The sequence below is a fragment of the Conger conger genome, chromosome 3 (genome assembly GCF_963514075.1).
Source record: "Conger conger chromosome 3, fConCon1.1, whole genome shotgun sequence".
Classification (NCBI taxonomy): domain Eukaryota; kingdom Metazoa; phylum Chordata; class Actinopteri; order Anguilliformes; family Congridae; genus Conger; species Conger conger.
Genome location: NC_083762.1, coordinates 62,805,277 through 62,935,804, shown reverse-complemented (window position 1 = coordinate 62,935,804; position 130,528 = coordinate 62,805,277). Strand labels below are relative to the sequence as shown.

At 41.1% G+C, this 130,528-nt stretch overlaps 9 protein-coding genes across 35 annotated transcripts; 3 read left to right on the top strand and 6 right to left on the bottom strand.

The window, feature by feature from the left end:
- Positions 1-950: 950 nt before the first annotated feature.
- LOC133124964 (uncharacterized) lies at positions 951-24,073 on the top strand. Of its 10 annotated transcripts, XM_061236580.1 has the most exons (18): positions 951-1,087; positions 4,168-4,494; positions 4,652-4,918; positions 5,060-5,089; positions 5,458-6,746; positions 15,695-15,796; positions 16,806-16,860; positions 17,217-17,311; positions 17,521-17,661; positions 17,812-17,945; positions 18,095-18,237; positions 18,535-18,671; positions 18,785-18,878; positions 18,998-19,097; positions 20,103-20,353; positions 20,492-20,678; positions 20,978-21,105; positions 21,201-24,073. In XM_061236580.1, the coding sequence occupies exons 12-18, from the start codon at positions 18,631-18,633 to the stop codon at positions 21,516-21,518; spliced, it is 1,119 nt and encodes a 372-aa protein (XP_061092564.1). In that variant the 5' UTR covers positions 951-1,087; positions 4,168-4,494; positions 4,652-4,918; positions 5,060-5,089; positions 5,458-6,746; positions 15,695-15,796; positions 16,806-16,860; positions 17,217-17,311; positions 17,521-17,661; positions 17,812-17,945; positions 18,095-18,237; positions 18,535-18,630; the 3' UTR covers positions 21,519-24,073. The 10 variants fall into 10 exon arrangements, with proteins under 10 accessions (XP_061092564.1, XP_061092566.1, XP_061092567.1 ...); XM_061236582.1 differs by having other exon boundaries at positions 5,060-6,746; XM_061236583.1 differs by having other exon boundaries at positions 4,652-5,089.
- Positions 24,074-32,976: 8,903 nt separating this feature from the next.
- LOC133125202 (uncharacterized) lies at positions 32,977-38,817 on the top strand. 2 transcript variants are annotated; one of them, XM_061236961.1, is made up of 5 exons: positions 32,977-33,021; positions 37,253-37,579; positions 37,736-38,002; positions 38,130-38,159; positions 38,528-38,817. In XM_061236961.1, exons 2-5 carry the CDS (start codon positions 37,273-37,275, stop codon positions 38,596-38,598), a joined length of 675 nt encoding a protein of 224 aa, XP_061092945.1. In that variant the 5' UTR covers positions 32,977-33,021; positions 37,253-37,272; the 3' UTR covers positions 38,599-38,817. The 2 variants fall into 2 exon arrangements, with proteins under 2 accessions (XP_061092945.1, XP_061092944.1); XM_061236960.1 differs by lacking the exon at positions 32,977-33,021 and adding an exon at positions 34,356-34,497 and having other exon boundaries at positions 38,528-38,813.
- Positions 38,818-45,153: 6,336 nt separating this feature from the next.
- LOC133124725 (OX-2 membrane glycoprotein-like) lies at positions 45,154-49,288 on the bottom strand. 2 transcript variants are annotated; one of them, XM_061236156.1, is made up of 5 exons: positions 49,178-49,288; positions 48,527-48,868; positions 47,827-48,108; positions 47,307-47,402; positions 45,154-46,547 (listed from the first exon to the last, which is right to left on the bottom strand). In XM_061236156.1, the coding sequence occupies exons 1-5, from the start codon at positions 49,230-49,232 to the stop codon at positions 46,483-46,485; spliced, it is 840 nt and encodes a 279-aa protein (XP_061092140.1). In that variant the 5' UTR covers positions 49,233-49,288; the 3' UTR covers positions 45,154-46,482. The 2 variants fall into 2 exon arrangements, with proteins under 2 accessions (XP_061092140.1, XP_061092139.1); XM_061236155.1 differs by having other exon boundaries at positions 45,154-46,456.
- Positions 49,289-50,797: 1,509 nt separating this feature from the next.
- On the bottom strand, positions 50,798-68,748 carry LOC133124294 (cell surface glycoprotein CD200 receptor 1-B-like). 12 transcript variants are annotated; one of them, XM_061235372.1, is made up of 12 exons: positions 65,141-65,862; positions 64,596-64,649; positions 64,116-64,421; positions 61,718-61,993; positions 60,415-60,521; positions 59,197-60,022; positions 58,565-58,624; positions 57,136-57,441; positions 56,294-56,578; positions 54,471-54,585; positions 54,058-54,109; positions 50,798-51,863 (listed from the first exon to the last, which is right to left on the bottom strand). In XM_061235372.1, exons 6-11 carry the CDS (start codon positions 59,255-59,257, stop codon positions 54,073-54,075), a joined length of 864 nt encoding a protein of 287 aa, XP_061091356.1. In that variant the 5' UTR covers positions 59,258-60,022; positions 60,415-60,521; positions 61,718-61,993; positions 64,116-64,421; positions 64,596-64,649; positions 65,141-65,862; the 3' UTR covers positions 50,798-51,863; positions 54,058-54,072. The 12 variants fall into 12 exon arrangements, with proteins under 12 accessions (XP_061091356.1, XP_061091355.1, XP_061091357.1 ...); XM_061235371.1 differs by having other exon boundaries at positions 50,798-51,860; XM_061235373.1 differs by having other exon boundaries at positions 50,800-51,698.
- A 190-nt stretch (positions 68,749-68,938) lies between these two features.
- LOC133124296 (cell surface glycoprotein CD200 receptor 5-like) lies at positions 68,939-75,564 on the bottom strand. Its single transcript, XM_061235375.1, has 6 exons — positions 75,085-75,564; positions 74,540-74,593; positions 74,060-74,365; positions 71,131-71,406; positions 69,824-69,930; positions 68,939-69,418 (listed from the first exon to the last, which is right to left on the bottom strand). The coding sequence occupies exons 1-6, from the start codon at positions 75,143-75,145 to the stop codon at positions 69,320-69,322; spliced, it is 903 nt and encodes a 300-aa protein (XP_061091359.1). The 5' UTR covers positions 75,146-75,564; the 3' UTR covers positions 68,939-69,319.
- A 1,179-nt stretch (positions 75,565-76,743) lies between these two features.
- On the top strand, positions 76,744-81,965 carry si:ch211-214p13.7 (uncharacterized). 2 transcript variants are annotated; one of them, XM_061235604.1, is made up of 5 exons: positions 76,744-76,880; positions 77,307-77,485; positions 77,850-77,874; positions 80,418-80,462; positions 81,284-81,965. In XM_061235604.1, the coding sequence occupies exons 2-5, from the start codon at positions 77,457-77,459 to the stop codon at positions 81,473-81,475; spliced, it is 291 nt and encodes a 96-aa protein (XP_061091588.1). In that variant the 5' UTR covers positions 76,744-76,880; positions 77,307-77,456; the 3' UTR covers positions 81,476-81,965. The 2 variants fall into 2 exon arrangements, with proteins under 2 accessions (XP_061091588.1, XP_061091589.1); XM_061235605.1 differs by lacking the exon at positions 76,744-76,880 and having other exon boundaries at positions 77,262-77,485; positions 77,850-77,872; positions 80,431-80,462.
- Positions 81,966-95,127: 13,162 nt separating this feature from the next.
- Positions 95,128-101,288, bottom strand: LOC133125095 (uncharacterized). Its single transcript, XM_061236813.1, has 6 exons — positions 101,148-101,288; positions 100,078-100,143; positions 97,929-98,231; positions 96,365-96,515; positions 95,708-95,753; positions 95,128-95,488 (listed from the first exon to the last, which is right to left on the bottom strand). Exons 2-6 carry the CDS (start codon positions 100,136-100,138, stop codon positions 95,426-95,428), a joined length of 624 nt encoding a protein of 207 aa, XP_061092797.1. The 5' UTR covers positions 100,139-100,143; positions 101,148-101,288; the 3' UTR covers positions 95,128-95,425.
- A 2,833-nt stretch (positions 101,289-104,121) lies between these two features.
- On the bottom strand, positions 104,122-112,105 carry LOC133124576 (uncharacterized). Of its 2 annotated transcripts, XM_061235890.1 has the most exons (8): positions 112,043-112,105; positions 110,972-111,037; positions 109,170-109,291; positions 108,989-109,064; positions 107,429-107,579; positions 106,771-106,816; positions 106,507-106,551; positions 104,122-106,072 (listed from the first exon to the last, which is right to left on the bottom strand). In XM_061235890.1, the coding sequence occupies exons 2-8, from the start codon at positions 111,030-111,032 to the stop codon at positions 105,953-105,955; spliced, it is 621 nt and encodes a 206-aa protein (XP_061091874.1). In that variant the 5' UTR covers positions 111,033-111,037; positions 112,043-112,105; the 3' UTR covers positions 104,122-105,952. The 2 variants fall into 2 exon arrangements, with proteins under 2 accessions (XP_061091874.1, XP_061091873.1); XM_061235889.1 differs by having other exon boundaries at positions 108,989-109,291.
- Positions 112,106-118,680: 6,575 nt separating this feature from the next.
- LOC133124514 (cell surface glycoprotein CD200 receptor 1-A-like) lies at positions 118,681-127,990 on the bottom strand. Of its 3 annotated transcripts, none has more exons than XM_061235786.1 (7): positions 127,772-127,990; positions 122,617-122,676; positions 121,925-122,230; positions 121,213-121,506; positions 120,395-120,500; positions 120,164-120,215; positions 118,681-119,784 (listed from the first exon to the last, which is right to left on the bottom strand). In XM_061235786.1, exons 1-7 carry the CDS (start codon positions 127,839-127,841, stop codon positions 119,698-119,700), a joined length of 975 nt encoding a protein of 324 aa, XP_061091770.1. In that variant the 5' UTR covers positions 127,842-127,990; the 3' UTR covers positions 118,681-119,697. The 3 variants fall into 3 exon arrangements, with proteins under 3 accessions (XP_061091770.1, XP_061091771.1, XP_061091772.1); XM_061235787.1 differs by having other exon boundaries at positions 121,228-121,506; XM_061235788.1 differs by lacking the exon at positions 122,617-122,676.
- Between the last annotated feature and the right edge of the window lie 2,538 nt (positions 127,991-130,528).

Below are 130,528 nucleotides of genomic sequence, written 5' to 3'. Positions count from 1 at the left end.
AATTTCACCACTGCTTTGTATTCGACACATTACTTTCCTTTTAACGGAACGTGTTTCTTTATCGTTCTCCTCTGTGCTTGTATGAACACTTATTTTACCACCCCCCACACCCCACACCCCCTCCTCATTTCTACCCAGTACTGTTTTATTATTCGTTTTTATCCGTTCATCTAAATGAACATCTTTTTCTTCCACGGAATTCCCTCCACTACTACCCGCCATCCCGATCCCGATCAAAGAACATATGCGTAGCAATTTAATATAAAGATATCAAGCTACGAGAGCAACCAAAAACCAACAAGCTACTTTCCGCTCAGTCTCTTGCAGAGTACTTCCAATTGACCTTCGCTAAACCTTCAGTTTCAACATGGCGTGTTGGACAGCTCTTCCAGATGCAGCAAATGCGGTTTCAGAAAGAAAGGGTTACAGTATGCCTTTGAGGGCTACATACAGGGCATCCAGGTAACACAAAATGAACATAATAAGGCGATCAAAATAGAGGCGACACTTGTCAGGGTTTGATTTTGGTTTGGGGAAGGGGAAAAAACGCACACCCCCCTCCAACCTCTCTGGGAAACGAGTATCAGTGTTATAAGTGCCCCAGCACAACGTTTTACCATAACTATTTTATAGTCCACAAAAACGAGTGTCGAAAAGTACGAAAATCTGAGACGCCTGCACTAGAGTCAATGGAGCGCTGTCATAAAAGTGTCGGACCCCTGTCGGAGCTTGTTCTTGGCTGCGCTGTGATTGGCCAGTCTGCATTCTAGGGTGTGGCTTAGCGAAAGGTGAATTCCTGACGGTCGACCAAGTCTCACAACTCGTCAGTACTACCTCTGACCAATCAGCGCAAGTCTGTGATCTGACTGGGCCAATCACACGTGTCTCTTCAAAACAAAATACATACATGTTGACTTTTAAAAATGGTCGGCCAATATAAGTCACTGAAGAGTGATGGGACCAATCATATTTTACATCCATATAGCACGTAGCAAAAACCAACACGTCGCGCCAGTTTTGAAAATGCGACCAATATTTCCTTTCATAAGCAAACTCTTTATTTTTATCGTTGGAATTGCTGCTTTTGGTGAGTTTCCGACCTTCTAAGAGTATGTTTCACTTCTGCAGGGAAATCGTGCAAATATGGAATTTCCTAATGAAGGATATCGCTGCTTCTTTAAAAATGTTTAGCATTATCTTGATCGTCTCTGATATTTAAACGTTAAACATCTAAATTAAATATATTTCTCTGGAACCAATCACCTTACTGTCTTGAATGTGTGCTTACTGTGGACAATATCATCTCTTAACCCTTCTATTGTGTTAAGGTCAAATCTGACCCGTTAAGATACCATGTTGTCTTTTTGTATTGGAACACGATTTCATGAGCCCCCAAAGGATCACGATGTAAATGTTTTTTTTAATTTTTGCGTTGCCTCGCAATATTTTGCATTCCCAGCATTAATCTCTTCTCGTTATTTACTAGCAGTTACAATTACATTGATAACAATTCACAAGACTCTAGTATCCTATCCTATGTTCAGTATACCATAGTCATATCTATTTACCTAAATCATAAAACTGAGAACTGCATGGACATCTGCAAAACATAAAATTGCAAGTGCATGAAGTAAGTATGATGTCCCTGGAGTAGAGTATGTTCAGGTCTATGTTGTAGTATGTTCTGTCATCTGCTGATAGGTTGTAGCTTTTATTGTGAAAAGCAAGCCGATCAATGAGAAGCAAGGATAACATCTCTCAAATGTATGTCTATTGCCTCATATGGGTCTCTTGGAATAACCAGCCATGATGATGTTGCATATGTTATACACGTCTTGGTCGCATGGAACACTTTGGCGAAAGGTGGATGCAGCTCTGCACATTTGCAGATCTCCATCATCGGCAGGTCAAAGGTAGTCACTGGTTCCGTAGAGCTCTGGCAGTGCATACATACCGCTGGGCTTGCCACTTGGCATATTGATGTTTTTGATGGCCTGATCATGTGTACAGACCACACCTGTGCTGTCTCATCCAAGTCATCCAAGAATAGTAAAACATACATAATGATTTTTCCATTATGAATTACAACACCTTCTTTCAGTTAGAAAATTGTGCCTCAAAAAAGTAATTTAACATTTTTTAGAATTTGTTAATGAACTACAACAGGTATTTCATTGTAATTGTACTCAAGTGTTTCTATTTTCCACGGTGTACTTACGCTACTTCACACTACATTCACAGTGGAATATTGTACTTTTTACTCCACTACACTGACAAAGGTTTTACATATAAAACCATGATCGTCTTATAAAATATAATGCAGTGTTACAGAATAAACTTCCCAACAGTAGGTTAACCTCCACCTCTGTCAATTTTAAAATTATTTTTACAAGTTTAAGCATCAATAATAATCCAGTAATATAGCAGCCTAGGCTATAGATAGGCTGTATCATTCTGAAAGTAGTCATTCTCTATGCTATAATGAGCATTATTTTATGTACTTTAAATAGCCTACGTCTTTCTAACAGGTAATAATCTGAATACTGAATACTCCACCACGGCAATTAATGTATAACCAATCCATTTATAAAAACCTACATTTAAATTGCATGTTGAGCCAGCTTTTGTGGTCATTGAGTGGTAATGAGTTAAAGAATAGTTTAAACGGAAAAACAACATTTTCTCAATATCATTTTTTAGATAAGGGGTATAATGTTTGTAAATAACAATGTCTTACACATACAGTCGCTAAAAAGGACATGACAGGCTATCACATCATCTCACCTGGATTAGCCCCATACAGCAAAACTGCAAAAGGCTTTTGTCCAAAAATCCTCCATCAAATATACCGTTATCTTTGAGGTCTGTCAATAGGGCTATCCAGAACTCCCTACACTGCTTTCGTAGACATCCCCACCAGGATTCTATTCTTTGGTTGGCTGTGCTCGCCTCCTCCAAATAACTGTCAATTCTTTGAATGTGGTTGGACCAAAGAAGATGCTGAAATTCCCCCACATGTCCATTCTCTGTGCCAAGGTCGCCTCTCACAACTTGCGGACATCCTTTAAGGCGCTCAACTGCTTCAACATAATACCCTCCGATTACCTTGGGATCACTGTTGGTAGTATAGGCATTAAGCCAGATGATTTTTCTGGAAAAGCCATTAACACAAATGCCGAAAGGCTTGAATTTTTCGAAAGAGTTAATATGCCAGATTAAATTTGGTCCCTTTTGAGAAGTAATTCAGCTTTTCCTCAGTGAAACCCCTCTGGTATCCAGCTCTTTCATAATCAACCTCTTGATTTAAGAATTTGTTTAAGTTTACTTTCACTAATTACATAGCCATTCCTATTGAGCAGTAGTACTATATCAGCATACTTAATGCCCAGTTCAAAGTAAAATTCAATGAGCTGATCCATACTGGGGCATTGCGCTGGGAGCAGCTGAGTAGAAATAGACATATGGCTCAGAAGGAATGGAAGAAGAAAAGTATTGAGATTACAAAACATATTGTGAGAGAATACAAAAAAATAATTCTCACTGTGACCCTTTGGGGGCTCTGTAAATCTTGGTCTTGGTCACCGTTTTATTCAATTCTGAAGGTCTCTACAAAATTGTTACATCTATGGTGTCATGGGGCAAAAATTGCCTGGCAGAGAATATTGGCTGTTGGTAGTATGGCAGGCAGCACGGATGGTGCAGTGGGTAGCACTGCCGCCTCACAGCAAGGAGGTCCTGGGTTTGAATCCCCGTCGGCCGGGGCCTCTCTTTGTGGAGTTTGCATGTTCTCCCCGTGTCTGCATGGGTTTCCTCTGGGTACTCCGGTTTCCTCCCACAGTCCAAAGACATGCAGGTTAGGCTGATTGGAGAGTCTAAGTTGGACTGGCGACTTGTCCAGGGTGTATTCCTGCCTTTTTCCCAATGTATGCTGGGATGGGCTCCAGCCCCCCTGCGACCCTGTTCGGGATAAGCAGGTTAAGATAATGGATGGATGGAAGATAATGGATGGATGGTAGTATGGCATGCAGCATTGAAAGATTGTGGGTTCTGTGGATCAAATTTAGTCCAGATTATTTCTCTCCGATACTAAAAGTTTTGTGACAAAAAAAATCACAGTAAATATTGGTATACGTCATGCAAAATAATTTATTTTCCTTTTTTCGACAGCATCTGAATCTGTATTGACAATGGCGATTGTCACAGCAATGCATGATGCAGCCCTTTCTTGCAAATTGACACATCATGAACAAATCATTGAAGTCACATGGGAGAAAATAACATTGAACTCGACTGAAAACGTGGCAAGTTTCAGCCGTTTCGGTGCGAAAATCTCGAAGCCTTTCCAAGATAATGTGCAATTTCTGGAGCATGGGTTGCATAAGAGCTCACTCCTCATCAAAGGAATGCGGAGAGACCACAAAGCTTGCTACAAGTGTACTTTTTATTCATTTTCCGATGAAGCTATAAGTTCAACTGCCTGCCTGAAAGTCGAAGGTAAGATTTACACTGAATATGTGGTAAAATTCATAGTGGTGTTGGAATTTTGGGGATGTGATTCCTGTTCCTTATGTACATGACATTTTCATTATTTGTGTGAACTGCGAGCAAAATGTCTTTGTTTGGGCTAAAATATCCATGCTTCCTTGTTCAGAGCATAAAGAGCCGGTGACAGAAGTGAATGAAACATTTAGCCGGGATGACCGTATTCTGCATACGCTGTCATGCTTCGACGGTGCTTCGAAGCATGAGGGACACATGCATAATGACAGCCCTGTGGGGAGCTCTGTGGGACGCTTTGACCCCAGTTCGGATCTCTCTGTATCCGTGATAAAAGCTTCTGTGGCGGATGACAAAAATTTGATCTGTGTTGTACATCCCCCTCCCGAGGTCAAGGGAAAGGATGTCTCCATGGTAAAAGGTGAGGAACCTCTCATATGTGTGGGATTTCAGACATGGTATTGCTTTATCTTGTCGTAAGCATGAAGAATGACCCAATCGACCAACTCTACTCTCAACTTTATTTAAAAGTTGTTAGTATTACTATTCTTTTGCTTTCAAGGTAAACCACAGACGATGTTCATCAGTAACCGTAAGTGCCTGTTTTTTCCCCCTCTTCTCATCTTCTGTATTAATGCACGTGTGTGTTTCTGCTTAGATGCATGCTTAATGGCAATTTATTACACCACATCAATTCTTTTTCTAAGTTATAATAATTAGTGTCAGAGTGTAAGCACCAATTTTATATTGTCCAATTGATTTGTGTATTGTTACATGTGCGTGTGTTATATAGGTGTATGCTTTTAGGGGCCAGTGAAGACACTGTTGAATGCTATACAGTATTGTAATACAGTTGTAATGTAACTGTACTTGTAAAAGCACACATTCATCTGTTCATCTGTTGACATTATGCGTAAATGCTGAGCAGAAGTAGGGTATTTTGTGTGTTTAAATTTCCAGGAAGTGGAAGACTTTCACCTACGGTCGGGTTAGTGATCCTCGTGACTGCACTGGGAATATACAACAGCTGAACTCTAGTGTTAAAAACTTTTTGCCCCTTAAAAATGACAGGCAGGTCTATAATAATAATGGAATGCATCTCTATCGCAACTTTTACAATCTCCAAGAGCCGGTGAACAGGAATTATTTCACTAGAAATGTTAATAATTGTTTATCTTTCCTCGTTCGTCTTTTTCTTTCCTTTTTTTTGTATATATTTGCTTGTTGTGTACACTATTAAAGAAAAATAAATTGTTTAATTTTGGGCAAAATAAACGGGTAATATTGTATATTTGTTAGAATTGTGCACCCAATGCAAGCTGGGATAAGCTCCAACACCCCTGCGACCCTGACCAGAAATAAGAGGGTATAGATAAGGAATCATTAAATCACATTACATTACGTTACATTACATTAATGGCATTTGGTAGAAGCTCTTATCCAGAAAGACATACAGTTTATTCGACGAAGCAGGAGACAGTCCTTCCCTAGAGCAATGCAAGGTTAAGGGCCTTGCTCAAGGGCTCAACGGCTGTCTGGATCTTATTGTGGCTACAGCGGGGATCAAACCACCGACCTTGCGTGTCCCAGTCATCTACCTTAACCACGACGCTACATGCCGCCCTATCACATGGATCTAAGTGACTTTGACCATGGAATGATTGTTGGTGCCAGACAGGGCTGTTTGAGTATCTCAAACTGCTGAACACTTAGCCCCACTTAGTCTCTCTTGTTCCATGCTGCTCTTTAGACATTACTTGATAAGTTTTCAGTTTTGAAAATGAGTGTTTGGTTGTGGCGGCAGTCCTTATATGGTGAAATTGAGAATCAATGCAGTGCACACATCGCCAATTGCACATGCCAGTAAAAGAACAAAAAACTGCCCTCATGGCTGTGTTGGCCACTGCCTCTGTTTCCCTTAGCTATGCTGTCATAGCCTTATCCTGCCAGGGTTCTCCTTATTGCACACAGGCACCTCTCTCTCTCCTGCTGTGATTGCCCAATTACCAACTGAACCCCTCTAACAATGTTATTTTCCTCTTCTCCCCGCTCTGGGCACCTGCCCGGAGCTCTAGCCCAACTTTTCCTGCGCACCCCTTCCTGACCCGGAGCTCCAGCCCAAGACCAGCTGTGCCTGTCCCCTGGGTGTTCCTGGTGTAAAACCCCACAGCTAACCCAATGACGGAATTTAGCGGGGGCCGAAGGGGGTTTTGCGTGATTGTCCTTCTGGCGTTACTGGGAGAACATTAGTTGGGTTAATTATTATCCTCCGTACAAGAACAGAGCACAATTATATTTAAGAATATACTGGGTCCGTTGCCATGGGTCGGATATGGATTGACCTGCCCCATATCCCGCTTATAGCTGGCCAGAAACGGATCAGTACAATTCTTAATATTCTCCGTTCACAAACGGGGTCGTATTGTACGCTTAGTGGTTACTATAGTTTTACTTGTTTATCTGACTCCATTTAAAATATAATTTAGAAATTTGGGTTTGCAACTTACGCGGACCTCGGGAGTGATTACATTCGACTTGTACCTGCGCCACAATTACTCAATATATGCTCCCGGGATTAGCATTACTGCTGAAATCTCAGTTCGGTGGAGAACTCAGAGGCTGAGGGTCCAATCAACACAATACATGCAAACCTGCCATGATATTTGCGAGCCCAGGTCGGCGTAGCATTGTCTGGGCTCCTTAGAGCTAATTTGGTAGGAACCGGCGCTAACGTAACGCCCATGGGTTCCCTTCGCACCAGATTACAAGAGCCTTGCGTCGCCCGACCCTTTAAGGGACAGAAATTGCTGGCCTCACAACTTAGAACTATCACAGGTGTACCGCCCCGCCGATCGGTCGGTCTTTTGGCCACCATTTCCCCCTGAGTATTTCAGTTGTAATTTAGGCTGAAAAGGTACAAGATGAATTAGAGTCATGGAGATCACGCAAGTTACAAGCAAAATAGTTTATTCGCAGACAGGTAGGTTATTAGCTTTAGAATATCACAATCAAGTATAAAATATACAAATTAAGAATAGAGATAGAGTAAATAATCATACCTAGCCTGCTTGGACTACACACAAACACAGAGTATAGAATATGCCGTATGGAAAGTCGAATACGATCTTCCTGATACTTACATACATGTACAATATGCTGTGTGGGAAGTCGAATACGATCTTCCACTGCTACACATACATACATACATACATACATACATACCCAAGACATGTTGTGTGGGAAGTCGAATACGATCTTCCCAGATTGGTCTGTCTCCCTTGCTTTTATGCCAAGTCATACGTTTGGAACCAGGCGGCAGTGCCATAAATCAACCCGGAGGGGTGGTCAAATCTGGAATTTAGACCCCTACCGTTGGGGGTTGTTGAGTAGGGAAAATGAGATGATTACCAGGAGAGGACGTGTAGGTTTTCCCTTGGGATACTGAAACTATAGTTTATTAAATTCCATTTGGTATGAAATGTATCTCATCCGATTCCTTGATTTTATCAGATCACATCCATACCAAACAGATTACCCTTATGTTTTATTATGTTGCAGTTATTGTGAAACTTCCCTCCTGATTATCCATTTTACATGCAATTCCTGTTACCATTACATAAGACTTAATGCAATAATACAAGGATCACATGGGCAATGTTTTCAAGGTGTTACCGGGTCTATTTACTATCTTAATAGCAGTTTTGAATATTTAATCTAAGAGAGCAGTCACCGGTGTAATGACAGCAGTGCCCAAATGAGGGCACTGTGGCATTGTCCGGAGTCTTCCCCCTTGGAAGTGACCAGGTATGGGGTCACAGGGAGGTCACCAATGTTCGGGAGGATTCTTTTCCCATGACCCAACTGGCCTTGGACCACTCATACATCTTAACTCCCCAACAGGTAGTCTAAACAACATTGAAACCCCAGCTCTCAGACCCCTCACACATGGCAGCCCTTCCTGACCTTAACCACTATGCTACAGGCCACCCCATCATATCTATGAATGCTGTAGTTGGGAGTTTTCATGATAACTGCATTATGCTGTAAATATGTCTTTGTGCCTCTCATGGTAATATACCTTTGGGATAAACCTGATTTGGGTGAATGAAAGGAAAGGAGACATCCCAGACTGTTTGGTTTCTTCTCCTTATCTCCTTATCTCCTTAAATCCAGGCCTTAGTTCTAAAAAGTGAGTCACCCATCTATAATTTACAGCCAGGCCCACCCGGCAGGGGGCTAAAACACATGGCTTCTACAGAGACAGCTTTTGCCCAGTTTTCCTGAATGGTTGTGATATCAAAGGTAGACTGTTACAAAAACTAGACCATTACACCAGTCGCACTGAACCAATCAGAATAACACCAAACATCACTATATTCTGACCTGGGATTATCATGAAACATCTTTATACCATATCCAGTACTCCTGTACTCAAATCCTGTAGGTAGTTTTATTGGTTTTTTTAAATTTCTTTAACAATTTTAGATTTTTCCTTTTTTAAAACACACTCAATAACACAAACAAAATTTTTTTTAAACACACACTTAAACCATAAGGAACAGAGACATCAGAATAAATGAATAACAAATTTTCAAAAAAGTGATTCAAAAAAAGTTCACAAAAACACAGAATATCCAAAAAAATCACTATGTAATTCAAAGAAAACAAAAGTGAATTAAAAGACAAAGCAATAAGGAAAAAAAGAAAGTCCATTTCGCTCGAGAGGCTTCTGTGTCCCTTGGGGGGGGGGGGGGGGTGGACTAGATGATGAATTCTTTCCAATGGTCCACCCCCCACTTCTCTCTCGCCAGATTCTTATTAGTGTGCATGTCCACCACAATGCCGTCCTGGAGGAGGTTTTGAATCCTCCTCCGGAGAGTGACCAGGTCTACACATGTTTTCTGGTAGACCTTGATGTTCCTCGTCTCCCACAGGACCTGCTTCACGGTGTTGATGATCCTCCACTGACGCTGGAGCACGGTGGACTTGCATCCCCCCGGCGGACCGTAGAGGACGCCCTCAGCCATCAGGGAGGATCTTGGCAGGAACCTGCTTAGGGAGACAGAGGAACAAACAAGGCCCCAGACCCGCCTGGCCACGGAGCACTCCCAGAACAGGTGATGGACGTGTTCTGAGTCAGTGCATCCGTGGGGACAGCGCTCGGTCAGGGCTAAGTGCCGGCGATACATAAATGTTCTAGTGGGGAGACACCTATGGGCTGTCATCCAGGCAATGTCTTTTTGTTTGTTTGTAAGACATTTGTGTGTTACATTTGCCCAGATGACTTGCGGGTCCAGGTCTGGCCCCCCCCTCGGGAGCGTTACAATTTCTCCAGATCTTAAATGAGCCATAATCATTTTATAGCTCCACGAGGTTAGGCCAGCCCTGGGCAGACCCGTCCTGTAGGCAAAGTCCTTCAGGGCTCGATAGACATAGGGGGGGTCCCAGCTATAAGGTATGGTGAGGTCCAGCACACCCAAGCCCATTGCTCTGAGGAAGGGGGTGGCATAGTACCTGGCAAAGGTACCAGAGGCCTTACCCACCTTCCCTGCATTCTGGACAAGGGTGGCCAGACCCTGCACCATAATGATGTTGACAATGTCTGGGACCCCCCGCCCCCCATTCCGCTCCTCTTTGAGGAGGGTGACGCGTTTAAGTTTTTCCATGGTGCTCCCCCAGACAAAGCGGAAAGCCATCCGGGTGATTAGCTTCCCGGTGGCTTTGTCTGGGGGAAACACCCTCCCCACATAGAGCAGAATGGGTAGGACAATTGCCTTCAGGACAAGGATCTTACCCGCCATGGTCAAGGGCCGTGCACTCCAGCTCCTGATTTTATTTTGGACGTGGCGGAGGGCTCCCTCCCAGCTGGTTCTCCCTCCTCCGTCAGCCTGGAAGGTCACCCCCAGGAGCTTGATGGTATTCCTACGCACAGGGAAGGAAACGGTCAGCTCCTCACTCCAATGTGGAGACAGAAACAGTTCACTCTTGTCCCTGTTGACCAGGGCGCCAGTGGCCACACAGAAGTCGTCCAACACCTTGGTGGCACAAGCGATAGAACGACTGTCTGTGGCGACGATGGCAATGTCGTCCATGTACGCCATCACCTTTAGCCGTTCCCCCCCCGCTCCAGGGAGTGGATAGCCCACCACCCCTGGATTGGCCCTAATGGCCTGGAGGAACGGTTCCAGGTAGATGACGTACAGGAGAGATGCTAGAGGGCACCCCTGCCTGACGCCAGACCTGACATCAAACGGGGCAGAGGGCTGTCGATTGACAACCACTCTGCCCGTTATGTCTGTCAGACAGATTTTTGTCCAGCGCAGGAGGGGGCCAGGAATGTTCATTTTCTCTAGCACTCTCTCCAAGCACACATGACTCACCCGGTCAAATGCCTTCTCTTGATCGAGACTGAGAAGGCACAAGGGGGACCTCCGCTCCCCGGAGTGGATGATTAGATCCCTCGCGAGGAGCAGGTTGTCATTTATGGACCTCCCCTGCACACTGCAGGTCTGGTCCGGTCCGATCACCGATGTTATCAGGCCTTGGAACCTCCCCATCAGCGCCTTCGCCATGATCTTGTAATCGACTGAGAGGAGGTTGATCGGCCGCCAGTTGCGGAGGTCCTTCAGGTCCCCCTTCTTTGGGACAAGAGCTACTGAGCTCTGTCTCAGTGAGGCGCCTAACCGCCCCTCCCTGTACGCAGCCCTGAACACTTCCGCCACGTCCCCCTTCAGGAGATCCCAGTGAGCCTGGTAAAACTCAGCTGGGATTCCGTCAGGGCCCGGAGCTTTGTGTGTATTCAGGGAGTGCACGGCCCTGGTGAGCTCCTCAGTGCTCAACTCCGCCTCCATCTGCTCATCTCCCAGGCGTCTGTCCAGGCAGCCCAGGAAGGTGTCCATGAGAGCCCCGTCTGAGGGCCTCTCACTGTAAAGGCCCTCGTAGAACTCCCTGGCCACCTCCCGGACCTCCGCCTCTTCAGACACCACCACACCTCTGCTGTTATAGAGAGACAAGATGTTATTCGTCTTGGTTCGTGCCCTGCGGAAGAAGAACCGCGTGCACTTCTCATCCTCCTGGAGGCCCTGGAGTTTGGAGCGGAAGGTCTGTTTCTTCCGCTCTTCCCGGTAGAGGGTGGTGAGGCTCTGCCGAGCTTGTGCGATTTCGCTGCCAACATCCAGGCCTCGGGACTGGAGGAGGCTTAGTCTTTGGAGGGCAGCATTGTGGCGTTCAAAAACTGCCCTCCCTTCCTTCGCCTTCCTCCGCCCGACTGCCCGGAAGTAGCCCCGCACTCGCTCCTTCACCATCTCCCACCACTCCACCGGGGAGTCAAAGAGATGTTTCAGACTCACCCACTCCAGGTATCTTCTCGAGAAGGAGAGACGCACCTGGGGGTCTTGGAGATGGCTGATATTCATCCGCCAGAGCCCCTTACCCACGGTTATAGATTTCTCCCAGACCAGGGACACGGTTACCATGTGGTGGTCCGAGAAGTGCACCGCCTTGGTGGAATAGCTGTGCACCCTCAGGCCTGGGGAGAGCAGAAACATGTCAATTCTGGATGAGGAGGAGCCAGAGGAGTTCACAAAAGTGTGTTGGGGAGGAGAGGCGCCCCCGGCGTCGCAGAGGGAGAAATCCTCGATGAGGGACCGCAGCAGGGTGCCGGAGCGATCCGGCCTTGGTTTGCTGCGGTCCTCATCTCTTAAAACACAGTTGAAGTCTCCCCCTACGACGACGGGCATCGTGCAGTGTAACAGTGGTGGTAGTTTAGTGAATAGGGAGACTCTCTCGGCCACGCTGGTGGGACCGTACACGTTGATGACCCTGAGTGGGGAACCCCCGACCTCGAGATCGGTGACGAGGATTCGCCCACTCTCCACAATGCTGTGTGCTGTTATTTTTGCATAGGGATTTTTCATCAACGTGCCGACCCCATCAGCTCTGGCGATGTTTGAGCCAGACCAGAGAGAGTCTCCCATTCTCCATTCCTCCCCCAGAACGCCATCCCACTCCCGAAACGGAATCCCACATTCCTGGAGCAGGACGACGTCTGAGGGGATCTGTGACAGAATGGAGAAAACGGTGGTGCGTTTATCGGGGTGTCTGATACTGCGGGTGTTAAGTGTGGTAAGTGTAAAGTTGTATGCCATGATATTTTATTGTTTTTGGGTGTCTGGTGATCCAGTATGGCTGTTAGCCATATTCTGACAAATTTGATTTATTGTGTTGAAAATTGTATCCGGGTTATTGTGGCGCCTACTCACCCCCTGACCATGTTCTCCCATGGGTCTCCCCTCCTGACTGCCTGGGAGGTTCCGTCCTGGAGAGGTGGGAGTGGTTGTTTTTGCCCCAGGCCTCCCCCCCGGGCCTAGGAGGGCCTGGGAGGAGGGGGATGTTGTCGCCTCCCTTTGAGAGTCCGGACCGGGGGCTGGCTGGTCCCTGATGGAATGGGGGTGAAGTGTGCCAATGTTCTGTAAGTTTTCCTTGTGATGTACTGATTTTGGTGGATGGGTGGGAGGTTTGGGAAGGGTATTAGGCCTGGCGAAAGATTTGGGACTGTGTACCGGTTTTTTGTTTGATTGTACTGTTTGTCTTTTGGCGTTGATCGGTTGGCGTGTTATTGCTGGGTTTGGAGGCTGGCTGGGTGTATTTTGCGGTTTAGCTGTTGTGGGTGATCGAATTCTTTTCCCCTTTCGTTTAGGTTTTTGCCACGGAGTGATGGAATTTGTGTCCGATTCTGCAGATGAGGAGTCTGACCCCTCCACCACAATGGGGGTGTCAGAGTCAGGCTCCTCTTTTACTGTGATGACAGAGGGTTGGGTAACAGGGGGTGCTGTTGAGGTGGGGGTTGCCGGTGTTGTGCTGCAGGGAAGGATTGGTAGTGTTTGTGTTGTGGGGGTTAGGCTGTCAGGCTGGGGCAAAGGGGGAGTGAGTGCTCTAATGCGTGGTGTGGGGGTAGGGTGGGGTGGGGGAGGGGGGGCAGTCATTGACGGTGGTGGGGGCGCGGTGCTCCGGGCCCTGTTCGCGTACGAGAGGGGGCAATCACGGAAGAGATGCCCCCTCACCCCGCAAAGATTACAGGGCCTCGGATCACGGCACGCCCTGGTCTCGTGCTCGCCGCCACACGACTTGCACTTGACCACTGTGCAGGCTGCGGCCAAGTGACCTAACTCGCCGCAGTTCCTGCACAGCTTGGGCATGCCGTAATAAAACACCACGCCCCGGTGTCTCCCCAGCGTGATGGTACTGGGGATGTGACATACCCCCCCCACTGCAGAGGGGTCAGGCTTGAGCTGGACCAGCCATTTCCTGGCCCCGGTCCAGACTCCATCCTCATCCAGGACCCTCCTGGCTTCAGATTTTACTAGGCCGTACCTGCCCAACCACGTACTCACATCGTGGTCCTGTACAGTTTCATTAAAAAACTGTACAGTGACCACTTTGCTTTCCGTGTCGGACAGGGGCTCAACTTGAAAGTTGTTGAGGGGAGACCTGTCCTTCCCCTCTCTATAGAGGTTCCAGAACCTCTCCAGGACATTGGCGTTTTTAAAGCTAATTTCAAAAATATCAGCGTTACCTGGAACCTTCACCAGGCAGTTCAGGTCGCCTGGCACGAAGCCCATGGCTCGCTGAAGCACTGCCCGGCTAAACTCCAGGCGGGTCATACCTGTCACTCTCCTCTGGCTGTTGGCTGTTGGGGCAGCAGCATTGGTTCCCCCCCTAGTGGACGCTGGCTCGGTGGCGCCCTCCACAGCTGCGCCATTCGCCCCTTGCTCCACCAGGGGGCCTACCCTGTCGCTGCTGCCCCCCTCTCCGCTGTTCAGGAGGGTTAGCCGGACGGCATTGTGGCGCCGCACACCTGGCTGAGCCGCCGTCGCCATTCCTGCTGGGGGCCGGAGTCCAGCTGTGGGCAGAGAAACAAGAAACGCCTGAGGTTGATGGCCTGTCCCAGGGGGACCGAACATGCAAGGGGGGCCGATGGTTCAGCTCCCCTGCCGCTAGTGAACCTCCCTTCCGGTGGGGGGGCGCCAAGCGTTGGTCCGGTACGCAGCAAAACAGGTCCGGATCCAAAGGGCGCCGCCGTCTTCTGGGGGGAGGTCCACGGATCCCCCTTTCTGCCTGCTCCGCACGCCTCGTCCTCCGGAGGGGTTCCGCTGGATCTGCTGCAGGGCCTGAAAAACCAGAGGCAGAGAGAGCAACCGGCGAAGGCCCAGCAAGGCTGGTACAGGCCCGGAGAGCAGCCCTTCCGGGCGTTCTCTCCGGGCAGCTCTTGTACTCGCCTCTGGCTTCCGGCAGAAAAGCGTTCTGCAGCAGTGGAGCTCGTCCTCCGGATGGCGGGAGTCTTCTGGCAGGGTGGCCTCCAGGCGAGTCTCTGCCTCCGCTGGCTGGCTCTCGAGGATCCTCGTCGCCGCCTCAGTCCAGGAAAGGATGGTGGAGTCCCGGGCTTCCTGGCTGGCTCTCTGGATCCTCGAGGCTCCTCCGGGTCCGGCTCCCTCTGGTGGCAGGCTCTGGCAACGGCAGCTCCCTCCGCAGTTCCTGGATCAGCTCCCTCGCTCCTTCTCTCCAGCCACCTGGTTGGTTCCTCCCAACAGGCCCTGGGGTACCTGGAGGTCAGAGAGGGCCGCGGTCAAGCCACTGGTACTCTCTCCTCGCTCCAGGTACAGCTGTTCCGGGGGTGGTCCGTGAACTGCGAGCCCGCACCAGCCGCGGTCAAGCCACGTACTGGGAACGGAACTCGCAGCCCGTCAGGTTAGGAGGAAAAACCAGGTGGAAAAAAGAGAGGGGCGAAGGAGCCAAGAAAGGGAGGAAAAAAGGAGAGAGAGAAGGGACACAAGCTCTGAGAAGCCTCTCGAGAACAGCCGAAAACCCCTTGTCTACCACTAGGAAGCCAGTGGTAGGCAACAGGTTAATTCGTGCTGAAGAGAAACCCGAGCGAAATCCTGTAGGAATGTGAGAAAAGGGGGGCCTCCAGGGCCCAAGAAGGCGCCTCTAAGAATCCTTCTCTAGCTCTCCCCCACAGGCATGTGTGCCAACGGTGGGGGCTAACAATGTATGCTCCAGGAGAGGGAAGTCAGCAAGCTGACCAGCGCATGAGACCAAATGTTACTTATGACTGGTTTACACTGGTATCCCTCTACCTCATCTCTGCTGCAACTTTACTTTTTGCATACCACTTTATTATATTCAAGCTTGCATACAGTCAGGCAACTGAACGTGATGGACCAATCATAGTTCAAAGCAGGCCAAAGCAGATCGCCCCGCCAATCCCGCCCTTCGCTCCGCCCCTGTGGTACTTTTATTGGTAAATAAAATTAGCTTTGGACAACTCTAGATTTGATTCTCAAGGAGGGCACTGTTGTACCCTTGACCGAGGCACTTGAATATCAGAATGTATAATTGGGTCAGTTTAAAGTTTAATTATTTATTAAGTTTAAAATTGTGTTTGTGAGTGATATTTATTCAGACATTACATGTATTTTTCACTTCATTCATGGTCAGGAATAGAACCTCCAGCCTCACTGGGGAACGCACAGCCTACATGAGTTTGAGAGTCAACTGCCCTACAGACTGTGCCACTGTACACTGTAAATTTCCCAGTGTAAAATATGCAGTGTCAAAGTACATTGACTCTTTCAGAGTTATTACAACAACAGTTTGTGTAAAATGCCCACAGTGTTGGTGAAATATTTCGTAGTTAATTGGCTGGTGTAAGAACTACTCTGGAAAGCTCCGCCCATCTCCTTCTCTTTCAAACTTCACCGCGTATACTCCAGCTGATTATGTATCTTAACATACCACATTTCAAAGGGCTAACGTTAACGTGACCGAGTTCATGCGTGCAGTCTATGTGCAAGCAACATTAGCTAGTGCTAGCTAACCTAGACTACAGTTAATTAATTCGGTAGCTATAGGCTTCCAGCAACTTGCAAGAGGTAATGTTAACGTTGTTAATACAATGTGGAGGGGTGATTGTGAATTGTATTGTTTGTAGCTAGCTCCATAGGTTCCAGTGAAATGGCAAAGACCATTTTTGGGGAGTTGGCTAAACTAACGTTAGTGCTACGTTACCTAGCTAGCTAGCTTAGTGGCGAACGTTTGCACGCCATGTTCTGAGGTAAATTTGTCCTACAGTATGAAATCAATTAACAGTTATTTGACATTTGAACAGAAGTAGCCTTTTAGAATAGCTTTAATATTGTTCACCATACTCCAGCTGGTTTTGTATCTTAAAATACCGTAATTCAAACGGCTAACATGACCGAGTTGAAATGTGGCGGGTGATTGCATTGTATTCTTTGTAACGTCCACAGATTTCAGTGACGGCCAAGACTGCACGTGGGCGCCATTTCACGTCGAGGGACTGAGGTAAATTTCTCTATTCAACAGAAGAAAAAAAATCTATAGAATCACGGAGTTGACTAACGTTTATGTCTGTTTTTGGATACTCACAAATTGCAGAATCTCAGTTCTGAATCCTTGGTTTGGTGAGTGTTATAGCTTAGCTTAGCTTGGAAGGTGTCTTGCTAGCTAATGTTAATGGGGAAATACCCTGACTTAGAGAATGATGTAAGTAATCTGTACTATGAAACGGTGTGTTATGAGAGTGAGTGCATTAGAAAATGCAAGGAAAAGCCCTGGGGTCGCTCTCGCTTTTTTTTTGTCTGTTTGCATTCCTGTGTTCAAGTTGCCCAATCTTTTTTGCGTCGGTAACTCTCTTGCAGGCCTGCTGCAAGCATGCTGTTAAAAGTAAAACTGGGAGATGTCCAAAAGTTTGTTCGGATTACAGAACCAAATCTGACGGAGTTTCTGAGTGCAGGTAAGAAATTGGGATACTTGGGAAATGTGACAAATCAAGTCCTCAATGTGAGACTCAGGTTATCCACTGGGCGGAGCTGTGGCTTCATCTATTGTATTGCAGACAGCAATTATTCAAGATTAAGTGAATATTTAGTGAGTAGTAGATTTAGAAATCATTAGATATCCAATGACATTTCTGTTTACAAAAGCTTTTGTGCCTGTTTCTAGCATTTGCAAAGTTTGGTGTCCCAGCTGTAACAGAAGGTGTGAAAGTTGTTGACAGTTCAGGGACCGAGTTGGATGACGATGTTTTTGAGGATATAGCAAGAGATGCATCCACTGGGGTGCTAACCATCAAATATGACACAGGTTTGATTACATTTGTAATCTATATTTAATGGATTTAATGAATAAGTTATTTGTCATGTGAAGCTTACATTCGATTAGATAAGGGACATGTTTATGAGGGAACTGTGTATAATCTTTTTTTATTTATCCTGCCTTTTCATTCATGGTTAGAGTCTGTCTCCACGCTAGCCTCATCTGAGCGGTCCCAACCATCATCCCTCGATTCGTCGGGCTCACAGGATACTGTCATCATTTCAGAGAGCCCTTCCAGAAAACGCCAGAGGCTGGATACAGAAGCTAAGCAAGTAAGAGTTGACACACATGCAATATGTCTCTTAATAAAATGACCAATAAGGTGAAGATACAGGTATAGGTACAAACCGTATAGGAAGCAGTAGCCTATTTTGAAAGAGGGCCAATGGGCACAATTTAACATGGCAATTTAACACTCAAGGTCAACGCGTAAACAGGAAGTAAGGTCATGCATCACGAGCAGAGGTCTGCACTCTCCGAGCTATCTATCTATCGCAACGCCACGGCAAAACCTTACCAGCGGAAACGCTGGCCTACATTTCACAGGAGAGCATTCTGAGACCGGTAAGATTACACCCTGTGATTCACAACTCAGAAATGCATGTTTATCATATTTTTACAAGGTCAATGTTATGCCCCCATCTTTTCCATTGTACTGGTCGCGCGCCTGTAAGAATATCGTAGCTCACTTGAGACTGGATGGATCTCTCAAATTATCATCTCCACGAGTCAGAAGCATGCTAGACAGACCTCAGATAGGGTTAAAACTGATATTAAGGATACTTATCCTTTACCTTAACTTTGAATTGCAGTCTATACAGTATATTCCTAACACTGAATTGTTTTGCATTGTGCTTCAAGTTGGTGGAATCCATTCTTTCCAAGAAACCTGGTGGAGAACGCATAATAAATGAATACCATCGAACCAAGTCCTTGCAGGATGACAACAGAAGGAAAATGGTGAACATATTGGCAGCTGACTTGACAGAGAAGAATGGGTAATTAGCTCCTTGTTTTTAGTTTGTTCTCAATCTAGCTTTCAGATGAATTTGAAATCTAAATGAAATCCAGGGAATATGACTGAGAAATCCATTCTTCTTTAATCTTCCAGTACTTCACCACCCAGACAGCTGAAAGAAAAGTATGCCAGAGGAATCGTGACCTTATTCCCCTACCTCAGTGACCCACACTCTAAGAATGGCTATGTGAGTTGCACACAGTAATGGTTGGGGCAATGTTGATACATTTTGAATCCTACTAGAGCATGCTGTTTTTCACTTTTAAATGTGAAGTGTCTGTTTTTGTTATCCTTTCACCCTCCAAGGAGCATTATTATGATGGCGAGAGTGGCAGTGGGTACTTGGCCTGGAGGATTAAAACTATTCAGAGAAGCGCTGCTAAAGACAGACGATCATCATTTGGAGGTAACACTAATAATACCGGGAAAATGTATGAAACAAAACAGTCACAAGATCAGTTATTGCCTTTTATTTTTTGCACATGTTTCTCCAGCCAATAAATAAACAATCAGTTTTCTTAAAAGACAAGTTCGGGATTTAGCACTTTAAGGCCTGTTAGAAGGTTATTTACTATTATATACAATGGTCCATATGAAGATTTTGACCAACCGTGCATTCTTATATATTGCGAATTTCTCATGGCCCAGCTAATTTACACAATGGGATCTGGATTGGCATGTAGAGAATCCTTAAAAGAAACACCATAAACTCTCGTTTTAAAAGTCTGGAAACTCAGTGGTCACTGGTGTCCGCTGATGTTCTGACAAAAACATTGCTGCAAAGTATGCTGCCTATCAGGTTTATGTATCATGGAACTATTTCCAGCGGAAGTGTATGGCTGCACTGTGACTGAAAATAGTTCCATGCTAAATTATAGGCTACATAAAATCTGATAGGAAGCATACTTTGCAGCAATTATTTTGTCAGAACATCAGTGCCAGTGACCACTGTGAGTTTTCTGACCACCTGAGTTTCCTGACCACTGTGAGTTTATGCTGTTTGAAGGAGCAATTGTGTAAATAGCGGAGCCATGAGTAATTCGCAATATATACAAGAGTGCACCGTTCATCAAAATGTTCATATGGACCATTGTATATGATGGTAAATAACCTAACAGACCTCAAAGTGCTAAATCTCTAACTTGTCCTTTAAATTAGTCAGCTCCAGACATGATATTAGTGACACAATTTTTGTACATTTTGGCTCATTACTTTTTGAGCACTGTACAGCCTAACAATGACAAGCTGAAAGTCTGCTCATCAATTTCAATGTGACAATTCATATCTTGAGTACAACGAGTTGATTAACAAAACAAGCGACATTATTGATTACTGTATAAACCTGTACCTGCAGAACTCCATCAATCAGGCCTTGGTAGAGTGTGTTGAGATATTTTCCCATATTCTGTAGAATCCTGTGGAGGACCATCTCATGGAGGAGGACCAACTGCCAGACGAGATTCCCATGTTGTTCCAGAGACTGCCCTGAGCGAAGAGGAGTGCAAGGAAGCGATCTCACTAATGAAACATTCAGCTGATGAGGACACAGTGAAGAACAAGATGAAACTGACATTTGACTATAGGCGCAAGAAGGTCCTCGACCCCCAGCAGTCAAGCAGCATACTATCTGACTTTCCACGTTTCCAAGACGTCAAGGGCTTGGTAATTATCTGCCATTATTTTGACCATTTTGTGACACTTGAATAATCTAGATGGTAGATGTATTGTACCTCAACTAGCACCCACTAACTTTGGTTGGCTGTGAAATCCTGAAATTGTCCCCCAATCCCCCCTCTCCAGGTTGAACAGGATTTCGTTCTGATGTTTGGAGAGGGTGTATCAGGCAAGCTTCTGGAAAGGTGGCCGACCACATACAAGAAAAAGATCATCCAACAATGCAGACAGCTTCCATCCACCAGTGAGCTTGAAGAGCTCCTGCTGGCAGCTGATCCTCCTGAGGATGACACTGAAGTGGATGCTGACGTTGGTAAGCTGCTTTTGAGCATACCATTCTTGTTGTTTTTCACTCATGGACTTCTGTGGAAAATGTACGAGGACATTTTGTATTATCAACCAGTCAAAAGTTATCTTCCCATTCACTTGAATGAGTGCATCCAAGCTTTTTACTGGTACTGTATATTCATATTTTGAGTGGCAGAGCTTCTTGTGATGAACTGCTGTCTTTTCTCTTATTTTGTAAAAATACTGCTGACATTGCAGATGGACTGAATTTTGGTTATGGTCCACATAATTCAAGTGTCTTAAATCCAACTTGTATCGTTACAGGTTGGGACAGTGACCTCTCATCGGTTTTACTGCTGTTGCACCTGATTCCACCCTCTGCTCAGGGTCGGAAGAGACCAGGGAAGGTGTCAGCGTCCCAAGCAGAGAAGCATCCTGTGGTCTTCAAGAAGGTTGGTATTTTCTCCTAATGTATGTACGAATTCATGATTATAATATTACAACCATGTAATTCTAATCGTTTCTCCATGTGTGTTTGTCTTCTCAGACTGGAACAAGCATCCAAGGGTATCTTGATGCCATCACTACCAGCATTCAACCCTATCTCCTGGCTGTTGGAGTGAAGAAGAATGCGATCCACCAGTTCTACATCGTTCTCGAGAAGAAGGCCATACCTTGCAAGTCAATCTCTTCTCTTGGTGCTTTTGATGAACTCTTTAAGGCACATTATGTGTTTGGCACAGCATACAACACCATGCTTCGCAACATGTACACGTTCCTCCAGACCACTGTGTACAGTATTGATGTTGGGATTGTCAAGGAGAGTCCTCATGTTGCTGAAGTTAGGGCGAGGTTGCTTCATTAGTGCATGAGGTTTCTCCTCCACCATGAAGTGTTTTGATTGTCAGAAGGAGTTAAGTTGTTCAAATATGCTTGTTAGGCATTTGCGATTAGTTCACGGTTACTTGCCAGGAAAAAATCTTCGCCTTAAATGTGTTCAGACTGGATGTGGCTATATGTTTGGTACGTTTTCTGGTTTTAGGAAACATTTAAACACCAAACACACTGAGTATATTGACCAAGAGGTTGACACTGATGTTAATGTAAACAGTGTAGGAGAGGCGGTGATAGCTAATGTAGATGAGACCGCCACAACATCTGATGTCGATGTGACGGCCACATGTGAACTGGTCAGAAACTCCAATAGGAGCACTCTAGATATGTGTGCCACTGCTGTCGCACAACTCAAGGCTGCTGGATTAAGTCAGTCTACTGTAAATAGTTTTGTCTCAACCATGGAAGAAGTGGTTTCCAAGATTCATAGTCAGGCTAAAGATGCAGCTCTACAGTGCTTATCTCCACAGGACACAGAAAATAAGAACAGCATAGAACAGTCATTCCAAAAGTTGGAAAACCCATTCACACCCTTAAATTCAGAGGCTAAAAGAAACAAACACTTCACAGAGAAATGGGGAAAAGTTGAACCCATTGAAAAGGTGCTTGGCACAAGATTTGACAGCAGAAGAAACAAAACTACTGGGACATATGACCAGGTCATTGTAACTGATAAGTTTGCATATATTCCCATTTTGGAAACACTGAAGAGCATTTTTCAAAACCCAGAACTTGCAGACATGTTAAAGCCCAGGCACATGACCAAGGAAGGTGTGTATGCAGACTTGAGAGATGCCACCTATTTTAAAGAAAGTCCCCTGTTTTCTGTAGAAAAAGATTCCTTACAAATTCAGCTTTTTTATGATGACTTTGAAACTGCAAATCCATTGGGCTCTAAAAAGGGTATACATAAATTAGGTGCTATATATTTTACATTAAGAAATTTTCCCCCAATCTATAATTCCTCTTTGATTAATATTCATTTGTGTGCTCTTTTCCATGCACAGGACATTAAGCGTTATGATTTTAATTTGATACTTGAGCCACTTGTCAATGATCTGAAAGTACTGGAGACAGAGGGACTTAAAATTCCCATGTTTAGACACGTGATTCGTGGTACCATAGTTCAGGTCACCGGGGATAACCTTGGCTTGCATGGTCTGTTTGGGTTTGTGGAGTCATTTGGGGCTCGGTATTGCTGTCGTTTCTGTCTCCTTGAGAAAGCTCGTTTTCAGACTGTATTCTGTGAAGATGATCCGGATGTTGTACTAAGAACTGTTGAGATGCACGCACAACACTGTCAAACTATACAGACAGATCCTACGCTACCTCATATATATGGTGTGAAACGCAGTTGTCTGTTGAATTCACTTCAGTATTTCAACACAGCCACCAACTTCTCTGTAGATATCATGCATGATATTTTAGAGGGGGTTGCTCAGTTTGAGGTGAAACTTGTTCTCCGGTACATTCTTCAGGAGAAACTTCTAAATGCTGAACAACTGGCTGGCAGAATACATGCTTTTGACTATGGTTACAATCAGCAGCGAAACCGTCCTCCAAGAGTCAAGTTGTTGGATGGAAGTAATGATTTGGGGTTGAATGCCACACAGTCTTGGTGCTTGTTGCGCAATATGCCTCTGCTATTTGGTGATTTAATACAGACAGATGATAAGTACTGGCATCTTCTGCTTTTGCTTCTACAGATTGTTAACATTGTATTTTCACCAGTCCTGTCAGATGGCATGACCATTTATCTCAAACATTTAATCACTGATCATCATCGGCTCTTCAAGCAGTTATTTCCTACAATCAACCTATTGCCAAAGCATCACTTCATGATACATTACCCTCGTAATATAAGGAACATCGGCCCAATTCTGCACATGTGGTGCATGCGTTATGAAGCTAAACATAACTTCTTTAAGAGACAATTAAAAAGCTTTAAAAACATTACAAAGACATTAGCCAAAAAGCACCAAAGTTGTATGGCAATGTATCAGGAGTCCTTTACCAAGGAAAGATTAACCTTAGGTCCAGGAAAGATGGTGGCACTTGTTGAGCTCAAAGAAGGTCCAGAGATTGCTTCCATATTTGGAGATGTAACCAGTGTTTTTTCTGCCAAGTGGATAAAACATCATGGTACAGAGTACCGCTGTGACTTGATTATCTGTACTGAGGTAGCATTTGAGATGCCTGTGTTTTGTAAGATCAAGACTATTGCTGTGAAAGATGACAGTGTATTGCTCTGTGGAAAACTGATGGAAACCATGTGTTTTGATGACCATTACCATGCCTTTAAGGTCAGACTGCATCCAGACAGAGTTGTAAAGGTGTTGGATATAAATCAGCTGTGTTACTTCAAACCATTTGATGTTCAAATGAAGTATGGAACGACAGATTTCTCAAACTACATTGTTCCATATTGCCACTTTATGCAGACCTGCTGAGGTCAATGTTGTTGTTTTTTATGAGATGTTTTATTATTTTTTTAGGCCTGACCTAAAAATAAAATTGTTGAATTCATTATTTTGTGGTAACTTGTGATTTTTACTTACTTAATGTATATTGTATGTAAATATAATTTCACACTACAAGAGTAAATTAAGAGTAAAATTAACACCAGTGAGGTTTATTTTCACCAATAGTGTCAGGTTTCATTGACACTGTGCAGTGTTAATGGGTGTTATTTTCAGAGCTGTTTTTTCACTGCAAGTGAGTAAATTATCAACACAGAGTTACATCAGAGTTATTTGACCCTCCAGTGTTAACTTTTAATAACTCAATGCAGTGTTAATGAGCATTGGAATTCAACTCAATCAGAGTTAATTTGTTATCACAGAAGAGTAAATTATCAACACTACTGAGAATAATATTTACACTCTCCAGAGTTATTTAACCTATAGTGTTAAGTTTAAATAACACTATACAGTGTAAGCGAGTGTTAAGTTTGTACTCTATTTAGAGTTAATTTAACTCTAAAATTTTAACACAAGAGCAAGAGTCAATTTAACACAAATTCTGAGTGGGACCAAATACACTCGGGAATAGTGTTAAATTTGACTCTTTAAGTGTTCATTTGACACTGCAAGATTTACTGTGTATATATACTTATTTTTATTTACTTTTTTAGCCTATCCACTTTGAGGCATTGTGTGTTCAGAGATGCTCATCACTGTTGTAATGTGTGCCTATTTGCTACCTTCCTTCCAAGACTTGCATAAAATATAAAAACTAATAATATGAAAACAATTTAAACTGATTGAAAGTTTTCTTTTAAAAAGTAAAAGTTTTAGGCAGGTGTGAAAATGCTGTAAAGTAAGAATGCTTTCAAAAATAGAGATGTTAGTTTATTTTTATCAATTAACAAAATGCAAAGTGAGAAGAAAAATCTAAATCCAATTGTAGGCATATAGTCCGGTGTGTGATTAACCAATTATACCAAACGGGGGCTAATGATCATCAATTTAATATGTAGGCTGAAACAATCATTAACTGAAACAAACCGCTGTGTAGGAGGGTTAGAACTGGGTAAGGAACAGCCAAAATCTGCTTCCAAGGTGAGTTTGCCGAAGACAGTTTAATGTAAAAAGTCATACACCATGGCAAGACACAAGGTAGTTATACTGCATCAGCAAGGTCTCTCCCAGGCTGACATTTCAAGGCAGACAGGGGTTTCCAGATGTGCAGTCCAAACTCTGTTGAAGAAGCACAAAGAAACGGCCAATGTTGAGGATCATAGATGCAGTGGTTGGCCAAGGAAACTTAGCGCAGCAGATGAAAGACACATCATGCTTACTTCCCTTTGCAATCGGAAGCTGTCCAGCAGTGCCATCAGCTCAGAATTGGCAGAAACCAGTGGGACCCAGGTACATCCATTTAGTGTGTGGAGACGTCTGGGCAGAAGTGGTCTTCATGGAAGAATCGTGGCCAAAACGCCATACCTCCGACGTGGAAACAAGGCCAAGCGATTCAACTATTCATGAAAACACAGGAACTGGGGTGCAGGAAAATGGTAGCAGGTTATCTGGACTGATGAGTCAAAATGTGAAATATTTGGCTGTAGCAGAAGGCAGTTTGTTCGCCAAAGGGCTGGAGAGCGGTACAATAATGAGTTTCTGAAGGCAACAGTGAAGCATGGTGGAGGTACTCTGCAAGTTTTGGCCTGCATTTTTGCAAATGGATTTGGGGATTTGGTCAGAATTAATGGTCTCCTCTGCTGAGAAATACAGGCAGATACCTATCCATCATGCAGTAACATCAGGGAGGCATCTGATTGGCCCCAAATTTATTCTGCAGTAGGACAACGACCCCAAACATACAGCCAATGTCATTAAGAACTATCTTCAGTGTAAAGAACAAGGAGTCCTGGAAGTGATGGTCTGGCCCTGATCTCGACATCATCGAGTCTGTCTGGGATTACATGAAGAGACAGAAGCATTTGAGGCTGCCTAAGTCCACAGAAGAACTGTGGCTAGTTCTCCAAGATGTTTGGAACAACCTACCTGCCGAATTGAACTGTGCAAGTATACATAGAAGAATTGATGCTGTTTTGAAGGAAAAGGGTGGTCACACCAAATATTGATTTGATTTAGATTTTTCTTAATTCAATTGTTCATTCGCTTCTTCTGTTCATGCATTTTGTTAATTGATCAAAATAAGCTATTAACATTTCTATTTTTGAAAGCATTGAGAATTCATGCATCCATTATGTAACTCAGTGAGCATATTATTAGAGGGTATTTATTAAGACTTATTTTTTGGACTTAAGTCTTCTGCTGCTGTAGCCTATCCACTTTTGGATTTGACACTGTGTTCAGAAATGATCTTCATTGTTGTAATGCATGGTCAGCTTCAACTAGTCTGGCCCTTCTCCTCTGATCTCTCTCATTAACAAGGTTTCTGAACATGCAGAACTGCTGCTCACTGCATGTCTTCCTGCTTTCCAAACCATTCTCTGCAAAATCTAGAAGCTGCTGTGCATGGAAATCCCAGGAGATTAGCAGTTTCTGAGACACTCAAACCACCCTGTCTGGCACCAACTATCATTGCGTGGTCAGGTCCCCATTCCAACATTTGGTCTGAAAACAGCTGAATCCCTTGACCGCATGCTTTTATGCATTTAGTTGTTGTTGTGCAGGTCTAATCTGGACCTTTATTATTGCTAGTGATTGGCAAAAATGTCTTCACATCTGACTCCCAGGTAAAGGCAAAGGGTGTAAAACCAGCATTTCTCGGACCTCGAGGACCGTGATTTGATGATTCCTGATCTACACCCTCTTATTCCTGGTCAGGGTCGCAAGGGTGTTGGAGCCTATCCAAGCTTGCATTGGGTGTACAAATAAACAATATTACCGGTTTATTTTAGCCCAAATTAAACAATTTATTCATCTTTAATACTGTACAAAACAAGCAAATATATACAAAAAAAGAAAGAAAAAATGACCAGATGAATGAGGAAATTAACCATTATTAACATAGGCTTACATACTGTCAGCAAATTTCTGCATCTGATTTCCAAAGACTGGGAAGTTTTTATGAATTTAAATCGATATAATTTATCTTTTCTTTTTTTTGTTTTATATACAAAAATATACATATATACATACATTTAGCAGTCTATTATCTAGAGGAGCTTACATAGTTTACACCACTAAAGTACTCATTCTTGCAGTACCTGGGTTGGATGGTATACACACAGAATATTCCATTACAAGACATATTCACTCCTTTACCCTTTGGAACATATAATTGACACTGCAAGTGTAAGACATATCTGCTCCATGGGAGCTGTGGCCCCACTGTGAACATACATACCATCATACATCTTTATCCTGCATGACAGCTGAATCAAAGCAATGCTGGGCATGGGCCAATGGGAGATCTCTGTGGAAAACTGAGTTTGTCCTGGAGGTGGTATTTGTGAGCCAGGAGAGTGAAATAATTCCTGTTCACCGGCTCTTGGAGATTGTGAAAGATGCGATAGAGATGGATTCCATTATTATTATATACCTGCCTGTCATTTTTAAGGGGAAATATTTTTTACCACTAGTTTCCCTCTGTTCAGATGTTGTATATTCCCAGTCCAGTCACAAGGATCACAAACCCAAGCGTAGGTGACAGTGTTCCATTTCCTGAAAATTCAATCACATAATATACTTTACTCCAGCTCAGCATTTACGCATAGTCAACAGATGAACAGATGAATGTATGCTTTTTCAAACAGTTACATTACAACTGTATTACAACACAGTATTGCAGTGTCTTCACTGGCCCCCAAAAGCACACACGTATATAATGCACATAAACAATAAACAAATCAATAGGACAATATTAAATTGGTGCTTACACTTTTGCACTAATTAGTGTAACTTTGAAAAATAATTGATGTGGTGTAATAAATAGCCAATAAGCATGCAGCTAAGCAGAAACACACACGTTCATAAATACAGAAGATGAGAAGAGAGGGGGAAAAGCTTATGGTTACTGACGAACATCGTCTGTGGCTCACCTTGAAAGCAAAATAATAGTATTACTAACAAATAACTTTCAAATAAAGTTGAGAGTAGGGTCGGCTTAGAGCTTTTGATGTGCCATGTGATATCGTAAATTTCTAATGTGTGCTGTGGATGGTAAAAGGTTGGGAAATGCTGGCTTAAGTTATCCATGGAGTCCTGAAAAAGGTGGCCATACATTGTTTGGTGAAGTTTAGGTGTGTGAATTTTCAACTACAATCAAGGTTTGGACTACAACAAGTACAATAGGGGAGACCGGGGCATTTACACTCTTTTATATTTCTTGGGATCAATACATCATATTGTTAAATGAAAGAACAAAGTCTCAGTACAGATAGGCATTTAAATAGTGAGCATGAACATGTGACATGTTGCCCCATGAGCGGGTAAGTTGTCACACTATTTGGGGTAAGACATCACACTGGATGTTGCAGCAAATAAAACACAAATCAATTTAGCTTTGTGTTATTTGTTTTTATTCAAATAAAAAATTAAATTCAGCCACAGAAAAAGTTGGATTAATCATTGAACTTTAATAAATCCTGGAATGTGGCCATTAAATCATTCCCAACTACAGCTGTAAAATAATTTCAAACAAACTTTCAAATAAAACATGTCAAGTATTCAAACTAATTTAGTGTCAGGTCTCAAACTTCACTAGTCAGACTCGTCATCAGAATCACAGTTCTGGCACACATAAACTGCTTTGCCAGGGGTGCACTCTTCATGAGCCCACTGTTTGCATTTCACACACTGGACCCAAGTCTCTCCTGGACGGCTGTTCTCAAATGGCTCCATACAAACCAGCCATGGGTACTCATCATCATCCGATGAAGAGGTATCCAGGGTCTTCTTTTTACACCTGCCTTCTGCTTTTTTATTGCCTTCTGCTTCTTTGGTATTTTAGATTTGGTTGCCCTGCGTTTCTTTTGAAAAATATTATTTTTACCTTGTGCCTGCCTTTCAGCCTCAAGTGCCTCCTTCACTGGTGTGTCAGTGAGAATAGCAGTTTTTCTTGTTTTTTTTTGGTTGGCGGGCTAGTTTTCTTGGACCAGCTTTTGGGTATGGCCAAATGTCTTCTGGAGTCATTTGGTGGGTGGAGCTAGCATTACTAGGCAAGGGTGAGGTGGTGCTATTGGGCAGGGCTGGCTTGCTGAGGCTTGGAAGGGCTGGATTGGAGTTAGGGCCTGGAAGGGCTGGGTCAGTGCTGGGCCCTGGAAGGGCTGGGTCCTGAAAAGGCCGATCTGAGACATAAGATGGTGCAAATTCTGTCTCCACAAAAACATCCCTGTTGTAAGGTTGAACCCCTGTCACTCGAAAGCCGGCCTGGATATTCAGTGGGGTTGCAGCCAGCGGATAAGCAATTGCCACAATTCCAGGGATGTCATAGATTGTGATTCCTGGGATTTTCCTGGGTTGTTCCTCATCCAGGAATCAGACACAGAGTGCTTTTTCAGCGGCTCATAAACGCTTCTGTCCAAAGGTTGTAGCCTATGTGAACAGTGGGGTGGGAAGGACAGCATAATGATGCCATTTGCTTTGGCAAAATTGAGGCCATCAATGGAAAGATGGGCGCAATGGTTGTCCAGGAGGAGTAAGCATGTTTTTTTAACACTTGGCATGTTCAACAAAATGTTTGAGGAAATCCACAAAGTGTGTTTCCTTCATCCACCCAGTGGGATTTGCTCCTCCTGCTCCTGCCAAGTGGTCCATTGTTGAGGAAGTGAACGTGAGGGAATATGAAGTAGGGGGGAATACTGTTCCCTGTTGCTGAGACTGCACAGGCTAGCATCACTAGGGTACCCCTTTCACCAGATGTAAGTGACCCTACCTGTTTAAACCCGTGTCTGGCTACCAATCGGTCTGGTTTCTGCACCGTCGTCACACCAGTCTCATGCATATTCCAGACGTCCCCTGGTCCCAAAGAAAGACTTGACATTTTCCTTGTTAAAGGCACTTGCACTGGCAAGGCTAGTTGCCTCTGGCTTTCTGAGAGAGAGTGTAGGGTGCCGCTTTAACATTTACATTTACATTTTTGTCATTTGGCAGACGCTTTTAATCCAAAGCGACTTACAAGTGCATAGGTTCTACCACAAGTCAAAGCATCACATCCATAACTAGGAAAATACACATGGAATGCTGTTCTAAACATATAGTCGTCATCATAAGTGCCATTTAAAAAATAAAAAATAAATTTTTGGGTAGACAAGGAGGAGAGGGATATCAGAAAGGGATTCTGCTGTCCTGACAGTGGTAGGCAAGTCATTCCACCACAGAGGAACCAGAACGGAAAACAGGCGTGAACGTGCAGCTCGACCGCCAGGTGCACGTAGAGAGGGAACCATAAGGCGACCAGAGCTGGCAGACCGGAGTGGTCTAGCTGGGGAGTAGGGAGTGATCAAGGATTGTATGTAAGGTGGGGCAGTCCCCTTAGCAGCCTGAAATGCCAACACTAGGGCCTTGAATCGGATGCGTGCAGCAATAGGAACCCAGTGGAGGCCAATGAGAAGCGGGGTGACATGAGCCGACCTTGGCTGACTGGCCAGGCGGGCTGCAGCATTCTGGACCAGCTGGAGGGGCTTGATGGCACACGCTGGGAGACCGGCTAGGAGGGAGTTGCAGTAATCCAGGCGGGAAATGACGAGCGCCTGGACTAGGAGCTTTCTCACCCCCTACTTGACCCAGCTCCTGGTCCAAGCGATGGTTCTGTCCCGCCTGGACTACTGCAATTCCCTCTTGGCTGTCCTCCCTCCCTCCAACTCATCCAGAATGCAGCAGCTCGTCTGGTCTTCAACCTTCCCAAATACTCACACGTCACCCCCCTGCTTACTTCCCTCCACTGGCTGCCTGTCATGGCTCGCATCAAATTCAAAACATTGGTGCTAGCCTTCCAAGCAGTTAAAGGGTCTTCCCCAGCTTATCTACAAAAAATCATCAGACCCTACACCCCTGCCAGACCTCTTCGTTCAGCCTCCACAGGCCGCTTGGCACCTCCCCCTCTCCGAACCTCCACCTCACGCTCACGACTACTGTCTGTTCTGGCTCCACGGTGGTGGAACGAACTCCCCGTTGAGGTCAGAACTGTAGAATCTCTCCCCACCTTCAAAAAAAAAAAAAAAAAAAAAGGCCCTCGTCCTTATCTTTGTTGTACAGGTAGCAGTTGAAATTGTACTTCCCTCTAGGGTCTTTCAGCGAACTTATCCCTGGTTATGGGTCTGCACTTTGTTGTACGTCGCTCTGGATAAGAGCGTCTGCCAAATGCCAATAATGTAATGTAATGTAATGAGCTGGGTGGCTTTCTCCTTCAGAGATGACAGATACGGTGTATATTATACAGAAAGAACCTGCAGGTTCTGGCTGTGGAGGATACTTGTGGAGCCAGGGTGAGGCAGTTATCAAGAGTCACCCCAAGATTCTTTGGCGTACGGGAGGAGGAAACTACAAAGTCCTCAACAGTCAGTGAGAGGTCAATTGACAGAGAGGACTTAGCAGGGATGTAGAGAAGCTCAGTTTTGGCAAGGTTGAGCTTCAGGTTGTGGGAAGTCATCCACGCAGAGATCCATCCATCCATCCATTATCTGAACCCGCTTATCCTGATCAGGGTCGCAGGGGGGCTGGAGCCTATCCCAGCATACATTGGGCGAAAGGCAGGAATACACCCTGGACAGGTCGCCAGTCCATCGCAGGGCACACACACACATTCACTCACACAGTCATACCTACGGGCAATTTAGACTCTCCAATCAGCTTAACGTGTATGTCTTTGGACTGTGGGAGGAAACCGGAGTACCCGGAGGAAACCCACGCAGACACGGGGAGAACATGCAAACTCCGCACAGAGAGGCCCCGGCCGACAGGGATTCGAACCCAGGACCTCCTTGCTGTGAGGCGGCAGTGCTACCCACTGCACCATCCGTGCCGCCCCACGCAGAGATACGCTTCCTATTTCAGCTGCGGTGAACGTCTTGTAGTATCGAGCCAGTGTACAGTAGTTGATGTTAAAATCCGTAGCTGTACTCCGGATTGATTTTTTGAACTTCACCTGCCTCACTGCCCTTAGCATCACGTCAGGTGCTGTGCCACCCTTTTCTGTTTTTCTTTGATAATTCCTGACCATCTCAACTCTCTTGCTTCTTTCCTTCCTTTCTTTCTTTAAAACCAGAATCACACAATTCAATATTACGATGATAACCACTGACAAGCAGACCCTCTGTGTCTACGTATAGCCTATTAGCAACTTTGGGGTAAGTTGTCACATGTGACAACTTGCTCCAAAATCACTGAGACAGGTTGCCCCAAACTGCCATGTTTGCTAATGTTAGCAATATCTTAAAATTAGCTTAAAGCAGGACACTAGCTAAAGTATAACAAGACACACTATTCTCTCCTCTAACAAGGGCAAATGTATAGATTTTTAACGAGAAGAAGATTATTACAAAACATATCAAGTTGATATTTTTTACCTTTCAATGTGAAAAACGGGAAATATGTGCTCACCTCACTTTACAGTGTGCTCTGGTTTTCCCAGACAGGATATGACATCAGACCATATAGAGGCACAAAACTAGTATTCCACTTTTAAGTAGCGCCCTCCGGTTGTGAAAATATTAACAGTGTGACAACTTACCCATGTTTATAAATCTGGGAATTTTTCGGACTTGAAACAATGTTCGGTCCACACGTTTTGGTAAAAGATCGAAGATTTGGTAATCGACGTTGCAAATACCATCGGGGAAGTTTTATTTTACATTCAAAAGTCTGATATTCCCTTTCATGTCAGCTGCAAGGTTTTTCCCCTCTCAGCTTGCACTACTTCCGCGATATACTTTCGATATGCTGATTGTCAACGTTGTGACCAATCAGCGCAAGTCTGAGATCTGACCGGGCCAATCACATACAAATCAGTTTGGTATCTGGAGAGCGATGGAAACTACCTTTTACGTGCATTATCACACAAAGGTAAATAATAATGCATGTAGCACTCAATAACTATTTTCTACTTTGTATATTAAATGTTGCGCATCCCTGGACAAAAAGTACAATGCACTCTGATTAAAAAAAACAGTTAATTAAATATGGGGAAGACCATATAGTTGTTCATTTTAGGGTATTACATCCATGTCATAAAATAAAGTGCACCCTGTTACAGGCTGCAGAGAGAGAGAGAGAGAGAGAGAGAGAGAGAGAGAGAGAGAGAGAGAGAGAGAGAGAGAGAGAGAGAGAGAGAGAGAGAGAGAGAGAGAGAGAGAGAGAGAGAGAGAGAGAGAGAGAGAGAGAGAGAGAGAGAGAGAGAGAGAGAGAGAGAGAGAGAGAGAGAGAGAGAGAGAGAGAGAGAGATTGGCAACAACCACTTGTTAATGGCAATAGCCCCCACTTCATTTCCCTTCTTTATCGTTCTCCTCTGTGCTTGTATGAAGACTTCTTTTACCACCCCCCACACCCAATCCTCATTTCTACCCAGTACTGTTTTATTATTCGTTTTTATCCGTTCATCTAAATGAACATCTTTTTCTTCCTCGGAATTCCCTCCACTACTACCCGCCATCCCGATCCCGATCAAAGAACATATGCGTAGCTATTTAATATAAAGATATCAAGCTACGAGAGCAACCAAAAACCAACAAGCTACTTTCCGCTCAGTCTCTTGCAGAGTACTTCCAATTGACCTTCGCTAAACCTTCAGTTTCAACATGGCGTGTTGGACAGCTCTTCCAGATGAACTGCTGTCGTGCTTTTACAAAGCAGCAAATGCGGTTTCAGAAAGAAAGGGTTACAGTATGCCTTTGAGGGCTACATACAGGGCATCCAGGTAACACAAAATGAACATAATAAGGCGATCAAAATAGAGGCGACACTTGTCAGGGTTTGATTTTGGTTTGGGGAAGGGGAAAAAAACGCACACCCCCCTCCAACCTCTCTGGGAAACGAGTATCAGTGTTATAAGTGCCCCAGCACAACGTTTAACCATAACTATTTTATAGTCCACAAAAACGAGTGTCGAAAAGTACGAAAATCTGAGACGCCTGCACTAGAGTCAATGGAGCGCTGTCATAAAAGTGTCGGACCCCTGTCGGAGCTTGTTCTTGGCTGCGCTGTGATTGGCCAGTCTGCATTCTAGGGTGTGGCTTAGCGAAAGGTGAATTCCTGAAGGTCGACCAAGTCTCACAACTCGTCAGTACTACTTCTGACCAATCAGCGCAAGTCTGTGATCTGACTGGGCCAATCACACGTGTCTCTTTAAAACAAAATACATACATGTTGACTTTTAAAAATGGTCGGCCAATATAAGTCACTGAAGAGTGATGGGACCAGTCATATTTTACATCCATATAGCACGTAGCAAAAACCAACACGTCGCGCCAGTTTTGAAAATGCGACCAATATTTCCTTTCATAAGCAAACTCTTTATTTTTATCGTTGGAATTGCTGCTTTTGGTGAGTTTCCGACCTTCTAAGAGTATGTTTCACTTCTGCAGGGAAATCGTGCAAATATGGAATTTCCTAATGAAGGATATCGCTGCTTCTTTAAAAATGTTTAGCATTATCTTGATCGTCTCTGATATTTAAACGTTAAACATCTAAATGAAATATATTTCTCTGGAACCAATCACCTTACTCTCTTGAATGTGTGCTTACTGTGGACAATATCATCTCTTAACCCTTCTATTGTATTAAGGTCAAATCTGACCCGTTAAGATACCATGTTGTCTTTTTGTATTGGAACACGATTTCATGAGCCCCCAAAGGGTCACGATGTAAATGTTTTTTTAATTTTTGCGTTGCCTCGCAATATTTTGCATTCCCAGCATTAATCTCTTCTCGTTATTTACTAGCAGTTACAATTACATTGATAACAATTCACAAGACTCTAGTATCCTATCCTATGTTCAGTATACCATAGTCATATCTATTTACCTAAATCATAAAACTGAGAACTGCATGGACATCTGCAAAACATAAAATTGCAAGTGCATGAAGTAAGTATGATGTCCCTGGAGTAGAGTATGTTCAGGTCTATGTTGTAGTATGTTCTGTCATCTGCTGATAGGTTGTAGCTTTTATTGTGAAAAGCAAGCCGATCAATGAGAAGCAAGGATAACATCTCTCAAATGTATGTCTATTGCCTCATATGGGTCTCTTGGAATAACCAGGTGTGATTCTGCCATGATGATGTTGCATATGTCATACACGTCTTGGTCGCATGGAACACTTTGGCGAAAGGTGGATGCAGCTCTGCACATTTGCAGATCTCCATCATCGGCAGGTCAAAGGTAGTCACTGGTTCCGTAGAGCTCTGGCAGTGCATACATACCGCCGGGCTTGCCACTTGGCATATTGATGTTTTTGATGGCCTGATCATGTGTACAGACCACACCTGTGCTGTCTCATCCAAGTCATCCAAGAATAGTAAAACATACATAATGATTTTTCCATTATGAATTACAACACCTTCTTTCAGTTAGAAAATTGTGCCTCAAAAAAGTAATTTAACATTTTTTAGAATTTGTTAATGAACTACAACAGGTATTGCATTGTAATTGTACTCAAGTGTTTCTATTTTCCACGGTGTACTTAGGCTACTTGACACTACATTCACAGTGGAATATTGTACTTTTTACTCCACTACACTGACAAAGGTTTTACATATAAAACCATGATCGTCTTATAAAATATAATGCAGTGTTACAGAATAAACTTCCCAACAGTAGGTTAACCTCCACCTCCGTCAATTTTAAAATTATTTTTACAAGTTTAAGCATCAATAATAATCCAGTAATATAGCAGCCTAGGCTATAGATAGGCTGTATCATTCTGAAAGTAGTCATTCTCTATGCTATAATGAGCATTATTTTATGTACTTTAAATAGCCTACGTCTTTCTAACAGGTAATAATCTGAATACTGAATACTCCACCACGGCAATTAATGTATAACCAATCCATTTATAAAAACCTACATTTAAATTGCATGTTGAGCCAGCTTTTGTGGTCATTGAGTGGTAATGAGTTAAAGAATAGTTTAAACGGAAAAACAACATTTTCTCAATATCATTTTTTAGATAAGGGGTATAATGTTTGTAAATAACAATGTCTTACACATACAGTCGCTAAAAAGGACATGACAGGCTATCACATCATCTCACCTGGATTAGCCCCATACAGCAAAACTGCAAAAGGCTTTTGTCCAAAAATCCTCCATCAAATATACCGTTATCTTTGAGGTCTGTCAATAGGGCTATCCAGAACTCCCTACACTGCTTTCGTAGACATCCCCACCAGGATTCTATTCTTTGGTTGGCTGTGCTCGCCTCCTCCAAATAACTGTCAATTCTTTGAATGTGGTTGGACCAAAGAAGATGCTGAAATTCCCCCACATGTCCATTCTCTGTGCCAAGGTCGCCTCTCACAACTTGCGGACATCCTTTAAGGCGCTCAACTGCTTCAACATAATACCCTCCGATTACCTTGGGATCACTGTTGGTAGTATAGGCATTAAGCCAGATGATTTTTCTGGAAAAGCCATTAACACAAATGCCGAAAGGCTTGAATTTTTCGAAAGAGTTAATATGCCAGATTAAATTTGGTCCCTTTTGAGAAGTAATTCAGCTTTTCCTCAGTGAAACCCCTCTGGTATCCAGCTCTTTCATAATGAACTTCTTGATTTAAGAATTTGTTTAAGTTTACTTTCACTAATTACATAGCCACTCCTATTGAGCAGTAGTACTATATCAGCATACTTAATGCCCAGTTCAAAGTAAAATTCAATGAGCTGATCCATACTGGGTCATTGCGCTGGGAGCAGCTGAGTGGAAATAGACATATGGCTCAGAAGGAATGGAAGAAGAAAAGTATTGCGATGGAATGCAAAACATATTGTGAGAGAATGCAAAAACATAATTCTCACTGTGACCCTTTGGGGGCTCTGTAAATCTTGGTCTTGGTCACCATTTTATTCAATTCTGAGGTCTCTACAAAATTGTTACATCTATGGTGTCATGGGGCAAAAATTACCTGGCAGAGAATATTGGCTGTTGGTAGTATGGCATGCAGCATTGAAAAATTGTGGGTTGTTCTGTGGATCAAATTTAGTCCAGATTATTTCTCTCCGATACTAAAAGTTTTGTGACAAAAAAATCACAGTAAATATTGGTATACGTCATGCAAAATAATTTATTTTCCTTTTTTCGACAGCATCTGAATCTGTATTGACAATGGCGATTGTCACAGCAATGCATGATGCAGCCCTTTCTTGCAAATTGACACATCATAAACAAGTCGTTCAAGTCACATGGAAGAAAATAACATTGAACTCGATTGAAAACGTGGCAAGTTTCAGCCGTTTCGGTGCGAAAATCTCGAAGCCTTTCCAAGATCATGTGCAATTTCTGGAGCATGGGTTGCATAAGAGCTCACTCCTCATCAAAGGAGTGCGGAGAGACAACGAAGCTTGCTACAAGTGTACTTTTTATTCATTTTCCGATGAAGCCATAAGTTCAACTGCGTGCCTGAAAGTCGAAGGTAAGATTTACACTGAATATATGGTAAAATTCATAGTGGTGTTGGAATTTTGGGAATGTGATTCCTGTTTCTTATGTACAGGACATTTTCATTATTTGTGTGAACTGCGAGTAAAATGTCCCTGTTTGGGCTAAAATATCCACCTTCCTTGTTCAGAGCGTAAAGAGCCGGTGACAGAAGTGAGAAAAGCATTAAGCCGGGATGACCGTATTCTGCATACGCTGTCATGCTCCGACGGTGCTTCGAAGTTCTTGGGACACATGCACAATGACAGCCCTGTGGGGAGCTCTGTGGGACGCTTTGACCCCAGTTCGGATCTCTCTGTATCCGTGATAAAAGCTTCTGTGGTGGATGACAGAAATTTGATCTGTGTTGTACATCCCCCTCCCGAGGTCAAGGGAAAGGATGTCTCCATGGTAAAAGGTGAGGAACCTCTCATATGTGTGGGATTGCTTCATCTCCTAATAAGCATGAAAAATAACCCAATCGACCGACTCTACTCTCAACTTTATTTGGAAGTTGTTAGTCATACTATTATTTTTCTTTCAAGGTGAGCCACAGATGATGTTCCTCAGTAACCGTAAGTGCCTGTTTTTTCCCCCTCTTCTCATCTCCTGTATTAATGCACGTGTGTGTTTCTGCTTAGCTGCATGCTTAATGGCAATTTATTACACCACATCAATTATTTTTCTAAGTTATAATAATTAGTGTCAGAGTGTAAGCACCACTGTTATATTGTCCTATTGATTTGTGTATTGTTACATGTGCGTCTGTTATATAGGTGTATGCTTTTAGGGGCCAGTGAAGACACTATTGAATGCTATACAGTATTGTAATACAGTTGTAATGTAACTGTACTTGAAAAAGCACACATTCATCTGTTCATCTGTTGACATTATGTGTAAATGCTGAGCCGAAGTAGAGTATTTTGTGTGTTTAAATTTCCAGGAAATGGAAGACTTTCACCTACGCTCGGGTTTGTGATCCTCGTGACTGGACTGGGAATATACAACAGCTGAACTCTAGTGTTAAAAACTTTTTTTTAAATGACAGGCAGGTCTATAATAATAATGGAATGCATCTCTATCACAACTTTCACAATCTCCAAGAGCCGGTGAACAGGAATTATTTCACTAGAAATGTTAATAATTGTTTATCTTTTCCTCGTTCGTCTTTTTCTTTCCTTTTTTTGTATATATTTGCTTGTTTTATACACTATTAAAGATGAATAAATTGTTTAATTTGGGCCAAAATAAACCAGTAATATTGTTTATTTGTTGGAATTGTACACCCATTGCAAGCGTGGATAGGCTCCAACACCCTTGCGACCCTGACCAGGAATAAGAGGGTGTAGATCAGGAATCATCAAATCCGATAAATGCTGGTTTTACACCCTTTCCTTTTACCTGAGAGTCAGTTCAGTTCAGTTCAGTTCTTGCCGATCACTTGCAATAATTGCCTGGGAGAAAAGAAAAACAGGTCCAGATTAGACCTGCACTGCAGCTTGTTAATGCAAATATTTAATCAGCCGATCATGTGGCAGCAACTAAATGCATAAAAGCATGCAGATGTGATCAAGGGATTCAGCTGTTTTCAGACCAAATGTCAGAATGGGGATCTGAGTAACTTTGACCATGGAATGATTGTTGGTGCCAGACAGGGTGGTTTGAGTATCTCAGAAACTGCTAATCTCCTGGGATTTTCATGCACAGCAGCTTCTAGAGTTTCCGAGAATGGTTTGAAAAAGAAGAAAACATCCAGTGAGCAGCAGTTCTGCATGTTCAGAAATGCCTTGTTAATGAGTGAGATCAGAGGAGAAGGACCAGACTAGTTGAAGCTGACCATGCATTACAACAATGAAGAGCATTTCTGAACACAGTGTCAAATCCAAAAGTGGAAGAAGACTTAAGTCCAAAAAAAATAAGTCTTAATAAATACCCTGTAATAATCTGCTCACAGAGTTAAATAATGGATGCATGAATTCTCAATGCTTTCAAAAATAGAAATGTTAATAGTTTATTTTGATCAATTAACAAATTGCATGAACAGAAGAAGCGAATGAATAATCGAACAAAGAAAAATCAAAATCAAATCAATATTTGGTGTGACCACCCTTTGCCTTCAAAACAGCATCAATTCTTCTATGTATACTTGCACACAGTTTTTGAAGAAACTCGACAGGTAGGTTGTTCCAAACATCTTGGAGAACTAGCCACAGTTCTTCTGGACTTAGGCAGTCTCAAATGTTTCTGTCTCTTCATGTAATCCCAGACACTCGATGATGTCGAGATCAGGGGTCTGTGGGGGCCATACCATCACTTCCAGGACTCCTTGTTCTTCTTTACGCTGAAGATAGTTCTTAATGACATTGGCTGTATGTTTAGGGTCGTTGTCCTACTGCAAAATACATTTGGGGCCAATCAGATGCCTCTTTGATGGTATTGCGTGATGGATAAGTATCTACCTGTACTTCTCAGCATTAAGGGGACTATTAATTCTGACCAAATCCCCAACTCTTTGCAGAAATGCAGCCCCAAACTTTCAAGGAACCTCCACCATGCTTCACTGTTGCCTGCAGACACTCATTCTTGTACTGCTCTCCAGCCCTTCGGCGAACAAACTGCCTTCTGCTACAGCCAAATATTTCACATTTTGACTCATCAGTCCAGAGAGCCTGCTGCCATTTTTCTGCACCCCAGTTCCTGTGTTTTCATGCATAGTTGAGTCGCTTGGCCTTGTTTCCACATCGGAGGTATGGCGTTTTGGCCGCGATTCTTCCATGAAGACCACTTCTGCCCAGACGTCTCCACACACTAAATGGATGTACCTGGGTCCCACTGGTTTCTGCCAATTCTGAGCTGATGGCACTGCTGGACAGCTTCTGATTGCAAAGGGAAGTAAGCATGATGTGTCTTTCATCTGCTGCACTAAGTTTCCTTGGCCAACCACTGCGTCTATGATCCTCAACATTGGCCGTTTCTTTGTGCTTCTTCAACAGAGTTTGGACTGCACATCTGGAAACCCCTGTCTGCCTTGAAATGTCAGAGACCTTGCTGATGCAGTATAACTACCTTGTGTCTTGCCATGGTGTATGACTTTTGACATTAAACTGTCTTCGGCAATCTCACCTTGGAAGCAGATTTTGGCTGTTCCTTACCCAGTTCTAACCCTCCTACACAGCTGTTTCTGTTTCAGTTAATGATTGTTTCAGCCTACATATTAAATTGATGATCATTAGCCCCCGTTTGGTATAATTGGTTAATCACACACCTGACTATATGCCTAAAAAATCCCTGACTTTGTGCAAGTGTATGTAGAAGAATTGATGCTGGTTTGAAGGCAAAGGTGGTCACACCAATTATTGATTGGATTTAGATTTTTCTTCTCACTTTGCATTTTGTTAATTGATAAAAATAAACTAACATCTCTATTTTTGAAAGCATTCTTACTTTACAGCATTTTCACACCTGCCTAAAACTTGCCCAGTACTGTATTTTAAAAGAAAAGTTTGAAAACTTTCAATCAGTTTAAATTGTTTTCATATTATTAGTTTTTATATTTTATGCAAGTCTTGGAAGGAAGGTGTTAGTAACGCAAATAGGCACACATTACAACCGTGGTATGCAGATGAGCATCTCTGAACACACAATGCCTCAAAGTGGATAGGCTAAAAAAGTAAATAAAAATAAGTATATATACAGTGGCAGTCTGTAGGGCAGTTGACTCTCAAACTCATGTAGGCTGTGCGTTCCCCAGTGAGGCTGGAGGTTCTATTCCTGACCATGAATGAAAGTGAAGTGAAAAATACATGTAATGTCTGAATAAATATCACTCACAAATCAGTGGTAAACAAGAGGAAACAAGCCATTTGATTGTCTTTATCATTAGAATTACATTACAAGCATTTAGCAGAATTACACAATTTTAAACTTAATAAATAATTAAACTTTAAACTGACACAATTATACATTCCTTAATTATAATTATACATTATACATTATACATAAGTGCCTCGGTCAAGGGTACAACAGTTCCCTCCTTGAGAATCAAATCTAGAGTTGTCCAAAGCTAATTTTATTCACCAATAAAGTACCACAGGGGCGGAGCGAAGGGCGGGATTGGCGGTCTGCTTTGGCCTGCTTTTAACTATGATTGGTCCATCACGTTCAGTTGCCTGACTGTACGCAAGCCTAAAAAAAAATAAAATAAATGTAATATAATATATGTAAAAAAATGTAATATAATAATAAATATAATAAAGTGGTATGCAAAAAGTAAAAAGGAGGAACTGGAAAAAGCAGCAAAACTACCAAAGGTAGATCTGTTTTCAATCAATCAATCAATTTTTATTTGTATAGTGCTTTTAACAAAAGGCCTTTGTCACAAAGCAGCTTTACGGAGAAACCGGTCCCCAAGAGTATGCCAAGGGCAACAGTGGCAAGGAAAAACTCCCTGGCTAACAGGAAGAAACCTTGAGCAGAACCTGACTCAGTAGGGGAACCCATCTACCGCTGGTAGGTTGTTGAAAGAATGGTTTTAAATACAAACATGAATAAAAGTACATAAATGTCAGTTTTTTGTTTTTTTACTGGCATGTGCAATTGGCAATGTGTGCACTGCATTGATTCTCAATTTCACCATATAAGGACTGCCGCCACAACCAAACACTCTTTTTCAAAACTGAAAACTTATCAATTAATGTCTAAAGAGCAGCATGGAACAAGATAGACTAAGTGGGACTAAGTGTTCAGCAGTTTGAGATACTCAAACAGCCCTGTCTGGCACCAACAATCATTCCATGGTCAAAGTCACTTAGATCCATGTGATAGGGCGGCCTGTAGCGTAGTGGTTAAGGTAGATGACTGGGACACGCAAGGTCGGTGGTTTGATCCCCGCTGTAGCCACAATAAGATCCAGACAGCCGTTGAGCCCTTGAGCAAGGCCCTTAACCTTGCATTGCTCTAAGGAGGACTGTCTCCTGCTTCGTCTAATCAACTGTATGTCCTTCTGGATAAGAGCTTCTACCAAATGCCATTAATGTAATGTAACGCAATGTAATGTAATGTGATTTGATGATTCCTTCTCTATACCCTCTTATTCCTGGTCAGGGTTGCAGGGGTGTTGGAGCTTATCCCAGCTTGCATTGGGTGCACAATTCTAACAAATAAACAATATTACCCATTTATTTTGCCCCAAATTAAACTATTTATTTTTCTTTAATAGTGTATAAAACAAGCAAATATATACAAAAAAAGGAAAGAAAAAGACGAACGAGGAAAAGATAAACAATTAACATTTCTAGTGAAATAATTCCTGTTCACTGGCTCTTGGAGATTGTGAAAGTTGTGATAGAGATGCATTCCATTATTATTATAGACCTGCCTGTCATTTTTAAGGGGCAAAAAGTTTTTAACACTAGAGTTCAGCTGTTGTATATTCCCAGTCCAGTCACGAGGATCACAAACCCGACCGTAGGTGAAAGTCTTCCATTTCCTGGAAATTTAAACACACAAAATACTCTACTTCTGCTCAGCATTTACGCATAATGTCAACAGATGAACAGATGAACAAAATTCTTACATCTATGGTGTCATGGGGTAAAAATGACCTAGCAGAGAATATTGGCTGTTGGTAGTATGGCAGGCAGCACGGATGGTGCAGTGGGTAGCACTGCCGCCTCACAGCAAGGAGGTCCTGGGTTCAAATCCCCGTCGGCCGGGGCCTCTCTGTGTGGAGTTTGCATGTTCTCCCCGTGTCTGCGTGGGTTTCCTCCGGGTACTCCAGTTTCCTCCCACAGTCCAAAGATATGCACGTTAGGCTGATTGGAGAGTCTAAATTGCCCGTAGGTATGACTGTGTGAGTGAATGGTGTGTGTGCCCTGCGATAGACTGGCGACCTGTCCAGGGAGTATTCCTGCCTTTCGCCCAATGTATGCTGGGATAGGCTCCAGCCCCCCTGCGACCCTGATCAGGATAAGCGGGTTCAGATAATGGATGGAGAATGCTTGAAATGCCCAACTATTTTGCGACCGACTGCCACAGCATCAGCAACGCTTTTCTGCGAGAGGAGGCCCTCATGAACCACCAGCTGAAGCGTGTGCGCAGCACACGGCAGAATAGGGAGTCCAGCATCAGTCATGGCCTTAATCATATTTCGTGCGTTATCTCGGAGCACAACATGGACGGAGCTTGGGATTCCCCAAGTTTGTAGCATGTCTTCGAATATATTAGCTATAGCTTGGCCAGTGTGAGAGCCCCAAAATGGTATTGCGTGCACGGTGATGTGGTGAAGAGTAAATGCTTCATCTATCCACTGAGCAGTCAAACTGAGGAGAGACATTGGACAAACACTGCTAGTCCATATATCAGTTGTAAAGCTAATTGCCACAGCATCACGCACCAAGGACCTAACGTGACTTTTCACTTTATCATACACTTTTGGCAACATCACATCTGTGATGTAGGGGCGACTAGGAATTTCATACCTCGGCTCTAGCACGTCGAGAAGACGGCGAAATCCGACATTATCAACCACCGAAAGTGGCTGGTCATCGAGCACTATAAAGTGAGTAAGTGCCTGTTATTTTTATGGCCCGTGGGTTGTCTTTGGACATTTTCTCTCGCTTTTGCAAGACGTCAGTTAAGGTTGGTTGCTTCGGTCTTGCGCCACTAGCATCAGTGAACTCTGTGTACTTAGCACTATGATGTGTCTTCATATGTTTAATCAAATTGCTTGTGTTAAACGAAGTACTTTCCTTTCCGCCCCTCGACACCGTAGCAGTGCAGATCTTACACTGTGCCTTACTCCTGTTGTCGTCATTTATCTTAAAATGTGCCCAAATCGCTGACATGGCTATACTGTTCCGTTAAAATCTATCCTTTCGTAGCCTACTTTCACACACGAGCTTTTGGGCAGAATCTCCGAGTTTCCAGCTCATTGTCTCCCCCTAGACTTTGAAGTCAGGTAGGACAACAACTCCTATATGCCTACTGGCATAGCGCGACCAGTTTGATGTAGTGAAATACTTTTGAGTGGTATCGGTGCGTGGTATCGGCAATTCAAAAACGAATAGTACGACTACGAGTATTTTAACGAAGTATCGGCCCGATACCCGATACTGGTATCGGTATTGGTGCATCCCTACTTATTATTATAGCTGATTGCAAGTGATTGACCCGTTCAGATCTCAGATTTGGCTGATTGGCCGCAACGTTGACAACAAGCCTATGTAGACAGCAAGCATGCGGAAGTAGTACTGATAACCATAGAGGGTGGGAGCTGGGAGTGGGAGCGCTGAGAAGCACGCCATGCTGTATTCATGTAGTGTTTAAAATAGCTTTATGGTTTCTATCCATTGATTTCAAAGTACATTGTAATAAATGGATAGAAAACATTGACTTAAATCAGATTTGAATCAGACATAGTAAGACTCTTATACACAATTTTCCACCAGGGTGAGACAAAAACAAGGAAGATATGATGCTGACAACCTAGGATTATTATTATTTAGTCTCCAGATACTCCTTGCTGGAAGACTGGAATGTGCTAGAAAACCAATAAGAATGAACAAGACATTAATTTGAACAGACAACTGTCATTTGTAATCAACACACAATATATCATAGCAACATATCATAACAAAAACATTTTTTTACATTACAGCAGCAATAAGAAACAGAAATAATATGATAACATTGGCACAAAAATAGTATGTTATGTAACAAATTCAAACTAAATTGCTAACTTGACCAATGGGCTATAAACAGTAGGCTATAAGTTAAGTCCAAAGTGCAACAGTGCAGGTTAAAGATAACTGGTGAAGGAGCAATGTAAGATTAAATTGATTGAAAATATCCACCCAAGCAGTTATTTTATAATCCTTTCTTTAACATTTTGTCTCTTCTATACAATAACAAAGCTTATGCAAGACTGAATAAAGTATACATTCATTAAAAATATATCAGTATCTCTCCATCTTATAAAGATATTGCACAAAATGGTTCAATGTGATTCTTTTATGTCAATATATAAAACTAATGGCAAAATGATATACTCTGTTTTTTATATTGTAAATTGCACATGCACTTTTTGGAGATATTCTGTTAAATATAGAAAGGTACATCAGTAAACCTTAAAGTAAAGTTTAGGTATGCTCTTCTGCATACAAGGTCAACAGAGATATTTGGTAAAATTATACAGAATTTCGTCTTTACCCCAAAAGTTTTTTTGAGGAGTAGGTTTGTAATTTTCCTGTGAAGAGACTGGCCTCAGTTCCACCAATCCCTGGAGTCAATTTGAATAATATAATAATATAATATAATAATGACAAGTTTCCCAGGAAGAAGTCACTCACGAGCCAGCAGTGCATGAACCATCGAGATACAAGAACTGGAAACAGCTTCCGATGACCAGTTCCATGCATTCTTATGGAAGCTGCTCAATGGCGCTGTTGAAGCCAATTCATGGAGGCTGCCATATTTAACTATGGGGCTTTTTGGCATGAGATCATGCGCAATGGGTACCTAAATGGGAAGGGATGAATAGGACTTGTAAAAGTTTTATATCAACTTCTGCATATATCCATCGATTCTGCAGGGCATAGCATCTCCAATGTCCCCTTTTAGAATTGCATTCTTGTGACTGAAATGATTGCAGGCTTGAGACTGCATAAAATAGACTTGATGATTGTGTTTTCTTAAAAAACTAACATCTTCATGGAGACACAAAACATTTCCATGGCGATCTGAACTGGTAGCTCCGGTATCGATGGATGTGTCTGCTAAGTTCTGTTCTTCTCCTCTCAAACGAAGACTGCAATACAACTGGACCCCCGGGCCAGCAGTGCCCTGCCATTGGATGAGTAGTCTCCGCAAGTGGCTTAAAAAGAAGGATGAGAAGATAAGTCATACGCCACAATCCTGGCAAAATATCAGGCCATCTTTCTCCTTGTATTTTTTATTCTTGTCACCTGACAAGAAAAGGAAATGCAAGAATCATCACTTACTGCCTTGCTATCTGATGGGTGCTACATGTCCTATCATACTGCAGTAATTCAAACAATATTTACGGGCCTGCACATTTTGCATTTATATCCTTCAGTACAACTAAGAGCACTGATTCCGCCATTGCACAAGGACAGAAATATATCCGTGTGCCATATTGGATAATTGTCTATCAATAATAACTCACTCAGTGCATGATAGAAAACATGTAACATGTCCCTAACATCTCTTTCAAATGTTTTGATGAAAAATGACTGGCCCAAATCATATACTGTTAAAAGACACTTGGAACTTCTTTCAGCTTTCTTATCATGTCCAAATGCATTTCCAAATGCATGTCCAAAAACAACATGTCAACACCCAACACATGTGAGTTAGAAAATAAATGACAATAAAGTGCTATTTCAAATCACGTTGTATTTATATATTTCGAGTGAAATGTGTAGTTCACATTATGAAGTCAGTCACATATGAAAATGTGGAAAATGTGGATTTTATGTCATTTGGAAATGTTCCACATTCATGTATGAAAAAAGCCAATCAAATGTGAAAATGTCCGGTTCATATGTGAATTTATTTTTCATAAGGTTAAGGTCGTAACACCACTGAAGTCCAAACAGTATGCTGTCTGAGGATTCAACCCAATATGAATACAATCAAAATAAATATATTCAGCATTTATTTTGTAAGCAGTCCTTGCTTATTAATTGATTTTAAAGGATTACCTTTTTTTCTCCTGAGCGTGAACGCAATGCCGATGACAGCAGACGTAATTACAAGTACTAGTATTATTATCCACGGCAAAGAGGCAGAATGTCCATCTGTGGAAAAATAATAGGAATTTATACAAACTATTTTTCAAAGCTTCAAATGATTTTACTCGAAACCATTGTTTCGTTCATGAGAGGCAGTATACACTAGATTAACTTGATCAACAGCGTGTAGCTATGACTCAGTGGAATTTTGCGAAAAGCAACTTTGAGGAAAGCACCTCGCATGGGTTTTGCTTTCGTTATAGGTTTACGGAAACTTCGCACCACAGGTCAAAACAAACCCCGAACTTGCGAAATTAATTTTCCAGTATAGACAGGAAACTGTAAATTCCCGATTGCTTTATTCTGGTAAGGCATATGACTGCATGTGCACGGAACCGGGCGCCATGCACAATAGCACAATAGTATAGCCTACTAAACGTGTTAATCGTTGCTTAAAATTATAGTAGCTAGCATGCACGTGCATATTTACCTTTGTCTGGTGGCACAATTCCAGGCAAATGAACTGATCTTTTCATCGTAATCACAGGACTGCTCAGGAAACAGTCTATGCTTCTGCCAGAGTAGCCTGACAAGCGGAGTGTGCTGTTGACTGTGAATGTTCCGTCTGCATTGGAAACCTGTTGGTCCGTGCGTACAGCAGTAAAATCCGCTGTTGAATTCCATGTAACTTCTGGGGCAGGTTTACCCGTACCGGAACAACTGACAACGTCCGATGAAGCCTCGTCGATGTGGGCTTTCGCTCCGAATATTCCTTGAGATATGAAATAAATATTATTAGCCCAATGCCAAACAAAACAGTGACGTGCATCATTCTCATATTATGGGTTTCTCATATTTGAAAAATAATAGCAATTGTAAAGGAATACGTGTTTCTAAGTCCCTGGTTATGGGTTTGCACTTTGCCAAATGCCAATGATGTAATGCAATGATGTCATGTAAGTCTACCTTCAGGCGATGTGGAAACCACGGCTAGCTCCTACAAATGTTTTAAGAAACTGTAGCAGGTAATAGCAACTCTTAAATATTATACGTCGACTAGCCTGCACACAGGCTTAACGCTGGGTTAACAATTAACATTTAACTATGCTCTTTTCAGTCAATACACAGACAAGGGCACATAGGCAAGCGAACCGAACGGCATCGGTAATAACTGCGGGGAGATAGGCTACCTTGAACCGTGATGCAGGTTTGCTTCCGTATAGATCCAGTGGGATACACATTAAAAGAACAAATATAGCAGGCTTCGTCCGCAAAAGTCACATCCTTGATTGTGATTGACGTGGAGTTGAGTGACGCTTCTGTGAAATTTATCCTGCTGACGTATGGCTCCATGACTTTAGCTCCAAAACGTTTGCTGAAGGTGGCCAGGTTTTCCACAGTGTTATCTTTTAAGCGTCTCTGCCATGTGACTTGTGAAACGCCATCAGTTTCAGAGAGAGAACAGGATAAGTATGCTTCTTGTCCAAAGACCGCAGTGGTTGCCCCACTAGCCGTGACTCTGGCGGAGAACCCTAGAGCAAAGTGATTGGACGGAAAAATTGTTAATGAGCCACAATATATAGTACAGTCTACACCGCAATGACCATTCACTTTCGAGTTAAATTGAATTGCTTTTAGACTTTTTCCGGTTTTTTGTTTTAAATTGAGAGTAGGCTACTCAATTAATTTAGTAAAGCTGCATTTAGTGTGTGTGTGTGTGTGTGTGTGTGTGTGTGTGTGTGTGGACAACACTCGTATTCTAAACCATTAGAATCCACTAGCAGTGAATAAAGCGTTAGATTTAAAAATGAAAGAATTAAGAAATACGTTTAATACAGTACCTGGAGTAATTGTGCAGTTTAAGAAAAATAAAATAAATCCCATTCTGGCGTTCATTGCGCTGCCTTTGATGTTGTGATTATAAAATCCCTGTTCCTTGTGTCGCTTCGCTTCAAGAAATCTGTTCGCTCCGAGGCTTTCTAACGTAGGCTTATATATCTACGGTACGTTTGGGATTTCCCAGCAGAACGTGATTTCCTCTTTACACCTATAAGCTGCATTCATTTGATATTTTGAGTAATATAAAATAATAATATTACTGATCAACTAATCAACTGATTCCAAACGACCAAATCAGTTATCACACGTTTCCACACGGACAATTTCTTGTGCATCTTCTCAGGAGGTAGAACGCAGAAACCTAGCAGTTATACAGCAGTTGACTAAATAATAATAATAATAATAATAATAATAATAATAATAATAATAATAATAATAAGATTATTATTATTATTATGTATTTATTTTATTTGTATTATTATGAATGTCATGGCACGCAGCAGTTCTGCTTTTCACTCTCACGGTTTCCCAGCACTGGACACTCATGAAACGCTGTACTTTTGAGAAGCAGTCCAGTAATGTTTCCACGTATTAGTCGTCATACAGTAATAGCAATGGCATTGCTCAAGGGGCTGTTCCACATGGGGAACTGGAATGCCTTTAGCTAAGAAAGACCTGAAGGGAAGCAATCAATCATCCCACCAGAAAATAAATGAGCACCCCTATGGTTTAAACTGATCAGATGACTCTCATTTCAATTGAAGTCGTGATGTATCCACTTAGGGAAGTACCAAAGAGTCTTGCCTTTTGTTGATAAATTTGATGTACTCTGGTGCTCACAGTGCTATGATATATAGCGGGGGCTTTATTATATGGTTGTGATTAATATTGTATTTCAATACTACATAGACAGAGGCTATGCATATGTCCCTCCCTGAATGGTCAATCCATCTCCCTGTTCTGTCATCACCAGTCTTGGTGTTTGATGGCACACTTTCATTCAAAACCCTCATCAAACACATCTGCAAGACTTCCCTTATTCATCTCAAATACATAGCCAGACTGAAGCCTTCCCTCTCCCAGCCAAATCTATCAACTGCCTTCAACAGTGCTGCCAGAGTATTACCCCTATACTTGCCCAACAACCCTCCCCATACCCCTTTTATTATTATTATTATTATTATTATTATTATTATTATTATTATTATTATTATTATTATTATTGCTGATATCAATACATTCAGACTGTGCTTAATATATTAATATTGAGATTAATATAATCAATGTATGATGGGTATAGCACCTACAAATGACAATAACAGGACTGTGATCTTACATGGTGCATTGAATCAACAGCCAATCATTTTTTGGTTCTTGGAATGAACCAACAATTGTGTAACAATTGTGTAAACATTTCACATTCAATACATCTCTGAGCTCAGACGAGAAGTAGTATGCACTGAGAGCTTATATTAAACACAATCATCATGTAAATGACTGAGAAACAGAACTAATTTTTCAGCATATTATCTGATAGAAGTGTACAATGGTATGAGATTAACAATATGACAACTCAAGAAATATATCACTCAATATCACACAGATTTTAATTGGATTTTATTTGATTCAAAAGAAAAACAGAATGTTTAGCGAACTCAGTCTGTTGCTTCTTCTTCTATTGCATGCAAATTAGGTGACACTTCTTGTAAATTTGTCAGGTGGAAGTTGGGTATTTCTCTCATGAGTTTCATGTTGAAATAATCTCCCTAGAGAGAAGTAGTTTCTCATGAGACTGAGCGGCTTGGGAAGACTTGGAGAGTAACACATATTTTTGATTATTATATGTTTGGGACAAAACCCCATCATTTGTTCATTTGCCTGTGTACTCTACAATTTCAGATTTGTAATAAGGAAAATCACATGTGGTTTAAATGCACATTGTCAGATTTTAATACATTTCAGGGAACCATAATGTTTGGGACACAGCATGAAAGTACTCATCTTGCATGCAAATACTGCAGCAGTACTTGGTGGGGGCTCCCATGGAGCGTTTGGGGGTCAACGTCCTGGGCCCCTCCCCCACCACTGACTCTGGGAATCGGTATGTCCTGGTGGCCATGGACTGTTTTACCAAGTGGCCAGAGGCATATGAGTTCCCCGACCAAAGTGCGGTGACTACGACTAATGCCCTAGTGGAGAAGATGTTCTGCCGGTTTGGGGTGCCAGTAGAGCTCTGCAGCAACCAGGGCTGGAATTTTGAGGCCCAGGAGTTCCAGGAGGTCTGCAACCGGTTAAGTGTCAAGAAAACCCAAACGATCCCCCTCCATCCTCAGAGTGACAGGCTGGTGGAAAGATTTAACCGCATCCTGGCTACACAGCTGGCTATCCTGACTAGCCGTCACCAACGTGACTGGGACCGTCACCAGCCCCTGGTGCTGGATCGGTGGTGCAGGATCCACCCAATGCACGGCCTGGTGTTTTTCCACCCAATGCACGGCCGGGAACAGAGGTCACCACGGGGGTCTGCAGAGCAAGGGCAGTGGGAGTGTGAGTATGCCCAACATCTGCAGGAGCACCTCCGTGTCGCCCATGACTTCTCTCGTCACACACAGGCCATTTTGCAAATGCGACAGAAGAGGGCGTACGACACTTTGCCCGCGGTGTCAGAGTATGGGTGTACACCCCCTGCTGCCAGAAGGGGAAATGTTAGCGAAATATAGGTGTGGTTTTCAAATGCAACTCTGAATTTATTGTCGGTCATGATGTATTTCCCAAAACACATTCATAACACTGAAAAATACATACTAATCTGTTTTTTGTTGTTCTTTTTGTTATTCTACTTTGTCAAAGTTCCATGACACCCTCTGCACGGACATGCAGGATCCATCACCACTCCATGTTCCGGAACCTCACATTTAGCAAATTAAGCACTGGAGGTAATGTAACATTAAGCAATCTCTATATCTGGTCAGTTTAGTAAATGGTAAATGGTTAGCATTTATATATCACCTTTATCCATTGATGCTTCTCATTCACCCATTCATACACACACTCACACACCAACAGTAATTGGCTGCCATGCAAGGCACCAACCAGCTCGTTAGGAGCATTTTGGGGTTAGGTGTCTTGCTCAGGGACACTTCGACACACCCAGGATGGGTTCGAACAGATTTCTGTTCTAGTGGTAGCCAGGCCACTCAGGCCACTCAATGGCCATCCAAGTCTTGTGACTGTACCAGTGCAGTCACACTTCCTGAAAATTATAGTCATCAAATGTTTAGGAATAGGAAAGTACCTGATGTTTGACACATCTTGTTTTGCAGATTCAAGAAGGAAAGTTAAATTATTCCTATGCTTCCATTAAGAAGTTGGTGTGTTTTGGTACTAATGTATGTTCTCATTGTGTACACTGTTAATATTATTTTCGTGAGATCATTGTCTTGCTGCATAATACAATTACACGTCAGCTTCAGCTCATGGACAGATGATTTTCTGGTACTATAGAACATTATCTCTGATCATCCAGGAGCTTTATTTTTTGATATTTCTCTTGGTTAGCAGTGGTATCTACCCAGCCGCTCTCCCATGAATCCCATTTTTGTCTAGTCAATTATCTTTCTTATTGTGGACTCAAGAACACTGACCATAGCTGAAGCTAGAGGCCTGCAATTCTTTGGATGTTCTTCTGTGATCTTCTGTGACTTCCTGGATGAGGTTTAGCTACACCCTTGGAGAACTTTTGGCAGGTCACTCCTGGGAAGAATCACCACTCTTTCAAATGTTCTCCGTTTGGGGATAATGGATCTGTAGTTTCGTGTCCCAGACCCTTGGAAATGGCTTTCTAACCCAGACGAATGTATTTCAACAACTTTTTTTTCTCAAGTCTTCTGGAATTTCCTTAATCTTGGCAAAGTATGCTGTGCTTGTAGAAACTTTGTGGTGACTACTTTGCTGTGATGATAGGGATCAATATGAGTGAGGTTTAGATTCAACAGGGATGGTTGCAATCAAGCCTGGCTGTGTTCAATCAGCTGAGTCTAATTGATAGAGTAACTAAGGGGTTACATTTTCACATGATTGATATGGGTGTTTGAAAGTTATTTTCATTAAATAAATGAAATAATTATTTTAATACATTTTTATGGCACTGAATTCATTCCATTATTTATTTATTTTATTGGCCAGTAGCATGTGGGGGAGGCGGATCAAAGTGAGTTTCTAAAGAACTTGTGAAACCTGTAAAGCTGGTTTTTAATTTTTGTTTCATTTCCCAGATTCAGCATGATAATATACAGTCAGCAGTTCTCAGGAAAAGTCTTTACAATGTGATATCTATTTTTATCTAAAGTGTAACTGTAACTATTATTTATTTACAAAGAAGCAAACAATTGCAATTGATATTCAGTTTCGACATTTGCAACATGATTTCAACTGATTGCTCATTCAAGTGGTCTCACTGTTGCTAAGGAGGCTTTTTTTTTGCTGTGGTCCCCCAATGAGTTTGAATGAAATCAATTTCATTTTCATTATGACACGGAGCTGTGAGCTTAGGAACTAGGACCCTGGAACATGACAACACACTCAGGAAACCCTGGTGTTTTTCGATCGCCTGTGATTATTGTTATTTTTTTTTACTCTGGGCTCATCAGACTGCAGTATATACCTGCAAAGCACATGCTAAATTTAATTAAGTATGTCAGGTTAAGTATGGATGCATGTGGCAAAGTAGTATGTATATTCCATTCAGATAAGGCAACTTTTCTGTTCATGAGTACTAGTAGCTCATTGTTAGGCATATTGTACATTATATGTACAGTGAGGACCATATTTCATTGGACAGTGACATGTTTGTCTGTATCAGGACTGTGGAACTGTGGTTCACCTGGGACCTCTGGTCTCATCTATAGACATGGCATATGGGCCTCCAGACTGTTCTATGGAAACAGAAGATAGAGAAAAATCTATGTTTGCACATGGGAAGACAGTGCACATGTCATTTCCTGTCATAGCTGAGTGAAGAGTAACGTTTTTAAGGGGAGTTTTGTAGATTGTTTTACCCAGAGGAACTTACAAAATAGGAAAACCTTACAGTACATTACGGAGTTGGAAACAAGCCTGGGTCTCCCACCCCACACCAGTGACATTACCATATTGCGGACAGTTCAATTCAATTACATTTTATATGTATATTACTTTTACCAGAGACACTGTCATGCATTGTAACTGAGGTAGAAAAAGACCTCCACCTGCCAGGACAAGGCACTGCACTATTGAGAAAAAAGTTTAACCTCATACCTTCTTCTTCGAACTGATGTTCTCACGATGGAGCATGCAGTCAGAAATCCCAACAGCAAAATGACAGAACAGACAGAAAGGACGCTATACTGCAGGGTAAAGCTGGCTGTAGACTCTAGAAAAGAGAAAAAGATGGTATTTCAGTGAGACCACGTTTGTGCCTGTATGTTGCCTGAGCAGCAACAAACACTTTGTTCATTTTGATTTATAGAACCCAGAGTCTTCTTCACAGAACTGTTCACATGAATATATTGCCGGCCAAAACTTGCAAGGAACCTCCAGCATGCTTCACTGTTGCCTGCAGACACTCATTCTTGTACTGATCTCCAGCCCTTCGGCGAACAAACTGCTTTTGCTACTGCCAAATATTTCACATTTTGACTCATCAGTCCAGAGAGCCTGCTGCCATTTTTCTGCACCCCAGTTCCTGTGTTTTCATCCATAGTTGAGTCGCTTGGAGATCGGAGGTATGGTTTTTGGCCTCAATTCTTCCATGAAAGCCAGTTCTGACCAGACATTTCTGCATAGTAGATGGGTGTACCTAGGACCCACTGGTTTCTGTCAATTCTGAGCTGATAGCACTGCTGGACATCTTCTGATTGCGAAGGGAAGTAAGCATGATGTGTCTTTCATCTGCTGCACTAAGTTTCCTTGACCGACCACAGTGTCTACGGTACTCAACGTTGACTGTTTCTTTGTGCTTCTTCAACAGAGCTTGGACAGCACATCTGGAAATTTATGCCTGAAAGAGACCTTGCTGATGCAGTATAACTACCTTGTGTCTTGTTGCTGTGCTCAGTCTTGCCATGGTGTATGACATTAAACTGTCTTCAGCAACCTCACCTTGGAAGCAGAGTTTGGCTGTTTTAACCCTCCTACCCAGCTGTTTCTGTTTCAGTTAATGATTGTGTTTCAACCTACATATTGATGATCATCATTAGCTCCTGTTTGGTATAATTGGCTAATCACACACCTGACTATATGCCTACAAAATTAGTACAAGTGTACCTAGAAGAATTGATAACTATTAACATTCTATTTTTGAAAGTATTCTTACTTTACAGCATTTTTATCACACCTGCCTAAAACCTTTGCACAGTACTGTATAATAAAAATATCTATTTTTATTAGTTCTGAAGAAGGTTTGCAATTCTGAAATAATCAATTGAAAGTCTTTGTTACAAATGTATCCTGAATTAATATAATGCGCAAGTATCTGATCTAGCCAACATAGAGAACTGCACTAGCGCCACCTAGTGGCAAGCATGATGCAACTCAAGATACTTGCGATTTAAGAAAGTTTCAGAGAATTAATAAGCATCGTAGTCACCCCAACGGAATCCGTAAAGAAATATAAAGGTATTTAAAACATTGACACAACCTCTCTGTAACAGACTATGGTTACAGTATTTGAAGGTCCTACATGAGATCCATATAACTCCTCCTAAATAGTGCATTCATAAGCACAACATAAGCATTCATGAACATGTATGTCAATAACCACAAATAAGGATTTTATGTCAACATGGACATGCAGCAGGTGACATTAACATGACATACCAAGCAAAATGACATATGGATCTTGTCACTTGCTGCATCTTACAATATGTAGGACCCAAGCGTTACCAATATTAACTGTGTGACTTACTCCCCCCAGAATACCAGTAGTAGGCCTACTGCAAATAATGGTTCAGTTGTTACACTTAACATTAACCCAGAATGAATTTTCCAGCTGGCTACAATTACAATTAAAGCAATAATTAAAAACCATAAACATGCAAATCCACCAGTAACCATGACTGTCTAACCTCTAATCAATGTACCTTCATGGTTTATAGCTTGAATCGCTTCAGTGTGACCCTCTCCCCAGCTGGGATGTGTGATGATGCAGCTGAGGTTTCCAGCAGAAATGGAGTCAGGGAGGATCAGTCTGCTCTCCACAGTGAAGGAGCCGTCCATGTTATTTTTTAAACTCTGAGTCACACTGGAGTTCCACCTGTTTCTCCAGGAGATGGAGGCAGCAGGTTTACCACCTTCAGCTGAACACACAGCCTCTCTCTTACCATCCCTGAAGTCCAGCCTGGTGGATATCTGTGGGGAAACTGTGTCTTCGGAACAAAAATGGAAGGAATTTTTCATCTTTTATTTTAGCTGTGACTCCAAACAATCTACTTCTCCAACAGAAGCTATATTTCAGTTCACCTATGGTCCTTGGAATGAAAAACCACTGCTCTAGAGCATCTGGACATTAAGTCATGAGAATTCCATAAATATTATTTGTAATAATTTTTTTTTTTTAAAGACCTATTACATTATGAATGAAGATTAGGAATGATGTTTTCCATCGATTCCATTAAAAGTCCAAATGTCTGACCAGTTTTAGGAGTCTTGAGATATGTAATGGTGCACCACCAAAAAGGCCTCATCTTCAGAAAATAGCAATTTCTAAGAAGAAGAAACTGGCCTTTGTTTTATTAACAAAGCACAGTACCCAGAATTTGGCAGAGCTATGTTCCATCAAAGTTTCAGCCCTGTCAGACTGACCGTGCCTCAATATTATAAGGCTTGTGTAATTTCGACTATTTGAAAGATAAATCAGTCTCAGTATGAATCACACAACATGTTATTTTGGGTGAGGGCCTTGAGCAGAATGGAAAAATCTCACCTCCTGCGGACACTTTGATTTCCACCGAATAGCTGCCATCCCTGTACACTGCCTCACAGTGATAAAGTCCTTCATCTGCCTTTGAGAAGAGAGGGATGTGCAGATAGCTTCCCCCACTGCTACTATTGTTCAGCACTTTCCCATCGTTACAGGTGTCATGGTCCGGCACACCGAAACCAGATGCTATTATGCATGTGCCTCTCTCAGTGGTCAGTTCCCAGATGGTGTGGATCATCTCGTTCCAGGTCTTGTTGGTACATATCAGATCAACACTGCTTCCCAAGACACAAGTCTCACTCCTGAACTCTAAATAAATTCATTGAAAAAAAATAAAAAGAAACATTACATTATTTGACATATCATCCACTCATTTTACTCGATACTAATACAGGGTTCAGTTACTTATTCAAGGTTACAATGACAGCAGTCAATTATACCCTTATACCCACAAAGCCAGTTCCCTAACAATTATTCTCCACTTTCTTTTTGCCATCCCACACGCAGTTTCTGTCTCACTCTTGGTTTACATGGCTGTCCCCTGGGAGCTAGAAAGAAAGCTAGTGTTAATCAATGACTGCCGAATGAAAGTGTTTATCTATTTCAATCTAGCATGCAAACATTCGCCAAATTTTTATGTATTTTATTTATTTATTTATTTTTTACCCACATGTACAGCAGTACAATTGTTAATGTTGTCAAGTATACATTTTGGAATAACTGTATTGTTGAACATTCATGTGAAACTTTATGTGTTATCCTTGTTTTGTAAATTTCAGAAAGAAAATGTTCAAAACTCACAGCTGCAAACTGTGACAATATGCATTAATGAGTTCTTATATGGACTCGGTTTGGTTTCTTAACTCAGACCTTTTACATTATTATTATTAATGTTATTTGAAATTATTATAAATAAATAAAAACCTATTATATTATGAATGGAGGTTAGGAATGATGTTTTCCATCAATTGACCTTTCATGTGAAAACGTACGTATGGTACGTATACAATAAATACAAATAAAGCAATTTCACAGTCCTAAGTTTGCTTTTATATCCATTCTCATATGCCAGGCTTTTTGAAAGATGGTTTGACCACACTTTTTTGTTGATTTCAACACAGAAGATCTCAATCATTTCCGAAGTGGAATAAAAAAGTGTATTGCTCAGATTTGATATCATCCATTAAAGCCTACTGGTGTTTTGTGACCAGCTTGCGTCAAGTGAATCCCCTCATGCGCTAGTTATGGTGTTAGCAAAGTGGCACTGTGCCAAAACTCTATGAGACCCTGCATGCTTTGATTGATACACCCCCTCATTTACAATACATGCAGCTTGAAAATGCAAAGTTTCCTGTTTTCTGTTTCAATTTAAATTCTGGACTGAATAACCATCCATATTACACAGAACAATGTAAAGTATAAAACACATTACCCTTCAACAGTGGTCTGGTGGATGTAGAGTCTTGGGACTTTGTTGGTATGGCATAGCTCCCTGAATGTTTGAGATACGAGATAAATGCACTTATTACCTATTTGCATTTTATTCTGCAATGTATTTGTTTACTGATGTAAAAAACAGTCAAGCTTTCAGTTTCTCCCTTTTTTTAAATATATACTTTATCAGGTAATGTAGTTATTTCTCTCATTTACAAAAAACCTCTCATCAAAGATGCATTTTAACGTTCAATCCAAACAGCACAAAGTATGGAATACTAATTCATTGGTAAATATTGATTTTACCACTATGAAACTTAAACACAAATGTAATGTTGTTTTAGGTATAGATCTACTGAATAGGTATGTAGAACAGCCCAAGAAAATCTGGATTGTATTATGTGTCGGTACACAGAAACATAAACACATGCAAGCACATTATATACACTTAAATTCTCACATCCTGCTTGAATAAATTTTTTTTGGTTTATGTATCGTGACTTGAATGTTCTTGTCATCAATATATTAAGCAGTCATTTCTGTCACAATCACAGCATGAGTGCAATGCGTGCAACTTCTCAGCTCAAAATATTACATCAACCCTGGAATATATGCCAGTGATTTCCTCACCTAAAACTGCATGCAGGAGAAGAAATAAATCCATGGCAATGTTGTCTGTGATCAGAACCATTTAAGAAATACCGAGTTCATCAATGCTGGGGAAAAAAGAAGAACAGAAGGAAGGAAGAAAGAGAAACTAAAGAAAAGTGGGTCCCGAATGCATAACAGGAACTTGTTTGCACCTTGCTAAGATTCTTTTGAGGACAGGAAGTGCACATCATTGGTAGGATAGGTGGAGATTCTGCTTGTTAGTTGCACATCACTGAATTCATATATGCAAGTGAATTCAGTCAAGGTATTGCATTGCATTAAAAAAAATGCAAAGTGAAAGTTAAGGGTAAAATAGTCACATTTGGGCTGAATGTCTTTATTTCCTCAAGGAGCTGGAGTGTTAACTCTGGATATGGGGGGTGTTGAGTCCTTGGTGTCGGTATAGAAACTGAGAGTGTGTCAATTCCTATAATGCAGATATTTTTTGTATTTTGTCAATGGCAAATGTTTATTTGGTCACATTACAACATCATGGATGGAATATGTACGTAGATGTAACCTAACTACAAACAAACACAAGAAACAAACAAACAAAAGTCATTCAACACTCAAAATCGATACTTCACTATTTTTACCCCAGCCACTGTAAAGTTCAGTGTTCTAAATTAAATGTTATATTTCAAAATGAACTGTGTCATTGTTCCTCCTCGTAGCCCCCCTCCCCCAAGTAGCCAGTCTCTAAATTTCACTCTCCTATCGTCTGGCCTTGGCTGAATTGTTGTTTGTGCGAAGGTTTGATGATGGTGTAAACAGTCTGCAGCCCATGAATCTCCACATTTCGAGACTGCAGGAACCAAACAGGATATGAATAACCAAACAAACAAATTGCAACAACAGTTTTATATTTGCATAACCCTTTATCTTTATAAGTGTATAACTCTCATTAACCTTTCAGGATAGTCCATGATTTCCCCCAGCACTTTCACAGGAGTATCTTTATATTTTTTCTATTGTTCATTTAATAATTTGTTGCTCATTAATTTAGTTTTTCACAACTGCACTTCTTGAACTTGTTGTCTATCTGGGGACTTATCGGGATTTACTGCACTTTGAACCCTGATTTTGGTATTTTTGCTTGCATCATAAATCGCCCTGGATAACAGTGTGTGTGAATTGCCAGTTAAGTATATTAATCTATGAATTCACAGTGAATAGGATCCAAGGGGATAATTATACCTTTTGGGGAATCTTCCTTAAAATACAAAATACAGCCAGAATCGCCAGGGCAATGATAACACAGCTTATGTAGATTCCAAGTTTCTTCAGAGAAAAATGTGGACCCTCTGGAAAGAAATGTATTAACATTTCAATGAATGGGAGACTAAAATCAGTTATGTTTGTAATTTGGAACATTATGCACTCTAAATGGTTTTCACAATAAAGATATACAAAAGAAAGACCAACAAGCTGATCACAGGAAATATAGAGCATGTCTTCTCTGTCATTAGAACAAAGCTGTCATTTAGTATAATGAGGTACTGAGGAACAGTATCTAAGCATAGTACGTTCCCAAGATCTACTGAGCCTAGGTGAGCACATAAAGATTAAAGTGACTGTCATAATAAATGTTAAAATACGAATACATTTTCACAGAGGGATGTATCCACTACACATCTATCATGAATCTATTAAAAGTAATGTAAATACCTATAATACCACACATTTAAAGTCAGATATCATTTCTGTACTGAAAGCAATGTCCGGATTGAATGGGCGTGGTCTGGACTGCCTCACCACCCCACCTCCCTCCTTAGCTCCTCCCAAAATGCACCACCCACAAGTAAATTGTATTGGAGAAGGAGGGAGACTGAGAGAGGGATAAGGTTGGTCAAGGGATTAAGAGCTGAAAAACAGCAAGATGGAAACTTCACAAATAAATGCGCCCCTATCGAGATTCGAACCCTGCATGTTTTGAGGCAGCGGTGTTATCCACCAAGCCACCATGCTGCAACATAGCTCATGCTGCAAATATATATCATGCTCAATAAAAATCTATATACAAATCTCATGAAACTATGGGAGGAGATATGTAATGAGATTAAAACATGTATTGGCCATTAGGTCAGGGAATTCTTGATGACCCTGACCCAATAGCTGGTAATAATCGTCTGGTAATAAAATTAACTTCACACAATCCCCACATAGGAATAGATGGAAATGCTTTGACAGATATAAGTTGATATTGCAATGCCTTTGATTTCTCTAATTTTGCTGATGGTAAATACCACTCAATGTAGTCTGCAGCCATTCACAGATTTACCTTTACAGTCACTTTACTGTAACACTACAAAACAGTTCACTTTTCTGAAAAGTGCTGCTAGCGGATCCGTTACATTTTTTGTTTATCACTACATCTAAGTGTATGAATAATAACTTTGTGGCTATCAGGTGGTATGTCCAGTTATATTGTGCTAATAGTCTGATCTGATAGGTAGGTACATTACAGCTCTGACCTGAGACTAGAGATCATTCAATGTACCTCTATTATCTTGAGTGGACATAAACCAATGGTTCTCTCCCCAGCTGGGATGTGTGATGATGCAGCTGAGGTTTCCAGCAGAAATGGAGTCAGGGAGGATCAGTCTGCTCTCCACAGTGAAGGAGCCGTCCAAGTTCTTATTTGAACTCTGAGTCACACTGGAGTTCCACCTGTTTCTCCAGGAGATGGAGGCAGCAGGTTTACCACCTTCAGCTGAACACACAGCCTCTCTCTTACCATCCCTGAAGTCCAGCCTGGTGGATATCTGTGGGGAAACTGGGAGAACCAAAACCAGTTGAGTGCAGAATTTCTTCAAACTAATTAACTTTTTATTTACAATATACAAGAAATTGTAAATGGTCTCTAGATGCAGAAACTGTAATGACCCTATTAATCGCTACATAGCTTTTAATTATGTAACACACTTTTTCAGAAAATAAATGGATAGAGTTATAGCCTGATAAACCTAACAAAACAGTTTCTCCCTAACTTTGTATCACAAAAGCCATTACGTTGTTGAGGACCCGGCCCTAGGCCCACCTGATGAGAGATTGACAGGGATGGGTTAGGCAGGAATGCATTGTTAACCCCTCGCACACGCCATTGAGGTGGTAGCAAGAACGCCCGTAAGAGGAAAAATATGTGGTTCAGAGCTAATGAGCAGCCCTAATTGTCAGCAGAGGAGTCTGAAGTCGGGGGACTTAGATTTAGGGTTCTAGAGAGCAAGGTTAAAGGTCTGACTGAGGCCATGCGTAACATGAATGTATAATAACATTCTTGGTTGAGAAGTGTGGGCTTGCTCCTACAGGGGAGGAGCATAATGCCTGGTTAAAGCAAAAAGATGAGGAAAACAATATAGATGATGGGGAAATGATAATCTGATCATTTATTGGATAGATTCAAAGGACTGACTGTAGAGGAGTTGGGTGATGAATTACACTTGGCTATTAATTCGATGTCCTTTGTAGATTTCTTAAGGCGCCACAAGAAAGTGCACCTGAAGAATGTATTGAGATGGTGGAAACTCCCTACTGGAGGGGTATATGACGTCAAAGTTTGGAGAGAGTCCAAGGAGAGATTATGACAGGGAGACAAATAACAGTGATGAATAGGCTCATTAAAAAAGTTGCATAAGAGCTAGTGTTTTCCCATTCGTACTTCTGTACAAGTTTCAGGATATATAAGGAGTGAGCTTTTAGACGTTAGAAAGCAGAAAAGAAGAAAAAGAAGAAAGAAGAAACCTTCTTAGGATTTTGCTGTTGAAGATGTTGAGGAGAGAGCAACGCAGGACAGCTATAATCAAGCTGGAGTGGCGCGCTCCCTCTGCGCGCCACTCCAGGATATGGATATGGAGAACGGAGTGATGTACGCGGTGCGGACTCAGCCCAAGAGTTGTGGCAGCGGGATTGATGGTGAAGAGGTGTTCATGCGCATCCCTCATCATGCAGAAGAGCTGGTGAAAGAGTTAAAGGGCAAACCAATGCAGCTGTTCAAAGAGCTCGTCAACAGCAAGGAGGAGGGATCAAATCCCGCAGAAAACGAGATGGCTATATTTAGGGCATGGGTGGTAATTATAATCTATATTACTTGTAAAAGTAGGAAAAGTAGTACATAGAAGTTTAATGTTATAAGTTTCCTTTCATTTTTATGTCTTTTATTTTTCAGTAAGATACTATATACGATACAAATAAGTAGTAGACTTTAGGGGTGTTCATACCCATTGTATTAATGGAAGTTCAGTAGTTTTTATCTCCGTGAAGGGGGAGCCATAGGATAAGGTAAAGAGCAAAGAGGATGGTGGATATTTGAAGGGTGTACCTTGAATTTAACATCTGGTGGAAAGGTGAATTAGAAAGAGCAAAAGGGGTTATATGAATCTTATGTGAATCAAGTATGTGATCAGCAAACTGAAAGATGATATTTAACCTGTCAGCTGTATAACTATTAAGTATATCTGACTATAATCATATCTGAGAAAGGGTCTTTTAGAGGAATACAGTGAATACAGGAAATCATATACCAGATTTGCATCACACCGCTTCACTTTGAGACTGGGCTGGAAGTTCAGTAGAACTTACCAGGGCTCCAGGACGTTCGAAGTACTTAAAGGAAAAGAGAGTTCGTCCCCGAGATACCTCCTCGTGGGGTACTGCTCGTGGGAACGTGAGGTCTGAGCTCGGCAAGGGGTCCGTGGCTCACGACAACGTAACCTAGCATGCAGTATATTCAGCAGTCACAAAAATTAATAATATTGGTAAAACATTTTCTTTAAGTGAATGACCTATTTTCTTACTGATGGAGATCTTTGCTCCAAGTAGTTTGCATGTTGAAATACATAAAATAATTATTTCAAATGTCTTTACATCCCAACTTAACAGAGGGTGAATTGGTGTCTTACCTCTGGCAGATACAGTGATGTATGCTGTATAACTTGTACCTACATAGGCAGTTTCACACTTATAAATTCCTTCATCTGTGTCTTTAAAAAGAGGAATGTGCAGGTAGGATTCTCCATTAGTTGTGTGGCGCAGGACCATTCCATTCAAACAGTTGTCAACAGGAAGTTTGTCTATATGAGCTGCTATTGTGCAGAGGTTTCTATCTTTAGGGATCTCCCAGGTGGTGTATATCATCTCGCTCCATGTCTTATTTGTACAAGAGATATTAACACTCCTTCCAGTGGTATAGTTTTCACTCCTGTAGTCTGCAAATGTAAATGAAGACATTAATAACCCCACTTATGCGATCCAAAGGCAGAAGATCATTTATCAGTCTGATAATTTCTTATTTTCATTGTGCCAGTTTCTAAGGAAACAGGACTTATTTTCCTGAACAGGGTGTTTTGGTAGAAGCAGAGAGATGGTACATTGAGAATTACCAGTTAACAGGGGTTGTGTGGTAGTATAAGTGCCTATGGAGCTCATGGACTGTCCTGAAAGGGTAATGAGAGTTATGTTGCATTAGTAATAGGACATATTTATTAGATTTTCCCTAGGCATAATACATTGTTATTCACTTTTGGAGAGCTGTAGGTTGTGAAGGTTTTTGTCATTTCTCACCAAATAATTGAACAATGAAACCAGTTATTTGGACCTGTATTTCTGATTTTCAGTTGAAAACAAACCAGCCAAACTGCAGCTCTCCAAGAGAAAGGGTTAACACTGCTAATGTAAACAAATATGAGCTGTGTCGGATGCCATAGAGTGTTTACACTCCTAATTAAAGAATAACCATGATCTGAAATTAAGGAATGTATTCAAATAAAACATTGCATCTGAGTGAATAAGGACATTTTTGATTTTGAAAAAAGAATTTATCAACAAATTCTTGTCTCTTTTTTCAGATGTGTGAATGTTCTTAGTGCTCAAATAATGTTTGTACTTTGATATCATCATGTAAACTACAGCAATGAAATTGACTTACCTTGAACCAGGCCCACAATCACAACTGAGAGGAAAGCATAGGTATATTGTTTGAAAACCATTTCACCTGGCTATAGCTCACTTAAAGCAATGGATGAAATATATATTAAACCCTACAATTAACCAGGAAATCCAAAATAGTTTCTGTTCACTATCTCACAAGTGAGGGGGGATTTCTGAGAGGAAGTGGTGTGGTCTTTCAGTTTGTTTGCTTTCAGTTGGGTGTGACTTGCATGTCTTGGTGTTTGTGCAATTTTGCTAGGTGTGTAGCCTAATTTGTTATCATGTAAGAAGAAACTGGCCTGAAACTTTGCACTGACATCTTTACATTGCACTTATCAAGAGCAACTACACAGTAGAAGAGCACCTGAGTTAGGTGAGCAGCATTTGCAGACCAGCATGTGTATGTACACCATCATTAAAACAATACCAGCTCATTTTTGCCAAATGTACAAACCTTTACATAATACTACAAAACAATGCATATTATATGTAAACAGCAAATGCATATTAATATGTAAAACAAATCATAGTGTCACATTGCTAAGATCAATATGAAACCATGAAGCATGCAGGGTAACAATCATAAAGTTATTTAATATTAGAAATCCGTCCTGGTGGAGGGATGAAGAAAAGTAAAGTATTAAGAAGATGCAAGATGAACCCTCTCGGTCCAAGGTGAGACGCTGTGTGAAAAGCAGGACAGAGTGTGCTCCTATTTTCTTTCGCAGTTCTTGCAATTTCCAGGAGAAGGAGACAAAGAGCAACAATTGGAAGAGGTAGAATTGCAATTGACAAAAAAACAGAACTTACCATCCAGGCAGTCTGCAATATCCAAAGTAGGGCCTCTATCAATCCCTGTTCTTTGTAAGAATTGAATAAACTACAAATCGATATTGATCAGCTGCAAAATGATTAGGTTAAAAAATTTGGAATCTAGTTAGCCACCGTGTGCTTTCTGTGAAGTGGCACTCTTAGAGTAACAGGAGCCAGGCAGGTTTAAAGCCAAAAATTGATCCTGAGATACCAGGGTCAGTCAAGATTAAGTAGGCATGCGAATGTTTCATACCATAATGTAAAAAGGGTATGTCTTTTGATTTATAAAGGAAATGAGACAACGGCCAATTCTCTCATGTCACTGCCATAACGGCAGCAAAAACTGCTTTGTGGAGTTAACAATTCACACCCCACATCATGGGCGACCTGTGGCTTAGTGGTTAAAGTAAATGACTGGGAGACGCAAGTTCAGTGGTCCTAATCCCGGTCGGTGTTGGCACAATAAGATCGGCACAGCCGTTTGGCCCTTGAGCAAGGCCCTTGCCCTGCATTGCTCCAAGGGAGGATTGTCTCCTGCTTAATCAACTGTACGTTGCTCTGGATAAGCGTGTCTGCCAAATGCCAATAATGTAATGTAATATAACTGAGGTAGAAGAGGGACATATTTTACTTAAAATTGTTTTACATTTATTTTTGTACTGTTTTGGGCTACATACTATATACTTTGGTGGCAGTAGTACCACTCTGCCTTCCGCTCTTTACTGGTCCGGGCTGACCAAGAAGCTCCACAATAGGGCCAATAGATTCACCTTCGTTTATCTGACTCCATTTTAGAATAATAATTTAGATTATTTATCCACATTAGGTAGATTTCTTATTGATAATTTTGACTTGATCGCTATAGGAATCCTGTACTGAGATTTACTCTCCGAACAGTCCTCTGCTGGTACCGCCGCATGTCACATCGCGCGTTATGTGCACGTCTCACGAACTGACTAGATATCTATAGTCATCACAGAGGTCGCAGGAATAGCTACTCTTGGGTATATCTGTTTACAGCCTAGGGACCCAAGCAGACCAACCTAGCTACGGCTGTGCTCGACATGAATGAACTACCACGCGGAGGCGAGGGATTTACCAACATAGGTCTACGGGTGCTATACGCCGTGATACATTAAGCGTAAATATTCATCCTCCCTAGACCAATTCGAGGGGGTAAACCAAGCATTCCCTGTATAACATTGAGTGTCAGTAAGCGAAACCACACAGATCAAGTTTTAACAATTTATTTTACCAGGCAGGTTACATACGTAATTAAACACTAGTTCCAAATCAAAAAAGCATTACAATGGAAACCAAATTACGGAGTCTTAAAAGTCATACCTGGTAATAAAAGCTACATACGGGAGTCTGGCTACAGACACCCTGTATGTAGAAATTACGTGCACGGTGTGCACGGGAGAGACGGATTGCATCCTCCGGGATTGCTTAGTTTACTGTCCTTAAATCCAAAATCTGGCCTTTGATGTTAACCCTAAAAATGGGTCACCCATCTGTAATTTGGAGCCATGCCTCCCCAGGAAATGCAGGGGGGTTGAGGCACATGGCTTTCACTGGGGCAGAGCTCCACACAGTTTCTCCCTGGTTCCTGGTTGGTTATGATGTCCAGGGTTTGCTGTTGCAGAAAGAAACCATTGCACCAGTCGCACTGAAACAATCAGAATAATACCAAACATGAATATTATCTAAACTGACTTTGTCATGAAACAGCCAGTGCTGTACACATCATTTAGTGACTGAGTAAAGAGGGAGAGAGCAATAAAGGGGGGTCGAAGGGAATAATGGGCCCAACACGCCGTGCCCTCTGAAACCTTCCCGTGCCGTAAAGGATGTTGCCCCGTCGTAACGAGTTTCACGGCTGGAGGCCTGAGTCTTCCCCCACAGGCTCCTGCCCGTATGGGTGCGGAGATAGTGGGGGTCAATGGTGCATGCTCCTGGGGTTAAATTACTTTACAGCCACATTTTGCCACAATAACAGAGGAAGCCAGCTAGCTGACCAGCCCTGAGTGATAATGCCAGATGTTAATCATTTCCATCTTACAGAAAGCTTCCAGGTATGTTTGTTTCATAAGAAAGTAAACACTTGTGTGTTTGAAGTACATAGAGGCAATGAATGCTTCTCTACCACATTGAGATTTTTTTGCATACTATGTAGACGTGAAGGAAAATAAAAATATAGAAATGGACTTGCATTCTGAAAAGATTGTAAAAGACGTGGGTGAGTGTGTGTGCATGCATGTGGGTGTCTCCCTGCATGTTTGCATCGGTGTTTCTGAGCCTATTTAGGTGTGTATACATGCATGTGTGCATGTACATTGTGTGCATGTGTTAGTGTGCAAATGTGCAAGCATGTGTGCATGCACTTGTGTGTCTGTGTGTAGCAGATAGCTAGAAGCGTATGCGGAAGAACCAAAAGAACAGGATAGAAGAAAATAACTAAACCCCTCACCTCTTGCTTTGAAAATATCTTTAAAATCATCTCTCTCTCTCTCTCGTGCTATTTTCTGTCTCTGTTCCTTGTCAGCTATAGGTTATTAAGCAGTCATTTCTGTCACAATCACAGCATGAGTGCAATGCGTGCAACTTCTCAGCTCAAAATATTACATCAACCCTGGAATATATGCCAGCGATTTCCTCACCTAAAACTGCATGCAGGAGAAGAAATAAGTCCATGGCAATGTTATCTGTGATCAGAACCATTTAAGAAATACCGAGTTCATCAATGCTGGGGAAAAAAGAAGAACAGAAGGAAGGAAGAAAGAGAAACTAAAGAAAAGTGGGTCCCGAATGCATAACAGGAACTTGCTTGCACCTTGCTAAGATTTTTTTGAGGACAGTAAGTGCACATCATTGGTAGGATAGGTGGAGATTCTGTTTGTTAGTTGCACATCACTGAAATCATATATGCAAGTGAATTCAGTCAAGGTATTGCATTGCATTAAAAAAAAATGCAAAGTGAAAGTTAAGGGTAAAATAGTCACATTTGGGCTAAATGCCTTTATTTCCTCAAGGAGCTGGAGCGTTAACTCCGGATATGGGGGGTGTTGAGTCCTTGGTGTCGGTATAGAAACTGAGAGTGTGTCAATTCCCATAATGCAGATATTTTTTGTATTTTGTCAATGGCAAATGTTTATTTGGTCACATTACAACATCATGGATGGAAACCTAACTACAAACAAACACAAGAAACAAACGACAAAAGTCATTCAACACTCAAAATCGATACTTAACTATTTTTACCCCAGCCACTGTAAAGTTCAGTGTTCTAAATTAAATGTTATATTTCAAAATTAACTGTGTCGTTGTTCCTCCTTGTAGCCCCCCTCCCCCAAGTAGCCAGTCTCTAAATTTCACTCTCCTGTCGTCTGGCCTTGGCTGAATTGTTGTTTGTGCGAACGACGGTGTAAACAGTCTGCAGCCCATGAATCTCCTCATTTCGAGACTGCAGGAACCAAACAGGATATAAATAACCAAAACAAACAAATTGCAACAACAGTTTTATATTTGCATAACCCTTTATCTTCATAAGTGTATAACTCTCATTACCCTTTCAGGATAGTCCATGATTTCCCTCAGCACTTTCACAGGAGTATCTTTATATTTTTTCTATTGTTCATTTAATAATTTGTTGCTCATTAATTTAGTTTTTCACAACTGCACTTCTTGAACTTGTTGTCTATCTGGGGACTTTAATCTCCGCCTGTAGGGATTTACTGCACTTTGAACCCTGATTTTTGTATGTTTGCTTGCATCATAAATCGCCCTGGATAACAGTGTGTGTGAATTGCCAGTTAAGTATATTAATCTATGAATTCACAGTGAATAGGATCCAAGGGGATAATTATACCTTTTGGGGAATCTTCCTTAAAATACAAAATACAGCCAGAATCGCCAGGGCAATGATAACACAGCTTATGTAGATTCCAAGTTTCTTCAGAGAAAAATGTGGACCCTCTGGAAAGAAATGTATTAACATTTCAATGAATGGGAGACTAAAATCCCCATTAATGTTTGTAATTTGGAAACATTATGCACTCTAAATGGTTTTCACAATAAAGATATACAAAAGAAAGACCAACAAGCTGATCACAGGAAATATAGAGCATGTCTTCTCTGTCATTAGAACAAAGCTGTCATTTAGTATAATGAGGTACTGAGGAACAGTATCTAAGCATAGTACATTCCCAAGATCTACCGAGCCTAGGTGAGCACATAAAGATTAAAGTGACTGTCATAATAAATGTTAAAACACAAATACATTTTCACAGAGGGATGTATCCACTACACATCTATCATGAATCTATTAAAAGTAATGTAAATAACTATAATACCACACATTTAAAGTCAGATATCATTTCTGTACTGAAAGCAATGTCCGGATTGAATGGGCGTGGTCTGGACTGCCTCACCACCCCACCTCCCTCCTTAGCTCCTCCCAAAATGCACCACCCACAAGTAAATTGTATTGGACAAGGAGGGAGACTGAGAGAGGGATAAGGTTGGTCAAGGGATTAAGAGCTGAAAAACAGCAAGATGGAAACTTCACAAATAAAGGCGCCCCTATCGAGATTCGAACCCAGCATGTTTTGAGGCAGCGGTGTTATCCACCAAACCACCATGCTGCAACATAGCTCATGCTGCAAATATATATCATGCTCAATAAAAATCTATAGACAAATCTCATGAAACTATGGGAGGAGATATGTAATGAGATTAAAACATGTATGGGCCATTAGGTCAGGGAATTCTTGATGACCCTGACCCAATAGCTGGTAATAATCGTCTGGTAATAAAATTAACTTCACACAATCCCCACATAGGAATAGATGGAAATGCTTTGACTGATATAAGTTGATATTGCAATGCCTTTGATTTCTCTAATTTTGCTGATGGTAAATACCACTCAATGTAGTCTGCAGCCATTCACATATTTACCTTTACAGTCACTTTACTGTAACACTACAAAACAGTTCACTTTTCTGAAAAGTGCTGCTAGCGGATCCGTTACATTTTTTGTTTATCACTACATCTAAGTGTATGAATAATAACTTTGTGGCTATCAGGTGGTATGTCCAGTTATATTGTGCTAATAGTCTGATCTGATAGGTAGGTACATTACAGCTCTGACCTGAGACTAGAGATCATTCAATGTACCTCTATTATCTTGAGTGGACATAAACCAATGCTTCTCTCCCCAGCTGGGATGTGTGATGATGCAGCTGAGGTTTCCAGCAGAAATGAAGTCAGGGAGGATCAGTCTGCTCTCCACAGTGAAGGAGCCGTCCAAGTTCTTATTTGTACTCTGAGTCACACTGGAGTTCCACCTGTTTCTCCAGGAGATGGAGGCAGTAGGTTTACCACCTTCAGCTGAACACACAGCCTCTCTCTTACCATCCCTGAAGTCCAGCCTGGTGGATATCTGTAGGGAAACTGGAGAACCAAAATCAATTAGTTGAGTGCAGAATTTCTTCAAACTAATTAACTTTTTATTTACAATATACAAGAAATTGTAAATGGTGTAAGCCAGTCATAAGTAACATTTGGTCTCATGCGCTGGTCAGCTTGCTGACTTCCCCCTCCCGGAGCATGCATTGTTAGCCCCCACCTTTTGGCACACATGCCTGTGGGGAAGAGCTAGAGAAGGATTCCTGGAGCCCCCTTCTCTCACATTCCTGACAGGTTAGAGTACAGGAATACTGGAGATGACATAAAGATGTTAAATGATAATCCCAGGTCAGAATATAGTAATGTTTGGTTATTCTGATTGGTTCAGTGCAACTGGTGTAATGGTCTAGTTTTTGTAACAGTCTACCTATGATATCATAACCATAGCCGAGGGGAAACTGGGCAAAAGCTTTCTCTGTAGAAGCCATGTGTTTTAGCCCCCTGACCACTGCCTGGTGGGACTGGCTGTAAATTACAGATGGGTGACTCACTTTTAGGGTCAAGAACTAAGGCCTGGATTTCGGAGATAAGGAGAAGAAACCAAGCAATCTGGGGTTGTGTCTCTTTTCCTTTCATTCACCCAAATCAGGTTTATCCAAAGGGTATATTATCAGGAGAGGCACAAATACATATTTACAGCATAATGCAGTTATCATGAAAACTCCTAACTACAGCATTGATAGATATGATGGGGCAGCCTGTAGCGTAGGGGTTAAGGTCAGGAAGGGCTGCCATTTGTGAGGGGCCTGAGAGCTGGGGTTTCTGGTCAATGTTGTTTAGACTACCTTTTGGGGAGTTTTGAGCAAAGATAAGGGAAAGATGTATGAGTGGTCCAAGGGCAGTTGGGTCATGGGAAAAGAATCCTCCAGAACATTGGTGACCTCCCTGTGTATGTATATGTAAGTATCAGGAAGACCGTAACCGGCTTACCGCACAGCACGTTCTACGTATGTGTAGCAACTGAAGATCGTAATCGGCTTCTCATACACGGCATATTCTATACTCTTTGTTTGTGTGTAGCCAACGCAGGCTAGGTATGATGATTTACTCTATCTCTAATCTTAATTTGTGTATCTGTAATTGACTATTGGCATTCTAAAACTAATAACCTACCTGTCTGCGAATAAACTATTTTGTTTGTAACTTGCGTGATCTCCATGACTCTAATTCATCTTGTACCTTTTCAGCCTAAATTACAACTGAAATGGTGGCTAAAGACCGACCGATCGGTGGCTTGGTACATCTGTGGTAGTTCTAAGCTGTGAGGCCGTCAAGTTTCTGCCCATTAAAGGATCGGTGACGCACGGCTTGTAATTTGGTGCGAAGAGAACCCATGGGCGTTACGGTGCTGGTTCCTGTCAAATTAGCTCTAAGGAGCCCAGTTAATGCTACGCCGACCTGGGCTCGCAACTATCATGGCAGTTTTGCATGTATTGTGTTGGCTGGACTCTCAGCCTCTGCGTTCTCCACCGAACTGAGATTTCAGCAATAATGCTAATCCCGGGAGCATATATTGAGTAATGGTGGCGCAGGTACGAGTCGAGTGTAATCAATGCGTTTGTTTCAAACCCAAATTTCTAAATTCTAATCTTAAATGGAGTCAGATAAACGAGTAAAACTATAGTAACCACTAAGCTTACAATATGGCCCCGTTTGAGAAGGGAGAATATTAAGAATTGTACTGCTCCGTTTCAGGCCAGCCGTAAGCGAGATATGGGGCAGGTCAATCCATATCCGACCTGTGGCAATGGACCCAGTATATTCTTAAACGTAATTGTGCTCTGTTCTTGGACGGAGGATAATAATTAACCCGACTAATATTCCCCCAGCAACATCAGAAGGACAAGCACGCAAAACCCCCTTCGGCCCCCGCTAAATTCCGTCATTGGGTTAGCGTGGGGTTTTACAATGGTCTCTAGATGCAGAAACTGTAATGACATTGATATTCATCGCTACATAGCTTTATTAATTATGTAACACACTTTTTCAGAAAATAAATGGATAGAGTTAAAGCCTGATAAACCTAACAAAACAGTTTCTCCCTAACTTTGTGTAACAAAAGCCATTACGTAACCTAGCATGCAGGATATTCAGCAGTCACAGAAATTAATAATATTGGTAAAACATTTTCTTTAAGTGAATGACCTATTTTCTTACCGATGGAGATCTTTTCTCCATGTAGTTTGCATGTTGCAATACATCCATCCATCCATCCATTATCTGAACCCGCTTATCCTGAACAGGGTCGCAGGGGGGCTGGAGCCTATCCCAGCATACATTGGGCGAAAGGCAGGAATACACCCTGGACAGGTCGCCAGTCCATCGCAGGGCACACACACCATTCACTCACACACTCATACCTACGGGCAATTTAGACTCTCCAATCAGCCTAACCTGCATGTCTTTGGACTGGGAGGAAACCGGAGTACCCGGAGGAAACCCACGCAGACACGGGGAGAACATGCAAACTCCACACAGAGAGGCCCCGGCCGACGGGGATTCGAACCCAGGACCTCCTTGCTGTGAGGCGGCAGTGCTACCCACTGCACCATCCGTGCCACCAATGTTGCAATACATAAAATAATTATTTCAAATGTCTTTACATCCCAACTTAACAGAGGGTGAATTGGTGTCTTACCTCTGGCAGATACAGTGATGTATGCTGTATAACTTGTACCTACATAGGCAGTTTCACATTTATAAATTCCTTCATCTGTGTCTTTAAAAAGAGGAATGTGCAGGTAGGATTTTCCATTAGTTGTTTTGCGCAGGACCTTTCCATTCAAACAGTTGTCAACAGGAAGTTTGTCTATATGAGCTGCTATTGTGCAGAGGTTTCTATCTTTAGGGATCTCCCAGGTGGTGTATATCATCTCGCTCCATGTCTTATTTGTACAAGAGATATTAACACTCCTTCCAGTGGTATAGTTTTCACTCCTGTAGTCTGCAAATGTAAATGAAGACATTAATAACCCCATTTATGCGATCCAAAGGCAGAAGATCATTTATCAGTCTGATAATTTCTTATTTTCATTGTGCCAGTTTCTAAGGAAACAGGACTTATTTTCCTGAACAGGGTGTTTTGGTAGAAGCAGAGAGCTGGTACATTGAGAATTACCAGTTAACAGGGGTTGTGTGGTAGTATAAGTGCCTATGGAGCTCATGGACTGTCCTGAAAGGGTAATGAGAGTTATGTTGCATTAGTAATAGGACATATTTATTAGATTTTCCCTAGGCATAATACATTGTTATTCACTTTTGGAGAGCTGTAGGTTGTGAAGGTTTTTGTCATTTCTCACCAAATAATTGAACAATGAAACCAGTTATTTGGACCTGTATTTCTGATTTTCAGTTGAAAACAAACCAGCCAAACTGCAGCTCTCCAAGAGAAAGGGTTAACACTGCTAATGTAAACAAATATGAGCTGTGTCGGATGCCATAGAGTGTTTACACTCCTAATTAAAGAATAACCATGATCTGAAATTAAGGAATGTATTCAAATAAAACATTGCATCTGAGTGAATAAGGACATTTTTGATTTTGAAAAAAGAATTTATCAACAAATTCTTGTCTGTTTTTTCAGATGTGTGAAAGTTCTTAGTGCTCAAATAATGTTTGTACTTTGATATCGTCATGCAAACTACAGCAATAACATTGACTTACCTTGAACCAGGCCCACAATCACCACTGAGATGAAAGCATAGGTATATTGTTTGAAAAACATTTCACCTGGCTATAGCTCACTTAAAGCAATGGATGAAATATATATTAAACCCTACAATTAACCAGGAAATCCAAAATAGTTTCTGTTCACTATCTCACAAGTGAGGGGGGATTTCTGAGAGGAAGTGGTGTGGTCTTTCAGTTTGTTTGCTTTCAGTTGGGTGTGACTTGCATGTCTTGGTGTTTGTGCAATTTTGCTAGGTGTGTAGCCTAATTTGTTATCATGTAAGAAGAAACTGGCCTGAAACTTTGCACTGACATCTTTACATTGCACTTATCAAGAGCAACTACACAGTAGAAGAGCACCTGAGTTAGGTGAGCAGCATTTGCAGACCAGCATGTGTATGTACACCATCATTAAAACAATACCAGCTCATTTTTGCCAAATGTACAAACCTTTACATAATACTACAAAACAATGCACATTATATGTAAACAGCAAATGCATATTAATATGTAGAACAAATCATAGTGTCACATTGCTAAGATCAGTATGAAACCATGAAGCATGCAGGGTAACAATCATAAAGTAATTTAATATTAGAAATCCATCCTGGTGGAGGGATGAAGAGAAGTAAAGTATTAAGAAGATGCAAGATGAACCCTCTCGGTCCAAGGTGAGACGCTGTGTGAAAAGCAGGACAGAGTGTGCTCCTATTTTCTTTTGCAGTTCTTGCAATTTCCAGGAGAAGGAGACAAAAAGCAACAATTGGAAGAGGTAGAATTGCAATTGACAAAAAAACAGAACTTACCATCCAGGCAGTCTGCAATATCCAAAGTAGGGCCTCTATCAATCCCTGTTCTTTGTAAGAATTGAATAAACTACAAATCGATATTGATCAGCTGCAAAATGATTAGGTTCAAAAATTAGGAATTTAGTTAGCCACTGTGTGCTTTCTGTGAAGTGGCACTATTAGAGTAACAGGAGCTACTTAGCCAGGCAGGTTTAAAGCCTAAAATTGATCCTGAGATACCAGGGTCAGTCAAGATTAAGTAGGCAGCCTAATGTTTCATACCATAAAGTAAAAAGGGTATGTCTTTTGATTTATAAAGGAAATGAGACAACGGCCAATTCTCTCATGTCACTGCCATAACGGCAGCAAAAACTGCTTTGTGGAGTTAAGGTGCTGTGAAAAATGTTCCACAGCAGCCATTTTGCACCACAATTCACACCCCACATCATGGGCGGCCTGTGGCTTAGTAAATGACTGGGAGACGCAAGTTCAGTGGTTCTAATCCCGGTGTAGGCACAATAAGATACGCACAGCTGTTGGGCCCTTGAGCAAGGCCCTTGCCCTGCATTGCTCCAAGGGAGGATTGTCTCCTGCTTAATCAACTGTACGTCGCTCTGGATAAGCATGTCTGCCAATGCCAATAATGTAATGTAATATAACTGAGGTAGAAGAGGGACATATTTTACTTTAAATTGTTTTACATTTATTTTTGTACTGTTTTGGGCTGCATACTATATACTTTGGTGGGGGTGGGGGGTTAAGGCCTTCTTTTCCGGTGCCTTTTTTCTTGCACTTGTCATGCACTCAAAAACTACTCAGGATGTGGTTGGCCTATCTGCAGCACATACCAGCACATACCACTTATGTTATGCTGTTTAAACTGCAACCTCTTTGCTAGAGCTACCTTGAAAAAAGTTTTCTATGTAAATGGGATTCACCTGAATAAATAAAGGATTAATGGGAACATAATGTTGTGCCAAGGCAAAAAGAGAAAGCTTCCAGGTATGTGTGTTTCATGATAAGAAAGTAAACACTTGTGTGTTTGCAGTACATAGAGTCAATGAATGCTTCTCGACCACATTGAGATTTGTTTGCATACTATGTAGACGTGAAGGAAAATAAAAATATAAAAATGGACTTCTGAGCCTATTTAGGTGTGTATACATGCATGTGTGCATGTACGTTGTGTACATGTGTTAGTGTGCAAATGTGCAAGCATGTGTGCATGCACTTGTGTGTCTGTGTGTAGCAGATAGCTAGAAGCGTATGCGGAAGAACCAAAAGAAACCACAGAGAACAGGATAGAAGAAAATAACTAAACCCCTCACCTCTTGCTTTAAAATCATGCCTCTCTCTCTCTCTCTCTCTCTCTCTCTCTCTCTCTCTCTCTCTCTCGTGCTTTTTTCTGTCTCTGTTCCTTGTCAGCAGTAGGCTGAAGGTGCAGCCGAGTTGAACTGTGGCCCACTCCATCCTTATCAACTGCGGATACTGTTGCCGGTGCCACCCATCATCGTGGTGCCACAACATTGCCTTCTGGCATGCTATGAGATGAGCTCCATGGTGTCATTTTGAGCCGCTATGGGAAACCGCCTGTGCAGGATACTAAAGTAAGTGCCACACATCCTCAGTTTTGAATTTCTTTCATTAGATGACAATGCTACCAGCCATTGTAATGCTGGCAGACCATCATGACATTCTGTAAATACCTGTCACAAGTGATCTATCTGTAATTCACACCTGTGATTGCCTGGTGTAATTGCTGCTTAAACTTGGCAGGGACCAGGATTAGACCTGGCCAGGGCTTTTCCCAAAAAAAACCATGGCAACAGTAGTCTTATTCCACAGTTTGATTGTGAAATGGATAATTTATACTTACAGAGGTGCAGTGGATTTTTCTCTGTCCATTGTTATATACGTGTATATGGCATATTTAATTTCACATTAATTATACTGTCGTATCTTTTGTTTCAGAAAACAAAGAGAAGATACAAATGGTAAGGATTTGCATTTCAAAATTAAAGCGAATAGAATTGAATTAAAAACTCACCATTGTCACAAATTATTCAGGCACATAACCTTTAGTTATTATTTATTCAGTACCTTATCAACATTTCAACGATTCACATTAAATATATAAATTCCTAATTTAGTTGTAATGGATTGTTTTCAAACACACTGAACAAGACAATCAGGTCAATGTGGACCATCTTACTTACAATGTGGACTTTTATTCTTCAACATGATATACAAAATTGCCTATTTCTAACATCAACATTTGAAAGTCATTTTATAAGGTCACCCTTTTTGAAATGATATATTTTTAAATAAAATAAATTATTATTTTAGTCTTTAAACATAAAACATCTTTATGTATCCAAACCAATAAACTGTAAATAACTACAATCATGTGTCATAACCATCCCCAACTCTGGCGGTGATTATATAGGCGTCTATTTTTGCATGTGGGTTTGAAGCTAGCATGAATTTGTAGCATCGCATTCGACTAGAGAAACAGTTTATTTTACTTACAATATTGTAGGTAATATAGCGTTTCAATCCCTGGTGTAGCCACAGTAAAATCTGTACAGAAGTTGGGCCCAAATTGCTCCAGGGGGGATTGTCTCCTGTTTAATCTAATCAACGGTAACTTGCTTCGGATGCAAGCATCAGCCAAATAAAATGTAATATAATGTAATGTAATTGGGACTGCTAAACAAAGATGAAAATGATTATTTTGTTCAATCAGTTATTTTTGCTTAAAACCTCAAAATACCACTTCTCCTGTGAGCTGAAAGGGAATCTGGGTCTGAACAATAGTGATGACATTGTAACAACTAGTCCCTTATTGGTTAAAATGATGATGTTACAACTAACCTAATGATACAACCAGCCCTGGTCTCCCCTAATGCAGTTGCCCTCACAGAAGTTCATGTCTCCCTCAGATTGTATATTTTTGAAATATTTTCCTGCGAATAATTACTATAATGCTTCAAACTTTAAAAACAATAAAGTACAGTAGCTTAAGGTCAGTCTCAAATTAACTTTTTTTTTCAGTTTCTGATTGGCTGATGTATTCATAACTTCACCTCCTTCCAGCACAGGGTGCAGGGGTTAAATTTCTCACACAGTCACACTCATATGCCTATGGACCTACAACATTCTTCCCCTTTGTCTAGTTAGCTAGGGCCAAAGAGCATAAAAGAATGAAGCGGTAGAAATTTGGGGCTGAAGCGTCCGCAGTTGGAACTTATTAGACAACAGGAGCTTACAGAATGACTGGAGATCAATATTTATACCCATCAACTTGTGGTTCAGTCATCAACATCCCAAATTATTGTTGCGTTCATATTTATATAATACAAAATAATAATAAATAAAACATAATAAAACTGAGATGGGTGCGTGGGGGGTTGGACCCAAAATGCATGACTCAGACAAAAGGGATGTAATAAAGTCCCGTCAGGGCTTTATTCAGGGAATGTCCAGTGAGTGTAGTAAAAAAACAAGCAAAGTTCATACAAATCCAGCCAAAACAAAAGAACAGTACTGAGGGAGAAGGCAGTCTCGTAATCGGTAGACGATGCAAAAAGTCCAGTAACCAGGAAAGCTGTCAGGTGGGGCAGAAGTACAGGCGGATGGTAGGTAGGCTCGGGGTCGATGACGGCGCAAAAGTCAAGACCGAAGTCCGCTCTGTGGGGAAGAAGCACAAAGACAGCAGGCAAAGTTTGTGGTACAGGCAGGCAATGGTCAACAAAACAGAAGTCAATAACAATGGTCAATAAACAGGCATGGATCTTAACAGGTGGACAATAGCTTGACAAAAAACGCTAAAAAGGGCACTGACGAACGGGAGGCAACAATGAGCTATATACGCAGGTGCAGGCAGGTGTAGACAATTAGCTTGAGAGCAGCAGGTGTGGAGGATTGACAAGTTAATGAGATAATTAGTAATCATTAGTAATAAACCTATCCTGCCCTAGCGTTAGTAAATTAGTAAATGACATGCACAAAAAACGTAAGGTAACATGAGCACATAGTTAGCATAGTTAGTATTGCCCAATCCTGATCTAAAGTTAGTAGATTAGTAAGAAGACAAGGAAAATTGAAACAATTAGGGAAGCGTGAGTGACAGAAGGGAGAGAGAAAAAAAGCATGAATGCAAGGTGAAACTGAAAACAACAAAAAATATATAATAGTGATGCTTCTGCTCGGATTGTATCTGTATCTGTTTTCAAGGCATTATCTATTCAATCCAAATTATGTAATCGTATCTCTAATACATCCATAAACTGCACCCATAACTTTTTTGTAAATACATTACAAAATAATAATAAAAAAGATCAATTTTCTTTTCATAGTCAGCATTATTTAAGATCTAATGCAAATATATGTAGAGTTAAATTTAGTTTGAACTTAGTTTGGACTTGCTGGGTCGGTGTAAAAATGCAAAGAAAGGTTGAGCAATGAATGTTTCACCGCCTGTAAGAATTGTCTTCCTAGCAATCCATTATATTATCATTTTTCTCTTCTGCTGCTGGTTTGTCTGCTCAAGGTGATATGGGAACAGCCATCGACAGGGAAAATGTAAGTACAGCTAATTCAGTGTTCTTAAGGCAGATAAATGCTGCTAATGCTCTAACACAAGATTACAGCTGCAGAAAGCAACAGGAAATCTGTTGTTGATAATATCACTGCAAACTGTTTATGTGTAACAGAATGTGTGCTGTTGCGTGTGTGTGTGTGTGTGTGTGGGGTGGCTCAGTTTTCTCTTTACAGATATGTTATTTGCCTTACTGTCACCTTCCCGTCAGCTTTGACCAGTCTGGCCATTCTCCTCTGATGTCTCTCGTTGACAAGGCGTTTCTGTCTGCAGAACTGCTGCTCACAGGATTTTTTGTTTTGTTTTTTGCACCATTCTTTGCAAACTCTAAAGACTAGTGTGCATGAAAATCCTAGGAGATCAGCAGTATTTGAGATACTCAAACCATCCAGTCTGCCACCAAAGTCACTTAGATCACATTTTCCCCCATTGATGATGTGAACATTAACTGAACCTTGTGACCCGTATCTACATTACATTACATTACATTACATTACATTATTGGCATTTGGCAGACGCACTTATCCAGAGCGACATACAGTTGATTAGACTATGCACTACCAACCTTGCGTGTCCCAGTCAAGTACCTTAACCACTACGCTACTGGCCGCCGCTGTGGAAAAAAGTTTTTTGTGAATAACTACTGAAGAGTACTTTGATTTAATTAAATAATAAAATGATTTCAGTATTTTGAAAGTTTTATTCGTAAAAGAAAAATGAGCTCCTGCCAAAGGGGTGCTGTAAGAGGCAATGACTCAGGGGCCCATCAGCAATCAGTGACGTGTCCCAATGTTCCTTGTGGCAGCGTGATGGCAGGAATTCATCTGAAGAAGTCCTGTATACCACCATTGACCACAGCAATGCAACAACCCAGAGGAAGATGGAACATGACAGTGATGATGGCTGTGACTACACTATCATAAATGTGCCTTCTGGACCTGCTCGCAAGGCCTCCGTCAAAGAGGAGGGCACAGATGACTATGTTCTCATGAGCTGATTCCAGAGATAATACTCTATATTTCAAAAGGAATTGACTGGCTGCTATTCGGCACATGTATATGGCGCACCAATGTATTGCTGTGTTGTATTGCTGACTATCTATAGATCTAACCACACATTATAAGAATCTAGTGTTTGTAGATGGTCTTTGTCAGATTTTTTAGTCCAACTAAGGCCAAAAAAAGTGAATCAGTCCCAAATTTGTCTTGTGTCCAGAAAATAATAAGCAATAACCACAAAGAATAACCATTTTCCATTACATTTTTTGTTGTATTCACTGGAGAAAGAAAAAGTTGATACGTATGTTTCTGTATTCTGAGAAACTTGTTCAAGAAAATGACTGGGCAATACATTGCCATTGTCTGGTTGACCACTTTGTGTGGTTACTATGAAATCATGACATCCAGAGATCTTTTGCTTTATGCATTTTAATGATACACACCTGTATGTACAGTATATGTAATAAATATTATATACTTAGATGCAAAGCTGAGTCAGTTCTGAGTTCACATTACATTTGTTTTGGATCAGGTGCGTTTCATAAGGACAAATGTATGACTCTGTTCTATACACAGACCATGAAATTAATTGCAATAAATTAATTCATTAAATGTACCTTTGGCTAGGAACAGAGTTTTTGTTCATGGCAACACAAAGCATTTTAAAAAAGAAGTTCTCAAAATGCTAATGGGAAATATAATGGTGACACCTGGTGGAATCTCCAGTCAACATCTGCTTCTAAAATATAGTTACTTTGGTGTCACCGACTGGTGCCAGAGCCTTCTCTGATAACCTTCAGCTATTATGCCATTTCAGCTAAAATGGTGGACTTGTGTGGATGACTGACAATTGGTCAGCTGGGGATGCCATAGTGCACATAACAACATTTTGACATTCATGAGCCCACACCTGCACTTTCAGGATATCAATCACTTCAGGAATCTTTATCCTCATCAGACATGTGCTTGACTGTTACTGCATGTTTCACTGGAGCCAAGTCATTATTTATTTATTTATTTACAAGCATTGTTGCTCTTGCAATGGGAATGATGCCACAAGTAAAGGACATGAACATTTTGCATAAAAATGCAAATAAATAGCATACCTATATTACATTTTATTCATTTTATTCATTTTATTCTTTTTTTAAAAGCTTTGGGGTGGAAATTCGGGGTAGATATTAAACATATTCATTTATTATCGTGTTATGGATAATCATAAATCATCACATTTTTCATTTCTTAGGTTTTTTATTTTAAAAAAATGTTTTATTACTACCCCATTCAGGACCCCTATTCATTTCCAGTTTTATTTGATGTAACCAATTTGTTCCCATTTGCTTTGATGTAGTGGCTCTTTGTTATATCTCTGAGATAAATTATTTTCATTATGTAATGATACAGAAATTCATGAAAGATCTTGTTTTGATTATTAAAAATACTTTGCCCAATCTGTTACAAGCATGCCCATGCTTGAGCATGTGTATCTGTATGCACGCCTGTGTTCAACATCAGAAGGTTACAGGAAACCCAGCAACAGGATATCATCAAGCTAAAGTATGCCGATGATTGTGCCCTGGTAGCCCACACTCCCTCTCATTAGCTGTAACCTTCACCACCAACAACCTTCACAGTAGAAGGCCAACAGCTAGCCATCGTTTCTGCCTTCAAGTACTTTGGAAGCATAATATCTGACAACTGCATAATGGACGATGAGATCCAAAACTGCCTCAATCAAACCTCAGAATCTTTTGGTTGTCTAAGAAGGGTTTTCCTGAACAGCAACCTCCAGGCTGTTTGCATCTAAACCTTACTGTATGAATGTCAGGCATGGACCATCTATAGCCACCATCTCTGAAGATGCCTTCATAAGATCCTTCCCATCACTTGGAAGGACGGAGTGCCACACACAGAGGTGATGGGACAGTCAGGCAGTCCACCCTGAACCACAGTCAACTCAGGTGGCTTGGGCATATGCCTAGCCTCAGACTCCCATACAAAGTGCTCTATAGCTAACTACATCACAAATTAAGGAACCGTGTGTATGAGTGGCATTCATTGGAAAGCACTTTGGATAAAAGCACTATATACATGCAGTCCATTTACCATTTACTGGTTTCATCTGGTTTCATGGCCCCATGTCATATGATATTTCTTTAACTCAGTCGTGCTGGTTTTATGACTTGACTTTCAGCGCTGCTTTGTTTAACACCTAGAGTGACTGAGAAAGTACATGCATACTTCACATGTACCTTGACAATGCACACTCCAGGGCCAAAGAGGGAATTATAGTCCTAATGTTAGCCTCTGCATTTCTACATCAAGAATGCCTTAAACAGATCTTTCACGTTCTGAACGCCTTCACTATCGGTTTGGCTGCATGCAATATTACCACAGAGCTCTGTCTTAGGTTATGATGATATTTATTTAAAACAGCGCACTGACCCAAATAGAGAGTGAGCTCTCTACACAGCCAGAGGGGAAGCTGTGGTCTACCAGTCAGTTGACATCTATCACAATCCTACCACCTGCAGCTAAAGAGCCTTACAGAAAAATGTTCAAGATGACAGTTATCTGGTCAAGTCATCTGTGAGTCTTTGTCCCATTGTATTTGGCAACAAACTGAGTGTGCAGCAGTAATGATGTGTATGGAACAGTTGCACTGACCTCCCAGGTGATGAAATTCTATGACGGCATTCTGAAAAACATTTGAGATTATACTAGAGATTTATTTTGCTTGTACATTTATTGAAGCACACATTGCACAGTGTATAATGAATATTTTAATGAGTTTGTTGTCTCCCCCGCCTCCCCCACATCCCAGTTCCCCCCTCATCATTCTCCAACCTCTATGATTGTGGAGTTTCTGAATAACGTTTATTAACTCTTTAAAAGATACAATTACATTGTGGAATTGTATTACAGAAAACAGACCCATAGTTACAGTGTGCATCATATGGTAGTCAAATGTTGTCACAGATTGTGAAGATTAAGTTTTATGAAGGTTTCTGTGGGTAAATCACATCCATATACTTTCTGCTAATTCGCCATGTGGTCTGCTCATTTCTGCAAAATTTGCTTTTCGTGGTTGGATGTCATTAGAAATTATAGATCACGTTAGTCTTTTCAGTATATGTGATGTATGGTTCCATATCCTGGATCTGAAAATATGAAAAACAGATATTATTTCATGAATGCTTTGCATGTACAGTATCCATGATGTATAATGTATGGTCAGTTTCTACTTTTTACACTAATAGCGAGGACAACAATGTTTGCAAAGAAATACATTTGTAAAAAATGTCACTGTTTGTGATCAAAACCAGCAGTATAATATAAAGCATCTGCATGCAGTACACCCTCTTCTGTGTGAAACTTGAATCACTCACGTTCACCCAGCTTCTTCCTGTATATTAATAAAAGAAGATGTGTTAAGTGCACGTAACTCTGACTCACAACTACACTATTTCAATGTTTTTACTAAGACCAGAAATCTTGCAATTACCATTTTTGTTTAATTGTACTGAAAAAATTAACATTGTACATTTGAAAATGAATATTTAGGAGAAATGTTGATTAAATACAAATCAGTCAGAACGTATGTGGTTTTCATGGATCTAAGTACCATATTTTCTGTTAAGTGTAAATGTATAGGGACAATGACTGAATTTTTGGCTCTGTACTCCAGCACACTGGATTTCAAATAAAACAATCAAGTTATTGTCACCCATTTTAGGGAAGCGAAAGTAATTGGACAATTACAGTAGCTACTCAGCGGTTTCTTGGCCGGCTTTGTGTTGTTGCAACATTAGTTAAAGCACAGGAAAGCTGGTATTTGCATTTAGAGTCTGTTGCGGTTGTCAACAAAAAAAAGTTAAAAGTACTTTGTCATTGAATCATATCTGAAAGTTTGTGGCATAAAATAGTAATGTAAGACACAATCAGGCCTGCATGAGCAAAATGAAGAGTAACATGCATGTAGATGCAACAAAATAATCTATTCATTTATTGTTGATGCCCCTACCTCCTTTTACTCTGTACTTTTCCCCAGATGATGACAGATGAAAGCACAATCAAAGTGAGGAGGGCTCCAAAACTGCACACCATCCATATTATAATCCCAGCCTGTGGAGGCTGGCGGTGCTGAACCTCAGATGCATTCACATTAGACTCAGCTTTCAGGGGGGAAACCAGCGACAGCAGAAAAAAAAATTATAATGTTTGCAATGAACTACCTGGCCATTAAACCCTGCTGTAAAATCCAGCTATGCCAGCTTGACCAACTCAATTTTCAAACTTTCATAAGATGGTCCTAGCTCGGTCTGAGCTGGGCAAACAGCTATTGCTGGTAGCTTGTTTTAGCTGTTTCAAAACATAGATTGGGCAGGTCAAATCATATCAAGCTGGGAACAGGTCTTACCTGGCTAACCAGCTAAACCATGTTGAGCATGGAGTTGGCCTGAACTGACCAACCTGCAACCAACTGTTTCAAAACCTAGCCTGAGCTGTTTTTTCTTTCAGCAGGGAGCTGCATGTTAATATATTATAAATCCAGTTTACTGTAATTTAGATTACAGCTACCGCGCTCACTATATGTTTGCGTTGGTTGGCACTTCCGTTTAACGTCAATATTTCACCCGTTTCAAAACCAATATCAATACCATTTCGCAGGTCTACAACAATGGCAACGGGCTCGCCAACTACTGATTTTGGTATTGCTAGATTGCGCCATTTTTGTGTTATGCTATAACTTATGTTATGTTATGTTTTGTTACGTTATCCAGAAGTTGGATAACATAACATAACATAACATACCCTAACGAAAACCTTAAGAAATCGGCATAAAACGTTGACATTTCTGTGCGTGTGCAGAAGACTGCAGCACCAGCGTGTGCAAAGGGACTGTGAGAGAATGAAAGAAAGGACGTTTAGATTGTATTTAAGTTAGGCTATAAATTTAAGTTATCTGTTTAAGTTACGTTAGTTGGTCAAACATTCAGCACAGTTCTCACAGTAATTGCCAAAGTGAGTAATGTTTTATGTATTTATGTCTGTTCTTGTTTAGTTTATGGATTCGGTGTTAGCTGATAATTGCTAATATTGTAAAGACCTGTGTACTGCAATATTGTGGCACTTGTATTCCCTGTGTTTTATGCTGTTAAATAGCAGTTCAGTGATATGTTCTTCATTTCTTTAATTTAGAGATCGGACGTGAATAAGGAAACCCGGTGAATATGGAAACCCAAAATGCCCACTGGCAATTACGTGCTGTGCTAAATAAGTCGACTAAAGACTCGAATTAAGATGCAGTGTTGCGTCTTCTGTATTCTGACCGATACCTCGGAACGAACACCGCTAAACTTAAAAAGATACAGTCCTTATTCGGGTTCCTACCCAACAGTGGAAAAACAACTCCATCCATCAGATCCCAACACAAGACCACTCATTCTGTGGGTAATTCAGAAATATAACTTACATGCTTTTTCTAATTTCATGACTGTACATTTTATTAAATTTGAATTAGACCTCTGGCCTACTCGCTGGATCTGCAATGTATAGTGAGCAGAGGTGTTCCTGCCGCACATACTGTACCTGTCACATGAAAATGTGCACTCTCATCTCCTTCACTGAAGTGAGTTTGACAAGTGTAATTGCCTTCATCAGATGGCTTGAATGGGGATATGTGGAGAATCACATGATCTGACTTTTGTTGTATTGTTATCCTGGAATCACAGGTGCTGTTTGTTCCATTATTTTCAGATAAAAAACCAACCCAACAGTCATCTCCACCTCTCCTCTCGATGTTCCACTTCTCCATGATTAGTGTATTAAATGTTCTGTTTGAGCACAGGAGAGACACATTTGTTCCTGTTCCAAAAGTCTTTATGTGAATTCCTGTTTTGCAAAGACCAAAAAAGCTGCATCAATTTCCATGACTTTCAGGTTGGATGTGATTATAAGTTATGGAAGTGGAAGAAAAATAAAAGCTCCAATGAACATTTTTGGAGCTGTTTGCAATTTATAGTAATATGTGAGTGATTCCATAATTCGGGTGCCATTTAGCCCTTAAATATTCAACATTGAATCCAAGAAAACATGTATTGAACCATTCAGTAAAAGTGTTTACCGATTTCAGGTTTATCCCATTTTTACAAGGTTTCTTGGCTGATGATGGCTGCATTTTGTTCAACCATGTTACCAAGATGTATACAATTATTTGAAGATAATTTTTTTAAAGTATGTTCATGAAATCCTTTATTTGCCCCTCAATAAAATGTTCATATCAAAATAAAGGCTATTTGTTCTAAAGAAATTAACGGAGTTGAAAGTAACAGGTTTGAGTTTTTGGCGTAGATTTATAGCATGATTAGAAAATATACAAAAAGTGGGTAACTAGGGTCCATGCTATGCATGAGGACAATAAGGTTGATTCTAAACTGTATATAAAAATAATAAGAGTCATAATAAATACATTACTTTCAAGCTATCATTTTGGTTATTTTTCTTCCAATGACCTTCAGGAAATTCAGATAACCGTTGAACATATGACTTGTGGAATATTCCAAATAATTCATAGGAGAATGCGTTCAGGTAACAGGGTTGAGTAAAATTATGGGACACGAATAAAAGGTACATTTTTCATAACCTATAACGAATTACTCATGAAAAAAGCATGAGCTATTAAATGAATTCTCACAATAATGCAAAAATAGTTCGATTCTTGAAGCATTTTAATGATTATGTGTCATGGGTGGAAGGTAGTGACTGGTTGTGGCCACCAGAGGGCAGGGGCTCATTATTTTCACCTGGCCCTCGTTAGTGCCAGGGGAGCCTACCTCCTGAGGGTATTTAAAGCCATCGCTGGCAGTCGGCCGGCGCTTCGGTGTCAACTGTTCGCTCTTGCACCAAGCTGGTATGCACGCGGTAGACTTGGTGTCTTAATGAGTCAGGTATCGTGCTGGTTCGGGTTTCTTTCTCATTTAAAAGAAGAGGTAAGGAAGATGCTCAGCTTGTTGGTGCTGTGTGCACGGCTGACGCCTTCCGAAAGGTTCTTTTGTTTTTGATTTCATTTGTAGCTTGTGTGAGCTTGTGGGTGAGGGATGTTGTCCCCGGTATTTGTATTTTGGTTTGTGTTTTTCCTGAGCTGCGTCTCAAGGTTCTTTGTTTTCTTGCCTAGTGTTTTATACTAGGACGTACTTTTATTTTGGTCCCCGGTCTGGGGTTTGCAGTGCTCGCTTTTAGCACTCATTTTGGTTGGGTTGTTCGCCCTGGTTTTTAAGGGTCGCTTTATTTTCCTGTGCTGTTTTTTTTATTTTGGTCGGAGTTGTTGTTTCTGTTTCCTTTACCTCCCGGGGTTTTGTGGCGAACACGTTCGCGTGTCCGCTTATAAGGGATTACCCTTAGTTGCTCCTGGCTCTCCGCCAGTCCCCGACATTACATTATGTTTCAAGGTAAAATGTAGTTATTGTTGGCTAGGACAGACAAAAAACGCTACTTTCTAAGTGTTATAGATAATAATAATGTATTAAGCTGTTTATCCGAAACTTACATGGAAGTTTACTTCTTCTTCCTTTACATGCATTATATATTTAATATCAGTGGGACACAAATGGCACCCCAATCACGGAATCACCCACGCCCTTTTGGGAAAAAATGCATTCTGATCAAACAGAAAAGTTGTTATTTTTGTGTAGACACCAAAATAACACAGATTCTCTCATACCTTCAGTGTGTATACCATTTAATTGCAGGGCTATCATCATCCAACACAGAATCAGCTCCATAACTCCTGTGCAATTGAACAAAGATGGTCAAACCTTGGAAATTAGCCTCAGAATGGCATAAAGGCATAAAGGCAGTGCTGAGCATTTATACAGATGCAATAATTTACCATCTGATGAGGGCCATCAAAATATTGAGGTTATTTTTATTGATTGCAACACTTCACGCACAGTACTCTGTTCATCTGCAACATTTGGTTAGTGAAAAGGATTAGCAGCTACTCCGCACCGCTGCAGAACATCATGTAGCATACACCTTAACTGACAATGTACTGTGCAGTATACAATCAATGTGATATCATTTTAAGAATTGAACTGTAGTGCTGCAGAACCTCATTTTGCATGCAAAACACAAACGATTTGGCAAAACACTAACCAACATGCATGTACAGAAGCCAGAATGCACCTATTGCAACCTCTTTATGAGATATTCAGTCAAAACTCAAAGAAAACAGAATTGGAAGCAGAAGTGTGCTGCAGTAAGGGCTGGAAGTACCATGTAGGCATCACTCTGTTCTTCCTTAAAAATATTGGTCGAAACTTTGTACAACCTTGAAACCAGACGCACCAAATAACAATATTACCAATTATCACAAAATTAGGGCTTTGCAAACGAGAGTGCTTTGGGCTGTGGGCATGGGTGCTGATTGTAAAATAGACCAAGAATAAAGAATCTAAGTTATCTCTGCATCAAACATATGGTCACACTTGGATATTTGTCAAACTAAGAATCATTCTAGGACTAGTACTTGAGAAAGTATAGCTTCAGAGTTATTACAGCAAATGATAACCTACCAGGGTTTGCTGTAGTCGCCACAGTGATATTTTTGCAGTGGAAATAAAATTAGCTTGATAGCCTCCTTTTTAACAAGCCATCCCTTGCTAATGTTTCTGATAGAAAATCATAAAATACATGCTGCCAACCACCACACCACACAGCTGACCACCAAGCATAGGTTTCAGATTCAAAACTTTTAAATGTCATTTCTTTTTGGTTTTTAGATATTTAGACTCACCTTGTGTAAGTGAGGCATGCAGGGCCAGCGATCTTTAACAGCATCGGCCGAGGCTTTATAAACAACTGCAAGAATCGACAAAGCCACAATGCAACTGTAGCTTTCTTTTCTATTAATAGGAAGCAGAAGTTCACAAGCTCATCAGTTGTGAAACCTGCTTGAAATATAGGTATGTAGTACTTGAGAGATGAGAGCTAAGTTAAGATCTTCCTGATTTCAGCACATACACCTAGCTTCAAAAAGCTAGATAGACATCTAACAAAAAGTTCGGAAATTTGTGTTTGGTAGATTGTTTCTCTGTTGTCACAATTCTTCTTGGCAATAAATTTTATACTGTTGGAATGCCTGTTTATTTCCCTTTACATGCATTTGTGGGATGTGCAGCACAGTTGAGTGTGGGTTGCGCTCATGAAAGATTTGCCAAATCTTCTCTGCCAATGCCAAACAGCTTGTTCTGCTGATGTTTATATATGAATAATAGAAATGTTCAAGTAAAGTGGTATAAAAGGAAAGGATTGCATCATTACATTACATTAATGGCATCTTATCCAGAGTGACTTACAACAAAGTGCATACCCACAACCACGGATAAGTGCGCTGAAAGACCCTAGAGGGAAGTTCAATTCAAACTGCTACCTGTACAACAAAGGACTAGGGCCTATTTGATCATCTTTTTTTTTTTTTTTTTTATAATACCGGAACACGCAAATGTATGAATAAACTGCTTACTTAGCCAAACAAAACTAGCAAACTTATCATCCTAATGATACAAGTAAATAATACAGTTAAAGACAACAGTTAAGGTTTACAGGGAGGTAGGGAGTGATGGGGAGAGGTGCAGCTTGAAGAGGAGCGTCTTGTCTGCACTTGAAGGTGGCAAGAGATTCTGCTGTTCTGACCTCCACGGGGAGTTTGTTCCACCACCATGGAGCCAAAACATACCGTAGTCGTGAGCGGGAGGTGGAAATGCGGAGAGGTGGAGGCGCCAGGCGTCATGTGTTCGCCGAACTGAGAAGGCTGGCAGGCCTGTAGGGTCTGATGATCTTTTGGAGGTAAGCTGGGGCTGACCCCTTAACTGTTTGGAAGGCTAGCACCAATGTTTTGAATTTGATGCGAGCCATGACAGGCAGCCAGTGGAGGGAAGTAAGCAGGGGGTGACATGAGTGTTTGGGAAGGTTGAAGACCAGACGAGCTGCTGCATTCTGGACAAGTTAGAGGGGTCTGATGGCAGATGCTGGGAGGCCAGCCAGGAGAGAGTTGCAGTGGTCCAGGCGGGACAAAACTATCGCTTGAACCAGGTGCTGGGTCGAATAGGGCGTGAGAAAGAGGCGGATTCTCCAGATGTTGTATAGGAGGACCGGGTTAACCTGCATGACCAGGTCACCGCCGCAATGTTCTCAGAGAGGGACAATCTGTTGTCCATCACCACGCCATTTAAAAGGGAGAACACAAACGCCAAGCGGGGCTCATGACGGAGGAGGGTTACCCGGAGCCCGAGTGAGTGAACCCTACGACTCAACCCCCGAGCTAAGCATGCCGCAAAAGAAGCGGAACTATCCTGGACGGACTACGAGAGAGCCCCGTTTCACGAAACGAAACCCCGCGGATGAAACCTCCAAAATCACGGAGTCACGTGAGAAAATCACCATCCCCCTAACCCAGCTAATCTCTCCCTCTCTGTACCTAGAAAGGAGCATCCCAGGCGGACGACTAGGTGGCCGGGACGCCGCAGGAATTGAACAGATCCAACGGACTAAAGACGGACGAACGGATTTCTCCCGTCCCTAATTTTTTCGCCACTGATATTTTTTCCCGTTTTTTTGGACTTTTTTTCTTTTGATTTTATTTTTTGAAAAGAAAGCACCTGGCTGTGCTGAATAGTTGAGGAGTGCCCTGAAGGCACGTGTGGGAAAAAAAAAATCATTGTGCACCATTTTTTCTCTCTCTCTCTCTCTCTCTCTCTCTCTCTCTCTCTCTCTCTCTCTCTCTCTCGTACAAAACATACTCTAAACCTAACAAATACCGTTATTGAAATTATAGTCATGAGCGGGATTTCACTCAGTGAGCACTAGTGTGTTCAGAGATGCTCTTCTGCATACCACTATTGTAATGTGTGGTTATTTGCATGACAGTCCTGTCAGCTTTAGCCAGTCTGGCCATTCTCCTCTGACGTCCCTCATTAACAAGGCATTTCTGTTTGTAGAACTGCTGCTCACTGGATTTTATTTGTTTTTGCACTATTCTTTGCAAACTCTAGAGACTAGTGTGTATGGAATCCCAGGAGATCAGTACTTTCTGAGATACTCAAACCACCCTGTCTGCCGCCAACAATCATTTGACAGTAAATCTGATGGTTTATGTGACCATAAACTGAAGCTTCTGACCCGTATCTACATGACTGTATACATTGCACTGCCACACAAATTGGCTGATTAGTGTAGGGTCCTCGCACAGGCCGCCAAATAACGTAGGGATTTTACTCACTACGAAACCGGGGCGCCAATTAATGTTATGTAGCAGTATAACTGCAAAAAGTAATCAGTCTCATAAAATTACTGTTATCAGAAGTACCTAACCACAAATTTAGTATTTTAATTAATAATTAAAATAACCAATATTAATGATTAAACATACCGATAACCTGAAGGTTGGAAGTTCTTCGAAAGACTGCGTTAACTCGGCTCTCATGTCTATGTGACGCCTAAACAAACACCAGGCTTAATAAAAGATATTTATTAAACAAACGTACAAACACAGAACAGATAAACTAACGGGAAGTTAGTAGGGTGTGTGTGTGTGTGTGTGTGTGTGTGTGTGTGTGTGTGTGTGTGTGTGTGTGTGTGTGTGTCCCTTGGACAAAGGAAAGGTAAATTGGTCGTGTCAGTGATAGAGTTAGCTGTGAGAAGACACTACTTGCATAGTTTTACTCTGATTACATACGCGAAAGACGGCGAATCAATTCAGGTATATATATGGCTAACAAAAATACATTCAAACGGTAAGACGGCAAATATAGAACACAGATTCACAATATCAGTCAAGACTAAACTAAACACTGGCTATGCCTGAATGTTTGTTCTCTTACTGAGTCCATACGCATTGGATCCAAAAGACGTGCTGTCCTTATAGGAGCCGCGATGGTGCTGTGACCTGGAGAGGTGCGCAAAGCTGGAGCGTTCCCGTCTTAGCCGCGCGTTGCTGTCTGGTCCGCTCGGTTGCTGGAAGGATGTTCGCTGGTCCTTTTTCCGGGTGGAAAAGTTTGTTGATGTTGTTCCTTGGTGAGTTTTACACCAGTTTCCACTCGCCATAGGCCACAACGTTACCGCGAGGTAACTAGGTGTGTCCGTAGGCCTGGTAGTATGCTGTGCAGCGTTCAGCCTCTGTCCGAGTCTCGGAGCAGATGAGCTGAAGCGAATGGCCAAAAAGGGTGCGTCTTTTGTTATATCTCTGAGATAAATTATTTTCTTTCTGTAATGATACAGAAATTCATGAAAGATCTTGTTTTGATTATTAAAAATACTTTGCCCCATCTGTTACATGCATGCCCATGCTTGAGCATGTGTATCTGTATGCGCGCGTGTGTTCAACATCAGAAGGTTACAGGAAACCCAGCAACAGGATATCATCGAGCTAAAGTATGCCGATGATTGTGCCCTGGTAGCCCACACTCCCTCTCATTAGCTGTAACCTTCACCACCAACAACCTTCACAGTAGAAGGCCAACAGCTAGCCATCGTTTCTGCCTTCAAGTACTTTGGAAGCATAATATCTGACAACTGCATAATGGAAGATGAGATCCAAAACTGCCTCAATCAAACCTCAGAATCTTTTGGTTGTCTAAGAAGGGTTTTCCTGAACAGCAACCTCCAGGCTGTTTGCATCTAAACCTTACTGTATGAATGTCAGGCATGGACCATCTATAGCCACCATCTCTGAAGATGCCTTCATAAGACCTTCCCATCACTTGGAAGGACAGAGTGCCACACACAGAGGTGATGGGACAGTCAGGCAGTCCACCCTGAACCACAGTCAACTCAGGTGGCTTGGGCGTATGCCTAGCCTCAGACTCCCATACAAAGTGCATTCATTGGAAAGCACTTTGGATAAAAGCAGTTTATACATGCAATCCATTTACCATTTACCATCTGGTTTCATGGCCCCATGTCATATGATATTTCTTTAACTCAGTCATGCTGGTTTTATGACTTGACTTTCAGCACTGCTTTGTTTAACACCTAGAGTGACTGAGAAAGTACATGCATACTTCACATGTACCTTGACAATGCACACTCCAGGGCCAAAGAGGGAATTATAGTCCTAATGTTAGCCTCTGCATTTCTACATCAAGAATGCCGTAAACAGATCTTTCACGTTCTGAACGCCTTCACTATCGGTTTGGCTGCATGCAATATTACCACAGAGCTCTGTCTTAGGTTATGATGATATTTATTTAATACAGCGCACTGACCCAAATAGAGAGTGAGCTCTCTACACAGCCAGAGGGGAAGCTGTGGTCTACCAGTCAGTTGACACCTATCACAATCCTACCACCTGCAGCTAAAGAGCCTTACAGAAAAATGTTCAAGATGACAGTTATCTGGTCAAGTCATCTGTGAGTCTTTGTCCCATTGTATTTGGCACCAAACTGAGTGTGCAGCAGTAATGATGTGTATGGAAGGGTTGCACTGACCTCCCAGTTGATGAAATTCTATGACGGCATACTGAAAAACATTTGAGATTATACTAGAGATTTATTTTGCTTGTACATTTATTGAAGCACACATTGCACAGTGTATAATGAATATTTTAATGAGTTTGTTGTCTCCCCCGCCTCCCCCACATCCCAGTTCCCCCCTCATCATTCTCCAACCTCTGATTGTGGAGTTTCTGAATAACTTTTATTAACTCTTTAAAAGATACAATTACATTGTGGTATTGTATTACAGAAAACAGACCCATAGTTACAGTGTGCATTCATGTCAGACTTGCAGTAGTATACCTGGACATCATATGGTAGTCAAATGTTGTCACAGATTGTGAAGATTAAGTTTTATGAAGGTTTCTGTGGGTAAATCACAACCATATACTTTCTGCTAATTCGCCATGTGGTCTGCTCATTTCTGCAAAATTTCCTTTTCGTGGTTGGATGTCATTAGAAATTATAGATCACGTTAGTCTTTTCAGTATAAGTGATGTATGGTTCCATATCCTGGATCTGAAAATATGAAAAACAGATATTATTTTATGAATGCTTTGCATGTACAGTATCCATGATGTATAATGTATGGTCAGTTTCTACTTTTTACACTAATAGCGAGGACAACAATGTTTGCAAATAAATACATTTGTAAAAGATTTCCCTGTTTGTGATCAAAACCAGCAATATAATATAAAGCATCTGCATGCAGTGCACTGTAAGCTTTAGTTTCTCAACCTCTTCTGTGTGAAACTTGAATCTCTCACGTTCACCCAGCTTCTTCCTGTATGTTAATAAAAGAAGATGTGTTAAGTGCACGTAACTCTGACTCACAACTACACACTATTTCAATGTTTTTACTAAGACCAGAAATCTTGCAATTACCATTTTTGTTTAATTGTACTGAAAAAAATAACATTGTACATTTGAAAATGAACATTTAGGAGAAATGTTGATTAAATACAAATCAGTCAGAACATATGTGGTTTTCATGGATCTAAGTACCATATTTTCTGTTAAGTGTAAATGTATAGGGACAATGACTGAATTTTTGGCTCTGTACTCCAGCACACTGGATTTCAAATAAAACAGTCAAGTTATTGTCACCCATTTTAGGGAAGCGAAAGTAATTGGACAATTACAGTAGCTACTCAGCGATTTCTTGGCCGGCTTTGTGTTGTTACAACATTAGTTAAAGCACAGGAAAGCTGGTATTTGCATTTAGAGTCTGTTGCGGTTGTCAACAAAAAAGTACTTTGTCATTGAATCATATCTGAAAGTTCTTGGCATAAAATAGTAATGCCAGACACAATCAGGCCTGCATGAGCAAAATGAAGAGTAACATGCATGTAGATGCAACAAAATAATCTATTCATTTATTGTTGATGCCCCTACCTCCTTTTACTCTGTAGTTTTCCCCAGATGATGACAGACGAAAGCACAATCAAAGTGAGGAGGGCTCCAAAACTGCACACCATCCATATTACAATCCCAGTTGGTGGAGGCTGGCGGTGCTGAACCTCAGAGGCATTCACATTAGACTCAGCTTTCAGGGGGAAAACCAGCGACAGCAGAAAAAAAATTATGATGTTTGCAATGAACTACCTGGCCATTAAACCCTGCTGTAAAATCCAGCTATGCCAGCTTGACCAACTCAATTTTCAAACTTTCATAAGATGGTCTAGCTCGGTCTGAGCTGGTCAAACAGCTATTGCTGGTAGCTTGTCTTAGCTGTTTCAAAACATAGATTGGGCAGGTCAAATCATATCAAGCTGGGAACAGGTCTTACCTGGCTAACCAGCTAAACCATGTTGAGCATGGCCTGAAGTTGGCCTGAACTGGCCAACCTGCAACCAACTGTTTCAAAACCTGGCCTAAGCTGTTTTTTCTTTCAGGAGGGAGCTGCATGTTAATATATTATAAATCCAGTTTACTGTAATTTAGATTACAGCTACCGCGCTCACTATATGTTTGCGTTGGTTGGCACATCCATTTAACATCAATATTTCACCCGTTTCAAAACCAATATCAATACCATTTCGCAGGTCTACAACAGTGACAACGGGCTCGCCAACTACTGATTTTGGTATTGCTAGATTGCGCCATTTTTGTGTTACGCTATAACTTATGTTTTGTTACGTCGTCCAGAAGTTGGATAACATAACATAACATAACATACCCTAACGAAACCCTTAAGAAATCGGCATAAAACGTTGACTTTTCTGTGCGTGTGCAGAAGACTGCAGCACCAGCGTGTGCAAAGGGACTGTGAGAGAATGAAGGAAAGGACGTTTAGATTGTATTTAAGTTAGGCTATAAATTTAAGTTATCTGTTTAAGTTACGTTAGTTGGTCAAACATTCAGCACAGTTCTCACAGTAATTGCCAAAGTGAGTAATGTTTTATGTATTTATGTCTGTTCTTGTTTAGTTTGTGGATTCGGTGTTAGCTGATAATCGCTAATATTGTAAAGACCTGTGTACTGCAATATTGTGGCACTTGTATTCCCTGTGTTTTATGCTGTTAAATAGCAGTTCAGTGATATGTTCTTCATTTCTTTAATTTAGAGATCACACGTGCCGACGTGAATATGGATATGAATATGGAAACCCAAAATGCCCACTGGCAATTACGTGCTGTGCTAAATAAGTCGACTAAAGACTCAAATTAAGATGCAGTGTTGCGTCTTCTGTATTCTGACCGATACCTCGGAACGAACACCGCTAAACTTAAAAAGATACAGTCCTTATTCGGGTTCCTACCCAACAGTGGAAAAACAACTCCATCCATCAGATCCCAACACAAGACCATTCATTCTGTGGGTAATTCAGAAATATAACTTACATGCTTTTTCTAATTTCATGACTGTACATTTTATTAAATTTGAATTAGACCTCTGGCCTACTCGCTGGATCTGCAATGTATAGTGAGCAGAGGTGTTCCTGCCGCACATACTGTACCTGTCACATGAAAATGTATAATCTCTTCTCCTTCACTGAAGTGAGTTTGACAAGTGTAATTGCCTTCATCAGATGGCTTGAATGGGGATATGTGGAGAATCACATGATCTGACTTTTGTTGTATTGTTATCCTGGAATCACAGGTGCTGTGTGTTCCATTTTTTTCAGATAAAAAACCAACCGAACAGCCATCTCCCCCTCTCCTCTTTATGTTCCAGTTCTCCATGATTAGTGTATTAAATGTTCTGTTTGAGCACAGGAGAGACACATTTGTTCCTGTTCCAAAAGTCTTTATGTGAATTCCTGTATTGCAAAGACCAAAAAAGCTGCATCAATTTCCACCATTTCATTTTTTCATGACTTTCAGGTTGGATGTGATTATAAGTTATGGAAGAGGAAGAAAAATAAAAGCTCCAATGAACATTTTTGGAGCTGTTTGCAATATATAGTAATATGTGAGTGATTCCATAATTCGGGTGCCATTTAGCCCTTAAATATTCAACATTGAATCCAAGAAAACATGTATTTAACCATGCAGTTTACCGATTTCAGGTTTATCCCATTTTTACAAGGTTTCTTGGCTGATGATGGCTGCATTTTGTTCAACCATGTTACCAAGATGTATACAATTATTTGAAGATAATTTTTTAAAAGTCTGTTCATGAAATCCTTTATTTGCCCCTCAATAAAATGTTCATGTCAAAATAAAGGCTATTTGTTCTAAAGAAATTAACGGAGTTGAAAGTAACAGGTTTGAGTTTTTGGCGTAGATTTATAGCATGATTAGAAAATATACAAAAAGTGGGTAACTAGGGTCCATGCTATGCATGAGGACAATAAGGTTGATTCTGAAATGTATATAAAAATAGAGAGTCATAATAAATACATTACTTTCAAGCTATCATTTTGGTTATTTTTCTTCCAATGACCTTCAGGAAATTCAGATAACCGTTGAACATATGACTTGTGGAATATTCCAAATAATTCATAGGAGAATGCATTCAGGTAACAGGGTTGAGTAAAATTATGGGACACGAATAAAAGGTACATTTTTCATAACCTATAACGAATTACTCATGAAAAAAGCATGCGATATTAAATGCATTCTCACAATAATGCAAAAATAGTACGATTCTTGAAGCATTTTAATGATTATGTGTCATGGGTGGAAGGTAGTGACCGGTTGTGGCCACCAGAGGGCAGGGGCTCATTATTTTCACCTGGCCCTCGTTAGTGCCAGGGGAGCCTACCTCCTGAGGGTATTTAAAGCCATCGCTGGCAGTCGGTCGGCGCTTCGGTGTCAACTGCTCGTTCTTGCACCAAGCTGGTATGCACGCGGTAGACTCGGTGTCTTAATGAGTCAGGTATCGTGCTGGTTCGGGTTTCTTTCTCATTTAAAAGAAGAGGTAAGGAAGATGCTCAGCTTGTTGGTGCTGTGTGCACGGCTGACGCCTTCCGAAAGGTTCTTTTGTTTTTGATTTCATTTGTAGCTTGTGTGAGCTTGTGGGTGAGGGATGTTGTCCCCGGTATTTGTATTTTGGTTTGTGTTTTTCCTGAGCTGCGTCTCAAGGTTCTTTGTTTTCTTACCTAGTGTTTTATACTAGGATGTACTTTTATTTTGGTCCCCGGTCTGGGGTTTGCAGTGCTCGCTTTTAGCACTCATTTTGGTTGGGTTGTTCGCCCTGGTTTTTAAGGGTTGCTTTATTTTCCTGTTGCCGATTTTTCGGCTGTTTCTTTTATTTTGGTCGGAGTTGTTGTTTCTGTTTCCTTTACCTCCCGGGGTTTTGTGGCGAACACGTTCGCGTGTCCGCTTATAAGCGATTACCCTTAGTCGCTCCTGGCTCTCCACCAGTCCCCGACATTACAGTATGTTTCAAGGTAAAATGTAGTCATTGTTGGCTAGGACAGACAAAAAACGCTACTTTCTAAGTGCTATAGATAATAATAATGTATTAAGCTGTTTATCCGAAACTTACATGGAAGTTTACTTCTTCTTCCTTTACATGCATTATATATTTAATATCAGTGGGACACAAATGGCACCCCAATCACGGAATCACCCACGCCCTTTTGGGAAAAATGCATTCTTATCAAACAGAAAAGTTGTTATTTTTATGTAGACACCAAAATAACACAGATTCTCTCATACCTTCAGTGTGTATACCATTTAATTGCAGGGCTATCATCATCCAACACAGAATCAGCTCCATAACTCCTGTGCAATTGAACAAAGATGGTCAAACCTTGGAAATTAGCCTCAGAATGGCATAAAGGCATAAAGGCAGTGCTGAGCATTTATACAGATGCAATAATTTACCATCTGATGAGGGCCATAAAAATATTGAGGTTATTTATATTGATTGCGACACTTCACGCACAGTACTCTGTTCATCTGCAACATTTGGTTAGTGAAAAGGATTAGCAGCTACTGTGCACCACTGCAGAACATCATATAGCATACACCATAACTGACAATGTACTGTGCAGTATACAATCAATGTGATATAATTTTAAGAATTGAACTGTAGTGCTGCAGAACCTCATTTTACATGCAAAACACAAACGATTTGACAAAACACTAACCAACATGCATGTACAGAAGCCAGAATGCACCTATTGCAACCTCTTTATGAGATATTCAGTCAAAACTCAGAACAGAATTGGAAGCAGAAGTGTGCTGCAGTAAGGGCTGGAAGTACCATGTAGGTATCACTCTGTTCTTCCTTAAAAATGTTGGTCGAAACTTTGTACAACCTTGAAACCAGATGCACCAAGTAATAATATTACCAATTATCACAAAATTAGGGCTTTGCAAAAGAGAGTGCTTTGGGCTGTGGGCATGGGTGCTGATTGTAAAATAGACCAAGAATAAAGAATCTAAGTCATCGCTGCATCAAACATATGGTCACACTTGGATATTTGTCAGACAAAGAATCATTCTAGGACTAGTACTTGCGAAAGTATAGCTTCAGAGTTATTACAGCAAATGATAACCTACCAGGGTTTGCTGTAGTCGTCACAGTGATATTTTTGCAGTGGAAATAAAATTAGCTTGATAGCCTCCTTTTTAACAAGCCATCCCTTGCTAATGTTTCTGATAGAAAATCATAAAATACATGCTGCCAACCACCACACCACACAGCTGACCACCAAGCATAGGTTTCAGATTCAAAACTTTTAAATGTCATTTCTTTTTGGTTTTCAGATATTTAGACTCACCTTGTGTAAGTGAGGCATGCAGGACCAGCGATCTTTAACAGCATCGCCCGAGGCTTTATAAACAACTGCAAGAATCGACAAAGCAAGTGTAGCTTTCTTTTCTATTAATAGGAAGCAGAGGTTCACAAGCTCATCAGTTGTGAAACCTGCTTGAAATATAGGTCAGTTGTACTTGAGAGATGATAGCTAAGTTAAGCTCTTCCTGTTTTCAGCACATACACCTAGCTTCAAAAAGCTAGATAAACATCTAACAAAAAGTTCGGAAATTTGTGTTTGGTAGATTGTTTCTCTGTTGTCACAATTCTTCTTGGCAATAAATTTTATACTGTTGGAAAGCCTGTTTATTTCCCTTTACATGCATTTGTGGGATGAGCAGCACAGTTGAGTGTGGGTTGCGCTCATGAGAAATTTGCCAAATCTTCTCTGCCAATGCCATACAGCTTGTTCTGCTGATGTGTATATATGAATAATAGAAATGTTCAAGTAAAATGGTATAAAAGGAAAGGATTGCATCATTACATTACATTAATGGCATCTTATCCAGAGTGACTTGCAACAAAGTGCAAAGTGCATACCCACAACCACGGATAAGTGCGCTGAAAGACCCTAGAGCAGGGGTCTCCAACCCTGGTCCTGGGGAGCTACTGGGTCTGCTGGTTTTTGTTTTCACCTTAAAATCAGCACCTGTTGAGACCCAGGTAACCAGGTGAGGTGAGTTAATTAATTAAATTAGAGCAGTTGATTATAGTTAATTGCAGGGTAAGAACGAAAACCAGCAGACCCAGTAGCTCTCCAGGACCAGGGTTGGAGACCACTGCCCTAGAGGGAAGTTCAATTCAAACTGACTGCTACCTGTACAACAAAGCTAAGGACTAGGGCCTATTTGATCATCATCATTTTTTTATTTATTTTTTTATAATACCGGAACACGCAAATGTATGAATAAACTGCTTACTTAGCCAAACAAAACTAGCAAAGTTATCATCCTAATGATACAAGTAAATAATACAGTTAAAGACAACAGTTAAGGTTTACAGGGAGGTAGGGAGTGATGGGGAGAGGTGCAGCTTGAAGAGGTGCGTCTTGTCTGCGCTTGAAGGTGGCCAGAGATTCTGCTGTTCTGACCTCCACGGGGAGTTTGTTCCACCACCATGGAGCCAAAACATACCGTAGTCGTGAGCGGGAGGTGGAGGCGCCAGGCGTCCTGTGTTCGCCGAACCGAGAGGGCTGGCAGGCATGTAAGGTCTGATGATCTTTTGGGGGTAAGCTGGGGCTGACCCCTTAACTGTTTGGAAGGCTAGCACCAATGTTTTGAATTTGATGCGAGCCATGACAGGCAGCCAGTGGAGGGAAGTAAGCAGGGGGTGACATGAGTGTTTGGGAAGGTTGAAGACCAGACGAGCTGCTGCATTCTGGACAAGTTAGAGGGGTCTGATGGCAGATGCTGGGAGGCCAGCCAGGAGAGAGTTGCAGTAGTCCAGGCGGGACAAAACTATCGCTTGAACCAGGTGCTGGGTCGAATAGGGCGTGAGAAAGAGGCGGATTCTCCAGATGTTGTATAGGAGGACCGGGTTAACCTGCATGACCAGGTCACCGCCGCAATGTTCTCGGAGAGAGACAATCTGTTGTCCATCACCACGCCATTTAAAAGGGAGAACACAAACGCCAAGCGGGGCTCATGACGGAGGAGGGTTACTCGGAGCCCGAGTGAGTGAACCCTACGACTGAACCCCCGAGCTAAGCACGCCGCAAAAGAAGCGGAACTATCCTGGACGGACTATGAGAGAGCCCCGTTTCACAAAACGAAACCCCGCGGACGAAACCTCCAAAATCACGGAGTCACGTGAGAAAATCACCATCCCCCTAACCCAGCTAATCTCTCCCTCTCTGTACCTAGAAAGGAGCATCCCAGGCGGACGACTAGGTGGCCGGGACGCCGCAGGAATTGAACAGATCCAACGGACTAAAGACGGACGAAAGGATTTCTCCCGTCCCTAATTTTTTCGCCACTGATATCTTTCTTTCTTTTGATTTTATTTTTTGAAAAGAAAGCACCTGGCTGTGCTGAATAGTTGAGGAGCGCCCTGAAGGCACATGTGGGAAAAATAAAAATCATTGTGCACCATTTTTTCTCTCTCTCTCTCTCTCTCTCTCTCTCTCTCCCACAAAACATACTCTAAACCTAACAAATACCGTTATTGAAATTATAGTCACGAGCGGGATTTCACTCAGTGAGCACTAGTGTGTTCAGAGATGCTCTTCTGCATACCACTATTGTAATGTGTGGTTATTTGCATGACAGTCCTGTCAGCTTTAGCCAGTCTGGCCATTCTCCTCTGACGTCCCTCATTAACAAGGCATTTCTGTTTGTAGAACTGCTGCTCACTGGATTTTATTTGTTTTTGCACTATTCTTTGCAAACTCTAGAGACTAGTGTGTATGGAATCCCAGGAGATCAGTACTTTCTGAGATACTCAAACCACCCTGTCTGCCGCCAACAATCATTTGACAGTAAATCTGATGGTTTATGTGACCATAAACTGAAGCTTCTGACCCGTATCTACATGACTGTATACATTGCACTGCCACACAAATTGGCTGATTAGTGTAGGGTCTTCGCACAGGCCGCCAAATAACGTAGGGATTTTACTCTCTACGAAACCGGGGCGCCAATTAATGTTATGTAGCAGTATAACTGCAAAAAGTAATCAGTCTCATAAAATTACTGTTATCAGAAGTATCTAACCACAAATTTAGTATTTTAATTAATAATTAAAATAACCAATATTAATGATCAAACATACCGATAACCTGAAGGTTGGAAGTTCTTCGAAAGACTGCTTTAACTCGGCTCTCATGTCAATGTGACGCCTAAACAGACACCAGGTTTTATAAAATATATTTATTAAACAAACGTACAAACACAGAACAGATAAACTAACGGGAAGTTAGTATGGGAAGTTAGTAGGGTGTGTGTGTGTGTGTGTGTGTGTGTGTGTGTTTCCCTTGGACAAAGGAAAGGTAAATTGGGCGTGTCAGTGATAGAGTTAGCTGTGAGAAGAGACTACTTGCATAGTTTTACTCTAATTACATACGCGAAAGACGGCGAATCAATTCAGGTTTATATATGGCTAACAAAAATACATTCAAACGGTAAGACAGCAAATATAGAACACAGTTTCACAATATCAGTCAAGACTAAACTAAACACTGGCTATGCCTGAATGTTTGTTCTCTTACTGAGTCCATACGCATTGGATCCAAAAGACGTGCTGTCCTTATAGGAGCCGCGATGGTGCTGTGAATGCGTGTCCTGGAGAGGTGCGCAAAGCTGGAGCGTTCCCGTCTTAGCCGCGCGTTGCTGTCTGGTCCGCTCGGTTGCTGGAAGGATGTTCGCTGGTACTTTTTCCGGGTGGAAAAGTTCGTTGATGTTGTTCCTTGGTGAGCTTCACACCAGTTTCCGCTCGCCATAGGCCACGAAGTTACCGCGAGGTAACTAGGTGTGTCCGTAGGCCTGGTAGTGCGCTGTGCAGCGTTCAGCCTCTGTCCGAGTCTCGGAGCAGATGAGCTGAAGCGAATGGCCAAAAAGGGTGCGTCCTTTGTTATATCTCTGAGATAAATTATTTTCATTCTGTAATGATACAGAAATTCATGAAAGACCTTGTTTTGATTTTTAAAAATACTTGCCCCATCTGTTACATGCATGCCCATGCTTGAGCATGTGTTTCTGTATGCGCGCCTGTGTTCAACATCAGAAGGTTACAGGAAACCCAGCAACAGGATATCATCGAGCTAAAGTATGCAGATGATTGTGCCCTGGTAGCCCACACTCCCTCTCATTAGCTGTAACCTTCACCACCAACAACCTTCACAGTAGAAGGCCAACAGCTAGCCATCGTTTCTGCCTTCAAGTACTTTGGAAGCATAATATCTGACAACTGCATAATGGACGATGAGATGTTTGCCTCAATCAAACCTCAGAATCTTTTGGTTGTCTAAGAAGGGTTTTCTTGAACAGCAACCTCCAGGCTGTTTGCATCTAAACCTTACTGTATGAATGTCAGGCATGGACCATCTATAGCCACCATCTCTGAAGATGCCTTCATAAGATCCTTCCCATCACTTGGAAGGACAGAGTGCCACACACAGAGGTGATGGGACAGTCAGGCAGTCCACCCTGAACCACAGTCAACTCAGGTGGCTTGGGCGTATGCCTAGCCTCAGACTCCCATACAAAGTGCTCTATAGCTAACTACATCACAAATTAAGGAACCGTGTGTATGAGTGGCATTCATTGGAAAGCACTTTGGATAAAAGCACTATATACATGCAGTCCATTTACCATTTACCATCTGGTTTCATGGCCCCATGTCATATAATATTTCTTTAACTCAGTCATGCTGGTTTTATGACTTGACTTTCAGCGCTGCTTTGTTTAACACCTAGAGTGACTGAGAAAGTACATGCATACTTCACATGTACCTTGACAATGCACACTCCAGGGCCAAAGAGGGAATTATAGTCCTAATGTTAGCCTCTGCATTTCTACATCAAGAATGCCTTAAACAGATCTTTCACGTTCTGAACGCCTTCACTATCGGTTTGGCTGCATGCAATATTACCACAGAGCTCTGTCTTAGGTTATGATGATATTTATTTAAAACGCACTGACCCAAATAGAGAGTGAGCTCTCTACACAGCCAGAGGGGAAGCTGTGGTCTACTAGTCAGTTGACATCTATCACAATCCTACCACCTGCAGCTAAAGAGCCTTACAGAAAAATGTTCAAGATGATAGTTATCTGGTCAAGTCATCTGTGAGTCTTTGTCCCATTGTATTTGGCACCAAACTGAGTGTGCAGCAGTAATGATGTGTATGGAAGAGTTGCACTGACCTCCTAGGTGATGAAATTCTACGAAGGCATACTGAAAAACATTTGAGATTATACTAGAGATTTATTTTGCTTGTACATTTATTGAAGCACACAAATTTATATTTTAATGAGTTTGTTGTCTCCCCCCGCCTCCCCCACATCCCAGTTCCCCCCTCATCATTCTCCAACCTCTATGATTGTGGAGTTTCTGAATAACTTTTATTAACTCTTTAAAAGATACTATTACATTGTGGAATTGTATTCAGAAAACAGACCCATAGTTACAGTGTGCATTCATGTCAGACTTGCAGTAGTATACCTGATGGACATCATATGGTAGTCAAATGTTGTCACAGATTAAGTTTTATGAAGGTTTCTGTGGGTAAATCACATCCATATATACTTTCTGCTAATTTGCCATGTGGTCTGCTCATTTCTGCAAAATTTCCTTTTCGTGGTTGGATGTCATTTGAAATTATAGATCACCTTAGTCTTTTCAGTATAAGTGATGTATGGTTCCATATCCTGGATCTGAAAATATGAAAAACAGATATTATTTTATGAATGCTTTGCATGTACAGTGTCCAGGATGTATAATGTATGGTCAGTTTTTACTTTTTACACTAATAGTGAGGACAACAATGTTTGCAAATAAATACATTTGTAAAAAATGTCACTGTTTGTGATCAAAACCAGCAGTATAATATAAAGCATCTGCATGCAGTACACTGTAAGCTTTAGTTTCTCAACCTCTTCTGTGTGAAACTTGAATCTCTCACGTTCACCCAGCTTCTTCCTGTATGTTAATAAAAGAAGATGTGTTAAGTGCACGTAACTCTGACTCACAACTACACACTATTTCAATGTTTTTACTAAGACCAGAAATCTTGCAATTACCATTTTTGTTTAATTGTACTGAAAAAATTAACATTGTACATTTGAAAATGAACATTTAGGAGAAATGTTGATTAAATACAAATCAGTCAGAACGTATGTGGTTTTCATGGATCTAAGTACCATATTTTCTGTTAAGTGTAAATGTATAGGGACAATGACTGAATTTTTTGCTCTGTACTCCAGCACACTGGATTTCAAATGAAGTTATTGTCACCCATTTTAGGGAAGCGAAAGTCATTAGACAATTACAGTAGCTACTCAGCGATTTCTTGGCCGGCTTTGTGTTGTTGCAACATTAGTTAAAGCACAGGAAAGCTGGTATTTGCATTTAGAGTCTGTTGCGGTTGTCAACAAAAAAAAGTTAAAAGTACTTTGTCATTGAATCATATCTGAAAGTTCTTGGCATAAAATAGTAATGCCAGACACAATCAGGCCTGCATGAGCAAAATGAAGAGTAACATGCATGTAGATGCAACAAAATAATCTATTCATTTATTGTTGATGCCCCTACCTCCTTTTACTCTGTAGTTTTCCCCAGATGATGACAGACGAAAGCACAATCAAAGTGAGGAGGGCTCCAAAACTGCACACCATCCATATTACAATCCCAGTTGGTGGAGGCTGGCGGTGCTGAACCTCAGAGGCATTCACATTAGACTCAGCTTTCAGGGGGAAAACCAGCGACAGCAGAAAAAAAATTATAATGTTTGCAATGAACTACCTGGCCATTAAACCCTGCTGTAAAATCCAGCTATGCCAGCTTGACCAACTCAATTTTCAAACTTTCATAAGATGGTCTAGCTCGGTCTGAGCTGGTCAAACAGCTATTGCTGGTAGCTTGTCTTAGCTGTTTCAAAACATAGATTGGGCAGGTCAAATCATATCAAGCTGGGAACAGGTCTTACCTGGCTAACCAGCTAAACCATGTTGAGCATGGCCTGAAGTTGGCTTGAACTGGCCAACCTGCAACCAACTGTTTCAAAACCTAGCCTGAGCTGTTTTTTCTTTCAGGAGGGAGCTGCATGTTAATATATTATAAATCCAGTTTACTGTAATTTAGATTACAGCTACCGCGCTCACTATATGTTTGCGTTGGTTGGCACATCCATTTAACATCAATATTTCACCCGTTTCAAAACCAATATCAATACCATTTCGCAGGTCTACAACAGTGACAACGGGCTCGCCAACTACTGATTTTGGTATTGCTAGATTGCGCCATTTTTGTGTTATGCTATAACTTATGTTATGTTATGTTTTGTTACGTTGTCCAGAAGTTGGATAACATAACATAACATAACATACCCTAACGAAACCCTTAAGAAATCGGCATAAAACGTTGACTTTTCTGTGCGTGTGCAGAAGACGGCAGCACCAGCGTGTGCAAAGGGACTGTGAGAGAATGAAAGAAAGGACGTTTAGATTGTATTTAAGTTAGGCTATAAATTATATATAAGTTATCTGTTTAAGTTACGTTAGTTGGTCAAACATTCAGCAGTTCTCACAGTAATTGCCAAAGTGAGTAATGTTTTATGTATTTATGTCTGTTCTTGTTTAGTTTGTGGATTCGGTGTTAGCTGATAATTGCTAATATTGTAAAGACCTGTGTACTGCAATATTGTGGCACTTGTATTCCCTGTGTTTTATACTGTTAAATAGCAGTTCAGTGATATGTTCTTCATTTCTTTAATTTAGAGATCACACGTGCCGACGTGAATATGGAAACCCGGTGAATATGGAAACCCAAAATGCCCACTGGCAATTACGTGCTGTGCTAAATAAGTCGACTAAAGACTCGAATTAAGATGCAGTGTTGCGTCTTCTGTATTCTGACCGATACCTCGGAACGAACACCGCTAAACTTCAAAAGATACAGTCCTCATTCGGGTCCCTACCCAACAGTGGAAAAACAACTCCATCCATCAGATCCCAACACAAGACCACTCATTCTGTGGGTAATTCAGAAATATAACTTACATGCTTTTTCTAATTTCATGACTGTACATTTTATTAAATTTGAATTAGACCTAATGTATAGTGAGCAGAGGTGTTCCTGCCGCACATACTGTACCTGTCACATGGAAATGTGTACTCTCAACTCCTCCACTGAAGTGAGTACTACAAGTGTAATTGCCTTCATCAGATGGCTTGAATGGGGATATTTGGAGAATCACATGATCTGACTTTTGTTGTATTGTTATCCTGGAATCACAGGTGCTGTTTTTTCCATTATTTTCAGATAAAAAACCAACCTGACAGTCATCTCCACCTCTCCTCTCTATGTTCCACTTCTCCAGGATTAGTGTATTAAATGTTCTGTTTGAGTACAGGAGAGACACATTTGTTCCTGTTCCAAAAGTCTTTTTGTGAATTCCTGTATTGCAAAGACCAAAAAAGCTGCATCAATTTCCATGACTTTCAGGTTGGATGTGATTATAAGTTATGGAAGAGGAAGAAAAATAAAAGCTCCCATGAACATTTTTGGAGCTGTTTGCAATTTATAGTAATATGTGAGTGATTCCATAATTTGGGTGCCATTTAGCCCTTCAACATTCAACATTGAATCCAAGAAAACATGTATTTAACCATGCAGTAAAAGTGTTTACCGATTTCAGGTTTATCCCATTTTTACAAGGTTTCTTGGCTGATGATGGCTGCATTTTGTTCAACCATGTTACCAAGATGTATACAATTATTTGAAGATAATTTTTTAAAAGTATGTTCATGAAATCCTTTATTTGCCCCTCAATAAAATGTTCATGTTAAAATAAAGGCTATTTGTTCAAAAGAAATTAACGGAGTTGAAAGTAACAGGTTTGAGTTTTTGGCGTAGATTTATAGCATGATTAGAAAATATACAAAAAGTGGGTAACTAGGGTCCATGCTATGCATGAGGACAATAAGGTTGATTCTGAAATGTATATAAAAATAATAAGAGTCATAATAAATACATTACTTTCAAGCTATCATTTTGGTTATTTTTCTTCCAATGACCTTCAGGAAATTCAGATAACCGTTGAACATATGACTTGTGGAATATTCCAAATAATTCATAGGAGAATGCGTTCAGGTAACAGGGTTGAGTAAAATTATGGGACACGAATAAAAGGTACATTTTTCATAACCTATAACGAATTACTCATGAAAAAAGCATGAGCTATTAAATGAATTCTCACAATAATGCAAAAATAGTACGATTCTTGAAGCATTTTAATGATTATGTGTCATGGGTGGAAGGTAGTGACCGGTTGTGGCCACCAGAGGGCAGGGGCTCATTATTTTCACCTGGCCCTCGTTAGTGCCAGGGGAGCCTACCTCCTGAGGGTATTTAAAGCCATCGCTGGCAGTCGGCCGGCGCTTTGGTGTCTACTGTTCGCTCTTGCACCAAGCTGGTATGCACGCGGTAGACTTGGTGTCTTAATGAGTCAGGTATCGCGCTGGTTCGGGTTTCTTTCTCATTTAAAAGAAGAGGTAAGGAAGATGCTCAGCTTGTTGGTGCTGTGTGCACGGCTGACGCCTTCCTCAAGGTTCTTTGTTTTCTTGCCTAGTGTTTTATACTAGGATGTACTTTTATTTTGGTCCCCGGTCTGGGGTTTGCAGTGCTCGCTTTTAGCACTCATTTTGGTTGGGTTGTTCGCCCTGGTTTTTAAGGGTCGCTTAAGTTGTTGAGTTGTTGTTTCTGTTTCCTTTACCTCCCGGGGTTTTGTGGCGAACACGTTCACGTGTCCGCTTATAAGGGATTACCCTTAGTCGCTCCTGGCTCTCCGCCAGTCCCCGACATTACATTATGTTTCAAGGTAAAATGTAGCTAGGACAGACAAAAAACGCTACTTTCTAAGTGCTATAGATAATAATAATGTATTAAGCTGTTTATCCGAAACTTACATGGAAGTTTACTTCTTCTTCCTTTACATTATTTATTTAATATCAGTGGGACACAAATGGCACCCCAATCACGGAATCACCCACGCCCTTTTGGGAAAAATGCGTTCTTATCAAACAGAAAAGTTGTTATTTTTGTGTAGACACCAAAATAACACAGATTCTCTCATACCTTCAGTGTGTATACCATTTAATTGCAGGGCTATCATCATCCAACACAGAATCAGCTCCATAACTCCTGTGCAATTGAACAAAGATGGTCACACCTTGGAAATTAGCCTCAGAATGGCTATCTGCGGCATAAAGGCAGTGCTGAGCATTTATACAGATGCAATAATTTACCATCTCTAGAGGGCCATCAAAATATTGAGGTTATTTGTATTGATTGCGACACTTCACGCACAGTACTCTGTTCATCTGCAACATTTGGTTAGTGAAAAGGATTAGCAGCTACTGTGCACCGCTGCAGAACATCATATAGCATACACCATAACTGACAATGTACTGTGCAGTATACAATCAATGTGATATCATTTTAAGAATTGAACTGTAGTGCTGCAGAACCTCATTTTGCATGGAAAACACAAACGATTTGGCAAAACATTAACCAACATGCATGTACAGAAGCCAGAATGCACCTATTGCAACCTCTTTATGAGATATTCAGTCAAAACTCAAAGAAAACAGAATTGGAAGCAGAAGTGTGCTGCAGTAAGGGCTGGAAGCACCATGTAGGCATCACTCTGTTCTTCCTTAAAAATGTTGGTTGAAACTTTGTACAACCTTGAAACCAGACGCACCAAGTAACAATATTACCAATTATCACAAAATTAGGGCTTTGCAAACGAGAGTGCTTCGGGCTGTGGGCATGGGTGCTGATTGTAAAATAGACCAAGAATAAAGAATCTAAGTCATCTCTGCATCAAACATATGGTCACACTTGGATATTTGTCAAACTAAGAATCATTCTAGGACTAGTACTTGAGAAAGTATAGCTTCAGAGTTATTACAGCAAATGATAACCTACCAGGGTTTGCTGTAGTCGCTACAGTGATATTTTTGCAGTGGAAATAAAATTAGCTTGATCCTTTTTCACAAGCCATCCCTTGCTAATGTTTCTGATAGAAAATCATAAAATACATGCTGCCAACCACCACACCACACAGCTGACCACCAAGCATAGGTTTCAGATTCAAAACTTTTAAATGTCATTTCTTTTTGGTTTTTAGATATTTAGACTCACCTTGTGTAAGTGAGGCATGCAGGACCAGCGATCTTTAACAGCATCCCCCAAGGCTTTATAAACAACTGCAAGAATCGACAAAGCCACAATGCAATTGTAGCTTTCTTTTCTATTAATAGGAAGCAGAAGTTCACAAGCTCATCAGTTGTGAAACCTGCTTGAAATATAGGTCAGTAGTACTTGAGAGATGAGAGCTAAGTTAAGATCTTCCTGATTTCAGCACATACACCTAGCTTCAAAAAGCTAGATAAACATCTAACAAAAAGTTCGGAAATTTGTGTTTGGTAGATTGTTTCTCTGTTGTAACAATTCTTCTTGGCAATAAATTTTATACTGTTGGAATGCCTGTTTATTTCCCTTTACATGCATTTGTGGGATGAGCAGCACAGTTGAGTGTGGGTTGCGCTCATGAAAAATTTGCCAAATCTTCTCTGCCAATGCCAAACAGCTTTTTCTGCTGATGTTTATATATGAATAATAGAAATGTTCAAGTAAAATGGTATAAAAGGAAAGGATTGCATCATTACATTACATTAATGGCATCTTATCCAGAGTGAAGTACAACAAAGTGCAAAGTGCATACCCACAACCACGGATAAGTGCGCTGAAAGACCCTAGAGGGAAGTTCAATTCAAACTGCTACCTGTACAACAAAGCTAAGGACTAGGGCCTATTTGATCATCATTTTTTTTTTTTTTTTTTTTTAGAATACCGGAACAAGCAAATGTATGAATATACTGCTTACTTAGCCAAACAAAACTAGCAAAGTTATCATCCTAATGATACAAGTAAATAATACAGTTAAAGACAACAGTTAAGGTTTACAGGGAGGTAGGGAGTGATGGGGAGAGGTGCAGCTTGAAGAGGTGCGTCTTGTCTGCGCTTGAAGGTGGCCAGAGATTCTGCTGTTCTGACCTCCACGGGGAGTTTGTTCCACCACCATGGAGCCAAAACATACCGTAGTCATGAGCGGGAGGTGGAGGCGCCAGGCGTCCTGTTTGGCCGAACCGAGAGGGCTGGCAGGCGTGTAGGGTCTGATGATCTTTTGGGGGTAAGCTGGGGCTGACCCCTTAACTGTTTGGAAGGCTAGCACCAATGTTTTGAATTTGATGCGAGCCATGACAGGCAGCCAGTGGAGGGAAGTAAGCAGGGGGTGACATGAGTGTTTGGGAAGGTTGAAGACCAGACGAGCTGCTGCATTCTGGACAAGTTAGAGGGGTCTGATGGCAGATGCTGGGAGGCCAGCCAGGAGAGAGTTGCAGTAGTCCAGGCGGGACAAAACTATCGCTTGAACCAGGTGCTGGGTCGAATAGGGCGTGAGAAAGAGGCGGATTCTCCAGTATAGGAGGACCGGGTTAACCTGCATGACCGGGTCACCACCGCAATGTTCTCGGAGAGAGACAATCTGTTGTCCATCACCACGCCATTTAAAAGGGAGAACACAAACGCCAAGCGGGGCTCATGACGGAGGAGGGTTACTCGGAGCCCGAGTGAGTGAACCCTACGACTGAACCCCCGAGCTAAGCACGCCGCAAAAGAAGCGGAACTATCCTGGACGGACTACAAGAGAGCCCCGTTTCACTAAACAAAACCCCGCGGACGAAACCTCCAAAATCACCCCTAACCCAGCTAATCTCTCCCTCTCTGTACCTAGAAAGGAGCATCCCAGGTGGACGACTAGGTGGCCGGGACGCCGCAGGAATTGAACAGATCCAACGGACTAATGACGGACGAAAGGATTTCTCCCGTCCCTAATTTTTTTGCCACTGATATTTTTTCCCGTTTTTTTGGACTTTTTTTCTTTTGATTTTATTTTTTGAAAAGAAAGCACCTAGCTGTGCTGAATAGTTGAGGAGTGCCCTGAAGGCACATGTGGGAAAAATTAAAATCATTGTGCACCATTTTATCTCTCTCTCTCGCATAAAAACATACTCTAAACATAACAAATACCGTTATTGAAATTATAGTCCTGAGCGGGATTTCACTCAGTGAGCACTAGTGTGTTCAGAGATGCTCTTCTGCATACCACTATTGTAATGTGTGGTTATTTGCATTACAGTCCTGTCAGCTTTAGCCATTCTCCTCTGACGTTCCTCATTAACAAGGCATTTCTGTTTGCAGAACTGCTGCTCACTGGATTTTATTTGTTTTTGCACTATTCTTTGCAAACCACCCTGTCTGCCACCAACAATCATTTGACAGTAAATCTGATGGTTTATGTGACCATAAACTGAAGCTTCTGACCCGTATCTACATGACTGTATACATTGCACTGCCACACAAATTGGCTGATTAGTGTAGGGTCCTCGCACAGGCCGCCAAATAACGTAGGGATTTTACTCACTACGAAACGGGGCGCCAATTAATGTTATGTAGCAGTATAACTGCAAAAAGTAATCAGTCTCATAAAATTACTATTATCAGAAGTATCTAACCACAAATTTCGTATTTTAATTAATAATTAAAATAATCAATATTAATGATTAAACATACCGATAACCTGAAGGTTGGAAGTTCTTCGAAAGACTGCTTTAACTCGGCTAAACAGACACCAGGTTTAATAAAATGTATTTATTAAACAAACATACAAACACAGAACAGATAAACTAACGGGAAGTTAGCGCAAAGCTGGAGCGTTCCCGTCTTAGCCGCGCGTTGCTGTCTGGTCCGCTCGGTTGCTGGAAGGATGTTCGCTGGTCCTTTTTCCGGGTGGAAAAGTTTGTTGATGTTGTTCCTTGGTGAGTTTTACACCAGTTTCCACTCGCCATAGGCCACAAAGTTACCGCGAGGTAACTAGGTGTGTCCGTAGATCTGGTAGTGCGCTGTGCAGCGTTCAGCCTCTGTCCGAGTCTCGGAGCAGATGAGCTGAAGCGAATGGCCAAAAAGGGTGCGTCGAGGAAGAAGAGAGAAGAAGAGAAGGAAGAAGCGAGGGATCCCGAGAACATGTCTTGCTCTTACAGGGGAAAGTTTATTGCTCCCGCCATTATGGGATTGGCTGAACCAAGCTAGACGTCATGCGGAATTGTCCTGTGGGATTGTGGGAGTTGTAGTTCCTACACTTAACATTATCCATTATAAGCAAAAAGGCAGATCTGATCTGAGATCAGCACCGTTGCTCTGAGAAGCTTTAAGAATATTGACCCAGGTTTGTTGCATTTGTCGACACAAGAGATTACATAAACTGAATGTAGGTAAGTGCTTTCTTTGGCATTATGCGGTGGACAGTGGTAATAACAGGAAATGAGGTTAATGGTAAATGGTTAGCGGCACAGATGGTGCAGTGGGTAGCACAGCCGCCTCACAGCAAGGAGGTCCTGGGTTCAAATCCCCGTCGGCCGAGGCCTCTCTGTGCGGAGTTTGCATGTTCTCCCCGTGTCTGTGTGGGTTTCCTCCGGGTACTCCGGTTTCCTCCCACAGTCCAAAGACATGCAGGTTAGGTTAATTGGAGAGTCTAAATTGCCCATAGGTATGAGTGTGAGTGAATGGCGTGTGTGCCCTGCGATGGACTGCAACCTGTCCAGGGTGTATTCCTGCCTTTCGCCCAATGTATGCTGGGATAGGCTCCAGCCCCCCCTGCGACCCTGTTCAGGATAAGTGGGTTAGGATAATGGATGGATGGTAAATGGTTAGCATTTACTCACAGTGTTTATATGCCACCTCAAAACACCCAGGGGAGGATCGAATTGGCAAACCTCCAACTGCCAGACGACTGCTGAGCCAGTTTGTAACAAGTAATAAAATGTAAAATAACAGCACGAAAAGATACATCAATATAAAAACTAGTATCAGATGTGGTACAGTAAAACATCGTAATGATCGTAATGATTAAATTGTCGCAGTGCCACAGTAATGTGCTTTCTTTGCCTTAGCACTCTCCCATGTGGTGCACAGCGGTATTAATGGGAAATGACTTCAAAAACAGTCAAATGTAAAAGATTACCATTTAATGCGTTGCATTTCAATTCCAGTTGAGTTAAATCTCCCTTGGATCCTTTGGATGCCAGAACTGCTTTCTTAACAAATATCTGTTTAGCTTTGGGGAAAAGAAAGTTTGAGGTGCCCTGCAAGCCTGCTTTATTCTTCCAGGTCAAATGATTAAAAAACAACTGTCTGCTCTCAATGCTTTTGTGACACCAGCAAGGCATAAGAAATTAGACATAGGTGTACTTTTTATTTTAAGAACTTCCTTTCTAAGCTGGGGCGGCTTTATTCTGGCCAGCTTTCTGGCCAGCTGTAGGTTTAAGAACCTCTGTGAGGCTACACCAAGCAAGGAATGCATTACATACTGTATCCTAAACGGCAGAGCATTATTCAACAATGAGCCTCTGGGATGCAGTCCACAAAAAACCTGTTTTTATAGTGATGTATCATTACTTACTGTTACATTTTTCATTTTATCACTACTTACAAACCATTGAAATGTGAGCTTCAATTGTTCATTTAAATTTAATGGAATTCATTTTCCTGTTATTACCACTGTCCACCGCATGGGGGAGCACTTACTGTGCGGCGTGGTATTCTGTCAATTCAATCAGACTACATGCAAAGGATGCGGATTGTTTATGCTGAGCTTCAAATGCACAATGAAGTTACTCAAAATGTGCGATCACTTCTCAGAATCTACATTTCTGAGCATGTCTGTGGATGTCATATTTCACTTGTACAAGGGTGCTTCAAGTGGGGCGACATGGCTCAGGCAGTAAGAGCAGTCGTCTGGCAGTCGGAGGGTTGCCGGTTCGATCCCCCGCCTGGGCTGTGTCGAAGTGTCCCTGAGCAAGACACCTAACCCCCAAATGCTCCTGATGAGCTGGTCGGCGCCTTGCATGGCAGCCAATCGCTGTTGGTGTGTGAGTGTGTGTATGAATGGGTGAATGAGAAGCATCAATTGTACAGCGCTTTGGATAAAGGCGCTATATAAATACCAAGTTTACCAAGTGTAAAATGAAGAGAAATCCATGTTAATCATGTTGTTTGGTCCATAAGAACTCAGTAATATTGATTAGAGGTTAATCAGTTCATGATCTCTTGTGTCTACAAATGCATCAAACCTGAATCCATATATTCTTAAAGCTTCTCAGAGCATCGGTGCTGATCTCGGATCAGTTTCAGGATTTTGTGCCAACATCTTATCTTAATTATTTAATTGACTCAATCAGATCTTATCTTTCATGCGTCTGAGTTCTGGCTACAGCTGCAGCCTGCAAGCGTATCCAAATGATTTTACTGTGCTCAAGTACAGGCTTGAACCAGGGTAATTCATAGAGCTGTCAGCAAATTAAAAATATTGGTTAGAACACAAACCAATACGCAGACTGGCCCTCGAGGACCGGAGTTGTGCACCCCTGATCTACATCCTACTCACCTGTGATATATATGATAATCTCAAATTAACTTACATTTGAATGCCAATAATCAAACGGCAGCCATGAACAAATTAGTGTTCTCGTATAGTGCACCATTTTTAAGACATTTTGCAATATCTTAACTCAAACATGCATGGGATTACGGTTATCACACTCTTTATGCCTAAAATTGATTGTCAATGAAATGTTACTCGTAAATTGTGCACAGAGCCTGGGGATTTGTGCACGGCTATCAAACGCGCAGTACCTCCACATAACCAGCACGTTATCTCGCGTAAACGTTACATACAGATAATAAAATTCATGTCAAAGTTGGATCTCATAAATAACTACTTAACCGCATAAAATACTATTTCAGATACAATTCGATTGTAAGACTGTTTTATAAATGAGGCTCCTGGAGCTGCATGCGATCGCCGAAGTGAGCTGTGTTCATGAAGAGTAACATTGAGAGGAAGTGGCTGTTATTCTTTATTCTGCATTCACAAAATGGGGATCATTTTAAAGCCCATCCACATGAGTTCATATTGAAGTTAATTTGAGATTCATACACTCAGTGAACACTTATGTAAACCTATTGGGTAGGACCTCCCTTTGCCCCCAGAGCAGCCTAAATGCTTTGTGACATGGATTTGACAAGGTGCTGGAAATATTTCTTGGAGATTCTGGTCCGTGTTGACATGATAGCGCCATGCAATCGCTGCAGATTTGTCGGTTACACATTCATCCTTTGAATCTCCCATTCCAAACACTGTCATGTTTGTGGAACCAGCTTGCGATGACATTGTGACACGGAATACATGGATTCATTTACACCAAATTCTGACCCTGCCATATATTGTACATGTTGCAACAGAAATCGAGATTTGTCAGACCAGGCAATGTTTTTCCAATCTTCAACTGCCCGGTTTTGTTGAGCCTGTGGCCACTGTAGCTTCAATTTCCTGTTCTTAGCTGAAAGAAGTTGAACCTGGTATGATTTTCTGCTGCTGTAGCCTGTCCCCTTCAAGGTTTGATGTTGTGTATTCTGAGATGCTCTTCTGCATACCACTGTTGTAATATGTGATTATCTCAGTTGCCTTTTCCTAACTGTCAGCTTAAACCAGGCTGGCCATTCTTCTATGACCTCTATGAACTGCTGCTCACTGGAGGTTTTTTGTTTTTTGCAGCATTCTCTGTACACTCTAGAGACTAGTGTGTGTGTGTGTGTGTGTGTGTGTGTGAGAGAGAAAATCCTAGGAGATCAGCAGTTTTTGAGAAACTCAAACCATGAAATATTTCAACATATTTGCATTAACCAACTGGTGTACAGGTATACCTAATGAAGTGATGTATATCACAGGTGCATAAGATGCAGATGCAGCCACTTGAAACCAATGAAAGAAACGTCTTTCAGTCTAAGTTATGTTTACAAATCAAGCATAAGCACAACTTCTGAAATTACTGACACTGAGAGATAGCGAACAATATCCCCTAATCTCCCTCTACCTACCAATCATTAGGGTACATACTCTTGGATAATCATCATGGTATCGCATAGATTCTAAGGATAACCCAATTATCAGTTCAGTATTCTGAATATTGAAAGTTCTACCTCATTATACATTATAATTTAATAAATTTTCTGAATGCTCATGCGGTGGGGTTATTAAAGACACACAGCCTTGGACATGCTTCTTCATAGATAGACAGAAAATGCCAGAAAATGAAAGGTAAACATTTCAAATGTAAAATACAATATCCCAAATGTTAATAATGAATTAAACTGTTGACAGTCCTTCCAGTTTTAAATAAAATGTATTCCAATCTATCCAATGCTAAGCTGTTAAATGGGTCACGTCTAACAGCTTAGTCTATTTGTTGTTCTTTGAGTCAAAGGAGCAAATCATGTACACCCACTCATCACTCTGTGCCACCACATTTAAAGTTGTTTTTAAACGTGCGATTTATAGTGGAAGTAATTTGCGAACTCTGCTCAGGCTTACTCAAGAACCATCTCCACCTCTTGTTAGGGAGTTTAGTTGCCCTTCCAGTTCTTTTTTTTTTTTTGCAGATGCAAAAAAAATCAAAATCAACGACAACTGCAGAGGCGTTGTCAACTAATCCAATTCTTCCAGACTGTATATCCAAGCTTCTTTTGTGAACCGCTGGCTCCTTGGCACAGTCACTGTCTCCTGGGCTTCTGCAGTAACGTCCCAGAGCTCCACCCCCCGCCGGTTTCCTGTCTGTCTTTCTGCGGTAGCTGTCTGTCGGTGTGGACTGCGCTCATGGCGTGGGTTTCGAAAGTCAGCTCTAGGCGTTGCACAGTTCAGCTGAGGAGTTGTAAATGGAGTTGATGCGCTGTACGTAGCTGGCGTATGGCTCTACCTCCTCCACATCCTGTGCATGAACACGAGAACACAACTCGTTACGACAATATCCACTCTCCCTCTGCAGACTTTTATTTTTATATCACTCTGGACCAATTTATACCTCTCCCGCACCATCACTTATAACTATTATTACACCTGCTTATGACCACCCCACACAGAGGCCATGGATTCAATCATCATTAGCTAGCACCCTCAACTAGAGCCGGATCTTTTCCAGTAAATTTGGCGAGTGAATTTTGGTGATTTCTGAACTTTTGAATTGTGAGTCAGTTTCCTTCACATTAAATAGAGACACGTGGTAGAATGAAGCTCTTGCATACTGCTTTTCTTTCACCGTAAATGACTGTCCATAAGAGCATGCTGTGTTTCTCTTGGTCAGTACATACCTGTGGTGTTTTGGGTGGAGGAGGAGCAGGGATTTTGGATTTCCAGCAATTTCTGTTAAAATAACAAGTGCTGTGTAAGATGTGGTAAACATTAGCAGCAAAATGCAGGTCAAATTGCTAATTTTAAATATAATTCTCTCATGGGGTTAGTTCTATTACTGAGAACTCCAACAGAGTGAGGAAACATAAACATTTGAAGTGATGTCATAAAATAAAATAAAACTGTCATACCTCAGTTTGCCTAGATGCTTCCTCATGATGTAAAGACCAATCAGAATCGCTATGATGAAGCTGATTAATCCCAATGGAATTATTATCCAAAACCAATTCCATTTTCCTATCAATGGAAGAAATCACACAGACGCACAATACCTTAAGGGACAACTTGAGCAGGAGCATCGATTAAATTGTTTTCTGATTAACCAATATTGGCAACAAGATTTTCGTTATGGTCTTGGCTATACACCAAATGCATTTATATATTTGCAACTCCATTTTGGCTCTTTAAACTTATCTTTTTATTTTTTTATAAGATTATCTTCCAAAAAATCGACATGCATTTAGACAGGATGTACATTGGGCTCGAATTATATTCTCCCTTGATTTAAAAAAAGTGACGAAAAACATTTGTAAACATTTGTATATGTTAAGGGTAATTCTGTATCTATTTTAGAAAACAGATCATTTTGCCTTCTAAATTTGATTACTTCAAAAAACATTGAAAGATGAGAGTAAATGGATGGAAAGTATATAGTTTCCCTGTGTGTTTCAACATAACATATCGTATTATCTCTCTTGTTTACTATACAGAGCCTTTTCTCTTCATTTAAGGGTGCCAATAATTCTGGAGCCCACTGTATATATGTGAAAAATATACCTGTATAATCTTGAGTGGACATAAACCAATGCTTCGCTCCTCTCAAATAATGGTTCAGTTGTTACACTTAACATTAACCCAGAATGTATTTTCCAGCTGGCTACAATTACAATTAAAGCAATAATTAAAAACAATAAACACGCAAATCCACCAGTAACCATGAATGTCTAACCTCTAATCGATGTACCTTCATGGTTTATAGCTTGAATCGCTTCAGTGTGACCCTCTCCCCAGCTGGGATGTGTGATGATGCAGCTGAGGTTTTCAGAAGAAACGTCGTCAGGGAGGATCAGTCTGCTCTCCACAGTGAAGGAGCCGTCCAAGTTCTTATTTGTACTCTGAGTCACACTGGAGTTCCACCTGTTTCTCCAGGAGATGGAGGCAGCAGGTTTACCACCTTCAGCTGAACACACAGCCTCTCTCTTTCCATTCCTGAAGTCCAGCCTGGTGGATATCTGTGGGGAAACTGGGAGAACCAAAAAAAAATTAATTGAGTGCAGAATTTCTTCAACCTAAATAACTTTTTATATACAATATACAATAAATTATAAATGGTCTCCAGATACAGAAACTGGATGTGTAATCTCTTTTGACATAATTAATGGCTACATAGCTTTATTGTTTATGTAAGACACTGCTTAAAAAATTACTTGATAGACTTAGAGCCTAATTAAACTTAACAAAACAGTTTGTCCCTAACTTTGTATAACAATGCGATTACATATCCTAGCATGCAGTATATTCAGCAGTCGGATATGAATAACATTTCATCTAAAGTGAATGACCCAGATTTGTGCTATGTAGTATGCATCTTGGAATGTATAAAGTAATTATTTCAAATGTCTTTACATCCCAACTTAACAGAGGGTGAATTGGTGTCTTACCTCTGGCAGATACAGTGATGTATGCTGTATAACTTGTACCTACATAGGCAGTTTCACATTTATAAATTCCTTCATCTGTGTCTTTAAAAAGAGGAATGTGCAGGTAGGATTCTCCATTAGTTGTGCGGCGCAGGACCTTTCCATTCAAACAGTTGTCAACAGGAAGTTTGTCTATATGAGCTGCTATTGTGCAGAGGTTTCTATCTTTAGGGATCTCCCAGGTGGTGTATATCATCTCGCTCCATGTCTTATTTGTACAAGAGATATTAACACTCCTTCCAGTGGTATAGTTTTCACTCCTGTAGTCTGCAAATGGAGACGAGTCAGAACCAATAACTAAGCACATTTGTGTAATAAGTTAACACAATATGGTTGATCACAGTAAAGCATTTATGAATAATAGCACGCTACATGTAATCAGAACACTAACACTGGTCACAGTTTTAAATCAAATGTCATTATGCAAAATGCAAACATGATACAATAGGATATAATCAACATTCTAAATTCTTGAATAATATTCTTAAAATCTATTATATGCTTCCATATCAATGCTACAGTGTTACTGTCTGACACAAAGACTGTTTTTTCCGAAAATGTCAGAGCAAGTGGAAAGAAATGAGTCTCAGATTAACTCATATTTGGTGTCAGCAGAAACTAAAGGTAGTGGTTGTTAGAAAAAAGATGATTACCAGTAAGCAGAGGTTGTGTGGTAGTATAAGTGCCAGCGGAAGTAGTAGTGGAATTATCTCCTGAGTGATCAGAATTATGCAGTATTAATAATGCACCATGCAAATTAAAATGAAACAATATCATTGTGATTTATATTAGTATTAAAAAAACACACATTCACACACATGCACATCCAAATACACACACACACATTGAGAACAGTTAGTTATAGTTTCTGTGATTTATTGTAATTCAAGGCCCTGGTAAGCATGGAAAACATAATTATACACTGAACCTTAGAAATATATTTTGTCATCTTACGCGTGAGTGCTTTTGAAAAAATAACAAAGCTATTATACAGTGACATAGTGATGTCCATGTTCCATGAGACCCATTTCAATCTTTAATCACCTTGAAAATATTATAAAACAAGTTCAGTCATTACTATGATACACTGGCAACCTGTGTCTTCACTTCTGCCGCTTCTGGGTGTGGGTGTTTTTTTTAATCTATGTGCTTTATCTGAAAAGCATGTGTTCAATACACTGAACTCATACTGTAAAACCCCACGCTAACCCAACGACGGAATTTAGCGAGGGCTGAAGGTATCAGCGTGCTTGTCCTTCTGGTGTTGCTGAAAGAATACTAATAGGGTTAAAAATTAGTGGCCCCTATGCGGAGATTCTAGATTAGCCAATAAATAAACCACGATACAAAGGCAGTAGTACCACTCTGCCTTCCGCTCTTTACTGGTCCGGGCTGACCAAGAATCTTCACAATAGGGCCAATATATTCACCTTCGTTTATCTGACTCCATTTTAGAATAATTATTTAGATTAGTTATCCACATTTAGTCTTATTTATAATTTTGACTTGATCGCTATAGGAATCCTGTACTGAGAAGGACTCGCTGAACAATCCTCTGCTGGTACCACCGCATGTCACTTCGCGCGTTATGTGCACGTCTCACGAACTGACTAGCTATCTCTAGTCATTACACAGGTCGCAGGAATAGCTACTCTCGGTTATATCTGTTTACAGCCTAGGGACCCAAGCAGACCAACATAGCTACGGCTGTGCTGGACATGAATGAACTACCATGCGGAGGCGAGGGATTTACCAACATAGGTCTACGGGTGCTATACGCCGTGATACAGTGAGTGGAAATAATCATCCTCCCTAGACCAGTTTGAGGGGGTAAACCACGCATTCCCTGTGCAACATTAAGTGTCAGTAAGGAAAACCAAACAGATCAAGTTTTAACAATTTATTTTACCAGGCAGGTTACATACGTAATTACACACTAGTTCCAAATCAAAAAACATTACAACGGAAACCAAATTACGGAGTCTTAAAAGTCATACTCGGTAATAAAAGCTACATAGGGGAGTCTGGCTTCAGACACCCTGTACGTAGAAATTACGTGCACTGTGTGCACGGGAGGCTGATTGCATTCTCCCAGATTGTTTAGTTTACTGTCCTTAAATCCAAAATCTGGCCTTTGATGTTAACCCTAAAAATGGGTCACCCATCTGTAATTTGGAACCACGCCTCCCCAGGAAACGCAGGGGGGTTGAGGCACATGGCTTTCACTGGGGCAGAGCTCCAGTTTCTCTCTGGTTCCTGGTTGGTTATGATGTCCAGGGTTTGCTGTTGCACAAATAAAACCATTGCACCAGTCGCACTGAAACAATCAGAATAATACCAAACATGAATATTATCTAAACTGACTTTGTCATGAAACATCCAATGCTGTACACATCATTTAGTGACTGAGGAAGAGGGAGATCTGAGAGGGAGGGAGTAAGAAAGGGGGGTCGAAGGGAATAATGGGCCCAACAGGCCGTGTCCTCTGAAACCTTCCCGTGCGGTAAAGGATGTTGCCCCGTCGTAACGAGTTTTACGGCTGGAGGCCTGAGTTTTCCCCCACAGGCTCCTGCCCGTATGGGTGCGGAGATAATGGGGGTTAATGGTGCAAGCTCCTGAGTGATAATGCCAGATGTTAATCATTTCCGCCTTACAATACGCTCTATGATCCAATAGAATGAGGAGATGTGTATGGATTGGCTACAACAGTGGTGAGCTGGTTTTGCGAGAGATTAGCCTTGGTGACTAACCATTACTCAAGTGGCTTAGTTGATAAAGTAGTGTGCAAAGATTTTGCAATTAATATCTAAGCGAACAGAAGCAAATCTGACCTCTTAATGGTACATTAAACATGCCACATTTCTTCAAATTTTAAAGCAGGATTACTTTTAGTTTTAATTTTTTTACAGTTTCAAAAAAAAGAAAAAGAAAAAAGGAAAACGGCTTTGTGCAAGAGTTTGGGAACCCTGTCAGTCAATACTTCGTACTTCGTAGCTTGTAAACTCTTAGCTTCCTGTGGCCAGCTAAGAGTCTTTCAATTCTCTCTTTTGGAATTTAACCCCATTCTTCTTGGCAGAACACCTCTAGCTCATAAATACTCTTCAGCCTCCTTGAATGTACGTCATGTTTAAGATCTCTCCACTTCATGGTTGATTTTGAGGCATGATTTGGATCATTGTCTTGCTGGAATACCCAAACTCTCTTCAACTTCAATGTCTGGACTGACATTTGAACGTTGACTCTACGATTTCCTGATATTTGGTGGAATCCATTCTTCCTTCCACTCGCACTATATTTTGTGTGCCCCAGCTGCCACACAACCCCAAAGCATAATGGATCCACCTCCATGCTTAACAGTTGGCAAGGTATTCTTGTCTACAAAGGCTTCACCATTTTTCTTCCAAAGATACCTTCTTTGGTGGTGGCTAAAAAGTTCAATTTTGTTTTCGTCAGTCCAAAGCACATTGTTCCAAAAGGCTTCAGGCTTTTGCATACTTCAGACACTTAATTTTGTGTTCAGACTGTTCTTTCTGGCAACTCTGCCATGTAGGTTTTTGTTGTTTAAAGTAGGCTATGTTGTATTGTTGTCCTGTGAAGACCTGTGTTTGCTACTCTTTTTTGCAGCTCTTTTGCAGGGATGTGTGGGTTCTTTTGAGCATTTCTCACCAGGTCTTGGGCCATTCTATCTGAAATCTTCCAGACCTTGCCTTGACTTCAACTGTTCCATTTAACTTCCATTTTCTAATAATGTTTAGGTCTTTGGAACATTGAGAGTTTTAGTAGCCTTCTTCTTCTTGGTGGAAATTAACCATCTTCATTCTGAAATCCTTGGAAAACTGTTTAGAGGAACCCATAGTGGTTAACACCAGACAGAACAGCCACTGCAGTTAGATACTTTAGAAGACATGGTGTTACTTCAGAATAAAAAGTTCAGCCCTGAAATTATACTCACCTGACTCATTGAAGCCCTAATGAGTAAATCACCTGGGTTTGGGCCTTAGTAATCATATTTTTAAAAAGTAACAAAGAATAATCCAAAAGGGTTCCAAAACTTTTGCACAGGGCCCTTTCCATTTTTTAATATAATTTATAAACAGTAAAAAATGAAAATAAAAGCCAATCTTGCTTTAAAATTTGCAGAAAGGTCTCAGGTCTCATGTTACCATTTAGAGTTCAGGTTTCCATTCAATCACATACAGATTCATTGTAACAGATTTTTGTAGCTGGATCCCACTGCACTGGACTACTGCTTATATTTTGGGGAGATTCTGCTGGTTTATTTCCCGTCTTGGGCAGGGAGCTCATGCCTAAATCCAAAAGCTTTCAGAGCTTTCAGAAGTCTTAAGAGGTCTGATAAAAATAAAAGCAACAATGAATTGATGCTTTTGTGAGTATGCATGCTTATGTTACACAATTGTGCAATTTATTAATCATATTTTTCATTGCTGTATTCTTTGCTCATCACAGCACATGGTAGTCTGCAACAGAGCTACAGCTAGCCAGCTAGCCAGCACATGAGCAAGAATGATCTTGGTGGTGTTGGTGGGGTTGGGTTTTTTTGTGTGTGTGTGTGTGTGTGTGTGTGCAACCACTGGAGGGAAGCAAGGAAATAAATCCTGCATAGTATGCCTTTAACTTTCGCTAAATGATGGTAGGCTACATCAGAAGTGGAATTAGCAAGGGTGCACCCATATGGCCTGCCATAGGAGTCTCCTTGAGTAACCAAACATAGACACTAACTTTGGCTTAATTCCCAAAACACATTGTTGAATGAACATTATCCATTGTTTCCATTAAAAAACAATTTTACCTTTTACATTATTATTATTATTATTATTATTATTATTATTATTATTATTATTATGCCAAATTGCCCTCTACTTACTGTACCACTGTAAAGTAAGAAAGAAGTTTAACATGCATTCCTCTATTGCAGTGTTATGTGTGTGTGTGTGTGTGTGTGTGTGTGTGTGTGTGTGTGTATCTCTATCCTGGAGTTAAACCATTTTATCAGTATGAATACAGAAGAAACCACACAGCAAAGGATAAGTGGAGAGAGAGGGCGTGTAGTTTATGTGGCACAGATAATTCTTTCAAAATTTGAAAAAAACTGTTTAAAAAAAGAAAGAACAGTCATCTGTCCTAACATGGGTGCTGTGTTACTCTAAAACCAAGAAATATTTTCACATCATGTTTTATCCTCCTAAATGAGGGCATAGTTTGCAGGGGCCTTTCCCTGAGAAATATGTTCCATGATGTGTTGGACAGGATGAAACATCAAAATCATATTATAGCATTTTTTTTTACTTTCAATGCATTACTCATAATGCTATGAAACAAGAAAGAGATACTCTCTCGATGGTGTAGACATATTGAAATACAAACAATAGCAGACACAAATGTAGTATTTTCATTTACAGCATGACATATCACATTTGTATTGCAAATAATAAAATACACCAGTATTTAGTCACTGAATAAATTGAAATAAAACATAGAATAATAGGACTAGAACAATACAGGATACAGAGAGGGAAGTGTCTTTTAAGATGACAATTACCCTTACTCCTGTGCAATTGGTCTTGCTACTGTATCTATATGATATGGACTTCCCAGTCATCCCCTCGGAACCCAATGGAGAATTCAGAGAATATTCTGGGGTGAAAATGAATATTTTCCAACTATGTGTAAGTTGACAATACAAATACAGGAATTATACAAGTGTACAGTAACTTTTAAAACAGACCGCAAACAATTAACTGGAAAATATCTCATATTCCCCTGACAGAAACAGACAAGTAGACATACCTGTTATGGCCAGGAGGCAGGTGAAAGAAAGAGCCAGGGAAACGACAGTAAGCATTTTTAGGGTATCCATGTTCACCCCGGGAGCTCCTGGGGCATGTGGCGTTCAGATGAGTGTGTGGTGAGAGAGTACTGCTATGACCTGACATACGTCTCCCTGAACCCCTCGGCTGCCACGTTCTTACATGCCACGGAGGAACTGATGAGACTCCCTCATATCCCTCTCCCACACACAAGACAAATAGCTGACTCTCCACTTCCTGTCACTTCTTACCACTGAGAGCATGTGACTGCCCCCCCCCCCCCCCGGTTTACACGGGTGCCTGCACTGTTTCTCTGTCGAGAGTGATTTTCAAACATCAAACGTACACTGCTACACGCAATAACAAGTGCAATTTGGCCAGCAGTGAAAATAAATAAATAAAACAATCCCTGTTAAAAGCACTTGGAAATTCTGGTCCTATCTGTGGCTTCTAGGATGGGGCTGCCCCTATATACTCATGTCAAAATGCACCATTGTTATATTTGCAGCCAGAGACAATGATAAACAATAACAATTTTTGTTCAGTTTGACAGTATCTAACAATACAAAATGACTGGTCCAATTTGGTACAAACATCGAACTGAGCCTTCCCTGCAAAGGGAATCAGAGCTAATTTATCATAGCTCATTTATTCCAAGCCTAGTCTTTGGCAAGTGATGCAGTACTTACTGCTTTGGTGTTCACCATATCAAAGACAGGCTAGAAATAGCTTCCTTTGTGTCTCTTGTTTTGACGAGGAAGTACGTTGCTACTGTGCCACACATGTGTAGGGTAAGATTTTCCACAAAACTGCCTGTCTCTGTCTTTATCTTTTGCTCTTACAGACAATTACATTTTTCATGTAACTGCATAATCTAGCACAAGAAACACGTGCTCATTTTACATAGCAGCAATAGTTTTAAGTAAAAATGTGTCTTTCAGAATTTAATTTATTTATTAACTTTTTTGGGTAAAGCCGTGCTCCCCCTTAGCACTCTAGCATTAGCACCTTGCCCATACTTGACCAAATGGTGGGATATTTTCTACATAGGCCAGGATGTGGATTCAGTAAACTTTGATGTTTACATGTGAAATGTTATTTTTCAAAGATGTTTTCGGGTTTTGCGCTCCAAAAAAAAAAATTTGAACACGCTGATTTGAAGTGAACTAGCAAAATATGCCTGATAAGAACAAAAACACATAAGAAATGTTACCATGGTACTGCACCGTGGTACTTGTACCATGGTATAACTATGGTACAAGTATCATGGTATTTTCAACAGTAGCATGGAACATGGTGTGTTACTAGTATACAATATGTGTACTATAGTGCACTATGGTACATTAATTTGTACCATATGGTATAACATGAAGCTTTTTGGGGTGAGAAGGCATGTACATTGACCTCAGACAATGTACATGCATGAAATACTTATGCGATTAAGAAATGGGGATTGAGGGCTCTGTTAATTCCAAAACCGAGATAATCATGGCCTGCATCTGAAAACTGGCCTGCAACGAGTAAGAGAGAACATTTTTGACGTTTGTGGGGTTTTCAGTCTATGAGTCTATCCATGTTATGTTCATAATGTTCTTCTTTTCAATAAATGGCTTTTAAAATGTTTTTCATAGAATCATCACCGCTAACAGCAAGGCAGAAGGCTTAGGATCCTCTTTTAAATCTGCCCAATATTTTCACCTTTATAACAGCAAAACAAGTCTTGAAAGCAGCTCAGAAGACGGAAGCTGAAAAAAGCACCCTCTAGTTTCATCAGCACTGAATCATGAAAATCTTTTAAGCAACCGAAGACACTGCAGCCGAAAGCACTGCATTCTGGAATACACACTGATACTACTGCACTTGCAATTGTAGTAAAGGTAACAAGCAACCTGTAGCACCAACAAAACCCATGCGTAGTGGTATTAGGCATTTCAATTCAAAATGAAAGCTTTATGTTTGGCATGATTTAAATGCAATAATTAACCATAGATGCTCATCAAAAGTTCATTTTCTGTTTTTTGTTTCCATTGGTGTTTCAAGATTAAAACATTACCACTGTCATCTATTCGTACTCTTAGAGTTAAAGTTACAGTAAGCTGTTGTAACTTTGAAATGTTTTTTCTTTGCAGGTTAAACAATGAGACCACAGCAAGGGCTTGCATTGAATGTGATATTCTAAAACATTGTTTTAAAACATATTCATAGAGGGTACATCATGGGTAGGCAACCCTTGTCCTATACTGCTCGAGATATTTTTTGGTTTTGCGCCATCGAAAACCCTTGACTACATACAGTAATTGGATTAGCTAATTTGCTGAGGGAAAATGGTTTCCATAGTCAACTTACACATAGTTGGAAAACATATTAATTTTCACCCCAGAATATTCCCTGAATTCTCCATTGGGTTCAGAGTTGATGACTGGGAAGTCCATATCATATAGATACAGTAGCAAGACCAATTGCACAGGAGTAAGGGTAATTGTCATCTTAAAAGACACTTGGCAGATGAGGAAACATTCAATCAGGAAATATAGTCAGTTGTCAGTTTTAGAATAAAAACATAAATTTACAATACCATTGCAATCTTGGGCAGCAGCACTGATTTAATATCTAGGTGGTTTGTTGAGGTCTGACTGCATGTCTGAAAGACTATTGCGCAAAATGGAACAGTCACATTTATTTTTGCAGGCTACAATGAGTAAGAAGTGTTTAAAAATAGCACTGTGTGCATCCACTG

Coding starts and splice junctions, on each gene's coding strand:
- LOC133124964 (XM_061236584.1), top strand. CDS start 18,631: ATGGTGAACATATTGGCAGCTGACTTGACAGAGAAGAATGG. Junction 18,879..18,997: donor CACACTCTAAGAATGGCTAT/GTGAGTTGCACA, acceptor TCACCCTCCAAG/GAGCATTATTATGATGGCGA. Junction 20,354..20,491: donor TCCAAGACGTCAAGGGCTTG/GTAATTATCTGC, acceptor CCCCCTCTCCAG/GTTGAACAGGATTTCGTTCT.
- LOC133125202 (XM_061236960.1), top strand. CDS start 34,365: ATGGGACCAGTCATATTTTACATCCATATAGCACGTAGCAAAAACCAA. Junction 38,003..38,129: donor GGATGTCTCCATGGTAAAAG/GTGAGGAACCTC, acceptor TTTTCTTTCAAG/GTGAGCCACAGATGATGTTC. Junction 38,160..38,527: donor GATGATGTTCCTCAGTAACC/GTAAGTGCCTGT, acceptor TTAAATTTCCAG/GAAATGGAAGACTTTCACCT.
- LOC133124725 (XM_061236155.1), bottom strand. CDS start 49,232: ATGAACGCCAGAATGGGATTTATTTTATTTTTCTTAAACTGCACAATT. Junction 47,403..47,826: donor AATTGTGCCACCAGACAAAG/GTAAATATGCAC, acceptor ATTTTTCCACAG/ATGGACATTCTGCCTCTTTG. Junction 46,457..47,306: donor CACGCTCAGGAGAAAAAAAG/GTAATCCTTTAA, acceptor CTTCTTTTTAAG/CCACTTGCGGAGACTACTCA.
- LOC133124294 (XM_061235362.1), bottom strand. CDS start 68,676: ATGGTTCTGATCACAGATAACATTGCCATGGACTTATTTCTTCTCCTG. Junction 61,994..64,115: donor CATCACTGTATCTGCCAGAG/GTAAGACACCAA, acceptor TGGTTCTCCCAG/TTTCCCCACAGATATCCACC. Junction 60,023..60,414: donor TAAGGAAGATTCCCCAAAAG/GTATAATTATCC, acceptor TGGTTCCTGCAG/TCTCGAAATGTGGAGATTCA.
- LOC133124296 (XM_061235375.1), bottom strand. CDS start 75,145: ATGTTTTTCAAACAATATACCTATGCTTTCATCTCAGTGGTGATTGTG. Junction 71,407..74,059: donor CATCACTGTATCTGCCAGAG/GTAAGACACCAA, acceptor TTGGTTCTCCAG/TTTCCCTACAGATATCCACC. Junction 69,419..69,823: donor TAAGGAAGATTCCCCAAAAG/GTATAATTATCC, acceptor TGGTTCCTGCAG/TCTCGAAATGAGGAGATTCA.
- si:ch211-214p13.7 (XM_061235604.1), top strand. CDS start 77,457: ATGGGAAACCGCCTGTGCAGGATACTAAA. Junction 77,486..77,849: donor CGCCTGTGCAGGATACTAAA/GTAAGTGCCACA, acceptor CTTTTGTTTCAG/AAAACAAAGAGAAGATACAA. Junction 80,463..81,283: donor CAGCCATCGACAGGGAAAAT/GTAAGTACAGCT, acceptor TCCTTGTGGCAG/CGTGATGGCAGGAATTCATC.
- LOC133125095 (XM_061236813.1), bottom strand. CDS start 100,138: ATGGAGCTGATTCTGTGTTGGATGATGATAGCCCTGCAATTAAATGGT. Junction 95,754..96,364: donor AAACTACAGAGTAAAAGGAG/GTAGGGGCATCA, acceptor ATTAACATACAG/GAAGAAGCTGGGTGAACGTG. Junction 95,489..95,707: donor TCAAGTTTCACACAGAAGAG/GTTGAGAAACTA, acceptor TCATATTTTCAG/ATCCAGGATATGGAACCATA.
- LOC133124576 (XM_061235889.1), bottom strand. CDS start 111,032: ATGGAGCTGATTCTGTGTTGGATGATGATAGCCCTGCAATTAAATGGT. Junction 106,817..107,428: donor AAACTACAGAGTAAAAGGAG/GTAGGGGCATCA, acceptor ATTAACATACAG/GAAGAAGCTGGGTGAACGTG. Junction 106,552..106,770: donor TCAAGTTTCACACAGAAGAG/GTTGAGAAACTA, acceptor TCATATTTTCAG/ATCCAGGATATGGAACCATA.
- LOC133124514 (XM_061235786.1), bottom strand. CDS start 127,841: ATGGATACCCTAAAAATGCTTACTGTCGTTTCCCTGGCTCTTTCTTTC. Junction 122,677..127,771: donor CTGCCTCCTGGCCATAACAG/GTATGTCTACTT, acceptor CTGATCACTCAG/GAGATAATTCCACTACTACT. Junction 122,231..122,616: donor CACACAACCTCTGCTTACTG/GTAATCATCTTT, acceptor CTCCATTTGCAG/ACTACAGGAGTGAAAACTAT.